Here is a 134037-nt window from a genome sequence, read left to right as displayed (position 1 = left end):
CGAGAGTGCTCGTAACGATCCGCTACGTGTAGTTGCTACATGGGCATTCCAGCTGGCATCGTATGATCCCGATATGAGACAGGCATTAAAGGATTTATACAGAGCTGAACCTAACTTTTTAATTAATACGCCATCGATTGGGCTGCAAGTCGAGCAGCTTATCGTGAGACCACTATCCAAATACCGTGGTGATAAGGCCGTTATATTGCTAGACGCACTGGACGAATGTGCAGTAGAAGGTAGCAAACTACGAAGTGAGTTTCTAGAAACTCTTGGCAGAACATTTGCTAGACTCCCCAAGAATATCTCGATATTTGTGACCAGTCGACCGTTGCAGGATCTTCGAAAGCAGTTATCCGACTATACTCCACGCATGATGACACTAGAAGCCACCGAAAACTTGAACGATATAAAGCTCTACGCACGGTACCGAGTGAACCGTCTACGCCCCTTCTTGGCGCCAGACACAAGCATCGACACTTTAGCCGATAAACTATCTACTATGGCACACGGCCTATTCGTATGGTTGTATCTGGCGTGCGACACAATGGATAAATCGGACGACCCGATCCAAACCATTGCTGAGCTGGAAGAGCGAACTCTCGGAAATGATGAAGATCGTATGGACGCTATATATACTAGAGCCTTGGTGACCAGCTACAAAGGAGGTTCAGAGTCATCAATCCCATTGTACACCAAACAACTTGGAGCACTGGTAGCACTTCGTACACCAATGTCGATTGAGGGACTATCAGGTTTATTAGGTGTCACTTCTACGTCAGTCAAAGTAAATTTGTCTCGTCTAGAATCTCTCCTTGTAATATCAAAGTCATCAGTACAGCTAATGCACAAGTCGGTCGCTGATTTCATCACTTCAAAGGACCGCTGTACCGGAGACGCCTCGCCATTCTATATAAATAAACAGGAAGCAGAGTGCCACCTTGCCAGGATGTGCTTGCTTGCTGTACCATCCAAATTGAGGCTTGACAGTGTTCCCATGCAGATCGAACAACTCCGAGGCATTGTACCATCAGGTAGTCCAACACATATTATCTATGCTTGCTCTCATTGGGCAGATCATCTAGATTCCGTTCAAGAGCTAGACAATGAGCTAAAGCAGGCCCTCGTACAGGCACTTCAAATCTATGGTCGAGGAATGCTGATAGTGACCGTATTGAAGAATCGCCCAAGTGCTTTAAGTCATATATTGCAAGTCGGTGGGGGATCGACTTTATTGAAAGCAACCGAAGCAACAAACTTTTTCAATCACCCCATTCTCATAGAATCCTGCTTATCCAATAGTGCGGGTGTTTGTGAAGCGTTGTTGAAACACGCTGACGCTGACGTAAATTGCCTCAAATATGGCCGTGATTCTGCTGGGAGGATCAGCCCGCTCGAGATTTGTATTTCGGCTTCCTTCGTGGACACACTGAACGTCCTTCTCCGTTATGGAGCCGACATAGAAGAACCCACTTCCCTGGAAGCGCTGGCAACCCGATTTGACGAGGAGCTCACAATTGAGCGTCTTCGCCGTAGAGCTGAGGCAGAGATCTCTCACATGGTAAGCCTCTCTGCTTTTTCAAGGTACGTCTATTATTCCTCGTATTCTAAAAAGATCGTAAACAACTAGGATAATATGATGAACGCTGCAAGACTGGACAACCTTGTACAGTTGAAACAATTGCTAGACGCACATCCGTCGACCGATATCAACCGACAATACCCAACCTGTGGAGACAAGAGTCTCTTGCTCGTGGCATGTCAGTACGGATCTGTCAAAGTCACTACTTGTATCTTGGAACTTGGCGCTGATCCCAATCTAGTCGACAACCGAAATCTCAGTCCACTCCACCATGCCTGCGCTTTTGGCTCTCTTGATGCTGTAAAGACCTTAGTGAAGGCTGGAGCATATGTAGACGCGGAAGGGCTAGACGACAGGGATCAATTCTTCAGCAACAAATTCGTCAGGCCCATCGACTTGGCGTGCCAGAATGGTCATATAGAAGTAGTTAGGTGGTTGCTCGACAATGGGGTTAGTCCATCAGCTATCGAGGAGGGGAAGGTTCATCCTCTTTTATACGCATCGATCGGAGAATCTATCGACATCATGTCCCTGTTGTTATCAAAGGGAGTGGATGTAGATTACAATAGCAAGTACTTGGGTACGGCTCTGTTCGCTGCCGCTTGCGTAGGTGTCGCAAATAGTGTAGAATACCTTCTCAATGTCGGGGCAGATTCAACCATTGGCTGGGACTTAGACGACGCTGTTGTCGATGGGCCTCTTCGAATACCTAGTATGACGCCTTTGAAAGGAGGTGTCGCTGGAAGCTTCCAAGACGTAGTTGCTCTATTGGCCCCTGGATCTCGTCCGGAAGATAGACGCCCTGAAGTACAGATTAATGCTATGGCACTTTCGCTTCCCATCGAATACCAGGAGAAATACGGGGAAATGTGGCTTCCCGTCAAATTTCCTCCAATAGTTATGGCTGCTATGCATGATAATCCTAGATTGGTAGAGCTATTTCTACCATATGGAGAAGACATTGAAGCCACCACACCGTTTTCGTTTACCTTTGACCTCTTTGGAGCTACCGCCTTAATTTATTCAGCTCGTCAAGGTCGGATTGTCATTGCTAGGATGCTTTTGGACGCGGGTGCAAATGTCAACGCACTTGTGGAATCTAGACGTTCTAGCTTGCACATTACCGCTGTATCTCCTGTAATAGGTGACCGGGTCAAGGCGGATGTGGTCCGCTTGTTGGGATTTTTTAGAGCTAGTCTCGACCATGTAGATATAGATGGATACACCGCTCTGTATCTTGCTGTCACCACCAAAGCTATACAGACTGTAGAAACGTTGCTGGAGCTAGGAGCTAACGTGAATCTAGCGGATAATATGGGCAATACTCCTTTACATGAGGCAGCGAAGCGGGATGCTGTCAACATGGTCACCGTCTTGGTTCATGGAGGTGCGGATAAAAGTAAGCAGAATCTAGAAGGACTGACGCCTCTACAGATTGCTCAGAAGGAAGGGCATAATAATCTTTTGCACCTGTTGAAGTGATGCTGGATTAACGGGAGTAGTAGTGTTGCCGAAGCAATAATATTTGTGGACATAGTTGCATAAAGTTAATTCGTCTCCCCGTGAGCGCATCGTCGTTTATTGACTTATGCCGTTTACGTCCAAGTCTCGAATGGCACATTCACGATCTGCGCAGACCCAACAGAAACCACCACCGAACCCGGGACGTAACAAAGTATACGATTCATTCAGTCCTTCTCAGTAACAACATTCACAAAGTGCAGACGAGCTTTGCGCCTTCCAAGCAACTTTGAAATCAATGTTCCCCAACACGAACAATGAAGGACAAGCATGCCAATAACTAATTCGGAAGAGCAGATAAAAGTTGTCCCAATCCCTCGACGACACAAGCCTTGGCAAATGCTTGCGATCTGATCAAAAACTTACAATCAATAAGGTATCATGCCGCGACTAGTTCTAAACCTGGAACGTGTCTCTTCAAGCTTTTAATCAGAGCAGCTTGCCTACTACAAAAATCAAAGGGGTTGTTATGGACAGATATACTTTGGCCCAACACGAATACATCCCGCTCGACAAAAACAAACCCGCTTGCAATACTGTGGTACAGGTTCATACGACAAGTACAAACGCACATCATTTTGGTAGGCCAGTTTCTTTAAACGTGGCTTTGAGATCATATCTATCTCCATTGTCGTCTTGGACTTTGAGCAAGAAACCATCAGGAGGATCAATCAACAAACGTCTGTTGTCATTCCCAAGCAAGAAAATTGCAAATTGGATTGTTAAAGTACGGTGCAAGACCATGTTAGACTTTAAAATGAGTGGGTCTCGCCCATTCTGAATCCAGATGAAATCCACATGATATGTAAGTGGTTCTGTGCCGGATGTGCAGTTGAGACGAGAAGCAAAGAGTTCAAGTACGAAGGTCACGAGGAAATGAGTGAGGATTATCGTGAAACTATATGCGTAAGATGACTGAGGTGTTTGTTTAGAATGTTCAAAAATATGTTTGCAGAATGGTAATAGCAACACATTGCGAAGGTATACATACCTTGAGGCTGTAGTATATGCCTCTATCGTCTCTCCTTCTTTGCCTGTCATGGTCAGGTCTTGGTAGAATGCGACCAGAGTTAGTATGTTTGGATTGTCGCTGGATTATCGTCAAAGGCGGATGAGAAAGAGTTTTCGACCACATTTTGGTTTCATTACGAGCCATTTGAAGAGTTCCGAATGTCCAAATACGTAAAATCACGTAACTCTATTGTCTTGAACGTTGTTTCAGCGCAGCTACCAACAACAGAGACCACAAAAGCAGCAATGTAACGCTCTGATACCATCTATAATTGATTCTTATGTACAAAACACACGTATGTCACCTAAATACAAATGAAACACATGGCGAAGCATGGGGCTGGCTGGAAACCCAGCCTGTCCAGTTATAGAAGCAGCTCAGCATTCCTTGTTTCTTGGGATGCGGCAATATTTAATATGGATTTGATGTTTAGAAGCGCAGGAAAGAATTACAAGTGGAGAGAGAGACTCGAGTGAGTATAAATACACGAGCAGGTGGGAAGGAACGGCGAGAGGGGCTTGATTACGCGTCGTCGCGGTCATCTAGAGCGCCATTTCTTCACTGTTGGGCCATTCATTACAATACGACATCCAGAAAAACTTACGACGTCTGCTCGTTGATCTTGGACACACTGACGCACTCACTACCACCAATCTAGTTTTTAAACGATTTATTTGGTTGGGAATCTCACAGCTCGGACTACAGGTGCAACAGCCGCCCCATTACCACCACCACCAGCCGCACCACCCGCACTACTATTCTGAATGCCCACCGCAACAACCAGCGGCACATGATCACTTGGATGATGCCAATTCGGAAACCCAACATTCCGTGCAACATAGTCACGATCCACATTACTCAATAGTCCAGTTACTACTAGCGAGTTTGTCGAATACCATATATAATCAATAACACCCTTAAACGTCGGCGTGTAGTTTGTAAAATCTAGTTCTCCAACATGCGAGTATGCTGATTTGAGCGACATGCGATGCGTCAGGCCTTCCGATGTATACGGGCCATACACGTACGTTCCAAAATCTACATGGCCCTGCGACACATGTGCTGATGACAGGAATTCATAGACGCCCGAGTTGGGTAGCGAGTTGAAGTCTCCGGCAACGATTATCGGCATTCGGGCAGGACTGTTTGCTATATACTGGTGTGTTGGATGCCGTGATGGGAGCGAGGCATAGATGTTTACTACTCGTTGGAGTTCGTCCATTAGCATGGCGGTTTGTACTAGTTTCACATCCTTGTATGTTGGATCCCAATGTAAATGGGCATTGGTTACGAGGACTCGGGAGCCCGTTTCTTTAAGTTCTAGTAGTGTAATTACGGCTATGTTGTCCTTGATCATGACTCGATTCAGAATGTCGTCTGTCTTTCTGAATTCAGGCCGTTGCATGGCAATCTGTTGGAATTCAATGAGGTGCTTTTCTACCAGACTGAATCTAGAAGCGTTGAAAGAGTCATTAATTTTGATATCTGATATTCGCAAAACAATACAGAAAATTGTGCATACTTGGAAGCCTTATAAAAGGTCGCACAACCATCAACCCCTCTTCTTTCATACTCTGACATGGTTCGTGCTCTAGACTTTGGCCAAAACACACTTTCGTAGTCACCATGTTGTTGTAGTTGATCTCTAAAGTACTCTTCATACTGAGACATCTCAACTTCCTGTGCATTTAAGAGAGACTCGTGGTCAGCACCAAAAACCAACGTGAAGAAAATCCTACGAAACACAAGCATACCTGAAGACAGACGACATCAGCGTTATATGTCAAGATCTCTTGCAACAGAATCTCTTTTCTGTATTCCCAGTTCAATGCCCATGAAGGTGTATATCCGTAAGAAGCAGAAGTTGCGTATTTATCGCAGAGTGTGTTATAACACAACAGCGTAAACGTATCTAGGGAGACATGTAAGGTAAAAAATTATGCTTCCAAGGAAAACGAAGGCATGTCTTACCAGCTTGAGCAACTCCAGCAGGGGTATCCTCTTCCAAGTAAATCCACTCACGTTCTGGTGGTGCTGGTGGAACTATCAAGGCAAATTTTTAGGAACTCTAGATTTACGTAGCTTCGACACACAGACAAGGCTCATACCTGGACAGCTATCCCTCAAATACTGAATAACACCAACAGTCCCATCCTTATGCATAATACTAACAATCGGATCCCCCATCGGATTCCCTTCCAGCCCCAGCGTCTCCAATTGATACAAGAATCCCAGCTCAGGAGGCAGCGTATGTATCTCGTTATCAAACAATAGCAGTTCCTTGAGGTAGGTACACAGTCCCAGCTCACTCGGTACACCGCTCAGCTTGTTTCCAGACACGTCTAGCGTGACGAGATGCACCAGACGACATATCTCGGGCGGGATTTCGAGGAGGGCGTTATGGTTTAGATACAAGACGGTCAAGAATGTATACGAAAAGAGGTGTTTCGAGAGGGATTTGATTGCCATTCCACCCATATCTAGGATTGTCCATTGCGATGCTTTTTCAACAGCGAGGGAGTTGCTGCTTCCGTCTTTATTAGTACCGTTGGTTAGACTGGCGTTGGAATTCGATGCGTTATTACTTGGCTCGGGCGTTCCACCTTCGCGTAGATGGGACGGGACTGGACCAGTGCCCGATATTCTAGCAGCTGCGGCAGCTGTCCGTGCTCTCTGATGTGGGCCCGAGCTATTTCTAGATACTTGAGCACCTTCCATCTGTTTCTGCTGATACGGCCCTCCATTTATACCGTTACTATTAGAATTACTATTCTGCTGTTGCTGTTGCATGTGCGACGAGTTAGCAACCAACATTCCACCAGACATGCCCGTTGGCGGCAGCGACGATACACCTAAATATGCTTTACTAGGTGTTGTATGTGGTTGTTGTGAAGATGCTACAAACGAGGCCGTAAACCGTGATTGAGCTGCGGCAGCAGCGGCCTGCTGCTGTGGCTGCTGATTACTGTACATGCCATGCTGACTATATGCGGACGGTGGGTTTGGAGAATTTGGCAAATTGATGTTGTTGCTAAATCCATAATAATTCTGGTCGTCCTTCATTCCCAGATTTGTCATTTAGCAACACCCAAAACTGCAAATTTACTGAGATCGAATGACTGGCTCTATGATTACTGTGATTGTCCTGTTTGTTGTGTGTTTGGTTGTTTAAATGAATAATTTTGGGTAATGATGATGCTGGTGTTCTCTCAACCATCCACTAGAGAGGAGACCTTCTGAGCACCAAGAACCTTTTTATCTACTACGAGTCACTGATAATTCGTCAGAGGTGACTATATAACAAGTGGCAGACCAACTCTTAACAGAACCCCACCTATTCTCGTTTTACGGTGTGTTAGCACTATATACAGAGAAACGGTGATGTCAAAGTACTTGCCAGCTCTTGTCGTTCGTACCTTGACCTGAACTCGTTCTGTTTACCTTACTATACAAGTCCTCTCGAAAATGCTGATGGTGTCTGGGAAAGTGAACGTTCCAAATTGCTCAAGTCAACGAAGGGAACGGACAAGGATGAATTCGCAAGCTCCTGGACATGTTTCAGCATTAACGTCGGGTTTCGCGTGGTTTCTGCTTTGAATTCGATCATTGCATCGAAAACAACCGAGCAAACAAACTCGTAGGTCACCTCGAATAGTTCTCACATAAGTACATGAAGGAATTTTATATTTGTACAGCAAGCGATTTCTAACCACCAATCTTTACAAACGCCACCTCAACACATCGTACACCACTATTTCCTAGGCTTGCCAGCACCACCTTTTCCTTTAGCCTTTGCATCTTTTCCTTTAGCATCTGTCTTGGCTTTACTGTTCTTGCCAGACGATGAAGCATCATTCTTTCGTTTGGCAGGAGTAGCTGCATTTGGATCTTTGGGAAGTGGTTTAAAGAATCCATCCAGACGTCCTTGAGTAGCTGTGCCACGGTTTTTGACGAGTTTGGCAACTGCGTTTCGAATACGATCCTCGCTATGACGATTTTCCAGAGTTAGTATAGATCAAAGATTCCGATTGGGTTTTGATAATGTACGTTGGCGTTTTGTTGCTTTGCGTTTTGGACTACTCTGCTTACTTGAAGTTCTTTTCCTCAACCATGAATGCAATGATACCATCAACGTCAGGATCTTCCCATTTCAACTATTTAAAAAGCCAAAAAGTCACTAGGAGACCAAAATTACGTATGGCAACCGCAACACATACATCAATTTCATTAGGATCCTGTACTTCAGGCTCCACAAACAATGATCGAGCTTGCTCATACGGCCAATCTTCAGGCACCGTAAACTTTTTATCCAAATGTTTGATTGCGTCGTCTAGATTCTTGTACTTTTGCATCAATTCCATAGCACGATGTGGTCCAACACCTTTGATGCTATCACAGTAATCACATCCCAGAAGAATACACAAGTCAGTGAATTGCTCCATGGACATCTTCATTCCTTCAAGGGCCTTGTCCAAGTGGATTTCAGAAATGTTCATTTTGCGAGCTTCGCTGAATGTCAAGTGTCGTAAGAGGACTGGTGCACCGAACGTTAGGGTGTCCATGTCTTCTGATGCAGCTGCGTACACCTATTGAGATGGGTTGGCGTAGAACAAGGTTGGTCAATGAATGCGAACAAAACAAGTGCGAGAATGTAGTACTATACCTTGCCAGCCTTTGCTAATGCAGCACATTGGGCTTCAGCTTCACAAGGAGCCTATAGGTTCAAAAGAATGACGTGTCAGTCCACAAGATCAACCAAGAATGCTGATGATGATCTGTTACAACCATACATCCACATATGGAACACCCATCAACTTCAATAGACGTTTGCACTCCTCATTGTGCTCCTTGGTGACTTTGACAGTCCTCCTGGAGAACTTGTCGAATGTCTCAGTATCACCTATTGGTCAAAAGCGAAAAAGTTTGACTTTGAGCTCATTAGGAAACGCTACTAGCTGGTTTTTTCGCTGGTAGATTCAACCGCTCCAAACGTACCAGTCTCTTCAGCCTTCTTCATTTCCTCGAGAGCTTCCGCGCGTTTCTCTCCTCTCTTCTTCAATTCAGCGGATTTAGCGACAGGAGGTTTGCCATCGAATACATAGCATGGCTTGATTCCATGTTCAATCATTCGAAGTGTGCGGTAGAATATTCCCATCAAATGACTACATGAGAATAAATCAGATCTTGAAATATATATCAATGTATAACACCTCTGACCTTGTGGTCTCTCCAGCTTCATTAGTGAGTTGCTGACCATCAGATCGTACAGCAATCAAGAATTGGTAGATGGACATGGAAGCATCGATGGCTACTTTACGGCCAAAGTAGTTTTTGATATCATGCTCGGTCATAGCTTCGGGTGCATGGTCGGCAATCACCTTGGTTAATCCTACATCAAATGATAATAAATGTGGTCAGCTTGGAAGCTCTAGTTGAATTAGGACTCATAGAAGATGACATACCTTGAATTCCCATATTGACAACACTCGCATGGAGTATACGAATTGATCAAAATACAGCTACCACTTCAAAAGTAATGTTTTATACAAGTTTGCGAAGTCCAGGCCGACTTTGAAGCAAAGAACAACTATCTCGTAGGCTTTATGGCTCTATGACGCGCGAGATACATTGAATTATAGATTGCAACGCGTAAATAATAAGAAGGATACCGGGTGATTCGAAAAATCAGCATCTTTGACAAACCTTTTTTGCTGCAGCTAGCTGACTCCACAATGTCTCCTCCAAGACCGCGCCACATTCCCGTCCAAGCAGTCCTATCACTCCTTCGATCCAAACGTGATCTCCACTCCTCTCGCTCTCTCCTTCATCCCCGAAAGGCAAACATCACATCTGCTCCTTCCAAATTTGGTGTATACGACCTCATCCTCCCATCGTCTGCTTCCTCATACCCTTCACAATTCACAAAAAAACGCGTACATATCCCTTCTACCACGGGTCTACCAGAGTATGCTCTTACCGGAAGTCCAACATTGGTTTCGTCGCCTAGTATCAAGAGAGGGAAGGAGCTGGATGCTATGAGGAGATCGTGCGCGCTGGCCGCTAGGATATTGGAGTTTGGTGGGAGTTTGGTTAAGGCTGGAGTTACTACCGAGTACATCGATGCTCAAGGTACAATTATGTGTTTGGATCAGCGAATTGCGAGATGAGCTACCACATATTTGTACCTAGTTCACGACAAGATTGTAGAAGCTGGTGCATATCCGTCACCGCTAAACTACATGAACTTTCCTAAATCGATATGTTGCTCGATTAACAATGTGGTTGCTCATGGGTAAGGTCGCAGGTTTCAACTCTATTGAGATTCTTCTGACTGGTCTTTTTTGCACTTCAGGATTCCAGACGCGTAAGAAAAGTATTCTCAGACGACCTCTTGCTTTATGTCCTGACTCTTTCCTTCCAAGGCGTCCGCTTCTCGATGGCGATATCATAAACCTAGACGTCACTGTTAGTCTTCTGGCCACAAACCTTCCGATTGATTTGCCGTGCTCACACGTCACTCTTTCAGGTGTATTTAGGTAGCTTTCATGGCGACACATCCGCCACATTCTTGGTTGGAAACGTGGACGAACCTGGTCGTAAGCTCGTAGAAGCTACTCGCAGAGCTCTGGAACTGGCAATAGCTGAATGTAGACCTGGAGTTGCTTTCACGAAGATAGGAGCCACGATTAGGTACAGTGGTCTGAGAAACATTTTATGTGCAGGTTGCAGTTTCCTGACCATTTCCTCAACCTTAGTGAATTTGCGAAAGCGCATTCATATAGTATAAATCAGGAGTTTTGTGGTCATGGGATCGGTATGAACATCTTCCATCTGCTGATTTCGTCAAAGAGTTTTTTTTTGCTCACGCAAGTTCGGAACTTAGGACGTCACTTTCACGAACCTCCATTAATCTATCATTTTGATAATGACGAACCTGGGATTATGGAAGAAGGGATGACATTCACAATAGGTAACCGTTGTGTTTGACTATGCTCGTAAATCCTAGCGATCGATCTTCTGATGAGGGTTTTCACGTTGTTTTCCTAGAACCTATGCTGAATCAAGGCGGATTCAGAATGGAGAAGTGGAGAGATGGGTGGACGGCTGTAACAATTGATGGTATAGTTCTTTGAGTTGGCTTTCGAACATATCACGGTATTAACCTGCTTGTTTTGCAGGTGGACGCTCAGCACAGTTTGAGCATACATTGCTCATTACTAGAGACGGTGCCGAAATACTAACAAAAGTTTGACCTAATGTGCTATATATTTGAATAAGATGATTGCTGATCAGGGCCTTAATTCGGAAAGGTTAAAGCTCGGGGCCGAGTTAAGCTGCAGGTTGAGAAATGGGGAGTGGGCAAGCTAGTCTGAACATTAAGCGGTCACGAATGCGAGTGAGATTACTTGCGCCCCCAGTTGTCTGTTGCAAGTGAGGAAGAAGGAGCTTGGGAACGAAGACGTGCATGCTTCAGATCTGGTGGTAGTTTGAGGTAATTGAGGTAGATGCGCGTAGATCTGACTTTAGAACGCGTTCAAAGAGCTTCAATTTGAATTTTGCTGTACGGTCTTTAAAACGCTGTCCAATGCCATGTCGAACACTTGAAAACACAACAACGCAATCTGCGAAGCTTTGACAAAGCTTTGAACATTGAATTGACTGGGAAGGAAGCGTCCCAGCCGGTGAAACTTCAACGCTTACTTGCTATTGAAACTTGGCTACCAATACCGAGGTCACTGCGTTTAGCAATCAGCAGCTGTCGTTCACCATGAAAATATCTGGCCATAGTTCTTACTTGGTAAGCTCACCTCCTTTAAAGAACAAGTTCTGTTATCCAATTTTTACTACTCATTGGCTTGATGCTTACTTTCTGCCTCTATAGAGTTGGAAATATTCGCGTTTCGAGATTTCAAGTTTAGAATTCAAGTACAGCTTCACCCAGTCTACGCTCCAGAGTAAGTACCTTTAAATTTGCTTATTCTATATTCATTCTAAGGCATCGGGACCTACTGGATTCTCGAGTCATTGAAGAAAGTGTGGAGCGAGAAACACGACCTCCACCAGTAGTGCGATGGACGCAACACAATTTTCCGTTAGATCGGACTGAGATAGAGCTATAATTGCTTCCTGTACACATAACAAGTGCAAAATTTATGCATTTAACCTTCTCAAACACGTTCTTTTTCACTTGCGTCGCATGATGACAGCATATTTCATTGTTGGAAGCTTGTTCTTAATATCGAAACGCGTACGTCACTTTACTTTGGTCAAACAGACAAAGGAAAGGATTATGACTGAGAAGAATTAGAAGCGTGAGCTGCGCCAGAGTCTGTTTCAATCTCACAACACGACGCTGTATTGAAAACTGCAAACTTGAGGAGGCAGATGTAGCTCGAAAGAGTGGTTACTTCAAACTTTGAGTCATCCGCTATTTAAGTAATTTGATTGAATTGATTTACAAAGGGAGAACTGGTTCTCTCTTACTGGAGAATTGCACGCTTTCTCTCAACTCACTCAGAATTACAACCGTTTGAATTTTCATCCAACATTCCAACAACACGTCTCAACCTTCAACATGATGAAACTTTTCTGCTTCTTCCCGATAATTTCAGCAGCATATGGTCTGAGAGCACCAATGAGTGCTCTCAGTACCAACGAGTATGATAGTCTGACGACTCTGATGAGGAATGGCTCGCCTGGTGGTAATCAACTCTCAATGGTTACAAGTATGACATTTTTGAGATACTCATTTCCGTGCACAAACACCTATGACTGAGCCCATCTGTGAACTAGATTACATATTGAGTCGTCCTCAATCACAACCTGCTTTAACGATGGGAACCTGGACTTTGTTTTTGCCAAGGGACTCAGCATTTCAAGAGTACCTTTCATGTAATCCATCAATCAAGGTGGCTTCTGAGAACTTTACACGTGTAAGTTGAAATGTTTAGTCGCTTCATCATAAATGTGTAAACTTGTCGATCCCGTCCAAGTAAAACTCGAGCTGTTTGTTCTGACCTTCTTCATTTGAAATATTTAGCAACTCGGAGTTCACTCGCTTCCAAACTACGTATACAATCCTATAGGCGGGGAGACTCCAGCGCTAGTAGTCGCACCAAGTGGATATAAACCATACATGCAACCCATAGCATATGATGGTTACCACGTCATGCTTCAGGTTAATGGCCGTTTCACTGCTACGGTAATTGAAAGCATCTCGACGTCAAATGATATGTGTGATAAGTGGGCTGATACGATAGTGTTTCGATGTGAATTGTTGAAAGACTTGTCTCTTGCTTAGGCATTATTCATGTGATTGATCGAGTGTTGTCTATACCATCTCCGACATCAACTACTATTGAAACATTCAGGCGCCTTCAAACGTTTTCTACTGTCGTAAGTGAACTCAATTTGGATGCAATGTTTGAAGGGCTGCAATCTGCCACTATTGTAAGTTCAACATCCACTCTGTCTTCTTGTGATTTGCGTGCTGAGAATAGACCTTTTCACATTAGTTTGCTCCAGTCAATGGTGCGTTTGCGTCCATGAAACAAATTGGATTGTGGTTTACAGCATCGCAGATGACCTCTGTGTTGAGCTACCACGTAGTGCCCAACGCAACGTTTTCACCTCAGTTTAAAGAGGGCCAGGTGCTGAATACTGTACTCGGTCCATCTTTGAAGGTGTCTATTGTCAACGGTTGGATTGTTCTAATTGGAGATCGATCGTAAGTTTCCCAAGCTTCGATATCTTTGAGTAGCTGACATGTTACAACTTGATTTGATTACATAGGATTGCAACTGTGGTTGCCGCCAACATACAGACCAAGAATGGAGTAATTCATCTTGTCGATAATCTGTTGATTCCGTGATCAAGTGTAAAATATTATTTAAAGACAGCTAGAGACTTTGTTATAGCATCGAAAAAGATTCAGATTTTGGCTGAATACCAAGTTTAGTTTTGGTTCCAGCGTCATGCTGGGTATTGTCTTCAAACAATACCACAAATCAAAGTTGCAAAGAAGACGGAAACACGATTTCAGCACGAGTTTGATAAGCGATCGCTCCGTGACTGCTTCGCAATGCGACACTCACATGCAAATTGCATCCGATTCGAGGTAGAGGTTACTGAAACAAACCTTTCGGTTGCTGTAGGTTTATGTTAACTTTCAACACATCCAAATTTTAAGACGGAAGGAAGACCTCTAAATGATCCCAACTACCAAAATCAGAACATTATGTTTCCATCTGCCGCTCGAATCGGGACGAAACGGGACGTGGGAGACATTGATGACATTTCATCTTATCTCATACTATGGTCACCCCCGCGATAAACCGAGATAACTTTCCTCTAATCCAAAACCCAAGTTGGATTCCAAATTGAAAAATCAACTACAAAATCAACTCAAGGCTCTTTAAATTGAAGCAACTCGTACCCTTGTCTCCGCCCACCACCATCAAGTAATGTACGCAAAACCATTCTTGAGTCTCTTATCTCTGCTCGGCTCAGCACTCTGTGCTCCTACTGGACAATTGCTACCTACAAATGCCTATGACAGTCTCTCCATCATCAGGATGGGTACACCGGTTGGTAACGACCTTTCACAAGCGTCGTCGAAGAATTATTCATCTCATTTCACAGTTTCTTTCTTGTCTTTTGTTAACGCTTTATCTGGTAACTGATTTGTTTATCATTCTTTAACAATTAGGCTATATAATGTCACAGCCACAATCCAAACCCGCTCTCTCAACTGGATCGTGGACATTATTCCTACCAACCAACTCAGCCTTCGACGAGTACATGTCAAGTCATCCTGGAACGAATGTCTCTTCTAATGACTTCACTGAGATATGCAAGTTTGCCTTTGTCTTCATTTCTTTGGCAAACGTTTGCTGGACAGCACGGCACAAAAAAATGCCGTTGATCGCCAGATGAAATCGATTCAGATCCGGAGCCCATTTTCTCCCACCACTCTTTCTTTTCCAAGCTCTGACAATTCCACACCCTGCCAAACTATGTCTACTACCCAGTCGCAGGAAAAACAGCGTCTCTGGTAGTCGTATCCAGTGGATACGCTCCGTACGCACAACCTGTCGCTTTCGATGGAAACCGAAACGTTATGCTACAAGCTGGTGGACTTTTCAGAGCATCAGTAATTGAGACTATTGCATGCTCGAATGGTGAGGACTAGCTGGATGGCCTTTTTCACTTTTTTTTGATTTGCATGTTTTAGTGAGCATACAGTTTCATTTGAAGTGGCGTCTTCTCACTCCACTCTTCTTTCAATCTCCGGCAGGCATGATTCATGTCGTCGACAAGGTCTTAGAGCCACCACTCCATGTATCGGCCACAATTTCCAAAATCGAAGAGTTGGGTATGATGTCCTCTTTACTCGAAGACAACAACATGGAATATGTGGTTGATGCTCTTGAATCCGTCACTATTATATGTGTAAATCCAGTCACTTTCCGTATTTTTTGCTATCATCAAACGGTGATAACTCACACGCACTCTCATCGATGTTAGTTCGCACCAACAAACAGCGCTTTCGACTCCTCAATCTCTCACCTCTCATCATCCCAGCTGTCCAATGTGTTTGGATATCATGTGGTGCCCAATGTGGTATTCTCAACACAATTGCATGATGGACAGATGTTGAATACTATGCTGGGACAGTCTTTGAAGGTCCAAATGAGAAAAAATGGCCAGTTTATGATTGTTGGTGATGATAGGTATATTGAGAGCAAAATATTTGGGAGTCATCTCGAGTGGCATTATGGTGCAAAGATTTATAGGCGTTTTATTGACTCACCTACAATTGCGTTAGATTGACTTGTCATTTACCCTGTAATAGTATTGCTACAATCACAGCGGCAAACATCCAAACCAAGAATGGTGTTTTGCACCTTATTGACACGGTGTTGTTGCCATCAACCGTCTGAGTGAACGACTCAATTCCTGACTATTACTGCAGGGGGTTTGCATCTTTCAGAGACTTTTTAAAAATAGACTTCACATTGTTTACGTATCTTAACAATCCAAAACATTTAATGCGCCAACAGGAAGTTGAATGTACACAAAGTTCTTTACCACAAGCCTTCGTTTATTTCACATCCATCACCCATCTATTTATATATTATCGTTTACGAGTCAAAACAGCTTGAGTCAGTTGTACCAGGCAAAGTTGAGCAGTAGATTGTGGGAGAGTCGATATAGCATCTACGGCAGCTTGACAATATGAAGCAGCCAGTTCTCTAGTTTTCGTTATTCCTGTTGATTGATGTACAAGTTTGTATGCCTAGAGCAGATGATGTGCGAGTATGAGTTTGATATGTCCACCGACGAGCACGATAACTATCATTGCAACAAACCACAAAAAACAAAGAACTTGTGATCTCGCATTGTTTATAACAAATCTTACCAATTCAGCATCACCAGCTTGATCGAACTTGCGTTCAATCAATGGCCATAGTTCTTGGAATTCATCAGCGGCGTATAGGACTGGCGCAGTAGCTAGACCTAGTTTCAAGTCAGCGTTTGCAGGTTTGCCCAGACCTTGAGCTGATACTGTGAAATCTAATAAATCATCCACCAACTATGTAGAGAGTGTGAGACGAGATAAGTCAGTTTTCGTGAATTTGACGTGTTGTTGTTGTTTTAGAGTGTGCGAGACACAAGTACAACATCCCTTCAGACTGATAGCAACGAAATGTGACATCATATCACATGCGTTCCGAATCCACAACGCCATTTTTTCTGTTCACGACCACAAAAGAGAGGAACAACAAAGCCAGCCAAGAGTGTTCGAAAGCACAATCGTACCTGAAACGCCAACCCCAGATTCTTCCCATACGAATAACTAGCATCCTGTATCTCTGGAGCACATCGTCCCAACACGGCAGCAGCTCTACAGCTCTTTGCAATCAGACTAGCAGTCTTCATATACGTCTTTTCCATATAATAATCAAACTTGGTCAATGTCTCTCCATTCGTCTTATCCAGCTGTGAATTCCTCAACTGCATAAACTCTCCCTCCACTAAATTCGATATGACTGTAGCTAATAGTTCTACGACTTCAGTATCTCGTAGTCGAGCGAGTGCGACTGATGCTCTGGCGAGTAGGAAGTCACCGGCTAGGATGGCCATCTTGTTACCGTATGCTGCGTTTGCTGTTGGTCTGTTTCGGCGAATGTCTGCGTCGTCGATGACATCGTCGTGTAAGAGGGAAGCAGTATGTATCATTTCGGTTATTTCAGCTAGTCGGCGTTGTGACGGAGTGATTCCGGGTGTTGATGTTGTCGTGTGTGGTGAGAATGTCACGCCGTCTCCTCGTGATATCTGGGTGTTGATTAGTTCGTCTTCTGTCATACTGCTAGATGTACTATATAAGCTGGTGTTATTACTTGTACTATTACCAGCGGTCAATACCTTAGGAGCTATACTGGTCGCCATTGACATGAGTAGTACAATTAATGGTCGAAACTGCTTGCCCTGCTGGCTGAAGTAGTAGTTCGATATTGTTTTCAGTACGGGATGACCGGATCCGAGCAGTTTCCTTATATTGTCGGTTATGATTGCTAGGTCCTTTCCTAAGAGTTCACGAGGGTTGATGACAGATCCGCCTGCAGGGTGGACTAGACCTTCGGCGTGCGCTATAGCCTGCGACCATGTCGGGGATGTGCTTGATGAGCGTATTTGTACAGTATGTGGTGCTTGGCTATATGAAGACGTGTGTTTGGATCTGTATGATGTGTTTGATGGTTGATTATGCGATCTCGATGACGAAGAGGGGAGTTGGGCCGTAAATGCTGATACGTGATAAGGTGATTTCGAGGCTGAGTAGTCCCTTTGAGTGCTTGATGCATGTGGTTGGTGATGCTACAGAAATTCGCGGAGATTGTAAGTTGGAGATTGTAAGAGATTTATCAAAACACGAGCAATACAACAATAGTGGAGCTAGAAGAGCCACTTCATATTCAGTGAATGAACTTACCAGTATTAGTCTACTCGAGGATGGGGATGATGTTCTTAGACGTGCAAGTCGACAATTTGCAACAACCAGACAAGTAGCTCCTTTCATGTTGAAAAGAGCGAATCGCAGCAGGCGGAATATGAGCTGGAATGGAGTGATGTATAGATGCGGGCTAAGATGCCTGCTCTATTCGAACAAAGCTTAAAAGGGCGAGCAAAACTACTGTGTTGAGTGCAAACGATTTCATCCGCAAACGACCAAACCCAAGCACATGAAACGGCTAGGCCGTAGTGAAAAGGTAGATCCTGACGTGTTGTTACGTGTCAAATACATGGCGATTCACTGTGCGATTGAGGCCGTTCGCATTTGTCAAGGATTGAGCAAGAGAAACATGCACCGAGGATCCTGTACAAGGTAGTCGATCGATTGCGTGCCAAAAATCTCTGAATTCGATATTTTATATTAATTCCTATATGTTCAGCGCTGTGGTGTCTCGCTCTCTCTCCTTCACTTCACCATAATCCTCCCCTTCCAATCTTTTTTTGTTTTGCAAAATCCAAACACACTTTTTTTTTTTCTTCAAACTTGATCAAAGACTTATAGCGTACGCTCAAAGCAACAAAATGCGACGCGACAAACCGATTAATACAAGCAGCACCAAGAAGCCTGTTGCTTTTAAACATCGACAGACCAATGGAAAACCAAAGCTATCACTTCCTCCTTCACTTTTGACATTGACAAATGGCAGCCAGATGCTTGGACGAAAACCAACAAAGCAAAAGAAGGCACACTACACCCCATCTACTACCAGAAAGGACGACATATACGAGGCCGACGACAATGCAAAGGACGAGACCAAGATAATTGGATCGGCATCAAACGGTAGACTCGATGATGTAGAGACATACGAGTTAGACGATGACGCCGTCATTGCTGACGAGGACGATGAAGAGATTGATGAATCGGATGCGTTTGATGAGGACGATGAGGTTAAATATGGTGAATTCTTTACGGCAAAGACCAGTAGTGACAAGACGAAGAAGACTGCTACCACTACCCGCACTACTTATGCTAATGGTAAAACATCATCCGCAGGCTATAAGCCATTAGATCTGAATGAAGATTCAGATGCTGATGAGCCGGAAGACGACCAAGACGACGAAGAAGAGTATAGTGATGGTAGTGACATGATGGACTTGTCTGAGCTACTCAATGACAAGCCTACTATAAATAAAAGGAATTCTACCACCAGTAATCCCATACAAGAACTGTTACTACCTGAAGATGATGATGCTAGTGATATAGAAGACGACGATGAAGATATAAGTGCTATGAGTGACGACGACGAAGAGGAAGAAGCCAGTGCTGACGAAGACGCCAATATCAACATGATGGACTTGGTATCTTCTTTAACTCCCGCCAAATGTCAACTCGTCGACCAAGATGCCACGTCAACACGTAAACGTCGTCATCGGACAGCCGTAATCACTGAAACATTCCCTGAATCCGAATTCAATCTTCGTAACAAGAAGTCATCCGATAGAAATAATTCTAATAGCAATAGTAATGGAATCGAATTAGCAGACCTCCTAGCCCCCTTAAAAGACACCACAGAATTCTCTGCCCTAAAAAAAAGTATATCATCATTCGAATCAGACTCTAAATACTCTCAGCCATTTGCTGCCCCGCTCCCGAAACGATTGCAGGATAAACAGACTAGACAGGCTGCTTATGGTGCAGCCAAGAAGGAAGTATCGAAATGGTCTTCGACTGTGCTTGCAAACCAGCTAGCTGATACATTATCGTTCCCGCTGAATGAAAGCTCGTCGGCGGTGCTGACTAGTAATGCGTTGTCTGCTAAATTCGAGCCCGGAAATGAGTTTGAGAAGGAAGTGTTTGGGATATTAGAGGCCTCGGATATGACTGAGAGGAAGATGGGAGAGTTTGAAGAGTTGGCTATGCAGAAGGTTTCTATGGATGAGGTATGAGTAGTTGAGTAAACTGAATTCGTAATACCAATTACTTGCGGGCTTGTTTTTCGTTATCACAAATCCCACTTTTTCGGTCTCGACCGAAAAAGCTCAACTGATTTGCTCACACTGCATTTCCATCTTCACCACATAGGTCATAAAACGCAGAGAAGAACTCTCAAAAATGCGCTCCCTCCTCTTCTTTCACGAACAAAAACAAAAAAAAATTGCTAAAATCAAATCAAAGACATATCGTAAAATACGTAAAAAGGAGTCTCTCGCGCGTAGTGCTGCTGCCCAAGAATCATTATCAGTACAAGATTTAATGAAACTAGATCCTGAACTGGCTCGTCAAAAGGTCGCAGAGCAGGAATTAGCTAGGATACAGGAGAGGATGTCGCTGAGACACAAGAACTCGGGTAAATGGGCCAAGAGTATGATTGGAAGGAGAGATGCTGATCCAGAGGTAACATAGACATTCCATATACGAGTCAATAACGTGGCGTTTTTTTGTTCTCTCTTAACAATCCAACACAACATCAAATATAGACTCGTCAAGCACTAATGGACCAGCTGCAACAACACGACGCTCTAAAGCGTAAAATGTCTGGTCTCGATTCCGACGAATCCTCTTCCGACGACGAAGACGATATCGAAGCCAACAAGATACTCGACGATGAATCCCACGATACATCCCTCCGCAAATCAGCAATCACATCCCTCAACCACCTCTCCCAAGAAATCAATAACGAAGCACCAAAAAAAGGTGTCTATGGAATGAAATTTATGCAAAAGGCGTTTGCGAAACAGCAGGAAGAGGCTGTAAGGGATGTACAAGATGCTGTTGAAGAGATGGAGCTCGAGGAGGAAGTTAGGAGGGCTGAAGTTGAGGGGCGGGATGTTGATGAGTTGCTATTAAAGAGGAAGAGTAGTAGAGAGAAGAAGGATGAGGAGAGTAAGAAGAGTAGTAGTGGGAGAGTCATATATGGGGCTGATTTGCCAGGTCGTGGGAAGAAAAGACTTGATGAGAGGATTGAGGAGGATAGCAGTGATAGTGATGATGAGGATGGACATGGCAAACCTGGGATGAAGCTAGGACGAGGTGGCTTGGCACTCAAGGTACATTAGGATATTTGGTGTCGAGGTTTTTTTTTTCGCGTCCCAACTCACTTTTTTGTTGCACAAAGGCATCAATGTCATCTGGATTTTCATCACGAGTATCAGGATCCATATCCATTCCCATGCCACAAAGGCTAAACTCAAATGTCGAACAAGTTCCTGCTTTGAAACCTATCTTTCAAGTTGAAGCTTTCACAGGTGAACCCTCATTGTGATTGCGTAGACTGGATTTCTTTTTATCACTATCAAAGACTTTCTAACTGACCAAAAACTGACGTTCCCCTACATTCATGCCAGATGATGCTCCTGTACAGTCCATACCACCACCACCAACTAAATCCCGCTCTGCATCTCCTCCTCAAGCCAAACAACCAGACCTTGACGATCTCATAACAATAGACAAACTCCCATCTGTCGTATCGCACAAAATCCAACACCAGCCTACATTCACAGAAAAACAACCACAACAAAATCCATGGCTCGCATCATCGTCAACAGTACCACTCCAGAAATCACTTAAAATATCACATACGCCACAATCTAAAACCGATAAGGCATTGACTAAATTATCTGTTGCTCGTAAAGACATTAAGAGTAAAGGTGGAGCCAAGGAAGACGACAATGAAGTGAGGATTGATATGACTGGTGTGAATGCTATGCAACTTAGTATGGCTGGCGGTGATAGGAAGAGGAAGGATGAGCCTGTTGTTGATGGATTGGAGAACAAACAAAAGAAGCTGAAAAAAGATGAAGCTGCCGATTTGCAAGAAGATGATGCAGTTGAATTGGAAGACTCAATGATTCACGTTTCAGATGTGAATGAATTGACTAGAAAGGATATTATGCAGATGGCTTTTGCTGATGATCATGTTGTTGAGGTACGGTGTTTGCAAGGCATTCAACACGCCCGTGTCATCCAACTGACTCTTTGCTTCTTCATATAGGAATTCGAAGAAGAAAAGAGACTAGCGCAAGATGAAGATGCTCCTAAAGAAGTTGATTTGACTCTTCCTGGATGGGTGAGTATAGCACTTCCTGACATATACCCTTTTTATACTTGAAGTCTAAGACACATTCCGTGTTCTCGTAATAGGGCTCATGGGGGGGCACAGGCCTCGCACCTCCGACAAAGAAAGTCATCGCCAAACCCAAACCACACGAAGGAGTTGAAATCAACAAGCGCAAGGACGCTAAATTGCAACATGTTATTATTAATGAGAGACGAGTCAAGAAGGTATGTCCGCCGTGGTTGAAATCAGTTTCATGCAGTTGGTAACTTCCGTTTTTTGACCCCAAATCCAACACTCTCCTGTTGCAAACATAGGCAGCGAAATTCATGCTCCCGCAACTCCCCTACAACTTTGACAATGCACAGCAGTACGAGCATACCCTACGGATGCCTATTGGTGGTGAATGGAATGCACCATCTGTGCATTTGAGTAATATACAGCCTCGTATTACGACCAAGCTTGGTGCTGTTATCAAGCCGCCCAAGCTGCCCAAGAGGAAGGGTGGGGGTGTGAGGAAGGCTGTTGCTTGAGAACGCAAATCACTTGCTAGCCTGAAGGGTTTTTTGGTTTGTATATATAGAAGGGTTAATGGTTCCAGAATATATGGTTTTGGAAATGGATGGGTTGAAGTGGTGGTTAGAGTTTGCTTGGAGTTGGCTATTTTGAACTGCTTTCATTTTCATTCTTTGTCAGAGAGCAGAGAGAAAGAAATAATTATTATACTTTGCATGCCAACAAGCGAGTAGCTCGAACACAACTAACGCTTCGAGATAGCTTACGTCGCCGTTGGACCATATATTGTCAGTCCAACCCTTAATCTTCGTCGAATTGGTTCACGTTTAGACGAAGTTTGGTCGCGAGAATAGCGAATATCACCTGTGAGGGAACAGAGAAACAAAATAATGTCACCACGACCTGTCATTAACCCTCTCCGTTTCAAATTGCCTTGTGATGGACCAGTGTATTATCTTTTCAATAAGCTAAAGGCTAAAAGCAAGGCCAAAAGCATTGGCGTTTGACCAGTTCCCTTGTGTTTGATCAGTCAGGGCAAAAAGTTGTCAGAATTCTTCCACGGATTGAAGACAGAAAAGTTTAATCATTCAAATCAACCAAGTTACACCATATCACGTCCCTGCAGTAGTAGTCGGTAATGATACAATTAACACAGAGACATTATGAGGATTCGTTAATAACTGATGCACAGATCGACCCAAAAGCAGTTCACATTCACCGCTTAAATTATCTTGTATTATATCCCAAGGTCCACATTACAAACACAGATTCAAAACCTCATGAAGTCGGCTTCCCAATCCTCAACGAATTGAACGATGTCATTAGTGGCGACAGTTTGTCCAAAAGACTCTGTATCTCAAGACCTTGATCATCACGTTGCCTCCTCAGTGATGCACATTCAGCAACCAATTCTTTTTCTCGTTGAGTGTGTTTGCCCTCTGTTGTTTTTAGATCATCTCGTAATGCCATAATCCTCAAGAAACAGGAGAGGTGTGAGAAGAACAGAATACCATTCGTTCGTACAGCGACACTAATGGAGTCCATTTGCTTAATTCTTTGTCAACAACGATACTTACTTGGCTTCGTACTCCCTCCTCAGACCTTCCTCACTATGAACTCTCCCTCTCAGACTATCCTCCAACCCAATAATTGTACCCTCATTCAATCTCAATTGTCTCGTCTTTAATTTCACAGTCTGTTCCAATCCACTCATCTGACTCTCTAATATCTTCAATTTAGCTTCGTAAGCCGATATCTTTTGTGAGGCTAGGGCTTGGGCTACATCTATTTCGTTTTGGGAGGATGCACGGATTTGGGAGAGTTGGACTTCAAAGTTTGTGAGAGCCTTGATGTGTTTCTCGATATCGTGTGATGACGATGTGGCTGTTGGTATCAGTAGATTTAGAGTTTCCGTAGATTGTGGTGTATCCGATGCCTATGCGGGACATGGTATTATTTTTTGTGGTGATGCAATACAACAACCGATACGAGACATACCACATGATACATAGCTGACACCAATCCATTGGCATATACAAGATCAACAGTCTCTCCATCTTGTAACGCTGTATGTATGATTTCAGCACATGTGAAGACCAGTCCATGTTCTAATGCACTCTCTCGCACAATTCCACTCAAAATATTCGATTTGAGTAGTATCACTGCAAATCGAATCATCTGACATACGAAGAGAGCGGTTTGTTAGATCTCTCCTGCAGAACATTCCTACGCCGCGAAGACAACATACCTGTCCTAGCGCATCACCATCTTGCGCAACAATATCCATCCAACTCTTAATCCTCTCGTCGATCCCCGTTACAAAAGACAAGTCATGATTAACCACTCGAATCAATTGCTCGAGTAAATCAATGCATGCAGTCACCAACACGAGTGATATGTCTCGTGTAGTCATTAGCACATTAAAGACTAGTTGTATTGTCTCGTTGAAATTCGATTTCGTTAGGAATTGGGTTAGAAGGGATTCGTCTGCGAGGAAGACGAGTAGTCGAAGCGAGTTTATCGCTATGGATCCATTCTACAGAAAGAGAGGGATGTCAGCAAGACAAAAAAGGATATTCCAGGTTGTCTGCAACGCCCATCTTACAGACTCAGAGAGCTGCTTAATTAAAGACCTGAAGAAGGATGTGTTTGTCTTGCTCTTGATACTTTGAGCAATCTTCTTTGACTTGAAGAGACTGGCGAGTATAGCTAATTGCGTTGGGTTTTCACCAGTTGATCTGTTTTGATGAAGGAAAGAGTATCAGTCTCTGGACTCCCAAGCAAATGACAAAAAGATGCCTGCAAAGATATTACATTGCAGACAAGTGTTTCAGAAGGACTGGTATTAGATCACCCAAATCGAATACTGGATCCATCCTTGCCATCCAAGTAGACATGATATCAATGAATTCAATGGCAAGTTGTGCTGATCGCGGTGGTAGATTCGTGCGATTCAGCGACCAGAGTACAGGATGAGACCGTTCCAGCATCCTTTTAGCAGTTTCACGATATCTAGCTGGTAGTATAGCAGGATATGAGTCCATTTCTCCACAGTTCCCGTCATTCGACCGTATCAACTCTACTCGCTCATACCAAAAAACAACCAGAGCTCCAAGACGTTGTTGATGACATCGATTGAAGTGGCATCAACCATTAAAGACTCGAATGTATCCAGGATCGCATTTAATGGGACTATATAATTCACATGTTTTGATTTGCAATTCGTCAAGAATGCCTAATGAAAAGCACGAAAGGCAAACATTAAAGTCTGGTGAACAATTATTTCAGTGACTTACAGATAGTAGCTGAGGCAGATCAGGTGGTAATGGATCCTTTCTACAGTTCTGAATGAGATCTTGGACTGGATCTATGCTGGTAATCATTGGAACGAAGCTTATCCAACTCAGCGAGAAAGATGTTTGGAGTCTTCACTGCGCAGATTTTAACACGCGCTTGCAATTCACATGATTCAAGAACTCATAACGCTGAACGTAATATTCGAAATATAGTTAATATACGTGAAGGTGGCTTGTATCTTTTCATTATGGAGGCCTTTATTTATACGCACGATCTATACTATTCACATTTCTTACAATTCAACATTCAATGCCTTTGAAGCTTTGAATCATCTTCATCGTCGACGAGCTTTAAGCTATTAGCCAGCACATCAACCTCATCTGGATGTTTCCCAATAGGCACCTTCAAAGGTAATCCAACGAAATCCTCTGTACCTGGCACCACATCCTCTTCCTCATCATCTCCAGCAGGCGTCTTATTATTCACACTACCAGAATCAGCAGCAGCCGATGCATGTTTCTTGGCAGTATCACTAGCTTGTTTGGGTGTAAAGAATTGTACACCAACTACAGGCTCATCCCATCTCGACAATTTAGCGGCACCACCACTGCTATTACTACCAGATTTGCGCAATGAGGGTACAGCTCTCGACCATCCATCTTGAGCAAACGGGTTTACGTGTTGACCGTATATTAGTTTGTGAATGGCTTCATCCCATTCAGCTATAGCTATTGGAGTTGGTGTTGGTTCTTTATGTGATGGATCACCCCATCCAGCTGGTATTACCACAGGATTGAATGGTTCTGATGGTGTTTGTGATGCCGTAGATGATGGTGATGATTGTGGTGTTTGTGATGGTGTACCAGTTAATGTAATAGGTTGATTGGCATCTATAGAAGCAGATTCGAGAGTGGACGACTTCTTCTTCCTACTCCTTGGTTTACGTTTCTTGGCTGGAGCTTTTGTCGTTACTATCGTGTCTGGTACTTCGACTGGTCCTTCTTCTTCCTCCTCTGAGCTGGCACCATCATTGAGTTTACTAGTTGAAGCAGTAGTCGGCAGCTCGTCTGCTTCCTTTATTCCTGGTTCTGTCGTCATTCCTTGTTCGCAAGTTTTCAAGAAATACAAAGCAAATAGACGTGTCGACGCAACTGGATCTTACAGAAAAGGAAGAAACAAAAGTGTATATCGATTCATTACGCGTAAACTGCGTATTACAGAAACTGAAGTCTCGATAGTCCACTTTTCTCGAACTGCACCGTTCGACTACACAATACAACGATATAACTTTGAACCATCAAACCATACAGAGAAGCGCAAAGTTGACCATTTCCGACAAGAAATTCGTACTGTTTGATATCTTATTACCTATTGCGACACCGGCTGGTAGGCATTCTTTGAAGCTTCTGCCACGACACGCCGTTCGCAATTAACATACGTTTTGCTGCCTATCAACCGTACTAGGGAAGCATTATCTTGGTTAAGTTCTGCGTATTGATGCTATGGACCCCTGTAATTGTTTCTACGATGAGCAAACTGTTGGAAATCGTCAACATTTGAAGAATGTGAACAATCAGTACTCTTTTTGCGAAAACTATTTTGTTACACTACTTTTCTTTGCATCTATAGAAATTGAAAACTACCTTTTTTCAACATTTCTATCACTCAACTCTTTGCTACCTATCACCCTCATCAGCTTTACCACCAACATTCACCAAAAACTGCTTTCCTTTTATGCTGCAGCACCACCACGATAACCTTGCTCTTCTGCAGCATTGTGAGCTACAGAATGCGCAGGTGAAGGTGCTGGTGATGATGGTGGCACAGACATTTGTTTCAAACCTCCTACTACACTACTCCAACTGCTGTTTGATTTGCCAGGACTGCCACGAGTATTTTTTGGACTGGTACTATTGGGGTTGTCGATGGTGATGCTACCACCAGCAGCAGCAAGCGAAGCATCAGTTCGTCGGTTGACCAAGTTGCCGTCCATGACAGATGAAGTCGAATCTGGTGATGGAGAGTTGCGAGTCGTTTCATAGCGACCTCCTTGGTCCATTAGTAAATTTGAATATAAAGGGTTATTGGGAGTACGATTCTCGTTACTACGTCGTCTGTTTGGTTCACCAGGACAGGGTTCCTCCAAATTCAAGATTTGATGAGGAGGTGACGAGAAGAAGCTAAAGTCCTTTGGTGGTGGTTGTATACGTTTTGGAGTAAATTGTGATGGTAGTGAAGACTGGCGAGGTCTGGTTGTTGTTGTCGTTGCTGCTGCTTGTTGTTGTGTTTGGGCAGCAAGCATGGCAGCATCTCGTAACAAGGTGGCTTCTTTGCTAGCACTTGTTGCATCACAAGTCAACCTATTTACAGTATTGTCCTTGTCGATACCAAAGTCATATACAGCGGGTACACTTGCAGATCGTGCACGGTTATTGCTGATTCCGGCGTCCGACGACGCTAGAAATGGATTATCGGCAGACGTTGCGGATTGTTGAAGTGCTGTAGTAGACGCACTGGTGCGTATATTTGGTGATCCACGTGGTTCGTGATCAAAGAGATGGGAGACTTTACGAGCCTGAGCTTCATGACCAAACCAAGAGTGTTGTTGACCAAGTATGCTGGGTGGATTCTGTACTTGTGGTACATTTGCCATCATGGCTGCAGCGTACTGTTTGGCTGATACTCTGTTGAAGGCTTCGATATGTCCATCAATTCGTTGGACGTATACCTAATGGGGGGAAAGCAGTCAAGACAAATGTCTACATCTTTTTGATCCAGATTGATAAGGGACATTCATCATTACCGAATAGAGTTCCTGTGATTCGACCTTGATGATTTTGGCTCCTTTGAAGGTACATTCTTCCAAAGAATAGCTTTCTCGTAGCTTGTCAAGACCCATCTTCCTCAAGGGAACAAAAGCAGGGTCAATAGCCATAGCATCTTGAAGAACATCCAATCGATCCTATTTGAATGGGTTCATCGTGTCAGTGACGATGGTGGTAGTGGTGGTTGCCAAAAAAAGATGGTTTGGGCGTCTCTGCCCATGATCACCTGAGAGATATTCCAAAAGTGTTGAATAGCTCCATCAGCCGCAAACATGACCCAGACATTGGAGGTAGTATATCTCTAAATGATCCCAAAGATGTTTGTTAAAAGTGATTGCCAAAGACCAACATCGCCAAGTCATCGACCATACCCTCGATTCAACAATCTTGCCACCTTTTCTCATCAGAGTCTCAAAAGAATCATCACCAGGACGATGAAGGACTTGTTTTGGCTCTTCAGCAGCAATAGCAATGTCTGTGCTTGTGCTCAAGGCTAGACTATCAGTAGTAGCTGAAGAATCCGACACGACTGGAGAAGTAGGAGGAGTGGGAGATACAGCCCTCGAGGCTTCGAGTATGGCTTCTACTTGTAGCGGTGAGGGATTCGCAGGAGCCAAGTAGGGCTTGAGTCGTTGTGGGGAGACATTCGTGTAGATAAAGACATCCCCATTTCCCATTTTAATGTGAATGGAGTAGTTGTCATTTCGGGACTAGGTTTGAATAAAAGAGTAAGTTTGTTTTGATTATTGTTTACCAATAAAAATAAATAGAAAGAAAGACTTGTCTTTTCTCACATGTCTGCGATGAGAGACGATTTGACCACCGCTCATCATCGAATCTTCAAAGCTGACTGTTGGGATCATTGCGTCAGGCAATGAGCTGCTATATCGTCTATATTCCGTCAAGCTTCCAGACTGCGTCACCGCCTTGTTCTCGGATCTCCTTGCTCTCTACTTTTGTTTATTTGAATGGCCGTTGAGTTTTGGAAATTTACCAAGGTCTGAACCTCTTACAGCCTACCGCGTCCGATGCTGCTAAACGTTACAGTGGACGCGCTTCATGTCGGTTAACAGACTCTATTGCTCTGTTTATACGTGGGAAACTCTCCATGTTAAACAGAGCTGAAGGCGTGTGGGAAGAAACAAACATTTGGAGGTAGATGCTGTCAATAATAAATTAATTAGATGAAACTGCCAGTAAAAGATTGAAAGGTCTCCTTGTTGGAGTAGTCAAACACGGAGTACAACCACAAACACCATCCATCAAGAAGACAACAGTGCTTCTCAAGTTCTGACCAGCAAATGAGCACCGAAAGAAAATAAAGCAACCTTGTAAAGATGCGGCGTCATGGAGTAATGAATTTAAAATATTCTAGATATACATGCTTCACCTTCTACTTTTCACAATTCGTCCTTGTCAGGAAGGGTTGCTTCAACAGTCCCTCCTTTAACAGCAGGTTTTCTTTCGCTGGACGTATTTGACCTTTTCACCTTTTCAGCAAATTCTCGAACTTCATTATCTATTCCTTCCCACTCAGGAAGGATTCGGCGAGCTCGGTCGAGTTTCGGCTCCTTGGTCAATGGATTATTGCACTAAACAGAGTGAAGACAAGAGCATTAGCGATCCTTATTGAATTCATTTGTTCTTGTACGACTTATGACGCACCAAATCTATTGTCTTGGCAGTCTTGAGTTCTTCATCGGAGCACCACGTCTCACACCATAACCTGATTAAAACAATAAATTTAGTTGACGCCAAGGCCAGAACAACTGAGACCGGCCGCAGGTCATTACCACTCTTGAGGCAGCGAAAATATAGGTATCTGATGCTGCATGTTATTAGGCAAGTCCTGGTCCAGATTAGCAAGCGAATTAGGATCAGCACTGAGCATCTGATACGACTGTCTTAATCGATCACCAGTGGCCTGCTGTCTAAACCTCACAAGATCAATGACGTATAGGGCACTAACATGAAATGTGTTGGTGAACTCATGTTGCAGCCTTCTATACAATTCAACAAAGCACAACAAACCTAATGTGATACGGCTTGCCATTTAAATGACTAGCCCAATACCCTTGCTTCCAGAATCGGAATCCGTCCATCTCAGTACGAGAAGCACAGAATGGGGTATAAGCATATACACGGCCTTTCAAATCCAACTCCATAAGCTCCTTCAAATCAGTACGGACTACTTGATCAGCATCCACGAAAATGACCTTCTCTAAACTGAGAGGGAACAAGACATCCAAAAAGAGAATCTTGTATCCCCATATCGTCCGTTGCTTTTCAGTCTGTGCTCGCAACCAATGAGGCCATTTGTCTGAAAGGAATCTTGTAAGCGAAAAGGACGGCTAAATACTAAGGACTGTGGTCCTTACATGTAACGAACTCATAATCAAAGTGATATTGTTCAGCCAATAGAGGCACGAAATCCTATTCGGAGGTTTGTCGGAAAAGCAAATATTGCGAATGTGTTTAAAGAATGTTGGTTGCTACCTTGAATGATGGAGACAAAAAGTCTGCAATCAACCAAAACTTGACCGGAGAATGCGTATTCCTAATGACGCTAACCATCATGATTCCCATAAAGCGCTCGTATAGATGTCCAGATGCAACAGAGAAAATGTTGATGGCAGTTCCATTTCGTTTCTTCTCCCTACCAGCCCACCTATATTGGTCAACCAAAAGAACAAGTTACTTGAGATTCACATGGCTTTGAAGCAGCAAATACAACACTTACGATCCTTTAATACTCTTCCACATCGAATTGTCCTCCTTCTCAGGTTCATCAGGTTGCAATACATCTTCATATTCCATGCCTGCTTTTCTCGTCACCTGCGCAAAAAAGGATATCAAACGAAATGAAAGTGCTATCATCACAGAACAAGAGCTCAACTCTTACCACAGGGAAGAGAGTAACACCTTCGAAACTACTGACTGCAATTTTGGATCCTTCTGTACCCAATAAAGAATCAGTAGCGAGATTCCGTCTTGAAGAGTATGAGTCAGCAGCCGACACCATTTCAAACAAGTCTCTTGATCGACCTGGACGTATTCGTAAATCTAGGACTCCTGGGAATGCCTTTAATTGCAAATATCCCAAATTCGACATGGTTATGGTGTCCTCCATGTCTGGTTGACTTGGAGTTCCAAGAATGAATTGGAGTCCACGTGGCGGTTGATTGTTGCTCAAGTCTCGAGCATGGCCTAATGGTTTGAAGAGGTATGAGAGATAAAAAAGGCCATGACGGAATGACATAGTGAGACCTCACCTTCAACAAGTATATGCTTCAGCTCGAAAATAGCTTCAACACCCTTCACGCTTGAAGCTGCATCTAACTTAGAGAGTTTGATGTTGTCCAAATCATGCTTGCAGGATATAGCAGAGACCACCCACGCATTAGGAACTATAAAAAAAGAAACATGAGTCGTGGTGAAAAACTGTCGGGGTTCCCGACGTTTGCCTACCATCATAACCCAAAGTCAATAGAGGGTCCATTGGCATATTGTCAAACCGAATATGTGAATGTTCAAGGTACCTACTCACAACAAACATGTCTTCCAAAGTCCATGTATCTCGTGCAAAAGAAAATACATTTGTCATACCCTTTGTCATCAAATGCTGGCTCAGCGTCAATCAAGTATCTATAGAATCGCTTGACAGGTGCTTGAGACAGCTTTGCAACTGGAGCGAGACGGACTTCAACATGTGTCTTGTCTAGCTGTTTCAACACCTAAAAGAAGGAGTAGACATGGCGATCAGAGTGATCGAATTTCGATTGTCAAGTCTTTGGAAGACAAGGAACGTACATTCAAAATCGCCGAAATCTTTTGAGCAGCATGACTTGCAGGATCAATGACTACCAGGACTCTCAGATAGGCTGCATCAGAAGCAGGTGAGTTCAAAAAGGTCCTATCACGATTGAAATTAACGGTCTGTAAATGCATCTGACCGGTTGACATCAATCTCCTCAAACTTACAAATGCGGAGTAGTGTCCTGCTTGATAGAAAGAAGCCATTCAGGAACACGACTCTTTTGATTTGTGTACATGCTACCAGCTGAAATGTCTGTAACAGATCCAGCTACTACAGACTGCACTTTTAGCATAACGGTTGCTATACTAATATGAAAATGGGTAAGCGAAGAAAGCCATGGGAATCGACAACCAACTCACGTTGAATCCGACCAGGTACTAGATGAAGGCACCGCTTGAATCTTTTCCCATAGGCCAGCAGCACGTTCCTTGCGTTCTAGATTCACAAGTAAATGGAAATCATCTTCATTCAACAACGATGCTTCTGTCAGTGGTCCAACAACCTGATACAGAGCAAAAAATTGAGTCGGTTTATAAGTATACACGTCGAGTGAACTGTTATACTTACTCGACCATTGATAACAATCATAACTGATTCAGGAGCTATAGAGAGTCCATCCAAAATGAAAGATTTCATCCTGTTCTGCGCTTGGGTATCTAAAACCTTGGCTGATTCCGGCAGTGATGGTTTCTTCTCTTCCAAATAAGCCATAATGTAAGACTCGATATTATCGATGGTCAAAGCATCCCCTGCCAGAGCCAATACATTATGCAGAGCAGGTATTACATCGCTGGATGCTCCATTATGGAGGAATGCAATACGTATTCTATCAGCGGATTTCTGCACAACAAAAATCAGCTGCATCTCGGAAGATTTTTTCACAAACATCATACCAAGGACTTGATGGCATTCAGAGCAAGCTGTGCTCCACTATTAGTCGTGAAATCAGCAACAAGCCAAATAGACATGGGAGCCAGACCTGATTCCTTAGAATCTACAATCAAAAAAGAGTTTGCAAGAAGCAGTGAGAGCATGCGTGCAACAGAATAGCAACTTGTCACTTACAAGACGACGACAGATATTTCAGATTGTCGATTACCCCATAATCATCAGCCTGAGCTACATCCACCATTTTAAGAGGGAATGTATCTGAAATGAATATGTACTCATTTCTACGCGAGTTGACACTAGGTAAATCCATAAAGAGCTCGAATGGATCTGTTTCGTCTGTGATCTCCTCCTCCATAACCTGAGTTTGCAATTACGTCCAAAAGTAACGAATCAACGATCAACGTCTACCCAGACGACTGTAGCACATCAAGATCTTACTTTTCGAATCAGGAAATCGATATGAGAAAAGTATGTTTGAACCATTTTTTGTTGATATGCCTGAAAGTGGTTGGGGTGAAAAAAAGATGGGCGAAAAAGCGTGCTGCATCATGGCTTTCATATCATAGGGTAATTAGTGTACCTCATCTGCATCCAAGTAAACACCATTAACAAATATGGCACCCAATTTGGCATTGATTCCAAGACGGCTCATAAACTTTTTGACGGATTCAACCTCGCCGTCAACCGTTTGCTTGACTGTTGCCAAAGCAATACTTGGTGACAGCCGAGACCATACTGCTGTGATGGCAGTCGCTAGTTCTGAAGGAGGCAGCTTCTTCTGCAGTTCAGGCAGGAGCTACCGAGATTGGAGAGTGTGAGACTATGCATCAAAGGTCACATCTTCGGTGCAAATTGAAGACATACCGCTTGTAACAAAGCTTTGGCTTCTTTTCGAGTTTCATGATGTAGTGCATACAAGACAAGCTCGGTAACGAGGATGTCTGTAAACGAAAACAAGTCAACTTATCGAGTGGAATCTTCATCGCGTCAAAAACACCCAGGACCTACTCGTTTCATCTGTAGTATCTATCACCGGCACGATACCCATTCGAATAGGTATATCTCGATCAATATAAGCCAAACTCTCCAAGACCATTCTCAGCTGCTCTGGTATTGCGAGATTCACGGCATATATAGTCGACACAAAGTTCTTCCTAATGTATTTCATCTGACCGGGAAAACTAGGCCTCAACAACTATGTGCAGCAAGTGTCAGAACCCTGAGCGAAGCGAAAAAATTACTGTCAGGTTACTCCCATCAGTACCTCTTGCACAGAATCTTGAAAACGTCCCAAGTATCTCTTATCTTTAGCCAAATCATTCCACCAAAAGACTGCATCACTACGAACATCAAACATTTGCCCAAGAGATGTTGCATCAGCTCCAGGGTCAGACTGTCCAATGGTGGAGAGCAAATCTATGGCGGTTTCAGGCGTGAAGCCCAAGGATACCAATGACGAGACCAATCGATGCTCTGACTTGAGGGTTCTCAGTAATCTGTTAACAATGCAAGGTTAAACTGGTGACATTTACTTCCGGTGAAATCCTTTATTTAGCTTCGCGGTCTTACTGAAAGGCATTAATCGTCTCCAGATCTAGTTCCAAGCCATTCACGGATATGCCATGCTTCACACGTGCATCTGGATTGAGCGTCGTGCTTTCCTCTTCTTGAAACCGAGAGGTTACGCTAGAGCGGTATAGTGGCTGCAGTGTCGTTGCAGCAATCAGATGAGCATATCTTGGGAAATCCTGGGATACTCGTTGTAGAGCGTCGAATGGATTAGATGATGTCATGACATATTGGCTAGCCTTCAAAGACAAATCTATTTCGAAAAAGGGGTTGGCGACAAAAAACAGGAAAGATTGTATCCTGAATTGTGTGGTCACCAGCAATCTCATCAGCTTTCAGAACTTGTATAGTAGGTTGAGCACTTGACAGTATGTCCTCTGTGTCAACTGGCCCATCACCACTCCGAGCACCAGGAGAAAGCACGGTTTGATCTTGGGCTAGGTTCCGAAATGATGTCAAATAAAATGGCAGCGACTGAAATCACGATTGTGCTTACATGTATCAATGTTGCGATCATCTGTAACGAGATACTCTGTACTTTTAATGGCCAGCTCCACGCCATATCCAGACACGTATAAAGTGTCGTTCTGTGGTACAGGTGGAGGCCTGTACCTCAATACATAAAATATCAAACCGTTGTCTGCCTTAGTAGTCAGAGCGATGTGCAACGGTAGATATTCGCCGGTAGTCAAGTCTGCATATAGAATGGCAGTAGGAAGACGTTTCCCGTGGTTGCCAGCAGCGGTATAAACATGATCAATTGGCAATAATTTACGAGGGTCGCTAAAACGAGAGTTGGGACAGTTATGTGATGCTGCCGAGATCTAACGCTTTGATTCACGTTTCTTACCTATTCACCTTCTTCATAGCGACGGCTGAGAAGCTCTCCACATCACAATATTGAGTTCCATACCAATCCACCCAATTTCGACAATCAGACTTCCACTTTGTTGAAGCCTGTTGCACCACGGTGCTTTCATAATATTGAAAATGGGCTTCTATAGCAGGTGCAAATTCGTGTAGTGATAATGATAACTTTAATAGATCTAAGGCAGCAGGACCAGACAACAAGTTTGAGCTTTTGTCGTCTGCCAATAGTTTTAGAGCCCCGTGATACACTTCCTTGGGAGTGGTCAGTTCGTATATGCTAGATTCACTCAATAAGGTTAAGAACGGGAACAAGGCACTTGTATTGTCGCGTGAAATGAATTCACTAGCAAGTTTGACAAAAGTTGATGTTAGCGATTTGATTTTGACAGATCATGGATTTACCTGCATATAAAATAAGCGCTGATTTTGCAATTTAAAATGAAAAATCATACGCTATTTGAGGTAGAAGTGGAGGTGCCTTCCATGGAGTTGTCAACCAAGTTTGAATTGCCGGATGTGAAAGGGTTGGCAGAGCATAGAGAAACACGACTCGAAGGGCAAGATACGACGTATGGCTCAAACAACGCATCGTCGAATAGATCTATCTCTCTCCGACAGTTTGATTCAAGGTGATGCTTGAGCCCAAGACCTGAACAAGTTGTCCGATGCTTCCTTGCTTCGAGGATCGCATCTTGGATGTATTGGATGACATTGAATCATGGAACATGTTTATATTTTGATTCTTACAACAAAAACTACGTCTTTGTCCACATAATTGCCTCTAAATCCAACTATAGTCGACATATAACAACGGATTCCTGGCCTTTATGAAGTACCTAAATAGAAAGAAAGTAGGCCCTCTGTGTTTTCGCAACCGGGCTTGGGACCGTCTATGGCCAAATTGCCTACGATGATGTTAGTAGTCCAAAACTCGTTCAAAAACAATAGTTGCCATCTTGTGAGGAAGTAGACAGAGAGAAGAGGGTCTTGGGCTCCTGTTTCCGACGGGCGAGTTCACATCGTATATACAATGATGCGCGTCGCTCCATGCCAAGCCTTTGATGGTGTCACCAGTGAGCATATCCTTTGCTATTCTGCCACCGTTGTCGAGAGCGCACGTAATCACTCAACAGTGGCCCCACCGCAAAGCCACGAATCAATGTCGTGAAGAGTGGGTCTTGATCACGTAGATCCTCCAAAAGGTGAACTGCCAAATTTAAAACCACAAACTACCAAAGAGTTCATCGATACAAATAGTTGGCGGGGTCTCAAAGCAAGTCCTTCTACCGCTACATTCCAATCCTAATGAGCAGGTACTTGGAGCCACCGCGGTACCTACGCTACAAGGTATTACTAAGTGGAGAGACACAAAGTTCTCTTTTTCAGGCAATTCCTTGATTTTTCGGCTAGGTGACATGGGGGGAGAGAGTAAAGAGAGCCAGTGGTCCGAGACGTACTGAATCCAGTGAAATAAATAAGCAGGGAAAAAGTAGTGGCAGTCAGAAGTCGGTGTGTCGAAAAGCCATTGATGGTGGCAAGAAATGTGGTGCTCACCATCACGGCAGTCAGTGATGTACCTGAAGAGAATCCAGTCTTATCACTGCTGGATGCGATCAACTCAATTGGCACGCACCACCATCAGACACTATTCGAATGTAGAAAGGTGTTGGTCAGCTTTGCAACAATGAAAAGAAGGAAAACTGAGAAGAGGCAGACTTTAAGAGTCGAAAAGCACTAGCTCTTGCAAGATAACATGCCTGTATTAGTGCATGACGCCTCTTGAGTAGCAGCTCCGTGTCTAGTCCAACGAATTCTGGACCGCCTCCCATAATTGTTGCTGCGAGTAGGATTGCGATTCTGGCGCTATGAACACACCATCCGGATAATAGAGAGACATGGATCAAATACGTGCCAAATGTACTAAAAACTAAAAACAGATCTTAAAACGGCACTATATACGCTGCAGTGGTTCTTGACACGTCGCCAAAGCAGCCACTCTGATTGACTTGATTGACTCGACTCTTGAAGTTGCTTGAATGCTAGTCCACACTGAGAATTGTCATAAATCCTCGGATTACATATGATTGGCGTAATAGTCAATATTTTGGAGTTATTTCCGGTACATCCCGGATTTCCTGGCTGTGAGGGGGTAGTTTCTGATTTCTTGCTTCCAAGTTCCAACATGTCGCATAAACATCAAAGGTTTTACATAGAAGACTTGCTCCTGTCATCGGAAGCTCCAAGTGAAAAAGATTGTATCTCTAAATATGTGACTGCACCTCAAATGACAAAAGCAGAAGCGAGGCATTAGTAGCAGCGTGACTTTGGACGCCTTTACAATCTGGAGCTGGGTTTTAGCATGTTCCTGTGTTGATCAAAATCGAATCTATTTTGGGGATCGGTATCGCCATCCTCTGAGTCGTCTTCTTCCCACAACGGGACAGCAAGATAATAGTTTGTTGCTTTGATTCGATCATCAACTGTTGATCATAATATAAGTATACATATTCCTTTCTTGCTGATTTATAACACGAAGAGATGCCCTTATTTACACTATGGCCTCTCAATCAACGTTAATGAGAGTTCCGTTCATCACTCTAGCAGCTATATTACAAGTCGATCTTTACCAACACAGGTTCAGCACGTACTTCACTCGCCAACGGTACCGGCGTCTTGGGTCTCCTAGGAATAGCCACAAAATCCGGAATCGGCGGCCTGCTCACTGGCAATGTAGGCAAAGCTTCTTCAATACTAACCAAGGGATCCTTCCTCTGTTTCCTTCCCAAACTCCTTACGAGATATGATGCCTTTCGAATCAATGGTCCCTGTTCAGCAACTGGTACTACTTGTAATTGCTTCCTTTTACGTAGATTATATATCACCAGTACGATTATAATGGCAAGTATAAGTCCTCCCACGCCAGCAAGTATGTCGAATAAGAGAGTGTGGTCTGGAGAGCTAGAGTCTAATGTTGCTGGAGTAGAGAGATCTGTCGTCGATCCTGATGGTATAGGTGTGATGGCAGTCATGTGAGAACGAGTTGATGATGAGTCCACAGAGGATAGGAGTGTTGCTGTTGCGACGTCGGTATTATTATATAGTCGGTGATTGGGCATCTAGAATGTGTGCAGTTTTGGAGAGATCAAGTTGAGTGATGGTTTACTTGCTTAAAAGCTGATTTTGGCTGCAACTCACCAATAGTTGTATAAGCCCAGCCTAGTTAAGAGTGCAAGCTTAGAATGCTAGTCCTCAAATTGTCTTTGTGGGCTTTGCTTGTCGAATTATGTGCTAGTTTCAGGTTTGTCGGGATTTGCGTACTTTGTCAACACCAGATTGATGGTTTGACCTCCCACTCAAAAGCCCCCAAAACACAACACCGGTCGAATCTCGATTTATAATAACAAAAAAGAAAGGAAATTGCGCAATCTAAACGTAATTCGCTTCCTTCACGACATCCGCAACAAAGTTTTCCATCGCGTGGAACATCGCCGCCCACAAACGCAATTGTCCATACCTGGTGTGCTGCTCATGTCTGAGTCCTTTTGCCACATATCCAAACTGCAAAAACCAACTCCTTTCCGCTACTTGCGTCAATACGTTGTGGTTGGTGGTTGGCGAAGTTCTTCAAGGTTCATGCACGAACATAAAGAGAGTGCTCAGGAAGAGTCATCACAGTTTCAATATACAGACTAGAAATTCGCATTAAACCACACGGCAAGAGTTACCATTCGTTACTATCACACAACAGTTACTTTATTATTTTAACTATTGGAATTAACACACATGTGACTGACCCGCCTTGATCTACTATTATATCTTTATAAACTGTTCGTTCCTACTTTACTGATTACATGTACCATGATTCCATAAATAACCATCCTTTTGAGCAACACAATCACCAACATGCGCCTTCACTGAGTACTTGTACTAGGATCCAACAGATACCCACCCTCATGAGCAACACGATCTCCAATATTATCCAAATTCAAAAACCCTTTTCGAACTTGACGACGTTTGATGAAGTGCAAAATCCCCAAACTAGCCAAGACGATAGTAAGCGTGATTCCAAAGATACTTGCGATAATTTTCATGATGAATGAGCCATTGGTTTTGAACACTGGGCCGGCAGGGAATGCTTGGACCTCCATTACGTTTACGAAGCATTCGTTGTTGACCTGGCAAGAGTGAGGTAGGATCGTCAAAAGCCAGTTGAATGACGGAGTGGAGAGCCAAACCGTGTTTACCATTTGAAGTTCGGTAAATATCAGATGCATGCCAATAACCTTATCCTTCAGCGTTTGAGAATCTTCCACAAGGAAGTAATCATATCCATCGGCTTCAGTCTACATGTTGAGATTGATTGTCAGCACTGCTTGTAAGGTGACAAAAACATCTGTTAGGATGATTTTTTGAGTTTACCACAACAGCGAGATTAGATGGCCTGAAAGTATTCGGAGCCAGTTTGTAGAATAATGAAACGGACTTCGATGTTCGGTTTCCCCATATAAGTCGTACCGCACCGAATGATTGTGGTCCATACTACATATAAAAATAACAATGAGCGTGGTGTAAGTTGTCAGACTAATCTCGATCCATCATATACAAAACAGCGAGGAGAAGTACAACACTTCGGTGCTTACACTATCAGTCCAGTCAAGCGTGACAGTCACAAAGGGCTCACATTTACCCGTCATCACTTGTGACAGCCATCTAACGTATCATCCACAATGTTAGTTAAACCACCACCACATACCAACTAAGACATCCAGTTCTTTGAGCACATACACACCCAGACTCATCATCATCATAAACACCATTCCCATCTTCATCAAAGTCATCCACAATATTCGCAACAGAGCATTCTTTCGGGTTTGCACAAGCCCCGGTATTTGATGTTGACGATGCAGTTGCTTTTGCATCTAGTGCAATATCGATTCCATAATTTGGTTTCGCGTGTGTGGTTATGATGAGAAACGTAAATAAGAAGATGAGTTTGATGGTGGTTGACTTCATAATTGATATTTGGCGGTTGTGTCGGTTTTATATGAGCGAGTTTTAGGTGGCAAGACACGCTAAATGCAATTGATACAAGATGGCCACTGTTTTCAAGATGTCTACAGCTGAAATATAGAGATGTTGGTAAGAATTTCGATGAGAGTTGAGAAAAACTGATAACAGTGCAGCGGGCGTCGAAATTGTTTTCAGAATGTCACGACTGATCTCGTGACTCTGGAAGCTGTTTGACAATAGATCTCCGTTCAGTGTTCACATATACATTAGAATTTGCCTCTCCTTTACCTGGTTCTATATGGCAGGCCTTGAAATTTCAATTGTCAAAAGAAACACGATGTTTTGTTTTGATCATGAAGTAGAAAGCCATGACGCCATGTTGTTTTGATTTGGCGCGCAGCCCGTACCAGTGGCTCCTTGTTGGGAGTCGCAGAATTAGGAAGGCCAGTATTCAAACCCAAAGCGAGATCGTTGTCGGGAATCTAGCCTCAGCCAGTGTTGGATTTCGATTTTTGACTATGCATATGCAGTTGACAAAACAGTAAAGGAAAAAGGAAACCTCAGACTTGCAAAATTACTTTATTGTACAATATCGGTGACAATTCGTCACAAACAACAAAAATACCTACTCTTCCTCATTGTCCACTTATTTGGGGTTTACAACAAAACCACAGCAAGCTTCCCTCCATTCCAAGACACGCCAATTCGTTTATACAACTGGATACGTCAAAGTAACAGCAGGTTTAGTTTCCTTCTTTCCTACATCCGACATTGCGAAAAACCTTGTTCGACGAACAGCTCTCCGTTCAACCATCTTATGAAACACCCGTGATAGCACGACACCCATGACCGCCAATACAACCATGACTGCGATGACGATTCCGGCAATGGCTCCAGACGAGAGAGGTGGCGACGAAGGAGTGGGGTTTCCATTGATGGCAATCTGTGAGGTGGCAGTGCATTAAAGAGGTGATGCTAAAAAGGCAGAGTCGACTAACGTAATGATGATCATTCATACCTCAGCAACATTAATCTGACAATAACCATTCGGTGGAATCTTAACCAAATTCCAAGTGAAGTTGACCGACATAACATTTGCTACACTACCCAAATCGGTAAACAGGCATGACGAGTTTCGGACAGACACACCAGAGTCAGCAATCATTGCGTCAGTGCATGTGAATGCGATTGGATTGTTATTGTTGCCGTTGATGGTCATGACTGGTCCAGAGACACCTACATAGCATTACCGGTGTTACCAAAACGATGTTTGGATGGGTTTGTGGATAAAGTCCAGCGATAGTTCCATACCAGGATAAGTCAAATTCCCAATAGATCCATATTCAATAAACCATGGATTCCGGAATACGAATGGTCCGGTTGCGCTCAAATCAACGGAAATCCTAGTAACGTATAACTTCAACGAGAATTTTTGAAAAACAGCAACCGGATGCGTAGATAAGAGCCCAATAAGATAAAATACCATTGAGGAAAACAGTTCGGATCCTGGACCGATTGCCAGAACGATAGATCTTTGTCAGTTTCATCATTCCCATTATCATTGATCTCGCCGGCTTTACACAGACCTCCGATACAGTCACTGGATGTCGTGTCTGTAGTTGATGCGGTAGCAGTAGCTCCGACCAGAATATCTGTCATAGTCAATGATTTATCTCTCGTCGTTGTCAAGTGCTTTGCTGCGTTGTTGGGGATGCCACAAATGCTGCCATATGTTTGGTCGACGCTTCCAATGGCTTTGTTGATGCTCACGCCAATGACACGTGTTTAGGAATGCGCTTAAATACCATACAGTTGAGTCTATTTGGTCTCTTTCTGATAGGATATACTTTTTCTACATTGCTTTACAGCTAAAGAGTTAGAAAAAACTAAATATTGCTCGACATCTATATTGGTCGAGTACCAGGAAGCAGCGTAGAGACAGTTGATACTACAGCGACAACAGAACCCACAACGATCAAAGTATAGCATAAAAGGGTCTGAAACCATCCAATTCCATCCTTCAGACCACCATACAGTTTCAGATAAAAGAGAGCAGGAAGCGTAACAGATACTATAAAAGAAAACAACCCTCCAATCCTATCATATGAGTTACCGGCCAGTCAATGCCAACACGAACGAAAAAAGAATCATGCAGACCAATCAAGAATTGTCAAACTTACAACGAAAGCACCTGATCAAAATGCGATATAAGAAATGGCATGCAAGAGCACAATGCCGTCAGACTCGTCCTAATAACTATTTGAAGCCACCTTGGAGGAGCATACGGTTCAAGAGTGACATCTTTCGAGGACCTCGCAGCTACATATCTGGCCACGAGTCCTTCAACAGTCATCGAGACGGGATTCATAGTCAATGCAAACTTGGGAATTGGTATAAGACATATAAGAGATGTCGTGAATGTATTTAACCACGGTATTCCTCCTGATGTGGCATCTTGAATGTTTTTGGTGATTTCTTCGGCTGTTTTACTGCCAAACATTCTGTAGCCGGCTATTCCGATTATCACTAACGTGTGGATAATGTTAGAGGTAAAAGCTGTGGGGGTTCATAGCTCAATTGAGCATCGAAAAAAAACCAGGACAACACAGTACTAATGCGTCACAAGCGAGATGTGATGCGCTCACACGTACAGTAACAACATAGAGCTATCGAGAATGCGGTAATCAAGACCATTGGATATCGTTTCCTATCCTTCATATCTATTTTGAAGCACGTATTTGTTAGTGACAAGAGAAAACCCACTTGATACAGTCCGTAGAATCGGCTTTACCTAGATATATCTGAGGCAACACAGCATGACCTGCACACCCACTACAAAGAAAAGAAGGAGCATTCAGTCAGTAAGACAGCAACAGCAAACACGCAGCTCCCTCTCAGCAAGAAAACGTCGCAGCTTTCACCCAAATTCTCAACAACAACCAATGGATTTCGTTTTTCAACAATTTGCAACATACCACATAGCAATCCCAAAAGTCAAACTGACTGAAAAGACATTAGTCGGAAACAGGGTGGTGTCACTTGGATCCCAGATGCTCCCGTTTCCAGCAGGTAGCGAGAATCCATTAAACAAGACAACGGACAATAAATTAAGACTGGCAATTATTCCAATTAATGAGGCATATGAAATTAAACGTAGTTCTCGTATTGAGGCTCTACGAGAAAAAGAGACGGATTAAGGCATGGACAAAAAAATTGCGATGCGATTTTCCTCGCCACCCACCCGAAAGCACAGACGATGAAGGCAGCTAGCCTAAACCACAGTATGTTCACGGTCGGAAAAATGGCATGTAGAGAGTCACTAGCCAATATCACGAATGCGATACATGTGAAGAATAATTCAGCGAGGAATAGTATCATGGTCACTTTGCGTGCCGATGTTCCGAATGCTGCCTCTGCAATATCTGCATAGCTGGGTGTCAAGAAATGAGGGGTAAGAGCGTGAAATGCCTCAACAGACAAATGCAAGAGTTAACTCACTTCATCAAATGAGGTGAGACATCAAGACATTTAGACAGAATCCAGCCGGTATAGCATGCGACCTATAACAATGATTGTTTTAAATTACATTCGTCGTAGATTGATTGGAAAGCCCTAGTGCCTTACAGCAGCAGTTGTACAGAGTATGGTCAAACCGGGGATCCACCCGGAGCAACGAATAGCATATGGCAACGATAAGAATCCAATTCCCAATAACAAATTCAACGTATTCTGGTGGTTTGTTGTCAATGAGCATAACGTTTGAGAGAGACAGCCTTTTGACCAAAAAACATCAACATTATACCACATACAAATATCGATTCGGAAACCGTCGACCCTGGCGTATCCAATAACGCATTCGTCGAGTGTCTAGAAAATCACATCAGCAGATGAGCGAGCGAACTTCATATATACGGTATCTGCTCAAGCACATACCCAACCAATTGATCAGTATGAGCCGTTGAAGCTCTCGACTCTGAGCGTTCACCATCCACACTACTCTCTTCCACATGATACAATAGCGGCGCTTCCTCATCAGCCTCAACGGGAACCTGTACCATTCGTTTACGAGCTATCGGTGGCGGTTCAATATACGACTGCCGTAAAAGCGATGCTCCATACAACGTTGATCTGGCGTATGACTTGGCATACGATTGTACAAACGATGGGAGAGTAGGTGCCGGCTCTAATGTCCGTCGTTGTCTCATACTATTACTGCTATCGAGTGTCCTGTCGAGGTGTGATCCGTATGAGAGAGTCGGTGTTGGAATACGGATGGGGATGATGCGACTCCCTGCTGACGAAGAAGGTGGATCCGGATCTTCGAAATCGTCGTTGACACTACCGTCCGAGTCATGATCTTCGTCGTCCTGAACCTGTTGTACATTTTCCGTTTCAGATTCTTCGTCTAGATTAGAGTATCGGAATATGTGGGTCTGAGCAAAGCTTTCGAGATGATCAATAGCTTGTATAGAAGATGGCAGATCTAAAACAGAACGTCTGTCGCCTGCTGGTCGTGCAGGTGCTCGACTTGAAAATCCTTTTTGTGGTGAGCCATAGCTTGAAGAGGAGGAGCTTGCAGTAGATGAGCTTGAAGCGCCAGTCCGTTTCATGCCTAGCAAGTCACTCTAGTTCACCAGAGTATCTCCTGGTCCTGTTTGCTCTGAAGGTGAACAACAATTAGCCACTGCTGTTTTTATTGGCGATAGGCGATCAAGGCCTCGGGACTGATAAAACCTCAGAGAAGAGTAGATGGGCGTGTTCTAGTACACCATATCAACATATTCGCGAAAAAGAACGCTAAAAGCTGTTGGCGATCAGCGAAAAGTTCCCTACACCAAACAACCAGACACACGATTCCTTTACACAGTGATCCCACTGAATCTGTATATATTATAAATCCTATAAAGCGTGAGGATCCTTCCTATCAAACAAACTAGACACTGGTATCCTGTTGTGACTCCTCGTGGTACTTGCGGCCCTTTTAAAGGCTCTCGGCTTCGGTACAGCTAAAAACGCGGGTGCCTTTTCTGGACTACTTGATCCTTTATAAGACACGTCAAACTGTTCTTCTCCACCAGATAACGGTCTCATCTCAAAGACTCCAGATGCAGGCTTTCTTGCCTTCTTGTATGGCGTGAATCGATTCCTCCTACTATTAAAGGAGAACGCATCTGTCTCGGTTATCGACTCTGGTATATTCCTGAGCTCCTCGGTTGATCCATTGAGTAACGAGGCCTGAGACCCTTGGGCATGTAATGGTGCGACCAACCAATCTGATGATCCCATTGAATGCAAGTTGGAAGGAGCACCGTCTAGTCCATCTTCGGTATATCCTCGTGGCTGTTTTGTGTTTCGGCGTTTTCGGACAACTATGACTGCTGTTATGATTGCTGCGCATCCAGCAACTCCTACACCTGCAACGACGGCTGGTACGGTTGGTGTTGCGTTGTTGCTTGGAGGAGTCGGGCTGGATGTTGGTGCCATTAATGGGAGTGCATCGTTTGGTGATCCAGCTGTCGTTGTGGTTGTTGCACTTGACTTGGCGTTGAATGGTAAAGCACTCTGCGTAGCGGCACTTGTTGGTGAGGTGGTCACTTGATGCAACACACTTGACAGCATAACACTTTGTGCACTAGTCATAGTCGATTGTGACGGTATCGATGTTGAAGACAAGGTCGACGAAGTGACTGCCTGTGATGGCAAGATTGTTGAGTACACGGGCGATAAAGTAACTACATGTGACGAAATAACTGTTGAATATGCTGGTGATGACGTAGCTGATGGTGATGGGATTATTGTTGAATAAGCTGGTGATACAGTGACTTCTTGCGAGGGTATTATTGTAGAGTAAACGGGTGATGAAGCAATTGCCTGTGATGGTGTTATTGTCGAAGCAATAACAGTTTGAGTGCTTGTTAAAGGCGTTGGTATGGCCGAGAATGGGGCAGCTGAGGTTACGATTGTTGGGGATGGAGCTTCTGATGTTGACGCTATTGATGGCTCTATTGTTGGTGATGAGGGCACAGAAGACGTATACAGTATTGTTGGGGATGGTGGTGCTTCAGACGTAACGACAGATTCGATAGGTATCGACATGGCTAAAAGTAAAAATGATGTTTAACAACCACGAGTACACTGACATCAAACTATTGTGATCGCGTTACCTGCAGGTGTAGGCGATGGCGTGTTTCCTGGCTGAATAGTTGGCGAAGCAGCAAAGGATGAATCTGGTGAAGTTGCTGCTGGAGTGCCTATTTCTGTTGGTGATGCCAAAATTGCTGGTGATGTCCCAATTGCTGTTGGAGTAGGTTCCAGTATTGGAGTGATAGGTCCTCCAATCTGTCCAAATGACGGTCTGGGCATTGGACGTATTGGTGCGATTCCATAAACCCATTGTGGAAATAATGTAATTGCGAATGTTGTCGTTGCCAACACGTATGTCAGCTTCATGGTGAGAGCACGGTCGTAGCGTGACAACTGGAAAAAATGAAAGGCAGGTTATGCTAGTGTATGTTTCTGGATCGTCGGAAAGTGGATAAGTTTCAGGAACGAAGAATAACCCACACCCTTATTACGGAAGAATGCTTAAAACCTTCCATGAATTCTTACAAGGTTTGAAGGCAAGCTCAACTATTGTCTCCAACGAAGGCCAACGCTTCTACTCCAGGACGTCTTTTTCTGGTGATTTTGAATTTCTGGTGGTGCTGCTTTTTTCTTGTCACAAATGCCGCAAACAAGAATTACACCCCAACTACTCCGTTTTCATTCCACGGAACGGCTCTAGTACATCCAAGCTGTACATATTGTCCCCTTGGAATTCTTCATACGAAGTACTAGCTACAGAGAATCTTTGCTTCTGTGTTGAGCGATAACTTATTCGACAACAACAATTCGAGGGGTAGTAGTAACAATCCCCAACTGTCGCCGAGAAGATAGTCCCCAATCAACACTTTTATATTCTCGTTACTACAAAGGGCCATTCAGAGCAAGGTGTCCAACCATTTTACAACTTTCCGCACACCTCCTTGGGCTACTACACCAGTATTGTTTACTGATTTGATTTCTCATCGAGTTGATCCTCCTCTTCATCAACATCCACTTCATATGCTTCCGTCGGAGCGACTTTGAATGAAAGTTGAGCAGCTACACGCTCTGATGACTTTTTCTTTTTAATTACAGGGGTGCCATCGTCATTAAACTTAGGCTTATTCTTTGATCCTTTGGACGACCTTTGGGTCTTTTTCCTGTAATGTTTATAGCAGGATCCTGTAGTCTACACTTGGGAGGCATTATCGAAGTGTCCTGAGAATACGAGTCTCGTTATTGTTGAGATAGAGTTTGAAATGGTTGTATTATATAAGGCTTTGATTGATTATGTTGTTGATGAGAGGAAAATGATGGTGTTGATGGTGTCGTTGACGACGTTGGAAGAAGCTTGAGTGTAGGTTTTAAGGTTCTAATTACAAGCTGCATCTCAGATGATCCACCTCCAACTACTCGAGGATTTTCAGTTTCTGGCATACTCTCATCCTCGTCTATAAGTATCGGGGAATCGCCACGTACAATCGGCTCCGATTGTTGGTGTAAATTTGGATGCTGTTGTTGAAATTCATGAGGATTGACACTTCCTGATTGCCATGTAGTGCTGTAATGCAGTCGAGTTGGTAATTTATCCTCATGAGTATGTGATGCAGATGTGGGTACTATAATCCTCTTTCCAGATGGTCCGTCTCCAGCTACTCGACGTGTCTCGGTTTCTGGCAAACTATCCTCCTCATCTATAAATATCGGAGAGCTTCCACGTTTAGGTGGTGCTGACTGGCCATTAAAATGTGAGCGTGATGGTGGAGGCTGCATTGGAGACTGCTGTTGCTGTACTGTGGCGTGTCGACGAGCGACCTCACGACTTTCAGCGTCATCAACACATTATCGGGATTCATAATCATGACTACAGTAGTAATCTACTGAGTGATTATTTGTTCTATATCGGTCATGCCGCCAGCTTTTACAGATGCTGCATGCAATGCAATCTCGAGCCTCGTGTTCATCTACAGGAAAAAAAGAATGCATGAGTAAAGGGGCTTGAATATTCCTTCAATAACAAAAAGCTTCTTCAACAAAACCAATTCAAGAGAACCAAGAAATGTGAGGGTATGAACGATTGGCGTGCAGCTTCCTACCTGCACTAATGCGGCAGATACTCCATCGGGTACCTCGAAGGAAGATCATGTAGTTACTGCTGAATATTCAGGTGTCTAATACAATATGTTCCATTTCAAATGAATAAGTGTTAGTTTCATTGCCTACAATATTTTTGAATGGAAGTATGAAACAGCACACCCTTGGACTGCAGGGAATACTGAGACAACAGCATAAAAACATTAAAAATATTATATACGCAAGCATTCAAATAGCTAGCACCTCTCCCTTACGTTTAACTTTGAGCAGCTTTTGGAAGATGACACAAAAAACGAAAAACGACGATGAAAGATGAAGCAATAGGAATATTATCGACACTTCAGAGACAAGGATTCTCCACGATAATACGTGGACAAACTTGACAAAAGACGGTGCAAAACAGGACGTGCTCTGTGAGCTCTGCGCCTTCAACTCGCAGGTGACTGCTGCTTTGCTGCTTTCGCCTAACTTTCTCCAACTTTCAAAACACACTTCACTATACCAAAAACGCTCAACACCAACTAGTAAACAACTATAAAAGCAGCTATCATGTGCCATAAGGATATCTATATGCTTAGCAGTACTCGTTGTGGTGGATGCAACGAACGAGCAGGTACCAAAACAGCAAGAAAGTGGTTTCGCCTTCACCGGCTTAAAAATTTCAAATTCTTTCAAAGTTCATTCTAATTTTGTATTGAAAATCTCATTTCTAGATCAACACCAAGCTCCTGCGGATTGGATTCGCTGTGACGGTTGCGACAATTGGTTTCATGACCGTTGTGGTATGGACACTGAAAATCGCTCCATTTATCAAATTAAAGGTTTTCGGTGCAAGAACTGTCGACAAACTCGAGGTAAGAGAGGGATATTTCAAAAGCTGAATTAAAGTCTATGTGAGATGCTTACTTTGTTTTCCTTGAACAATTCTTAATCAGGTATTCAACAGCCTCCTACTGTTGCTTCCGCCTCCAGCTCTTCTGCTGCACCAGCTGAACGACCTCCTCCAGAGGCTTCAGTTTCAGTGCAAATGCCTCCTGCACCTGCTATGGCTGCTCAAGCACCTGTTGCGTCAGAACAGCCTCCTAGTGGTACTAAACCAGCACCCCCCGCAGTTTACGCCACTCAGCCCGTAGCTCCAGCGCCACCAATGGGTCTACCACCAGTACCAACATCACCACAACGTGATATAAAGCAGGAAGTCAAAGAATCAGAACCTCGTATCGTCAAACACCAGCCCAACTTGGCTGCTCCTTCTTCCATACTACAGCCTGTAGCAACCGAAAAGACCAATAAGCGACCACGGGATCCTTCTCCTGTAAAACAGCCTAGTCCAGCACGTCCACCGGCACCTCAACATCCCAGCGTGAAATCGAACGCTACTCCTGGTAGTAAAGGTCGAGCCGCTCCGGCCCTAGAACCAGTAAACAAATCAGTAGACAAGCCACTTTCAGCAAAGAGACAACGTATCTCAACCTCAGCACAACAGCCAACAGAACGACCAATCTCACCAACATTGGACTATGATGATGTATCTATGGTTGATGCACCTGAAGTAGCTCATGCAAGGGTCATTCATTCCATAGCCGGGCAAGCTTCACCTGTATTACCAACACGAGAAACAGCAACAGCGAGACTAGAAAAGCTGCAAGCCATGGTGAGGGAGAGACAGGCAGTAGCAAACCAGGAAATTCCGTCATTGGCAACATCATCCACCGCTCCCTCTATTGATCAATGTTATCGTCCCCAAGATCAGGATGTAAATGCATTGAAATATGTTGAGCAGGAGCTGAACGGTTTTAGATTGTCTGATAACCGTAATCGTGGTCGTAACAGTACACGAACATCGAATGCTCAAGGTGCTGGCGGTGGTGAAGCTGCTTCCGGTGAACGTAGATTGCCTGCAAGAACCACTCGCAGAAAATTGGATTACTCAGAGCCACAGTTGGGATCAGAAGATGAGGATTCGGATTATGATGGTGAAAATTGAGAAGAAAGAGTAGGAGGAAGCTGGATCTCAAAACAAAAGACTTGTGGTGTGTGAAATGAAATACCCCGTAAATCGATAAAAGATATCATTTGTGAGACAGTAAATCTTGTATTGTCGTTGTAGTAACCCCCCAATATCAAAACAAGGCCGTATTAAATGTTGCGATTTGGCTGCCTGAGGTGACCGAGTGCTTCTGTAGAGTTTCTGTAGGTGATTGAAGTCAATCGAAAACCGTTCAGGAGGGACCGAGTAGGGCAATCATTTGAGTAGAGATAATGCAAAAGAAAAGTGATACTGAATTTTTAGGTGATGGTGTCGGTGAAGTTTCAACTATGGTGGAATTGAAACAGCGAATGCAGCTTGGACTGTCTGATGATTGGCTCTCTCCACCAAAATCAAGAGAGTGTTTGAAAAAGTCATCACATCTGATACAAACACCAACGAATGTGAGTTTGCTTGAGCTCTTACACTGAATGATGTCTTGCAACGTCATGTTATTATTCGATTGCGGAAAAATGTTACTGATATATTACATACTTTGTGTTTAGTTCCCAACCTATCATCTGCAGAACGTGCACAAAGCACGCCTATGCCAAAGTGCTTGGATTCCAAACTTCATCATCAGGAAGCGAACACAATCAAGTATTTAAGATTAGCAAGCCACACGATTTGGTGCTTCCCGACTTGCCAAACCCCGCAAAACGGAATCCAAACACCATCCCTGTATACGGCTCCACTACATCCGAAATGTATTATGAAGCAGGATGGAAGGACAAACCACCCGAAGCCAAAACCGTCTTCAAATCATACTTCAATAGTGGTTTCAAATGTGTCATTCTCGAAGCTGTACTAGTAACATTAGCACACGTGGTTAAACATGTTGCACCGTTATTGGATCTGGCGGTTGTCGTCAAACGTCGCAGTCTTCATCAATATGGCAAGAACTCGCCTATCGATATTTTGCGTTGCCAACCACCAAACTTTGTGTATACAGTACCTGGTAATGACGCAACTGCAATACCATCTATCACATCTGTACGCAACAAGGGGAAGAAAGCAGCTAAGGAACGTAAACGTGAATGAGAAGTTGTACCCTGTGTTTTGTGATCGATGTGGAAGGAATGGGCATCAGGCTTCATTGGTTGTTGGAGTTCGTTACAATGGTGAGAATGAATGAAGGAATTCTAGATCGACACATGCTCATATTCAATATGATATCAACGTAGGTGTCTTGTGCTTAACCTGCTGGGAAGAAGACAACTATTTATCTGGATACAAGATGGAGGGTATGGAGAGCAATATGGTTGTTGATTGTGGGTTGCGAGTGAAGGGGTAATCTTTGGGGGTGTCTTTTGGCTGTTTTGATGATTTATTACCTGCTTTTTGTCTGTAAAAATCTGTAGTTTCTGTAGAATAATATAAACCACACCTGCAACGAAATTTCAGTGCTGATTCGAGATTATCAGATTGACACGACCTTGGACACGACGTATCCTTCTCGTGACCCTTCTTTGTGTGGGCGTTCAGTTCTGCTTGTTCTTGCCAAACTCCGAACCAGTCAGATTACAGCGACGTTTCAAGCCAATGGCGAACAAGGAGAAGGAAGAGCATGAAGATGCTCGGGATCCGTCATATTTCAGGTATTTTCATAATTTTCTCTATCGATGCACCTGTGATTATTTCATTATCGGCCAATCGGTCTTCTTTCTAACACCTCCTTCTTCAACTCAATTACAACCAGCTGTAAGTCCTCCTTTCGTAATCGGACACGGTCATCATTCGCGTATTAATTCTCATCTTCCTCTAATCTGTCTTTCTTAATCACGAAAAAGACTATGCTCAATTTGGACATCAAGTGTGTGTTGAGATTTGAATGTGTTTTGACAGATTGAGTGTTGACAAGGCAATATGTCTGATCATTTTTATAGCAAAACATGCTGCAAGATGTCGTCCGTACATCTCTCTATCAGTCTGCCATCATGGCCAATTCTGCCTTGGCGTTCAGAGACAAGTTGGTTCTTGATGTTGGAGCTGGCTCAGGTATAAAATAAACTGCTGAAATACATTCTCAACGTGTATAAATTGCTCACTCGCTTCTTTGAATCAGGCATTCTATCCTACTTTGCCGTCCAAGCTGGCGCTGAAAAAGTCTATGCTGTCGAAGCTAGCACGATGGCTGCAAAGATTGAGAAACTAGTTAAATCAACTAGCGATACGAAGAATCCGTATCTGCGGAATAGAATTCAAGTCATTCCATGTAAGGCAGAGCTCATTCAGGAAAAAGCCTCCATTCCATCACACAAACCGACTTTTTTTTGTCTAAAGCCAAAATCGAAACACCCAACCTTCCAATTCCTAAAGTCGACACTTTAATATCAGAACCTATCGGTGTGTTCCTAGTACCTATTATTCAAATCCTACAACCCGGATTACTCAATGTTTTAAAAAATATTAGGTGTATTCCTAGTACATGAACGTATGATTGAATCATACTTGATTGCAAGAGATCGGTATCTTAAACCTGGCGGTACAATGATTCCTTCTTCAGGTAGGCCCTCGTTTTCTAACGTCTGATGGCAAAAAATGTCCCAATATATCATGCCAGCGTCCTTGACCTTCGTCAACTCCCTTCTTCAGGAAACATATTTGTGGCTCCTTTCTCGGATGCTACTTTGTGGACTCAGACTATGGCTAAAGGTATTGAGTTCGTATGGAGATAATGCTCGGTAGTTCTATTCCATAACGGGGGTTTTTCTCTAGTTCGCTTTTGGGAACAAAACAACTTTTATGGAGTTGATTTCAGTTGTTTGACTCGGGATGCCATGGACGAGATATTTGGACAACCTGTTGTTGGAAACTTTGATCATCGGATATTGTCTGCTCCTGCCACGAGTCACCATGGTATGTATTGCCACAATTTCACATTGGTTTTTTTTTGGTCTTTTGGAAATTTACTTTCTCCCTTCCTTTAGTTGATTTCAAGACGATATCAGTACAAGAATTGCAAGATTTTGTTATTCCAGTGTCGTGGGTTTCTCCATTTACAGGTGTGTGTCGTTCTTACAATCAAAGGAGGCAAAATTCCTCGTAATGATAAGATTATCAAAATCATACTCACTCCGACATCTCTACTAGGACTGATACATGGTATAGCTTCTTGGTTTGATATCAATCTAGGAGGATATATCTTGACTACTGCTCCAAATGCTGAAAGGACGCATTGGCAGCAAGTGAGATTTGTACTCAAAGGTATGATGACGATAAAATATTTAGAATTATTTTGCCAGATCCCCAGTCTCAGGATCGGAGTAGCGAAATAGGCATTTTCTGGACGATGATCATATATCAATAATTGCTTCTCTTTCTTTAGAACCATTAGCAGTAAACGCATTCGAAACAGTCCGTGGATGGATTCGCTGCTCAGTCAACGATCTAAGATCATACACTCTAACTTGCGAACTAGTCGTTGGAACCGAGACACCATTATCAGATCCATACGCTACACCTATAAAACTACCCCTCTCAACCACAGCACCAACATCGTCATCAACGCAACCTCATAATAATAGCATACCGATACAACTTGACGACCAAAACAACATCCACGCATCACTCCTTCTCCGTAAAAGGCGCTGCGAATGGCATCTTCACGAACAAACCTACCTGTACAATTACGATACATTCCAGCAGGACTTCTCTAAACCTGAATTCATGTGTCTGTATCCGGGTGGAACAGATGGGATTTTGAATGATGGTGGATTGGCGCCCCCGAACGTACCTAGGAATCCACCCAATGTCGCATTTAGTAATGGTGGGAATGGTGGCGGTGGGTCATCAGGCGGAATGATGAGTAATGGTAGTGTGATGATCGGAATGAATCAGCAGTTTGATGGCTTTGGGTTGGAAGGAGGGCCTGGTGGGGATGCTACCATGTTATAGATGTGATTATGTGGAGTTTTGCGGAAGGATGTGTGTGTGAGCGATGGTTGGGAGCAATTTGTGATTTTTTGCTTGTTTTCGATGAAGGGCAGATGCTCGGTGCTTGCATGCATGTGCATACGGTCTTCGCTCTTTGGTAGAGTGAACCGTACATTTCTTACTATTCGCATTCGCTGACATTTTTGGAGGGTTGATTACCGACTTTATCTCCCGTTGTAATGTATTCTTTGTCCGTTGATAAAACAATCACATTACACATGCATGACTACCAAACTCTGTTTCTGAATATTTGCTTGTCAAATCGCTGTAGGATGTGTGCGTGTGCCTAAACGTCAAGTTTTCTCCTGTACATGGAACTGACTTTGTCTTTCTTATTTGGGGTTGAACTGAGTGTGCACTGGTCCTTTCCAATGAGCTCGAGCTGGAAACCATTTGGAAGGTTGGATTTCCCAAATGTTGTCAGAATGTTGCCGCTAAAGAAAACCTAATCTAGTAGATCATGAATGGTGCCTCCTTCCAACACAATACTCAATCTTTCTTATTGAATCTCTTCATCCCGACCCTTTCAACGAGCATCTCACTTAGTGTTGAATAGAATGGATTATTCGTACCGCACATTTCAAAGTATTTTGTAAGGCACCAATGGAAGCAATCATCAGAAGCATTAACACCAAACACCCTTTACCTACCGATTGTAACATAATCCTTGTTTTTGATAAAAAATGACATTACACGTACATGACTCCTCCCCTCTCACTCTCTGTTTCTAAATATTGCTGTTGAAATTGGATACTTTTTCTTATCCCTTGTTTGATGTGTTTGAGTCTAAAAGTGAAGTTTTTACTGTACATGGAAACAACATGTGTCTCTTGGTTGGGGTTTAACTCGGTGTGTGTTGTTTAATTGGTCTTGCCAATAACTTCAACTTGGAAGCTATTTCGAAGTGGGTTGGGAGTTAGATTGTGGAGATATTGGGGTCGACTTCAGGAATGTAGCAAAAAAATGATGTCAACGGATTCATCTAATGAACACCGATCGCCCTGCTGCAGCACCACACACATCCTCGTAGCTAAACGTCTTTTCTCTGTCCAAAATGACAGTCCAAGCGAATGACCAACCACCTCTTCCAACAGGACGTAACAGTCGACCCACATCTCGTGTCCTCCAATCCATATTCAAATAACCATAAAAGGACACAGTCGCGTTTATACATACCCAATAGACCGAAGAGCCTTGGCATCCATAATCAACCGACCATCAAAGAGGAAAGCAGGTTTACGCATAGAGTCGTAAATCTTCTTGTAATCGAGACTCTTGAACTCGTCCCATTCAGTCAGGATTACAATGACGTCAGTGTTTGCCGCTGCCTCATATGCAGTGGGGCATATGTTTACGAATTTCTTGACTTTAAACGATGACGAAATTAGTTTTTTTTGTTTGTCTGCTGCATGTTGGAGGTGACGCGAGAAGAAACAGGAGGGATAAAGGCCGAATAACAGGCTTACATTCTGCGGTGGTACCAACTCCTGGTTCAGTCAAGTCCATTTCGATTTGCTCAGGTTCAACCTGTAATGTAAGGAGAGAAGAACATGAGTGTACGGAAACACGTAACGTATTCAAAGAACTCGCTATGCAACAGAGTCAACAAATGTGGAGAAAAGGTCAAGATATTGGTCCAGATCACCGTCGAACCACCAAGCTACACGTTTTTTGGTCTTCGGTTTGCCAATGCACCCAACCGATCTCTCATTCCCTCCGATCACTCTCCAAACACTCTTTTCTACAAACCTCGCTGTATCGTTCTCCTTCACTTCTGCTACATCTCCAGCAGCGTGTCTCCCTCTGGTCCTCTCTTTCAAGACGAAAAAAACATTTGAACTATCGACAAAACATACCTTGGGATCATGAATGTTGACGGTAGCAGATTCTTGCATAAAGAACTTGATCAACGTGATGGCAGCAGATTCACGAGTATCACCAGTGTTCTTTTTGAACGCGAATCCAAAGACAGCTACTCGTTTATGAGTAATGGTGTTGAATAGAGCTTTAACGATTCTGTTGGCGAATCGGTTCTTTTGGTATTCGTTCATGATGACGACCTATTGCAGTAATGGTTGCGTTTGAGATCACGAGGTCGACACAAGCCAAAAAGGAGGAAAGTTGTATTGAACATACCTGTTTCCAGTAAGCCGCAACTTCAGGCAAGTGCAAGCTTTCACTCAAGTAAACCAAATTCAAAATATCCTTTTGGAAACAAGAACCACCGAATCCTACAGACGCCTTCAAGAATTTGGGGCCAATACGAGAGTCCAATCCAACAGCGTAAGCGACTTCGTCTACGTCAGCACCAGTAGCTTCACAGATGGCTGATAGTGCGTTGATGGACGAGATACGTTGGGCAAGGAGAGCGTTAGCAGCCTATAGGCGAAGTAAAAGCGGACATAATGAGATTCAGTTATTTATATTGACATCCACGCCTTCGACAATAGTTTTGTTCTCGGTGAAAAAAGGCCAAAAAAGGGACTACGCTGACCGTCACATACCAACTTGGTCAATTCAGAACTCCACAAGTTCAAAGTAACGATGTTAGCTCTGGGTACCCAATGAGCATAAACATCAGCCAAAGCCTTTTGAGCCTTGATTCCTTCGGGAGTTTGTAAAGCACCAATCAAGACACGGTCAGGCTTGAACAAGTCGTCGATGGCAGTTCCTTCGGCCAAGAATTCAGGGTTTGACAGGATGTCAAAATGAATGCCGTCTTTGGAGTTTGCTTCGAGGATTTTACGCATTGATTCGGCGGTACGACATGGGACTGTTGATTTCTCGATTACGATTTTGGATGATGTTGCGACTTGAGCGATTCGACGGGTTGCTGCTTCGACGTATCTATAGTCGAGAGAGATATGAATGGGTGAGTAAGATATATATATATACTTGTGTACGTGAGTGATTTGGTCGTGTGTTTGTGTGGATGCGGTGACATGGCAGGCATCAGGTGTTGCAATTCAATCGTCTCTTCTCGTTACAAGATGATCTGTGATCAAATAGCTTAATTCACCACATTCGTCCACTCTCATCATTGAGCAATCAAGATGACATGGCAATTCAACTGTTGCACGTGCAACTCAACCTTTACACTCAAACTCATCACCCTCCAAACCAAGAAACCCCATAAATCAAGTGTACATGTACTCACTCTAGATCAGCAGCCATTCCAGCACCCATTCCTTGTTTCTTTGTAGGGGTGTTTACCGAAACAAAGATCATGTCTGCTTCTTGGATTGCCTTGTCTACGGCGGTAGAGAAGAAGAGATTTCTTCCTCTGGCAGCCTTTACAACATCATCGAGACCGGGTTCGTAGATGGGGAGAGTGTCTGAGTTCCATGCATCAATACGACGTTGGTTCAAATCGACAATGGTGACTTGAATGTCTGGACATTTGAATGCGAGGACAGCACAAGTTGGCCCCCCTATTTTAATAGAGTATTGAGGGTGGAGTTAGTACAGGATCAAAGTCATAGGGTATATACGGTTGTCATATCAGTCAATACGTCGGGAATTGAAAAATCAAATCAAATTTGTTTTGAACGACGCTGGAGTTGAGCGCGTTTCTTTGTGAGATACGAGGGATGCAGACGGTACGTACCAACATATCCAGCACCGATGCAGCATATTTTGACCATGATTAATGTCTTGACTAGTAGATGCTTAAAGTTATAAGGTTGTTTTTTGTTTGTGCGTTGGGTGGAGTCGAGAATTGACGATAATGGAAGTGCACGGTTGGTTTGAGCGGGAATTTTGCCAAGAAAGTGTCTACACTTGCGTCATCTAACGTGAAGTTATCGAAGTAACGTGTAATAGTGTAGATCTCTTACTGCTTATTTCCTTCACTCACAGTCCAAATTCGTGACGCGTTATTTCCTCACTTTACATCTATATCTCGACAACCAACATAGTATGCGATGCACTACCAAAGCACATTCACGCGTACTCTGAGAGTCTGAAGAGGTTTACCACCTCAACTCCTCAAAAGACCGCCGATCGCTATACTCGTCGTCGCAGTTCCAACCCAAGTCGACTATGATATTGAAAAGAGGTGGGGCCATCGCATCTATCTCATACAGCACATCCAAGATACCACGTAGCCCACAATTCCTACTGCATCGCACAATGGCATCATCTGTAACAGCTGGCATCAAAAGGACACTTCCATGGGATTTCAATGTCAATGTGAAGACTCCGCAGCTCAGGAATCGGGTCATGGAAAAGCTTATATTGAATAACAGATTGTCGGTGTTGCTTATATCAGATCCCTCTACGGTATGAAGCATTGACAGCTGGAAGCTTGGACATCAAATGTTGACACGTATCACAACACTATTGTAGCCTCATGTTGGAGCTGCTCTGTCTGTAGAATCGGGATCGTGGAGTGATGGATTGTAAGTTTACATTCGTATACGTGGTTATATAAGAGGATGTCTGTAGTGAAAGACTTCGGTTGTGCCCAAAACAGCATCAAGCACTCTGTTTTTTGGTGATCAGAACTCGAATCTGCATATCTCACCATGCATTCCCTACAAGGTCTGAAGGAACTGCTCACTTCCTGGAACACATGCTTTTTCTCGGGACGGCAAAGTATCCCAAGGAGAACGATTACGAAAGATTTATTTACGATAACAATGGCGTCTTGAACGCGTATACTAGCTCAGGTATGCGTCATATCAGTGTAGACACGTGTGAATCGACCTCTCATCTCTATTGTCTGCCATCGCAAGATCATACAATGTACTTCTTTACAAACGTCACACCAAACGCTCTGGAAGGCGCTCTAGACCGTTTCTCACGGTTCTTCTACGAGCCATTGTTCAACGAGTCCTGTGTAGAACGTGAACAGAATGGTATGTGACCAAACCGTATTTCGAGGCTCATTGTAGCTTTTTTTTTTGTCTTCAAAAGTCCAAACGTCATCGATGTCACTTTGTTATTTCACTGATTCACCATCGCTTTTTACTTGATTCTCACATTAATTCACCATATCCTTGATACCACTTACAGCCGTTGACCAAGAGTTTCGTAAAAACATTGAACAGGATGGTTGGAGAATGCTTCACGTCCGAAAGGAGCTCTCAAACCAGTCACATCCATTCTCACAATTCAACACTGGTAATCTCGATACAATGAAACTAATAGACCAAGCATATCTGAAGAACTGGTATGCTGAAAAGTATTCAGCCAATGCCATGAATCTCGTTGTTATGGGCAAAGAGCCTATAAACGAGTTAAGAGATCTAGTAGTCAAGTATTTCTCGGCTGTGCCGGATACCAAGTTGAAGCCATTGGTGACTGAAGGAATGAAGATCTTCCCAGAGTCCTTGAAAGGGTGTTTGGTAAGCAAAAAAATACTTGTTTGATTGTAATGGACTGTGACCTTACATGTCGTATGTTCTGTACCTGTCAACAGGTTGCCATTGAGCCGATAAAGGATTTAAAAGAATTGACTCTGAGCTGGGAGATACCGTTCGAATACTCTGCACTGGATACCAAACCAGGTCGACTTGCTGGTCATGTTCTTGGTTACGAGGGTCAGAATTCTCTGCTCTCTCTCCTCAAGAGAGAGGGATTGGCAGAAGGTGGGTACGGTGTGGCTGCGTTTAGAAGTTAAATCACTCAAGAAAAGTGCGCCAAAGCGACAGATGTGCATTCCGCTGTAACACATTTGCTTTTTTTGCACTGGCAACATGCGTCTGCAAACTGGCCAACTCAACATTAATGCATCTCGCTTAGGCTTATCTGCTGGACGTAGTGAAATGGGCAGCCAGAACCTGTTATTCGAGATATCAGTCACATTGACTGAAGCTGGCGTAGCCAATTACAAGAGCGTCATTGAACGAGTCTTTGCTGCTATTGGCAGTTTCCAAGCACAGCCATATCCTGAGGTAAGTGCAGCAGATAACCAGGCAATCTCATATATTCTGTATATTTTTCGCACCGAACTATTTCTCACTCTCTCACCCCCACTAGTACCTCGTAACGGAAATAAACTCCATGTCCAAAGTCGGATACGAGTTCCAACAGCGAAGTGCCAATATAGTAACCAGTGTCTGTCGATCCATACGTCGTGAAGGTATTGAATCCTTCCCAGCCCAGTCAACATTTATAAGTCGCTTTGATCGAGATGCCATACATCGTCTCTTTGGCATACTCAAACCAGATACATGTACATTGTACATGATTGCCAAGAAGCAACATCTGCCTATCCCGCTGGACAAGAAGGAGAAATGGATGGGAGGACTATATGGTGTTGCCAAAGTAAACGCTAGTGATTTAAAGATATGGACGAATGTGCAACCACATCCAGAGATATCATACCCAGCTCCCAATAGGTTTATACCCGATAACTTAGTCCTGGTGTCATCACAGGCATCCTCAAGTAGCGTAAAAGCAGATCCGCAATTAATTGTGAATGCACCGGAAGGACGATTATATCATCACACGGATGATACATTCTTTGTGCCTGAATCATTATATAACTTCACACTCAGAAGCCCAGCTATACAACCCGACAATCCGAAAAGTCTGGCCTTAGCAGACTTGTATATTCGATTCGTCCATGAACGTCTGAATGAAATCAGCTATGATGCTACATCAGCTGGTTTGCATTACGACGTATACACCAAAGAAGGAACTGGCATCGGGATATCCATCGACGGATATTCACAAAAAAGCCATATCCTCTTACGTGAAGTACTGGCCCGAGTCAAAGCACCACAACCAACCGTTAAGGAATTCAACATCTTCAAGGAATCATTGACGAGATCATACAGGAACATCAGTAAAGAGTCACCGTTAAGGCAAGCCATGGAAAAGTTATCGGCTATAATATATAGGAAATTCTCAACATCAGCTGCTATCGCCGACGCCATGGATATCGTCACGTTCAGTGACGTACAAACCTTCATATCGAACTTGTTTAGTAATCGTATTGTTGAAGGGTATGTAGGTGGTAATGTGCTTGCTCCAGAAGCAGTACGAGCATGGGAGCTATTGCTGAATTCGCTCCCTGGTGTACCATGTAATCCTGAACTGGTCAAGAAATCAGAGGTGGTGCTGCTACCCAATACTCGACCTATGCTGTATTCGACGCCTTTGGACGTTAAAGGAAATGCTGTGGTTTGGGTTTGTGATTCTGGTGAAAAGAGTGATTATTGGGCAAGGACTGGGCAGGATATGCTGGGAAAGCTGATGCGAGAACCATTCTATTCTGAGGTATGTGGTGGTAGAGCAAGAAGAAAGTCATGAACAAAAATCGTGCTCTACAAGCCGCTTGATGTTGACAAAGTCAACGCTTCTGACTTGTCTCCGATCTGTGTAGCTACGAACGAAACAACAGACGGGATACATAGTCTCAAGTGGCACTTTCATGGCCAACAAGAGATTGTTTATTCAAGCTGCCGTTCAGAGGTAAATTTGCACAATACTCCTCCGGTTTTTTTGCATCCCACCAACTTGAACTCACACCTCTCTCACCTCGTGCAGTAATACCCATGATGCTCGAGACCTGCTATCCCGAATCGAACTCTTCATGGAAGGATTCACAAGAACCGAAATCCAAGAATCTGAGACGATACAGTCCAGATTCGATTCCATAAAGTCTGCATCCCTGGTTCGCCTACTTGAACCACACGATACCCTAGCTGGTCGAGAGAGGTTTTTGGGGTATTGTGCCTTCGAAGAGGATGGGCGCTTTGATTTAATTGAGGTATGGTGTTGTTGATTGCGTTGCTGAATAATTGATGGCGCGGTTTTTTGGTACTTATTGTCGAACTTTTCATATTTGTCTATAGCGACGAATTGAAGCTCTGAAATCATTCACACTATCCGATCTCAAGACGTTTGCAATGGAGCGACTTGGACGTGGGAATAAGAGACGGTTGAGTGTCATTACTGAGGGTAACGATACCGAGAATACGTCCATGTCGTATGTGTTGCATCAGAATGTCAACGAGTTACGTGCAAAGTTGTAATAAGACAAGATGTTGACATAAATATGTTCTATTCTCTTTCGCAATCTTCACTTGTTATAGTCATCTGTTTCTTCTCATGGTACTCATGATAGCTTTTCTTCTTTTGTTCGCCACTGTTTTCACAGGGTAGTCGAACGGAGAGTTGCTCTATCACATCAAACCCTTGCTGGACTGCAACTAACTCTTACTTCGGAGACCCGATAGTTAAATTTCGTACATCTTGTAAGTCTTTTCGGACTTTGTTCACGTCTATGCATGGATAGATCAACGATACCTGTCTGGTTGTTGACTTTAACAACATTTGGCGATTTCGATGCATGCCGAATAGGAACACTCACGGAATTCATGAATGTAAGATCTAAGATTCATGTCTACCGTAAATCACGAGACCAGTTCAACACTTCCTATTTTGTACCACTCCTCGTCACTCGTTGTTTGCTCCAACTTCTACATCCTCCAGTCTTCTCCCTTTCTTTTTCTCGTAGTGGTCGCCCTTAACCGAGCTAATATTCCACTCAACATCCAGATTCTCAAGTAATGGCAGCTCCTGAACCATCAGCCATCGTAGGTCCATCTCAAATCAAACCAGAATTGCGACCATTTCCTATTCAACGAACCGATGGAAACTCATTCCAAGACAAACACATTATTTTTGGATTTCATCCAGTGTAAGTGATCTTGATGCTATTCAGCTGCTTGTATATAAACCATCTCATCAAACCCTCTACATTAGGTATGGTCGCACCATGGGTTTAACGAAAGGTGCTTGACGTGTTTTAGGCAATCAGCAAAGTCAAGTTTTGACTTTAATATATGCTTCTAGGCGACGAGATTAGATCTGGAGTCTTCATCTCCCTCAAGAATGGATCAAACTTTACGGTACAACATTTGCTCACTGTCGTCGTACCAACCTCAACTCATATTGATACCCAATAGTTGAATGCAATCCCAGGCCGCTACTACATCCTGGTCTTAAAGGGCTCTCTCGCCATCCAGCTCGCAGTGCCCACATCCGAAACATACACCTCAGGCCAATGTGTCGAGATAGAGGACTCACCAACCAAAGCACACTGTAAAGCTACAGTTACATCAAACGAAGGTCTAATGGCTCTGCTGCTAATCAAGGACGTGATTCCAGAACACGAATTTGAGACTATTGTGGATGATAAAGCCAAAGTCGCATTTTCGTTTGATCGATTGAGGGTTACGAAGGGAGGAGGATCTACTATTGATAGTATTGGTCAGGAATTGAACAAAGTATGGAAGAGGAATGGGATTTTGAGTAGTGGTGTTGTCAAGTTGCAAGGTAATCGCTTCAAGTTGTTTGTTGTGGCCATCTCTGCTAACACTTCGTTTTCATGCAGCGATATCATTCTCAGACGTAGCTCCAGAATGTGTCGCACCCCTGCACCCGGCGTACAGCAAATACCTCAACTGGACAACATTCCTAGGGTCTGGTAGAGCTGAATTCGGAACTAGTGATGGAATGACCCGTGAAGTAGGCGCTGGTCACATTGTCTATTTTGACGATGCAGAAGGAGAGGGTCATGCTTACCGAGTTGCGAATTACAAACCAGTTAAACAAATCTTTATTACGTTGGAACGTGAGGTGACGCGATGGGGAGAAGGCAAGACCGGGTTTGAAAGTGGACTGGCGGGTTTGAGTTGGGAGCAAGCTGAGGAGTTGAAGAAAAAGGGTGGTAAACTGTGATGCTCTTGCTTTTGCAGTTGATGAAATTGTTTGATATCTAGTTTTTTGAAACACTCATAAACATATATCTTTGGCCGGACGATAATGTTGATGTCCCTTGGTTGATAGTTGTTAGCTTGCGTCCAAAATTGAAGATTGAACGAAATTGAATTAAGTCGTCACTTTGGACCCACTACATTTCGCCAAATACATTTGTCTACATATTTATTAACAAGTCACGCCCAGAAGACGTTCTTGAACCAGTTAACTCTAGGGTGTTACTGGCAGCTAACGGAATCTGTAGAATATGCACAAAAAAGCTGCTCAGACACTACCAGTTGCACCGATACTAAGAATTTTCAATAGTGCCGCTCACTTGCGTCCAAAGTTGACGGGTGTATGAAAATTGGAATTGAAGTCGTCATGGTTACTTGTTGAACCGAAGAATCGTCAAATCGTTTAGCTTGGATTTCATTTATATCACGACTGGAGCTTGGATTGTCGTGATAACGGGTCTACTCACACGCTTGGCATCACGACAAGAACTACACAAAAGTGTGCCATGAGATTATACCAACAGCACGAGGTAATAAGAGAACTTCGATTTCTTGCATTTGTCTATCATATTCAAGCTATTCAAGTCACCATTTATGATATCGCACTAAGATATAAAATACCTGCTGGTTGACGAGATGGGGATCTCGACTGACAATTATGTCCACAACGAAAACGGTCCTCTTCATTGAGCCACCTTGAAAGCTCATCTGGGAGAGCGTAGCACTGAAGATGCTAAGGTAGCGTGTTCGATCCACGTTCGAGGCATATCACCACTACTTAGTTGCTCATAAGGAGGAACACTCCATTGGGCATTTTGCAGCTTGTTGTCGTTCAATCTACGATAATTAAGATTTTTGACACCGATCTCTACTTGAACAACCTCATCAGCACAAAATGATTGGTGGTTTTTGGTAGGTTTTGACTTTTATTTCAGAGGAAGTGACTTTACTGGTTGACTTCTTATTATACAATATGTGTTGCAATGCATTCTTATGTGTGTGTGTGAGTTAAGAGACCTTTACAGAATGATACCTAAACCAGAATCCAAAACGACTATGGATGCGGTTGCAACTGACTTATAATCTCCTCCTGCAACTCAGCAGCTATTTCCGGTGCCGGCCGTGGTGGCCTAGAATCACGACCCTCCACAAGACTAGCAATAGCCTCGTTATGACTCTCTGCAAAACTACTTCCACCACCTGCAGCAGCTACAACGCTAGTGCTTCTACTCCTGCCATCCGATGGACTGATAGGTCGTGCATCAGGAGTCACAGTACTAGCAATATTAGTGGCAAACACGGTAGCTTTGCGTTGCCTAGTATCCAGAAACGATTTATATGGTAGTAGGAAGTTTATGGATTCGGTGCCGACGATTCCATATGTGGATTTGACTAGCACGTTACACTGTGATGGAGGCTGTTGTCTGAATGCCCGTGACGTTACGACTATATCGACGTTAATATCTCGAGTCTCCTTCCATTGCGATATCCAAGACTCTTTCTTCTCCACCACACTCTCGCAGTATTTGAGTGGCTCCCATTCTTCAATATCCGGGTTAAATACATACAGGAATCCATGTGCTCGAGTTACGGGTATAATAGCAGACCGGATTCCGTATTCTGATTCTAGTATCTTTTCGTACTTTCTCGGTCTCCATGTAGAGACACCCATAAACGTTATGGGTTCGATGGGAACTAGATCGTAGTATGAATATGCGTGTGGTGATTTACACATTACTGGAAGTGGGTTTGGGAGTTCGTATAGCGAGGGTTTGGGAGCTACTGGTTTGGGATTTGGTATTATCGGAGGCGTGAGGCGTTGGCCTCGTTTCGGTAGCTTCGACAGGTGTGCTGGATGTATATATGAGAGGCCTGTTATGTCGATGAAGAGACCTGTCTTCATACATATTGCTCTGGCATCTAAAAGGAAGGAATGTCAGATCGTCTGTTTTGAGTGTGTGTGGTGGCGCCGAGTCATGATTCAAGCAGGAATGATGATGGAAGTGGAAGACGACTCAGTAAGGATCATTCGTGGTTTCCTTACATACCTATTGTGTTCATGGTATTTCCCACCCTCCTTGATTTGAAGTTTGGATTCACATCGAGCATGACGGGCGATTCCTTTGTTCCAAATATGCTTCCGTTCAACGTAGCGAGCTGGAATCTATAGCAGCGAAAGAGATTGGAATAAGCACTTTTTCAATCAAAGGGACTTTGTACCATGCAAATGGAACTCCAAACATGGATTTCAAGAAACACGGAATCAAACAAGAAACTTACAGGACATCGTTCGGAACTTGAATATCAAGATCCGTGTCCTATTTCATAAGAGGAATAACGAGAGTTAGATCCTTGTTCCATCACAATGTTACATCGCAAAAACACAACAACAACCGGAACACTTCCGGAACACCCTTCAAACCACACACCCATACAAAAACATACCCAAGGAAAGATATCCTCATTGAAATTCCAAGCAAGCAACGTTCCATGGGCTATCCAGTAATTTATGAAATTGGATTCGGCCCATATCGACCAAGACTGGAAGAGCTGTTGTAATGCTATTGAGATATCTTCAAGTTCCATATTTAAATGGCTTGAAAATCTATTTAAACATTGGATCTGAGTTAAAATGGATGTAAAAGTAGGTGGCGTTGTGCCAAGGCATGGGATCGATACCTGTAATCACGGTGATCTTCAAACCACACTTGATCCTCGACATAGTACTTTGGAGCAAACGCAATAGATTCATCGTTCTCGTATACGGAAGCCACAAAGTGGGATTCCAGTATAGGTCTAGTCGAACACGAAATTTAGAGTTAGGGATTCAGGATAAACAAAACACGAAGGTAGCAACAAGGAAGAGGCAGATAAAGGAAGCCCAGGATCACATTCCCGGCCCATGAAATATCACAAATGCGTTAATGCGGTTAGTGTTTCTTACCTATTCACACTTCCGTTCAAAAGTTGGTTTGTGATTCTTGGCGATCCATTGCATGATGGTATAAAACTCCAGAAAGTTAAAAGGACTCCTAATATACTGAGTATCAAGCATGCGGCAGTCAATAGCGTCGTTACAGCATGGAATCTTAGTCCTTTGGTGGCCATGTTCGTGGCAGTCATCCTAATAACACGACGACCACGTAGAGCAAGGATGAGATAACCGGAAGGGAATCCGGAAGCGTAGATCTACTGGAACTATAGTTCAAGTTGCGTTGGACGTCTTTAATGCAACTTGTTGGGTGTTTGTCGGGATGGTTGTATGTAGTGTGGTTTTTATTAGATGTATGTGGGGTTTTGGTTTCCAAATACCTTGGCAGTTGGACCCATGGAAAGATAAGCAGCAAAGATTAAAACGCAACTGGAATGCATATTCACACATAATAAGTACTGGATGCACGTGTTTAGGTCTAACAGCAGTGGTGGGTGTCTTCCACTTCAGTTCTTTTTAAAACGAATAGAACGGATTTTGACTCACTGTATCATGTACGCAAGCTGAACAGCACGTGCAAGTGATGATATTCCATTTTCTCTATACGTGTATGTTTGGTATTCCTTCCTTTGACCCACCGACATTAAGCTCCAAGCTCCACTTTGCGTAATTTTGGAATAACTGGATGCGTACTCATGCGATCGCCGAAAGTCTTCAGGGACAAATTGTAGATGATAGCATCATGTATCGATTCGGCACATATTTTTTTACTACAAAGCGACGGGAAATGTGTTTAAATCCATGCCACTGATTTACGAGCCATACCTTTGCACAAATGTAAACGGTTCTCCCGATCTCCGGGACTTCAAAGCTGAATTCTTTGCATTATTCATTCATCATACGTTCAATAAAAGTAATCCTCGTGAATGCAACAGAGTCTCCTTCCCTCCCAATCGACTTGACACATCGGCGATTTTTCTCAGACACTTTGCATCTTGCAACGCAATCATTCTGAAAACCCACAAGGTAGAGCCATTAAACTAGACTAGCATTTTGCAGCATATTTAAAAAGGATCCCATCTCTTTCTCCCCTTGGAGCTTCCGCATATATAACTTTTTGGTGAGTTTCCAACATTAAATTGCTGTTTGCCAAAATTCTACGAACCACGAGACAAGAGGGAAGCTGAATGATGATGGCAACCATTTGAATTATATTCTGTGGATGTCACAGGCTCTCTATCTGGGCTACCGAGAGCAGTGGCATGAGCAGCATAAGCGATCGACATTAAATGTGAAAACATGAAGATTCGTATTGGGATGAAAAGCATCATCATTGAGTATTAGAAAGGAGACTCCCAACTCGCAGGAGTTTTTATTTGACTGTTGAAGGTGATGAGAGTGAGCTTGATCAAGGATGGCGACATTAAAATGTCGAATCTAACTTCAGATGTGGAGCAGAAGAATCATCAGCATTGGAAGGAGGCTCTTAGAGCTAACAGATCGTATATGCATACGCAGTTTGGTCATAAGGGAAAAGTATCTATTGGGAACTCACAAAACCTAACCTCACTCTCGTCGTCTTTAGCAACCATGTCTGAAATCAAACTCAAGAAATTAGTAGAACTCAATCAACGTCTCAAAGAACAACTTGATTTGAACCGTATCCCTGTCTCTGAGGCCAGCTCAAGGTATAAGACGCAAATCCTCTCCCTTCACGAACAAAAAATTCGGCCTTATATCGACACTGACTAATCCAATACAAATCTAGTCTCATCAAATACATCACATCAACAAAAGACTCATTACTCCCATCCGTATGGGGTCCAGTCGACAAGAAGGATGATCCATATGCAGCTCCAAGTGGTCCTTGTGGGGATTGTGTGATTTTTTGAGGCTGTCTCAAAAACGATATTATATTGCTATTGCTTTCTCTTGCTCTGCCACTATCTTTTGGAGGAGGAAGGAGGGAGAACTTAAAACACAATCAACACTATATTTAAACACACGACTTCATCCCCATCTGTAAATCCACACACACATTAACACGCCTTTTTTATTGCTCTTATTTGGATTTTGCACACTACACACACACCGTTACTTTTGTGATAAAACGATATAATTTAACCAAGAATATGGTGGAAGTTTTCGAAATCTGAAGTTGGCTGATTCTCGTATTCGATGAGATGGCCAAAAAACGCTGAAATGGCAGCTTGGCGTGATAGGCGGCATTTTCATATTCGGAGCGCAGACTTAAAAACACCATCACACAACACCAATAATATACTTTGATCGGCTGTTTATTATTAAGCATGTACTCTTTGCGTTTACCACGATGGCCACCACATAATCGGAGCACTAAATGGAGAGTTGACTCCATCTGAATGCGATAAAGTGCAAGAGCATAAGCATCTTCCAGCTGCTTTCCAGCAAAGATCAAGCGTTGCTGATCCTGTGGAATGCCATCTTTAGTGTTCAATGGAAGCTTTAACAGTGTCGATGGTTTGTGATGGGTCAATTTCAAGTGTAATTAACTATCAAGAGGATCAAATTCAGTGTGTGTTTCAAATAAATCAGGTTTGATATATTGCTCACCTCTCCAGTGAGAGTTTTAACGAAAATTTGAAGGCTTCTTGAGTACACACTTCTGGCCTGATGGTAGACGATGGCGATGGGAATTGATTACCTGAGCCTATCATACTCGTATGCTGAGCTCAATCATCACGAAGATGACGAGGAAAAAAACCTTGGAATCACGAATCTTACGTCCGACATCAATGACAACAGCAACCCAATCAAACATCGCATAGAAGTGATGAGAACGATGACCACATGACTCCAGAGCACATACAATAGCGATAAAGCAAGTACGGACATGAGGCAGGTGAAGGAACCATGTTTGACTTTGCGGCGTTTGGGACTATCCCGTCGACAACCGCCCAAGTCATGGGTAGACCATTGAGCGCATCAGAACGAGTGATCATTAACCAAACGTGGTCCATTTCAACTAAAACTCAATTGGCACTTTGGCGTTGATGTTGCAATGTCGATGTGCTTCTTCATCAAAATAACAAATACCATGCTTCGAAAGCTAGAAACCAGCAGCGATTCTGTGCTTTCAATTGATGCAGCTGGTATTTGATTGATTTCGAATGATTGTCGTTGATTCCAAAAATATTCACCAAAAACTTTTCGACAGCCGCAAGAGCTACCAGCCGTCAGAGGGGAGAGAGAGCGGGCAGAGCGCTCTCTGCATAGATCTACCGTTCCGGGATCGGTTAGATAGACCTTTATAATATGACATATCAAATACCGTCAACATCATTATAGGTGCACATTGCAAAAAAATTGTGTCGTTGGGACTTTAGACATTTGCCAAACAGTACTTGTAGCACTTGCATCAAAGAAAACCAAGCAAAAACAAGCATAGATCGCCAGATATAGTATTGTAAGTCATATGCGAACGACGAACGCTATTCGTTGCCACTTACTTCCAACACGCACCGCAAGCTCATTTGCCAACAGGACTTCAATCAAAAACACAGCAATGATTGGAGCGCTAGCTGAGCAATCTAAACAGAATATAACCGAATGCCAAAATCGCCAAAAGCGTCATTTTTCTCGTTATACGATGATATTCCAAGTATACAAGCAATCTATGGAGGGTGTGTTCTGAAAGGCGATAATAGCTGTGCAAAGTTTTCTTTTTTGGATGGGGAAATGTGTGAGTAGCATACGACAACTACAATGATGTTCCTTAGTCGACCTCTTCGACCTATTGTCAGAGAAAAAAAGGTTTGAGCAAAGGGATCCCAATGTTGGCACTCAAACTTGAATAACTTACAGTTGGTCCAGCACCTCCAGCACCAGCATCACCACCAGCACCTGGGAAGCCACCTGGTCCACCTGGCATACCGCCTGGAGCACCACCAGCACCGTATAGTTTCATCATGATGGGGTTAGCGACAGCTTCCAATTCCTTTTGGTGAGCTTCGTATTCTAAGAAAGAGAGAGAATGCGATGAGCATTTTGACCGACGAGTTCAAGGACAAAAGACCGCATAAACAATAAAGATATCATACCTTCAGAGGCAGCTTCTTGAGATTTGTCCAACCATTTGATGGTGTCATCAATAGCCTTGTTGAGCTTTTCCTTGTCTGCAGGTTCCAACCTTGAGGCCAATTTCTCGTCCTGGATGGAATTCCTATTACGAAGCAATACAAGTCAGAACTTGTTTCATACACACCAAAAAAGCCACTGCCGTCGACAATACATACCTGAGGTTGTAGGCGTATGATTCAAGACCGTTCTTGGATGCGATACGAGCGGCAGCAGCCTCATCTTCAGCCTTGTATTTCTCCGCTTCAGACACCATGCGTTCAATATCTTCCTTGGTCAGACGGCCCTTGTCGTTGGTGATGGTGATCTTGTTGGATTTACCAGTGGTTTTGTCCACAGCAGTAACGTTCAAGATACTATTATAAATGAGGGTGAGAGGTGTGAGCATGTTGAAGAAGACATGAAGTACGGTGCTCAATGGCTTTTTGCTGACTTCCATTTTATTCATAAAACAATGGCTTACCCGTTGGCGTCAACATCGAAAGTAACCTCAATTTGAGGAACACCACGAGGAGCTGGTGGGATACCAGTCAATTCGAATTTACCCAATATGTTGTTATCCTTGGTACGGGCACGTTCTCCTTCAAATACTTGAATGAGGACACCAGGTTGGTTGTCAGCATATGTAGAGAAGACTTCTGATTTTTTGGTTGGTACTGTGGTGTTTCTCTTGATGAGAGGTGTCATGACACCACCAGCAGTTTCAATACCCAAAGACAATGGAGCGACATCCAATAATAGCAAGTCCTGGGTCTTTTCGGAGGTATCACCAGTCAAGATAGCAGCTTGGACGGCAGCACCATAAGCGACGGCTTCGTCAGGGTTGATTGACTTGTTTGGTTCCTTTCCGTTGAAGAAGTCTGATACGAGTTTTTGGACCTTTGGAATACGAGTGGATCCACCGACCAATACGATTTCGTCTACTGAGCCTTTGTCGATCTTGGAGTCACGTAAGACCTTTTCGACGGGGTCGATGGTCGAACGGAACAAGTCGGCACAGAGTTCTTCGAATCTGGCACGAGTGATTGAGGTGTCTATGTAAAAGGTAGAAGATTCAGTTAGCAAATGTTGATCTTTTCCAAGTCACCCAACCAATGTCGAAAACCCCCATATGCTAATGTATACTTACAGAAGTCGATACCCTCAAACAAGGAGTCAATTTCAATACTGGTTTGAGTAGCAGAAGAGAGGGTTCTCTTTGCACGTTCAGCTGCAGTTCGTAGACGACGAACAGCACGTGGGTTTCCAGACATGTCCTTTTTATATTTACGTTTAAATTCATCCAAGAAGTGAGCAACCATCCTGTTATCAAAGTCTTCACCACCCAAGTGAGTATCACCGGCAGTGGCCTTGACTTCAAAGATACCGTCTTCGATAGTAAGGAGGGACACATCGAACGTTCCACCACCCAAATCAAAGATTAATACATTCTTTTCACCGGCAGTCTTCTTGTCTAGACCGTAAGCGATGGCAGCTGCGGTTGGTTCGTTAATGATACGGAGGACGTTGAGACCCGAGATGAGACCAGCGTCTTTGGTGGCTTGACGTTGCGAGTCGTTAAAGTAGGCTGGGACTGTTACTACGGCATCCTTCACTTTGGTTCCCAAGTATGCTTCAGCGGTTTCCTTCATCTTCAATAAGACCATGGAGGAGATTTCTTCAGGAGTGAAGGTTTTGACTTCACCCTTGAATTCGACTTGGATGAAGGGTTTGGTGCCCTTGTCAATGACCTGTTATATGAGATGGAATCGGTAGAAAAGTAAGTATCAAGCCAACCAATAATCATGATAACAGATGCAATGAATATAACAAATGGATTACATAATTCCATGCAACAATGAGTCAAAACCTTAAGACTAACATACCTTGAATGGCCAGTGCTTGATGTCAGACTGTACTTCAGCATCAGCAAAACGACGACCAATCAAACGCTTAGCATCGAATACAGTGTTGATTGGGTTCATGGCGACTTGGTTCTTTGCGGCATCACCAATGAGACGTTCAGTGTCAGTGAAGGCCACGTATGAAGGAGTAGTACGGTTTCCTTGGTCATTGGCTATTTAGGTAACAAATAAAGAGTTTTAATATGGTGTCATATCATCGATTTTGGATCACTTTCATGCATTTGACGCTTTTTTTCTGAGAGCTTCGAATTTTTTCTTACCAATGATTTCAACACGATCATTCTGCCAGACTCCAACACACTATGAATGAGATATGAATGTAAGCTATAATTCACAATAATATTTGTAATGAAAATCACTCGTTTCGGTTCTTACAGAGTAGGTTGTTCCTGTTTGAAAAAAGGCAACGAGTTAGATTCCAAGCTCTTATGCAAACTCGAGCACAACTAGCACCTAGTCTTACCTAAATCGATACCAACTGCTTTACTCATGATTGTAGCCGATTATTTGCTTATGATACTATGATGTATGTTGTTCTTCTATCAATGTGGGAGAGAGACGAGCTTTTTTTTTCCGTCACTCAAGGTGTCAAAGGAAGCAAATGGAATTTGCTAGAAGAACGGCGAAGGAGGTAGATACAGGGAGAGAGAACGCGTCTATTCCTAAGTAAACCATGCATAATATCAACATTCCACGTGAATTTAAGGTCTTTCCCAGAGGAACACTTGTCTTTTCGTGTATTTTGGTAGTAGGATGATTGAGTTTGGTTGCATTGACGATGTTTAACATAGTTCTTGTACATAGAACACGTTCAAATTCAATATAATTTATGTATCGAATCGATTCAGATCTTTTCTTGTTTGATTCACAACGTTTTGTGCTGATCTTGACCACACAATTTCCAAAGTCCACTATAAACTTGTTCTAAAGTTACTTTCTACAATAATTAAAGGGCTCTATAACAATAAAATAAGCATGGGCATATCCTACAATGGCGACCGATGAGTGATCGCTCTATAATTAGACCCGTAATTCCAAGGTAAAAGATAATTTATGGGTATCTGAGATAATATCGCTGTTCCTCCAAACCCCACCAAACAGAGCAGCAACAGATCTAAAAACTCCATCTCTCCCATCACCATCCTTCCTCATACAACAGATTAGCAGCTGATCTATAAAATCCTTTAGCGTCAAAGCTTTTGGTCTTTGTGCTGCTACTGGTAATCTCCCAATGGTTGCAGTCTAAAACACCACGTAGAGTGCCCCATTGAGCAGACTTGAACGAAACTAGTCCATCATTTGCTCCTTCTCGTTTCGATACTATATCGTGGCATGCTCGTAATGGATGGAAGAGGGAAATGTCCTTGCAGACTGCTGCGTATGAGTAGTAGAGGGTATCCGCATGGTTTGGCACACATCGATTAAATATGTCGTTGCAGAATGTTGTCTAAAAAGTAGAAACAACATGTCAGTCATGAATGTCGTTGAATCTTAATGTGACTCCAAAACACATACTGTCAAATTAGCGTAAGCCGGCTGATCGAAAGGAGAGCAGATAGCTCGTATTATAGGATTTACACTCATTTGTCTAACCGCCCTTCCTTCAACACCACCTTCACCAATCATACTGTTTGGATGCGGTAGATTCAGAGCATCAGAGATGGCATTTGTTATCTGCATCTTCTGGAGTTCAGAGCTCGTGAGCTCTTGCTTTCCAACTCCAAGCTTGTCTCGACAAAAGTTCATGAATGAGGAGCCTCCTGAGATGGTGTGAGGAAAGTACTAGAGGTTAGCATGTTGGAGAGAGCCAGTCCCTCTTTTGCGTTTGGTGACTCACGATGAGGAGTAGCAATCGTTGTCAAAGTCGACACCTTGAAGTGATTCGAGGGGAGATGTGCAAGCATATACCGAGCATCGAGTCCACCCTACATTCAAATACAGTTAGTATTTTCGTTTTCAAAAATGTCAAAGAATACATGACTTGCTCACCATGGAATGAGCAAGAATATGAACCTCCTCTCCATTAGCCGTAACACGTTCTAAACTAGCCCTTAAAGCCTTTGCTCTAGACGCAACATCGGCAACCGCCGGGACCTTTGTCAGGTGAACTTTAACGCCCATGTCTCTTAAGGAAGTATCGATATCACCCCAATATTTCAGTTCTAGTTTCAGCCATGGTACTTGCTTTGGAGCTAAAAATATAAATATGTGGTATTTTAGTTAATTGGGAATGGTGCGTGTCAACAGGTGTTTTTGGTTTGAAGGTCCAAATGTAATCAGTTCGCTTCTTGCTTCTACGAGTAAATATATGTGGAAAATGCAGGATTTTAGTAGCTTACCAATGATATTTATGACGTCCCAACCGAACAATCCGTGTGCGAGGAATACTTTTCCTCTGGGTGGTTTCAATGTCTTTGTGGTAGCTCGAAGCCCAACATGAGCTCTTCTATATAAATTTACGTCCTCATCTATGACGGTGGAGGCTTCAGTAGTGAGCATTCGTCTAGCGACCTTGGTCCACAAGGAGAGATTCCGCATTGTGTCTGGCTTTTTGGGAATGCAGCAGTAAAAGGTTTCAGAATGACAGATGATAATTATTCGGTGGTTTCAAGATCACGATGGTGAGAATGTGGTTTCGGGAGAGTAGGTTGCTGCCACCGTCGTCACATGGGAAGACGAGGTGTGGTGGAGGGCTTTCGTTCCTTCAGCAGGTCCAGCACGTGTTTAGGCAGTTGGTGAGATTTCGTCGACCTGAATGCGAAGTAAAGTCATTGGCTGAGCAAAGAAGAAGTGTGCATCTCGTTAAGATGATGCTTGATCCTCGATTCCGAAGCTCTATGTAGCTTTTCTCATTGCTCGATTCCACGAATTACTTTGGTACACGGAGGCCAGGTGATCATTTGGCGCAGACAACCGCAACATCAGTTGCAGCACGTTCGTACCGGAACCGTACCGGTACGAATAGTGATGCCTTGGAATGCTAAAAGTGACTGGTGCAAGCCAGGACCTATTGTTTGAGGTCCCAGTCCTGCCCACCTTTCAAAGTGCAATTTCACGAGTTGTGAGCTTGGAACTTTTCATGAACAATTGCACAGCTTAGAATTGGAACCGTATATATGGAATGCGCTGAACAGATCAAGCCGGAAACAAGTAGCATAAACATTAGATTTGATCAGTTCTGACTGTTTGATGTCTGACGTTGTTGCTGGTGAGTTAATACAAGACGCTTTTTGACTTGTGTCGATTGTAATGATTGTTAAAAAATATAGTATTACAATACTTGTTACGTCGCAATTCACCTTAAGTACACGTTCTTGCTGGCAAAAGTGTCAATCGCAGATTCAAGCTTTTTTCAATTTACACTCTAGTTGGAAGAAGATGAACTTTGAAGATCGATTTCCATGGGAGCCACTCAATTATGTACGAGCGTCGCTAGATGGAGAGTACAGTGTAAGTTTTCAGAAATGTTTGCAATGTTGACAGCACAGTCTCTCAGAAATCATAACTTGCAATGTATCCTCCTTTGAAACATCACTATCTTGATCAAAACATCCAATTAACACATTTACATCAAAAATTTCAATAGGATGATGCTTTTTATGTTGATGAAGGGACACCGGGCTATCATCAACAACCGCGATTAAGATTGTCAATGTCGCTCAACCAACAGTCTTGGATTTCCCTGGCAAAGACGATCTGTCTGACGTTGACATAACAGCAAGCGATTCTGAGATAGTCATCCCAGCACATAGCCTTATGCTCAAATATCACTCAAAAGTATTTCCAAACGTTGTGCTTCGAGACTCCAATTCATCTAACGCAGTATCTGCCATCAAAGTCAATGCCCGTCGAGAAATCAAAGTCACCTACTCCACTGAATGTGTCAATAAGATGTTGGCTTATATGTATAGCAAACCAGTGTCTACATGGCTGCCCTCAAAGCCAGAACAGTCTCAACTTCGTATCGATCTATTCAAGGCTGCAGATTGTTATGATTTGCAGCCCATGTATACCATACTTGTCACGGAAATCTCGTAACGTGACATCCACACGGGTACCGTCTTGGAGATGTAGTCGTTGGCGAACAAATATAATCGGGACAACTCATCTCTGAAGGTTGCTGCTTTGAATTATTTTTTGAAACCTGCAAATGCAAGGAATATAGTAGCTTCGCCAATTCTTGCAAAGTGGTGCCGAGACGAGGACAATATAATCTCGGAGGTAGTTGAGCCTTCATTGAAGGTTGTTGGTGGTGTTGGTAATTGGTAACGCAAATGCCATTGTATTTTTTCAAACTGAAAAGAAGAAAGCACAACTAAAGTACTACTACAACCCTCAAAACGCGTCCCCCTTCCTCATGCGAGCTGTTAGCTGCAGCCCCACACCCTTCATAATAGCGAACCCAATCCGGCAAAAAACAAATGCAGATGATACGTCTCAATCGCAAACAACGTCTCATCGCAAACAACTGAGACTTGACCCATGTTGCAGCTATACGACCTAATATAGTGACAGCTTCGGGAGCTAAAAAGCCAAAAGTATCGAAAGCGAAAGGCTGAAATCCAAGGCCAGCAGCCTCACATGGCCTTCCATGTTTGTCCACCACCTTTAGCTTAGCAGCCTCTATAGCAGCAGCACCAATATCCTCCCTGGCGGGATTACGACCAGATGCAAACGGCAAGACAACGGTGACGTCCACACATACATCTAAATTAACCTCCCATCCAAACAAACAGACATCGGCAGGCCGAAGTGATAGATAGAACGTTACCCCGAGTGGACGTTCCTCAACAGTTTACACGTTGTTCCAACCTGCTAGTAATACCACTGCGGCGACAGAGATCATATAGGGCGTTCCGCACCAAATTGTGTCGATCCGTGAAGCTGGGATAGTGTTGACAATGCAAAGTTGGAATACATAAGCTGACTGGTACATTACTAGTTACACAATCATGAACAAAGAGGTTTGGCCAAGTATATGTAGAGCTATGCGATACTGTTTGCTAAATTGGAATCAAGCAATGACACAATTTTGATGTTACTCTTGTTGTCGTCCATTGTATCAAGCATTTGTCTGACGCAGATAATCCAATTTCTTGTTAATTGGGTTCCTACTGCATAAGCCAAGTGGGCTTGGCCTCTGAATGGCGACCTGAAATCGGAACTGATCAACTCTCCTTGTGACATTGGGGATGCACAGTCCGAAATGTCTTGGCTTGATAATTGTATGGCCAGTCCGATAACTTCTTAGCAGTATAAGAAAGGTTGGCTCTGGAAGTATATATATAGCATATCCTTAACAGATCTAAACGTAAACAATTAGCTGAAACGTTGCTTTTGTGTCGTCAGATCTTGAGCACTTTTGGTTGTTGGTTTGTATTGTCAAGCCCAGTAAAACAGACGAGATCAACGGCGCATACACGTTTAATAGTGACGAAATTGAGTGGAACTGCAGCCTCCAAGATCCTTTTAGTCCCTGCTTATATCTAAAATCTTTCGTTCTTCCCTCGCTTGGTCATAGAATAACAAGCTCCGAGAAAGTTAACCTTATATTCATAGAGGAGAGAAAGCAACGAGAGAGGACAGAATGTTGTCGACGGGGCAAGGCCCTCCCTCTCGTCCACCTGCTCCTACTCATCCGCAATCGTCTATAAATGATGCCTCGCTAGGAACCAGACAAGGAACGCTGCACAGACGAATACCATCAACAGACACTACGAATATCGTCCACAGGCATGCCATGTTTGACAATCTAGCTCGCTCCGCTACTTCTAAATCACAGACTTCCTACTTGGACTGGAATGTCGACCAAGTTGGCATCTGGTTGGACGACTCGGGTCTATCGAGATATAGAAAGCAGTTTGCTGATAATCATGTTACTGGGGATATTCTTCCTGAACTGACATCGGATACTTTGAAACAATTGGGAATTGCCATCATCGGAGACAGGCATCGCATCTTACAGGCTGTAAAGAAATTGGCTATGGGTGTAGGTATACCCTCATCTGCAGCCTCGATAACATCTTCAATATCGCCTGGATCTTCCGCTGCAACTACTCCTACGTCGCCTCTACCACCACCCTTGTCACCTTCACCTTCACCATCGACGAGTAAACCCCGTACGGTCGCACCATCATCTACGCAGCGAATTCCACAACGCCTTGATTCGGCTCATCAAGTACAGAACTTGACCGATTCGCCTCCTCCGTATAATAGTACAGCCCCTTCTATAAGATCACCACCGATACTGCTCAATCCCAGTCCAAGGAGTGACTCGAAACTTCCATGGTGGGATAATCCAGCTACTGCAAATAACAGTGCCAGTAATTCTAGTGGAAACGTGATGAGATCGCCTGAACGAATGACGGATAGTGCCGCTGCATTGGCTACATTCCCACGTACTGGATCACCATCATCTATAACGTCACGCGAACAGCACGGATCGATGTATTCAACATTACCTCGTGCATCTTCAGTTACAGAATCACCACAATTGGCTGGCCAATGGGCTGCATGGGTTGAAGGAACAGCTGCTCTTCCGAGACGGACATCCTCAGTAGGACAACCTACAGGTCCTGATTCAGTCATATCGCCTACAGGATCGAATAGCAGTGCGACCCATAATAGTAGCTTTAGAGATTCAGCAACAGTGCGTAAATCACAGTCTGTAGAACAGATATTGGCTGCTGCTTCTGGACAAAACGCAATTCTTACGGTGCCTCCTTCACCGCCAAAGGGCCCACGAGCATCAAAATCTGTAGAAGCTTTGTTAGGTGGATCCCCATTACTGCCAGCATCGACAAGTTTCAGCTTGGGTAGAGATGGCAAGTTAAGCAATGATAAAGCAGGATTTGAGTCGCCCAAAGAAGCAACTGGTTTGAAAAAGTTTCTGGGCTTTGGAACAGGCCGTAAATTATCAAAGTCGAATGTCATGGAAGGTGTACCTCCATCATCGCAACCAGGTGGTTTGGTATCAGCCATATATGAAGATGAAGTGCCGCCAGTACCACCAGTGCCTTCCATTTTAGCATCATTATCACGAAAGACGTCGAGTCCAATATCACCAACGAGTCCAAGAATCCCAACATCAGAATTGGACATGATACCCGCTAGATCGGACTCGCTATCTAGAGGCGAGACTCTACTATCTCATACCGATTACTCGGATGACGCTAGTAGTAGTATCGGTAGCATCAATGATTACAATGCCTCACCATCTTCACTGCAACGCACACTGTCACGAGACAAGTCGGGACGAAATCTGAATAAACTTCGTATCGATCCTCCTCATCCGATAATAATAAGTCAAAGATCTGCTTCTATACGATCTACAAACTCGGCGCAAGTCGCCACTGCTGCATCAGGAAAAGTAGAACAAAAGTCTCCACCTATACGGCCACCAAATAATGTAGCTGCTATATCTTCCATGAATGAATTCTTTGGAATGGGAGGCAGTGGCGGAGGTAGCACTGGCAGTGCTGGTAATGCTGGGCCAATATCACCACCTTCAACAAGACCAGACGTGTCTGTTGATGGCAACTTTTGGGCCACTTCGTCCCCGAAAAGTAGTAATGGTGGTGTTCAAAACGCTATTAGTAATAATAATTTGAGTAGTGCTCATGATCGAGTGATTCCTCAGTCACGAGCAAACTCGGCTGTTAAAGTCACCAGTCCATTGTCGAATCCTTCACAAAGCTTCCTGGAGAAGATGGTGAATAAGATTCAGTCTAGGAACGTGTCACTTAGTGTGAGTCCTTATTACATTGGACTGTTTTTTTCGCCGCTCGCCTTAGTCTTTAGCCCAATCATTTTCTAATCTTGATTATTTTCTGCCAAATAGGATGGTGGAATCGATGCTGAATATGAAACTAGAAAGTTTCTATGCATCAAAGTGGACTGTAAAACGAGTGCAGAACCTGCTAAAATTGTTCAAGTGGTGGATATCGCTGATAATGCTTCTAGAATACGAGAACGAGTATTGGATCAGTTTAACATTCATTCTGATGAGAGGCCATTCTATCACTTTTATGCTGGAAGTGTTGGTAAGAGCCGCAAAAAAATCCCCAGTTGCATTTTTCAATGGTATCCTTTTAACATCAAACAATCCAATTAGCACACGCTTTAACGGATGCTGAACTTGTGAGCATATGCAAATCACTCCAATCGTCACTCAGAGGCAATATACAGCTACGGAGAGAACAACTGTTCCCAGACCCTGAAGTGCATCGTGCTCAGCAGCGTGAATTAGCTTCTCGAGATTCTCAAATGTCACGAGCCGAAACTCAAAGATCATATAGATATGGACTACAAGACCCGTCGGTTATTCCAGCATTCCCACCCGCACCACGTCTTAGTCTACCACGCCAGGATTTAGAATCTTACGGACAACAACAATACGATGAATCATATCTACCACCCCTGGCACCACCGGAAGCAGATGTTGTGTTTGAACGTCCTCCATCCGAGCTGATTGTAGACAAGTTTGAAGATTATTTCCCTGATCTGCCAAAAGAGTTTGCTCCCGAACCGATGGCGCTCTCAGACGAATACATGTCAAATAGCAATAGTGATTCGACCAAACAAAGTATCGGCACCAGTAGTAGCGATGAAAGGTTCCTGCCTAGGTCGTACTCTGTACAATCGGATATGGCGTTTAGAGCATCGAGTATCGAGCCTCTTCATCTCGAGGGTTTGGGCGTTGATGGCCTGCCAAGAAGGAGAACTGTCAAAGATCGCTTAGCAGAGTCTATTTCCCAGCGTAGATTATCCCGTACAGCTAGTGTGGTTGCTCAAACAGCTCTGAAACGACGAAGCACGAGACGGCAAGATATAGTATCTGTAGATGAACGAGCATTATCTCAAATGCCAACGTCAAGTAATGCTGGTAATCATACGTCATCAACGAGTGACGATGTTGCCACATGGCGAGATCGTGTGAGATCTATGGGTCAAGATACATGGCTCTTCCAGCAATGGGAAAATATGCCTATAGCATCATCTATAACAGGGGCTGCTGTCCAACTAGCTGCAGGAGACTCGGCTGATTTCAGAAAGAGCACGCAGAGTACACGACTCATGTCTGTACAATCATCACCCAATATTGCAGATTTGCCTAAAAAGCATTCAATGCCCGCTGTTGCCCGAAGCACGAATTCGTTTGTGGGTAGTAGTAGACCACCGACGCTAGCTTTAGCTGCATTCCCACAACGATTTAGCTCTAAACTGGCCGAGATTGCTATATCTGGGAGTGCCCCGGTATCGCCTGTAGATGCCGAGCCCATGGTTGAGAACTGGACGGACTCATCTGCCATAGTACCCTCCATGGAGTATGATATAAGCCCTCCCAGTGCTATATCTACAGAGAGCGTATCGCCTGTAATTCCATCGCCGAGACGATGGCAATGGACGAAAGGTCGACTTATTGGCAAGGGCTCGTTTGGATCTGTATATATGGGCCTTGTACTAGAGAACGACAAGACTGAATTGATTGCAGTCAAGCAGGTTGCTCTAAATGCCCGACGAAGTACACGAGCCGCGCCGGTAACTTCTAGTGACAATATAAATTCCAGCGGTGATGGTAGCAGTATGAATCTTATTGGTGGCTTGGTGGGCGATGCCTCAAGCACGGCAACAACCAATAACACCAATAGCATGCTTGCGAATGCACCCAGTAGTCGAGATGACGCTCTCTCTAAATCCAAACGACGAATGGAGGATGCACTTAATCGAGAAGTAGAACTACTCAAAGATTTGGACCATGAGAATATCGTCCGATACCTTGGTTTCGAAATGAATGAGTCTACTCTAAACTTGTTTTTGGAGTATGTGTCTGGTGGATCGGTGACTTCACTAGTGTCACGGGTTGGCAAGTTTGAAGAGGACATGTCGAGATGGATTGTCAATCAAGTTTTGTGTGGTTTGGAATACCTTCATGAGCGGTATATTATTCATCGGGATATCAAAGGAGCTAATAGTAAGTGGTTTATGGTTTTGCGTGTTCGTTTGTGCCCTCTGTGTTGGGCAAAAAATCGCATGTACAACCGATTGCATGCTGATGTGAAGCTACTTTCTTTTTCTCCTCCTTTAGTCTTGGTTACAGATGAAGGTGTAGCCAAAATCTCAGACTTTGGAATATCCAAAAAGCACGATGATCGAATGGTTTATCGAGCACACTCTCGGATGTCTCTACAAGGCTCTATATTTTGGATGGCTCCGGAAGTTATCAAGAGTCGAGGAGGATACTCTGCCAAAGTAGACATATGGTCTGTAGGTTGTGTCATGCTGGAAATGATGACAGGTAGTCATCCGTGGGCTGCATATGATGAGATACAAGCCATGTGGAAGCTTGGTGAACGGAATGCACCACCTATACCTGAAGATTTGAGTACAGATGCTGCTGATTTCTTGGCCAAGTGTTTTATCATGTATGCCGGTGATGAATTTTGTCTGCTAAAGAATCCCTCTCATTATCCTCTTATTCGATTTTTTTTCGGTCAATCAATGAGACCAATCAAATATAACTCCTTTTTTGTTCATACAATAGGGATCCAGAAGACAGACCAACAGCCACAGACTTATTAGACCATAACTTCACTGAACAAGATGTTCGCTTTGACTTTAAGGCTTCCGTGGAACACGCAGCCATAGTACGTCGTTTACGTCGTCGTGCGTCAGATGATGATGTATCGACTTTGGGAGGACGAACACTATCCTATTCGCAACTAGCACCTATGCAACGACTACTAGACGATGATCATCGGCATGTTACCGAGGAAGCTGCTTCGTATATTGATGACACAACATATCGAAATGCTTCTAGACATCGTACTATGATGACGATTGGGGATGACGATGATGATGCAGTAGTGCCATCCACATATGTAGAGAATGAGACTATGCTTAAATTGAATGGGTTGAGTCAGAGTCAGTCTCGTTGGAATTGAATACAATAGGGCTTGATGATGGGGTTGAGTATGGGATGAGGTAGAAGTGTATATACGTAAAAATTCAATGGTTGCTTTCGTTTTTACATAATTTGGGAATTTTACAACACAAACAGAGTCTCATAAATTGCTGAGAATGGAACTACATACTGCCTTGTTTCACAGAATGCGAATTAGGCATAGGGAGTATGGCCACTGAATACGTTGCAATACTTCATCACTTGATCAAAGTCAGTTTTCTTTTCAGACACTCATTCATGTTGCTAGTCCTATTTGCGTCATCTTTCAAACCTTGCACTGCAGAAAGCTTGCGAACGAAGTCATAACGATAGAACCAGTAGTAGAGGAAGCAGAAGAGCCGCCCACTTTTGTAGCACCTAATAAACTCAATGATGGTGCCAGCTCAGAGGAAGAAGCGGGGCACGTCGAAGTTCCTGACACAATGAACACGACAAATTCTCCAGCTAAGAAACGTAAATCAAGGAGGAAAAAGAAGAAATATACTACTATAGATGCCGATCAACCTGGTATATTGACTGATACACCATCACAACCACCACAATCATCAACATCACAAATACCAGCAGAACCATTCTTACCAGTAGTAATACCAGCTTGGATGGGGTGATCCATCTCACAAAGAACCACAGCCAACTCCAATAGCTATAGCTGTATGGGATGAAGCTATACACAAACTGATTTATAAGTTGTATGACGTCGAAAATGACCTTACGATACCTAATATAGAATCTCGTAATATATATTTATGTAGGCCTCATTATGGTAAAAATTGAAGAGCAGTATTATTATAATATCAGTCGTTCTCACACGGTCGACTATCGCCAAAACCTCTAAGGCCGTATGAATCCAAAGTAATGGAAGACCTGTTGGAAAATGCAATTAGTCGGCAGAAAATCGTATCTTGATTCTGTGCAAATGCACGTACCACTTTGACAGGTATAGTCCCATCACTCTGCACATTCTCATCATCATTGTCCACAAATATCTCATCAACATCACCAACCCCAGGCTCAGGTTTTTTGGCTCGATTCTGCTCATACAGCAATTTACGACGATTCTTATGCTCCAACCCATCCAATTGGCCGATATCGTCATGAGTGAAGGTATAACTCGCGGAATCTTTTGGCTGGTCGGCACCTTTGTTTGATTTAAGCGCGCTGCCAATGAGACCAGCTTCGAGGTCTAAGCACAACATTGCGAACTGGAGTCGCCAGCCCTCGTCCCCTGCTGCTTGGACATTGTTGTATCTAGGTGGTTGTAACAGTGAGACTTGTTTCTATCCAATCAAAGACCCAAAAACTTACGCTGCATTCAGCATAGCTATGAGAATGTTGATTAGCAAAATTATAGAAAGAGCGCCCCAGTATAGGTATACGAAAACGGCTAAATCGGGAATAACAGCCTGTTGCGTGTCTGCAAAGTTCCCAACTTGCAAGACAATCTGGATCGCATAGACAAACGACGAAGCTGCATGAGTCCATCCTTCGCCACCATCCACAGTACTATCAAGTGTTACAATGTGCCAGGCCAGCGAGGCAGAGATGTAGAATACCAGGACTGTAACGAATATGAAAAAAAAATTCACGTCAATAAGATTGGCGACCATTCACTTTGTGATTCTTTGCAAAAAGAGGCTTACAAAGAAGGACCCAGAAAACCAAATATCTCTTAACGACTTCTGTGACGGTAACGACTAAAGATCCTAGCCTTCTGGTGGCTGACGCAAACGTGAGGATGTAAGACCATCCAACAATAGCGACAAAGATGAGGAGCACGTCCTAATGTCAGCAGTCAGTAGATATCCCATACAGTGACGACTTATTCACACGTACCTCAGCTTTGCCATCATAAGCATTCACGAATCGACACGGTATACAAGCTAAAACAAGCAAACACCAAAGTACTTGCATTGAGTTTCTAGTACCACCAAAGCCTAGAAAATGGGCCCAGGTTCTCTTGTATAGTTTTTGCCAAAGATTTGGAGTACCGACGACTCGTTTATTGCTCCAGTCCACCACTTCTCCACTGAATTGTACGATGGCGGCAGCTACCACAATAGCTTCAATGATGAAGCGTACGGCACCGTGAGAGCTATTAAACCATTCGGCACGTCTCGTTGCTCCATCTGCTGGCAGCATGGCAATGGCGATTGACATTAGAGATAATATGATGGTGGTTATAACGAATCGTATCGCATAGAGTTTCCTACGATAAGAAAGGCGAAAGTGCTCAGTAACGATTCGATAAAGTCAACACATTGTTACTGGCGTACCAGATGTACACATTCCACTTGACCTTGAGCAACATTTGAATCAAATGATGGGAAGCAATCTTTCGGTCTTCATTGGCACAGGCTAACTGGATGGCATTATGGGTCGGTACTTCATACAGAAACGGCTTTCGTTGCCGTTTATCTTTGCTCTCCCAATGATGATCCTTGTTGCGCTCAAAATGGATTTGAGACTCGTGCGGCTTCAGTCCTTTGCGTAGCATTTCGACTTGTTGGCCGTCGTCGGGAGCACCGTCTATATCGAAGTGACGGAGCTTGGTCCTGATAGCTCGTGTCTGTTCCACCTCAGTCTCTAAACCTTGTAAAGCAGCAGCGGTTGCCGCACTTGGGTTTCCTTGACACTCATTCATCCAGGTTTCTAGTTGTGGCTTATGAGGAGGTTCGGGCGTCTCTTCTACAGGCGCTCTTGTAGGCCACGAATCCAAATCCTGTATGTCATATACATACGAGAAACAAACTCCCATCGACCAAAAGTGTTCTCGATGAAAGTTGATGGCTTTTTGCACAAACTCGAAATGGCCTCGCTGGACGGCCACCAAAAAAGGGTTTAAGCGACAATCATCACCTTCCTTGGCGTTTAGTTTACTATCATTGGGGTATTCGTATTCTTCTCCATGGTCTCCAATTACAACTACCTTCCTATACATGTCCCACAGATTCCAATAAGCTAAGAGGTGTAGCACTGTGTTTCCATACTGGTCGGCATGGTCGATGTCTAAATTACAACCAGATACACTTGTATCGTCAACCAGATGCCCATCTCTTAAGGCTTTTCCTGTACTGCTCACTAGATACTGGACTAGTTTGAATTTACTGGTGCAAGCTGCAAAGGAGAGCACCGAGTCACCAATATACAGGGATCCTGTTTCTCGTTGGAAGAAGGTGCCTTGAGCACGTCTGTCCTGTCGTCTCTTAAGTTCATCCTTGTCGTAAGAGGCACCTCGTTCAAATCCTAACGTAGCACCACAAGTTCGTAGCAGGTTTATACATTCTATGGCATCGTGTTCTTCAGCTATAGCAGCGGCCAAATGAGCGGCGGTTTCACCTCGATATCTTGCCTTGTCGTAGATTCTAAAGGTTGTCTCGAAGGATTAGAGCCTCAATTGTGCACAAACACAGAAATTGAAGGCGTACCTATCAACGAACTCTTGACAGCTAAATCCAGGGACTGAACCGTTCTGCTGAACTTCTTGAGCCTTGTTTATTAGATATTTCGCACAGAGGATGTGCTTTTTCGTAGAAGCCAGAAAGCAAATGTGTAACAAAGATTCTCCTTGACCGCCTTTCTGATTCAATAGTTCTGGAAACTTTTCTACAAGGGCCACCAATGATAACAGGTCTCCCTTTCTCACAGCTTCCCATATAGCGGCGTTATGCAGAGTGTCCCACTGTACTATTGTGGCTGTAGAGTTTTCCAATACGGGAGCGAATGGATTTCGGAAGAGCCTAATAAATAGTCCATAGCGTTTGTGAGATGTTTCTTTTTCGTTATGGAGAGGCAACCGATGGTCCAACACGTACCATTCGAGAGAAGGAGGCTTGACCTCACGTTCAGTGTAGTTGGTTTTGGAAGCATTGAGTTCTTCAGAAGTTGGAGCAATCCAATGGTACTCATCAAGCCTGCTTTGCGATTCTTGAGAAACTCGACCCTGGTGGAAAGGTGATGATGGTGAGTAACACAATATATACAAGCAATCGCTCAAGGTTTAAAGCTGCATCGCTTCATTGAATGTGAATGAAATACCTGGACCAAAGTACCAGCGGTCGAACTGAATCCAGAGCTTGTAGTTGTTGCAGATGGTAGAGTATCATCATTCGCTTCCGCCATTGCGACGACATGGTCGTGAGCGCTCATTGAGGCTGATGCGTACTCTTATGAGGTTACAGAGCTCGAGTGCGAGACAACGTTCCAGAGAAAGCGTGTAATGTGCCTTCTAAAATCCAGAAAGGGAGGGTGGTTGTAACTTGTCACCAACCCCGCTTCTGAAAAACCAGCCTGTAAAAACAGCCACAATAAGCGAGAGTAGCTTGTCCCAAATATAGTGAAATACGTGACCAATTTGTATGAAACTTGTGAATGATATCTCCTCGTTGTAGAGGTTTGGAAGAAGCAGCAGTATCAGCCAGCAATAACTCGAAACATTGGATTTATGGAGAGGTTGACGTGGAAGGGTACGGGCAATGTCGTGATGACGCGTCAAAACTGATAGTATTGCTGTCCAATTCTTGAATAAACTTGATCTGTTTGCTTCTTGTCTTTGCTCATCTCACAGCAACTTGTTCATGCTTGAAGCAAACAGAGTATAGAACGAGTTGGATCCGATATTGAATCATCATGTCGGCATCGCTCCTATTGGAATCTTTACGTCAACATGCTCTAGGTAAGTTGCCATTTAGAAGCAGAGCAATTCCTTCATCGTCAGTTTCTAGTTTTGATGCCTTTCCCTAAGAGACGAACATGATGTTGAAACTTGATATGGGATAATGCATAATTCATTTGAGAAATACTTGTCTCATTCTGTCTCTGATTGTCTCTTATTTAGATTCTTATTATGCCAACTTTGCAAGTCATGGCATCAATTCCTTGGATGCCCTCAGCAGTTTGACAATGCAGGTAGGCCTTTATATGGGTGTTTGAGTATATTGCAAGCTGATAAATCATTTATTTAGGACTATTCGTCGGTTGGAGTCATCTCCATGGATGATCGAAAACGATTGTAAGCCTTGCATTTGAGTCTTTTTGATTCTTTTGCTCACACACCAGTTCCATTCTAGATTCCAGCTAATACAATCGCTCAAGAGTATGATTTACTATTTACATACATGATCACCGCACGTTCCTTCACTCACGTCTCGTCATCCTTTTGTGTATAGACGACTTTCCCATACCAGCAGCAACAACCGCTCCTGACAGCAGACTATCACAAGGTTTTGCCTCAGTAGCTGCCAAACCAATAGCACAAGTCCCACCACAACGTGTACCGTCAAATCCTCCCGCTTCATATCCCGCAGCCACTGTCTTCTCTACATCAGCACCATCGAGAAGATCAACCATGGGATTTGATGCTGCACAACCACAAGACCATGTACTTGAACCTTATAAATCACCTGAAACATCATCACGATCATTATCCGATAACGAAGATAACACATTGGATTCAAACGTGAGATACAGAGCACGTAAATCACTAGGTTCCTCTCCTCCTAAAAGAACTACTCAACCATTACTCAACGCTTATGGTATTCCTGTACAGCCTACATCCTCAAATAGCAGTAATCAGCAGAGCAACAAGCAAGGAGGGTCTAGTAGCAATAACAGGATACCCACTGATTTGGACGCTCGAATCCGAGTTTGTGTAAGGAAACGACCTCTAAGTCGTAAAGAAAAGACTAGTGGACAGGTGGATATTGCACTAGTTAATGGGAGACGATCTGTCTCCATCAATGAACCAAAGTGTGTAAATGCGCAAAAAAAAGGTCATGCTACGATGTTGATCATTTTCTTACCAACACACATTACTTATTCTTAGGATGAAGGTGGACTTGACGAAATACGTCGAACAGCATCACTTTACTTTTGATGAAGTGTTTGATGTGGATTCTACCAACGAGGAAGTGTACAAGAGGACTGCTCAACCTCTAGTAGAGTACATTTTCGGAGGTGGTAAAGCCACTTGCTTTGCCTAGTAGGTGGAATGCTTGCTTGGGTGCTCAAAGTCAGCGTTTGACGTATTATTAATGTCATCGTAGTGGTCAAACTGGCAGTGGCAAGACACATACCATGCTGGATGAGGAAAAGGGTACGTCTCCCTTGAGCCACCGTTTAGTCTATTTTTGCAGATTCCAATTTAACGCAATTTATCAAAAGGACTTTACGTGCTTGCAGCTCGTGACATTTTTGCTCTCCTCAAGCAAACCCAGTATCAACACCTGACGGCATATGCCAGCTTTTACGAAATCTATCAAGGTCATTTATATGACTTGTTGAATGAACGTAAAAAGCTGTTTGCTCGTGAAGATGGCAAACAGCAAGTCCAGATTACCGGTTTGCAAGAGTTTGAGGTCGACAATGTGGAAAAGGTGAGTCTTATATTGCCTCTATGCGCCAACTTTTGCACGCATTTTGACTAACTCCTTCTCCCATCATCGTTCACTAGTTGATGCAAATCTTTGAATTTGGGAATACCGCTCGTAGTACGGGTGCTACAGGAGCAAATGCAGATTCATCAAGATCTCATGCCATCTTTCAGATTACTCTAAAGCATCGAAACAAGAAGCGAACTTTGCAGGGTAAAGATTTTTTAAATATCGTGTGCTCTGTTGGTCTGAGAATCCAAATTTGATTTGTATCGTAGGCAAGTTCAGCTTTATTGATCTGGCTGGATCGGAACGTGGTGCTGATCGAGGTGATGCGGACAAGCAAACTCGGTATGTGCAAAAAAGATAGTTGACGGAGAATTCACAATGCATCTCTCACATTTATTTCACGCGTTGCTAGTATGGAAGGTTCTGAGATCAACAAGAGTCTGCTCGCTCTGAAGGAATGCATTCGTGCTCTTGATCAAGAATCAAGACACACTCCATTCAGACAATCCAAATTGACGCAGGTTTTGAAAGACTCCTTCATAGGGTAGTTTCCTAACTCACTTTTTTTGCTCCAGATCAATTCTAACAGACTTTATTCCGGTCTATTTTTGTAGAGATTCAAGGACTTGTATGGTCGCCACGATATCTCCGAACATGGCGAATAGCGAGCACTCACTCAATACTCTCAGATATGCTGACAGGTAAGCTTTGGTGTTTGAGTTTGAAAACAAAAAAACCTCATGAACTAATCGACCCATATCTGATCTATAGAGTCAAAGAACTCAAATCTGATGGTCGAGATGACTATGATGACGATCAAGATCTCCTTGATGGAGAAGTGTATGACGAAGAAGACGAAGGAGACATTGACGCTACAAATACGGTTCAAGCAGTCGATGAAGATGATGATTTTCTTCTCGACTCTGAATTCCCACCTGATAACCTCGTACTGAGTGATGTAGACGGCCATGATTCCCACTCTTCACCTGAAACACCAGCCAATAGTGCTGCTGTATCACGATTCAATGCATCCGTCGCTGCCAATGAAAAGACACCACGAGCTAATAATCGAAATAGTGTGGCACAGCCTACGGCCGCAGTAGCTTCCAGTGCCATCAAGGAACAAAAAAGTAGCATCTTGTCACAGTTGAATGGGATCTTGGTCGGTAAATTGAGTGGTGGTAATAGTAGTGGTAGTCCAAGTAATAATAGTGTTGGGACTCCTATACGGCCAGCCTCTTCACAACAGCAGCAAACAAGTCAGACGACGACTATACGAGGTGGTGGTAGTGGTGGCATGGTTGCTGCGAGCAAACCAACTGAAGTGGTGATGCCTATAACACCATCTAATCTAGCTCAGCCAAGTAGTATTAGTAGTGCAACAACAACAGCAGCAGCATCTGTAGTTGTGCCTTCAGTCGCATCGACCAGTACTCCTACCTCAGCAGCACCTGAAGTCCCGATGGACTTCGAAGGCCTCATTCGATTACATCGCCAGCATATACGAGAGTTTACTGGTGAGTTCACCAACCATTGGTGGTTATTAAAGAAGGACTTTTTTTGCTTACATTGTTGTTACCGCCAAATAACTAACATTGTGCATATATTCTCGTTAAGAACTGGGTAAACTTGAAAGTCGATTATTAGTCAATGCCACAATGAAGATGGGGAGACCTGAATCTGCAGTAGCAGTAGCAGCAGTAGGATCTGATGGTAATAATAGTGTTGGGGCAACGAATGGACGTGGTCCGACACTTCCATTTGAATCGTATGTACGAGAATTGGATGGATTGTTGGAACGTAAATTGGCTGCTATATTAGCATTGCAAGGGAGCATTAGAGGGCTGCGATAGCATGGTTACTCGGTTTAGTCTGGTTTCTCCTTGTACATAAACCCCAGATTTTATAAAAGAGCATACATAAATAACGAACACCATTATCATACTCATTCGACGATTAGCTGTACAAAAGATTTTATTTCGCTTTAATATCTATACAAAGGTTGCCTATGTGCGCGTGTGTGTAAACTGCTAGCTTCTATCCAGTGCTGAAAACCCCCTTCTTGATAAGAGTATGATATTTATGCATCCTTCATTTCAATATCTGCGGCAGCACCTGCATTACCAGCGGCTTGAGCCTCTTCGCCAGCTGTGAATATAGTTTGGTAATCCAAAAAGAGTTCCTTTTGGTTTCGAGCCATGAAACTATCAAGTGGCAGGAACATAATTGAGAGATCAACAAAGGCTCAAAAAATGGGGCAGGGGTCGTTATGAATCCAAGCTTACTTGAGAATGTTTACGAAATGATCCTTGAGAATTTCAGCAGCATCTTGATCCATATTAGTATGAGCAATTAGATTCGGCATTTGAACTATTTCAGCGATTCATGAGAAAGGGTAGGCAAAAACCAGTAGAAGCTATTGAGACATCCGCCCACATACCAAACAATCTCAACAAGTGCTCAGCACCATAAATATCAGCCATAGCCTTTCCCGAATCATTCTTCCTCAATTGTTCTTGATATTGCTGTCGTTCTTGTCGGTATAGCAAGACATTTCCCAACGATCGTTCAAAGTAGTGTTTGATGCCTTCGACAACTTCAGTGACGATGTCGTCTGCTCGACTAAACAAGATTGAAGAAATAGGTTACATGATGGGAAAAGCGTGTGAAGGAGGCTGGACCCAATTATTGTGTTCATTTCTACAACATTTTTTTCCACTGAAGTTCTCATCATCCACACAAACTTACAGATCACGACCAGCATTCTTTTTAGTCTTGATTGATTCCCGATATGATTCCAATAGTGAAGTTATAGTGGGGTTGCGAGGAAGTGGTACCAATTTCCCATTCTTGGTAACATTCTCCCAATCATCCACTAATTGGACTTTGAGAGCATCGGGAATGGGTATTTTGATTTCCGGTCTCTTTACGAATTCTTCTTCCTGTAATATAGGAGCATTGATACTACACAGTATATTTGCGTGTCTCTGCGCAATCTTACCTTTGCAGCCATTTCTTCCAATTTACGTTTCTGGGCAGCGACCTTCTTTTCAGCATCAGCACCAGGGGCCTTTGCGGCAGCACCTTTACCCTTCTTTCCGCCGTCGACATTAGCTTTGAGATCAGCTTGTCGTTTCATATTCTCTTCGGTGGTTTTGAGGACTCGTTCTTCAGGAACCCATTCGTCCCACCTGGTGTTGAAGGAGACAAGGGTCAATACTTTGAATGTGCTGCCGATTGTAATATAATTGGAATGTAATAACAGCATACTTTGGCTTCCATCCCTTGTAATGAACAAAGTAATGCTGCGCAGATGAATGGTCGAAAAAAGTGGTTTAGATGTTGGTAAATAGTACTGATTGGAGATCAGAAAGAGAGCGATGGTGGCTTACGGGACCATTTTGTTCTTCATCAGGGCGATTTTCCCATACTTCGGCCGTCAGGACCTCTGACAAACGAGGAAGGAAATCAGTAAAAGATGCTTCGACAGGGAAGGGCAATTGCGATTGATGCTTCATAACTTACTAGCTTCGTAGAGCATTGGCCCATGAAAGCATAATACGCTTTCGTCTTCCTTGAATAACATGTCGGCTGTCATGATTGCCTCGCGTCGGTGTTTTTGAAGTTTGAAGAATTGATGGACGATATTGTTGAACAGCGGACGTGACAAATGGTATAAAAGAGTCCATAAATATTCAATGATAGACACAAGGTCACATATTCAATTAATTGGACTCCGGTTTGACGCAGCAAAGAGCAGGCTGTTTGAACTCTGATTGAAACAGGTGCAATGGTTCAAGTGAGGAAAGCAAAGGATCTGCGTATTGAATACGTAGAAGGAGCATCTGGTAAGCAATTCGTTATTGATGTCCACACGTTAAATTGGGGAACTTGACCATGTTTGATCAATGTTTGGCGTTTGTTTTGTTTCAATGTCGTTGACCATAATCTGATTCATTTTGCTTTTGGCTGACTTCGATTTATATTTAACAAGCTAGCTCACTTGTGAATTGCACGTCTACACCTAACTGCCAAGAACCTCACCGAAAGCAAAATTTGACCAACATTTGCAGCCGTCAACATTCAAGCTCAGCTCATGGACGAAGGTACATGCGACCCAAATCTCGCAAAACAAAGCCGGTATTTGGATGAATCTTGCTGCGGGTCGAGACTACTTACTACTCTTCTCCTCTTGCACAGTTTGAAGATTACGACGATTGTTGCGTGAAATGCTATCTCGCTTTAAGTCGTCCTTGGCCTCAAGATTTGACTGCATCGATGATCTACAACATCCAACGAGAGCTGTACCGTTCACAATTTGTTGTAAGCTGCTTGTTTTGAGACTCGGGCAATCTTCGACGCGAAGTTGAATCCTCCTCTTGATCTAGCCACCGAGTGAATATTTCTTCACAATGAAGATCGAGAGTGCTAGAAAAATCTGCGTCACTCACATCAACATGTGCACTGCCATGACTTTCATGATGGGTATTTCTTCATGGGGCAAGTCCGATATAGTTTTGACTCCTATACGGTAAAGTTGCGTCTTTTCAACTCTCTTTTGCAACAAACAGCTTTTCGTTATCATGATTCTCGATATAGACTTCGAGTTTTTGTCGCCCAGCTTATCACGGAGTTCTGGCAGCATATACAAATTTTCAACTTTCTGAGTGGAATCAAATGCAAGAAGCCTTGCGTAACAATTATTACCAAATTCGAGTTATGGAAAATGAAATTAAGGGCTTGCGTGCTGATAATGCAGCTCTCAGGTCCCAAACTGAAACTCGCTCTGGTTGTGCTGGTGATGCCCTTGTTAAAGAGAGCTTCAGGACATAATGTGGCTTGGTATTCGGCCTCCAACACCGCCCAAAACACGAAATATCGTCCAATGTCGAGCTCTTGTCCAACTGTACAGATTCAGCACGATAAGCCTATTGTGGCAATATTTTATAGGGAAAGCACATAAATGGCACGTCCAGGCACATCTTTTGTTTGACTGTCTCCCTCTCATTTTCGACTACAAAACTGAACAAGCTGAATGAATGTTTAGTTCCTAACATTCAACAAACTCAAGCAAATACAAAGACCAGCAGGTGCTCTTAAAATGTTGAAGCGTTTGAAATAGAATGGCTATAGAAACGGTTTCTTGTCTCAACTACCTTGTTTCACTTCCTGCTCAAACGTGGTAGCAACTTTTTGGCACTTGGCACAAAAAATCGCCGCAACAAGCGTTTCTGACATGAAATTCCACAGATTGTGCTTATATGAGGATCCAGAGCCATTAAAACTGATAATTCTAGGTACTGTGAATGTATTGTATTCTAATTTTATGCGAACTTGGCAGCCATACGTTGCGAGTGAAGCCAAAAGAGTGTTGTGTAAAGAGGTTTAGTCCCAACAATGACCATTCGCGTACATCCTTCCTTTAATCGTCCCTTTACCATTCAAATCATCCCTTCATTTATCAAATCGACCAAACTTCAATTAAATCACATTATGACGCTCACTCCCAAACTTAGTGATTAATTTCTCCTGCACCAACAACAGCTGCACCTGATCATTCAAACAGGCCATCGAGTCGGAACGCGTATATACATCCACCAAGACTCACACCAGCTCCTTCTCACAAGAAAACTCACGGAGAGTGGGCTCGTCCCAATCAAACACAGGGTCAATCGTGCACACTCTCAAAAACCACAGGAAACGTCGAGTTCAGCACCAAGGCATTAACAAACTAGCAAAACTAAACGTGTTTATCTCATTATAACGCGTCTGTATACACCAGGGGCTCATTTAATCAAGGTATGTGGAGTAGAACTGGACTGCGATGCAGCAAAACTCACTGTGTGTTGCAAGTGCACAAACTGATGAAGATATCGTCTCTTTCTGAATAGTTCAAGTATCCAGTTACGGAAGAGTGTAATATGCCAGTCATCAACATCCATTCTCATATGCCCATCTTGGCTAGACAATTGAATAAAGGTGCGAGACTTTGATTTTCATCGGCTGAAAAGCTCCATCATAACATGATGATGGAAGAGCTTGAAGCACTCCGGTGCAAGCGAAGCATCATGAATAGCTCCTGGAGCTACATGTCCTCATACCGGAGCTCATTTCCAATCTCGTTTTACCTTATTTCGCAACAACACTTGACTTGGCGTTGTCCCTTTTATGCTAACATTTTCTCGTCATTCTATATAGAATCAGCCATGCCAGAACCTCTCTACCTACCGATGACACCATCAACCCCATCATCAACCAAGCGAAACTTCTCAGCTCCTTCCGCTTTACAACCTGTATCACTAGCACCACCAGCAATCCCAATCTCCTCCCTCCCAGTCTCATCCATTCCATTCCCAGTCTCAGCTTCAGCATCGGCTAGCTCACGCCGCTCAAACCGCAAAGCAAAACCCCTCTCCCGTATTGACTCGACCTCAACACTCCCCGCATCCATTGACGTCCTCACACCACCAGCAACTGCATCCACACCATCTAAGAAATCTTTATCGTCTCATGAACTCCCTGCAAGTCCTCTAGATATTGTATGCGACTGGTGTGGATCTGATAAATTCAACCAGTGGAGGTCTGGACCTCAAGAGTATCCCCGTCTGTGCAATCGGTGTGGAGTATCGTATATGAAGAAGGCCAAGTTGCCTGATCTGGCTACGGGCCTGCGATCGCCTGAGGTGTTGACGCCAATGACGTATGAGGAGAAGAGGGAGACGCAGAGGAGGTTTAGAGAGACGGCTGCTTGGACTCGCAAGACTTTGGTATGTGTTATTATGAACTTTGTGGTCTTATTGTTATGATTGTTACGTGAAGATGGACGAAATCTCAATTTGGAGCTGGACGTGCCGCCTTTGTTTTGGCTGCTTTTTGTTTTGGCTACTTCAATGAAATCCCACAAAATCTCACCCGGTCTATATTGACATAGATCGCAAACCCAGAAACCCCCAAACCAGACATCTCAGAGCAACCAAAACGCATGCCAAAACGTCGTGCCTCAACAATCGCAGCCTCCCAAACCACCTCAACCGAAGAACTCGACCTCCGCATTACCAAACGCAGAAAATCAACCGCCTCCCCATCAGCCATCCCTTCCTCTGTAATTCCACACCGACGTCCCAAATCACCTAAATCAGCAACTTCATCCACCACATCCAAGAAATCCAAGCCTGTAACTGCAGCGGTATCACCAGCATCACATCCATCAATCCCTAAAATCACATTGAAATTCACTCCAGCAAAGTACTTCAATTCATCTTTTGCTGATGCGTATGATTCGATGGATGAGGATAATCAAGAGTACGAGTCTTATGATGAGTCGACTACGATTGATGTTGGTTCTGTGGAAGATTTCGAGTATGATGATGAGTTTAGTAGCATGGGAGTCGAGCATTATGATGATGTTTTGAAGAGTGATGGGGTGGTCAAGTTTGTTGATCAGGAGTTGATGAGGCTTAATAAGGTGACCATACGAACGACGTCCATAAAAGTTTTTTGTCTCTTTGATATTATGAGGAAACCCGTCTAACATAACTGATCTCATGCTTATAGACAGACGTCAAAGTCAATCACTCGGATGCCCTATTATTGATGCTTGCATCAGTTGCCGAGTACTGTTAAAAGAGTCCAAGTGTTGAACATCAAGTGTGACAGTTTCATTCCAAGTTTATTCCAGAAATCCTAGCTGGGAACCTACAAAAACCTATACAAAACAGTAGAATTTTCAAAGTCGTTTAAAAGTGAGATAGTTATAAAGTGTATCAATAAATCAACCAAGAACAATACTTTTATCCCTCATGTACATACATAAAATCACCATCATACAGTAAGACTGGCCATCGTTAAGTTGTAAGTTTTGCATAATCAGAACTCAGACCAAAATAATGCTCCAAGGATTTGATCCATTCTTTGTGCAAAGTATATGTATGAAGCTCTTCACTTCCCATCTTTCTACAAAATGCGCGGCTACGGCTGTCCTAAAAATTACACAAAGCTGCCACCACAATTTCAACGACGACGATCATCATTATATCGTCGATCATCTCGTCCGCCACCATCTCCTCCTCTGCTACCATCTCTTTTATCAACACTATATGAAGACCTACGATCTAAGAGTTGACGGCCATCATACCCATTCCTGGAATCCATATTATTGTACTGCTGGTTGTTACCAGGACCTCGACCACGCTCATTATCATATGGTGGCCGATGGTCATAGTCACCACGCCCTCCGTCACTCCTACTCGAATCATACCGGTCTACTTTGTTTGAGCTAGTATTCCTATTCCTGTTATTATATCCATCGTCATACATGTGTCGATCATCTCGACCACGATCCAAGTCTCGTGCATCCTTCAGCGGCAGTGGCTGAGAAGGAATATTGTTCAATTGCCTATATGACGGATTCAGTGTATCGATACCAGTATTACTTCGATAGTCTTCCAGCCTCCTATCGTCAGATGGTCTCCTCTCATCAGACAGCCTCCTATCATCCATGATGCGTCGATCATCAATGCGGCGTTCTGCATGCCTTCGCTCGTCTGGCATCATTCTAGGTTCAGCCCTTCTATCATCATCTTTCATCCGTCGGTCCTCATGCCTTCGTTCGTCAGACAGTACTCTAGATTCAGCCCTTCGATCATCAGACAAGGTCCTAGATTCAGACCTACGGATATCATCATGTCTTCTATCCTCAACAGGAATTACATGCCTTCGGTCTGGATCAACTCGTCTCATTTCGATATCAGAGGAAGACCTCCTGTTACCGATATTGTCCTCAGCTCTTCGATCCCCAATACGGACATCGTCAGGTCTTCGCTCAAGAACACGGATATCATCAGATCTCCTATCAGCCCGTATACCACCATCACTAAAAATTACGGCAGTTCGACTATCAGGTAGTACTCGAGAAGACGGATTATTATGCTCTCGTCGTTCAAGTTCTGCTGATCCAGGTATAACAGCTGTACGACGTGCCAGCTCGTTGGTCAATATTGACGCCATATCGTCCTTTTGTCGTTTAGGCTGATGTTCCATCTGTTGCACACGTTCCAGAGATCTGGATCGACCTCGTTTTGAGCTGCTGGGTGTTGGAGGATGTGACGTAGAGGCACTATGTATTCTCATAGCGTTTTCTAGACCGGGCTGGTATCTTATCTGTTGCTGAAGGACGAAAAGGCACAAAAAGCGTTAATGACTGACTTGATATGTCCTCAAGCGTGGAAATTGAGCACATGATATAAATGAGATCTGCCCCGTGTGCTTAGGAAACAACTTACTGCAGAAGCATGTCCCTTTGGAGCATCACGACACAGCTTTGTGAAAAACTTGATATCGGCCGTCTGTATTTCATCCATAGCCATCGGTACAGCCTTTGCCAAGTCTCCAGAAGCAGAATCATAGTCTCCTTCATTATAAAAGAAGACTGCTCTCGCCAAATATAGTTCAAAGGTTGGCAGCAAGTTCTCGACTTCTGTAAACATTCGAAGTACTTTTGGATGACTCTCAGGATTGCCAAAAGCCATATCTGAAGCCTTCATGACACTATTTGGTCGAACGCATAGACAAAGTTAGTGTTACAAAGAGCCAAAATATTCCTCCAAATTATTCCACATTTAGAATACATACGTGGATTTCGCCCACAGCGCAAGCTGTTTGCTCCTCATATCTAGATAATTTGCCTTCACAGGCTGAGATACAGCGTGCTTCCATATAGCAGAGACGGGTACTATATCGACCTGATTCTCCTTCATCCACCAGTCTCCATTGCTAGCACTAGTCTGATCAAACGGTATGATAAAGAGATCAGGCGATATAAATGGTGGGATTGTGGGTGTTGGTGGTGGCATTACGTTCTGGAATCTATAGAATATGGTGTCTTCTGGTAAAGGTGGTGGTGGGAGAGGTCTAGAGCTGAACGGACCAGGCATTGGCTGCTGCTGTATATGAGATGGGGATTGTGGTTGTCTAAATGGACCTGGTTGTTGCTGCAGCATTGGGCTGTTTGGCATCATGTTTGGAGGTACCATATGAGGAGGTAGTAATGGAGGAGGGCCATGCTGCTGCTGTGGAGGTATTACATTATTATGATGGCTACTATGGTGATGGTGGTGGTGATGAGGTTGTGGAGGAATAAAGTCTGGTTTTGCAGCAACAGATGGTGATGGTTGTCGTTGTTTGGAAGGAAGAGGAGAAGCCTGAGATCGTAAAGAAGATGTGACGGCATCAGCGATGTCGTATATACTAGTAAATATGGCGGGAGCTGGACGACTCTTGGGAGCCATTTTGCGAGGTTATTGCACCGTGCAAGTTATTTTCCTAACAAAGCTTGAAGAAGCAATAAAGCTGTTCCAATGCTTGAAGCGAATTGTTGGTAATCAAATGCAAGCACATTCATACACTTCCTATGTCATCTCATACCTTCTTCCTTGTCTAAAGCCCAAATCGTGTGTTTTGCAAAATCAAAAAGTTGAAGTCGCTCTTGGCGAACAACGAACGAGGTGGTTGAACGCGTTTTTAGACAGTAACTCGCCATGTATTCGCGTATAATACCACGAGATATCCTTCAATCCAAGCTATGACGTTGCCAACCTCCTACATAATCTGCTTCGCAAAGGCGTGCTTTCAAACTGGCATGCCTAAGGCAATTATGGGTGTAAGGGGCCTACAGACGTATATCGCTGCTCATCCGGCTGTCAGCGTACCGTACACATTTACTTCATCAACTACTGATCGTCTCGTTGTTGATGGAAACTCACTGCTTCATGCTGTTTCAAAGGCAGTGAAAGCCCACAATTTCGGCAAGTTATCTGTTGGGTTTTAACGGGACAAGTTCAACTTTGTCCTATACCGTTTGCTAATATACCTTTCCTCCATCCGTATTTATAGGGAGGTACCAGCTTCTTTCTCAACATTTGAAGGACCATCCCACAAACAAGGTACTAGATCTAGGACATCTACTTGAACGTTTGTTTCCTGGTCGGATGCTCACAGCTACCCATTCTCGCTCAATTGGATCCAGCAAATCGTGATTTTCGACGGTGCACTGCCAGCCTACAAACAAGCTACTCGACGAACACGATTTCTGGAACGGATAGCTCAGATCCCGTCTCTGGTCTACGATTCATCAATCTTGCTGGGACCTCTTGCTGTACTTTGTTCGCTAGACTCAATGGAAGCCTCATTTGTCTCGCATGGTGAAGCCGATTTGGTCGTTGCCCAACTCGCACAGACACTCGGGTGTCCAGTACTGGCTTCAGATAGTGACTACTACATATATCCAGATATCGAATACGTGCCTCTAGATTTGACTACTGTAAAGGACAAGACGATGGAGGGACGACTATACAACAACACCATCACTCGTAGCTTATTGGGTCTGCCTAGCCCGTCACTGCTTCCTGCTCTAGCAGTTTTAGTAGGATGCGATTATAGTGCTACTGTGGATATATTTGGTCAAGTAAACAGGTACATTCCAGATCTCGCTCGACCTAAAACATCAAAGGAACGGATTAATATTATGGCAAGAACTCTAGCAAGCTGCGGCTACATGGAATCGGAAGCTGCTCTGAAGAAGATTCTGCCCAATAGTCTGTCTAGCCCATTAATGGAAGCCGTCAGATTCTATACACTTATGGACGACGGAACTGACATGAGTATTAGTAAGGCCAGAAGTAGCAACAGATCTGTATACTCACCGCAATTAACAGAACTCATCACCACGAAAACAATGTACTGCGTCCCATTCCTCGAAGATGTGAAAATGGACTCGTGCTGGAACATCTCACGTCCAATCCGTGAGAGACTCTATAGACTAATTCATCAACGAAAGCTAGCGGATCTATCGCAAGGTGTAACCGAACACATTCGAAGAGGAAGAACTGTGGCCGAAAAACTCGTAACTCCCGACTTGAGTTTCCCATGTAATCTAGCTCCACGAGCGACGTATCTAAGCTTGCTCTGCTCGGACTCAACCGCCATCCAATCCTTACCAACTAATCATCAACCTATAGTAGCAGCGGCTCGATACTTGTCTGCAGAATTGCTCGACATGCCATCGGAAACAGTAGAAACCATGATCATTGTCGGACTAGCTTCACTATCGAATCTCACGTTAGAAGACATTGACGGCTCCTATACGGATAATGTGAATTGGGAAGCTATTCATCTTGCTGCTCAACTACAAACCGTCTTGGCTTGTGCGTATCTGGGGGCTGAGACATTAGAAGGCGAAAACAAAGAGCTGAGAATGGCTCATTGGCAATGCTTTGACGGAGTCATGATAGTCTACACATTGACGCATCCTTGTATGGCAGTGGAGCTGAAAAATATACTGAGTAGTACATGTTTGACTACCTTAAATCTGGCAATGAACGAAATGAGAATGGAGGACTGGGCAAGGCGGGTTGTGATGTAAGTTACTGGAGAGTTTGCTTTGGAAGGAGGCATGGATCTTTAGCAATGCTACATTTTTTTGCTAGTATCTCGCCTTCGTTTCGGTTCAGTCCTTTAATTCTTCCTTCCTTTTCCAAACAATAGGAATCCAGTGTGAGGTAGTTACTAGATGAAGGACAACGTCATCTTACTGAAGCAATTGAGTCGTATTATGAGATCTCGACATGCAACTAGACATTATGATGATGGAGGTCTGAGGATATTACGATGATACGATTGTGCCACAGAACGATGTAAAAGAATGGAGACTATGATCAAACTGAAATAAGTTGAAGTAGTCTCGCTGGGATTGGGACATTCAATAATTGTTGATAGAGACGATATATTTGCATTACACGAAGACGGTTTACAAGATAAGGATTCTGCAACACTCAAATAGAGTATCATGATCCGCATGTCTGGGAGTTGCGTGAAAGTCCTTTGTCTTGTTTTACTTCCGAGCTCGTCTTCAAGGACGGGACTGATTCAAATACGATTTCAACAATTTGAGTTCATTATATTTTCTGATCTTGGAACACAAAGCCTTTTATACGATGGATTCAGTGAAGGGTGATTTGAGTGTAATCAATAGATGAGGTTTAAGCCAGATGCTTATAGACTGGTTGACACATTTGCATACATTTGTTACCGTTCTTGGGCGTAGCGAGTATATGAAGGACCCATGCCTATTCAGATTTTGAAACCCCAAACATATAGATGTGAGGCAAAGGGATATTTCGTCTGTACATAATGCGTACCTCACAACACAAATGTGAACTTACGTTATTCGTATTCAATACTGACTGAGAATGTAAAGAAGGCCATCACACATAATATACACCACCCGGCTGTTTCATTGTTGTAGCCCTTCACTTTTCTACTATATTACATCAAAGATGTGCTTACAGAAAAACCTTGCCACATTTATAATTTACTATGTGCGTTTGTTGGCCTCAAGTATACACCCTACGAGTACCATTGGTGCTCTGTTTCTGCTGCTACTTCAGAGTTGTACGGGACCGACTCTTGCCACATATCCTCACTCGCTGTTGCCAGGCCTCCTATTCCTAATCCCATTACTTGCTGATGTTCACGAGCCTTGAATTGATCGACATGAAGAGATGGAGGGCGGGATGTGTTGGATTTTCGGCTGGTATGCAGGGAGCGGAATTCATTCCTGACATAATGGCGATAACCCGGGCGAGTGTCACGTCCAAACTGCAGATCGATAGACAAGCGTCTGTCAGACGGAGATGTCGTAGGCTTGGTATACGTGGATTTTGGTGGGACCGAAAATATCGGTGCTTGTGTTTCCATCAATAAGGGAATGACCAAATCTAAATCCATTGTTTCTGACGGAGCGCGTCCTTGGGCAAACGCAAATCCAGGTAATATGGTATGCACCAGATCATTATATAGATCCTCTGAAGGTGGCTTACTTAACACAAGCTTCGTCAACTCTATAAAAGATATAAAAACACAAGAGGATGGAAGTCAGCATCAGACCAATGAAACAATCCAGTCAAAAAATATGATAATGTCAACAGCAAATACAGCGTGGAACACACACCAGCTAGAGTGTCCAACTCTGGAATAGTGTAGTTTTTGAGTGCTGCCGAGACCACCTCACTGCGAATTCCTAGATTCAGCATCGCAATACACCGCACGAGAATATCTTGTACGTCCTGTTCAAGATTCCATGATTTGAGGTTGATCAGGGTGTTTGAGAAAACGTCCTGATAACCTAATACCAAATCCGAATGTTTTGTTGATAATGGGCAGAGGGTAAGAGTCAATATCGATACCGTTTGCCACTGGCGAGAGGCTGCAGCCGCACGGGCCTGTTTACATAATAAAGATACAACGGTTTCAGCGACCGTGGGAGACAAGAGGCATAGTTGGCACACGACTTCACAATATTTCGATTGCGTTTCGGGTATGGTAGAATGACAATACGTGGTGATCCAGCTGGAGAATCGTGGAAGAATACCAGAAATGGCGTCTGCCCATTGTTGCTTATCCTTTTCTATGCCACCTAGTATCTGTTGTAAAAGTTTCAACTCGACTACAGCATCAACTGGTTTTGTCATCATTCCGTCTACTAGCGCTGATAGCAATACTCGAGGTTCTTCATTAGACAAGATGCTGCTAGCATTTTCAATACATTGCCGTAATGTCCACGAGTCACAGCAATCATGGCCAAGTGATTGACATGACGACGTGACAGACAGGGCAGAGAGTACAGACAAACACATCTTGGCTACTACTTCCATCTGTAGCTTGGGTCGTTTACTTCTCAACTTTACCAGGCGTTGAAGCAAAGCCGTCGCAACCATGACCAACCTAACTAATAAGGGCCTTATTGCCAGTGATTCTTTCGAAACTATTTTTACGATTGCATGTCGGGCCGGCGATCCTGCTACTGCGGATGATGCATTCGCTTTCGGCTGCGAAGGCATCAGGGTTGAGTCACCAGTACCAATAGCTTCTTCTTTGCTGGATTTTAGTGTATTCTGATGGTCGCCACTGTCTACGGATTCACTTTGTCGTTTCACTTCAACATAAACGGGCTTGGACATCTTTTCTAGTTGTTGGCATGCGGCCGATATTACACGCATTGTCCAAGACAAGACAGAATACTCTGCTAATACACCTTCTTGAGCAACAAATTCGGCATCTTCACAATAAACAGCCACCAGCTGCAATCCCCCAGACACGTTTGTGACGTGGGCCAATATGTTCATCGACATCAATAAACGACCGAGATAACTCGAGCTTGCAAAACTATCTAACGGTTTTATCAGCTGACGTAGCAATCCATCAACACCATGCTTACAAAAGGTTTCTAGCAGCCGTAGTGAAAGATTTGTATCCACGTTCATAAATGCCATCCCTGTATTTCGTAGAGTCTTTATAAAGGCGACTGTATTATTTGACATGGGTATTAAGAATGGCGAGGTCGTGGCCATGTTGAAGAGTTCGTTGGTATATCGACCAATGGCATATCTTTGGCCAGAAGGATCTATAGTAGGATTCGTTTTATAGTAGGCATACAGAACAGACAATATATCACACTGAATGGCGACCAGACCAAATGCTTGAGCTGCAACTGGGAAGCATGACGACGTATACATCACTTCCAACAGCGCACAGACCTCATTTTCCGTCGATTTCGACAAGACTTCATCATCTTCCACATGATTTGCCATTTCGAGACGATCAGTACAAATGGATTTCAGACGATCAAGGATGACGATTGCATGTATATGATATGTCAAGAGTATTACGAGTTGGAAGGGGGACAATATATTATCGGTTGCTATAACGCTTCTACGACTGACTTCGCCAAATGGTAGTAGCTCGACGATACCTGGAGTTGCACGAACCCAATCTTCATATCGGTTGGACGGGCAAGTGCAAACCAATGCATACCACGTCGTGAGGAAGCTGTCTCCTTCAATACCATCCTCCATCTCTCCTGGTACATATTCATCAATACTAAGGAAGGGTGTCTCAGCTTCCTTTGCTAGTAGCTTCAATCCCGACTCTGAGGCCAATAGAGTCAATATCAGCGGAGAGACAGCATGGAAGACCCTTACTGGGGATTCCGACAAGAGTCGTGTAATGCAAAACAAGAGCTTCATGTCGACCAATACTCGGATGGGTATAGCATTTAAGGATTTTAAAATAGATGTGATGGTACTCAAAGCCTCAATAGTTTCGTCCTCCCAATCTCCGTGCAAATTGTGAGCCATTTCATTCAGCTTACAGCAATTATCAAAGAGAGCTATGAGTTGAGCCATTGGTGCTAGTGCTGTAGCCAATCGTGATGATTTTGAGGACAAGACCAGACTGATGATTTTAGGATATAGACCTTGTCGTATCAATGCGTTCGTAACAGTTACATTATTCAGACTTTGCGAGAGGCTTGATATGATATCCATCTTTAGACTTGTTGAAGCTGTTTCCATCAGTTCAACTAGCTTATTCAAGATCTGTTGGTCCTACGAGGAACATGTGGGTGTTTAACGGTATCACACGACAATTTATGAGCCGATTATACTCACGACCAAAAGAGAAGCAGCCTTGTTGGACTCTTCTGTAATCACTCGAAATATCCTGAGCAATATTCGTATAGTCGATTGATCCTGTAGAAAGGAAATCAGCATCAGACACGTGAAAACGACAAGGCGAATATAAACAACGTACACTGGCCCAGTCTAGACAAAAGGACAGGATTGAAGTGATGGTGTCCAATATTTCTGGAATCAACAAGTCAGTTCTATGGTATTCGGTCGCGATAGTAATGGCTTGAAAGTACCTGACGCAGAAGAATCGTCCTGATCATTATCATCATGACGCAGCGAACGTAGATAGTTTGCCAAGAGCATCTCGATATCAGCTAGTTTTGAAGCAAGCCGACTAGCCATCTCCTGCAGGCGGTGTGGTTTGCTTGGATTGCAATTCAATGCGAGATCCCACATGTGTAGCAATCGAGTGCTATGTTTGGAAGAGAGACATTGAGTCTATGAATACAATTCGAATAAAATGATGGAGTTCATAGAGCTCATATACCGTATTTCTTCCGCAACAGATGACGATCCAACAATATTGTCAGAAGAATGATTTGGTTTGTTTCGAGATAGAAGCTGTCTGCGTGGCGCTGAATTGTCAGATGTTGCTATGGCTTGCGTCCACCATTCATCCAAATAAGGCTCAAGCAGTCTGGGAGGCATCTTGTTGACGGTTTTGATCTGTTTTCAGAAAAATCATGTGAGAAGAGAAGCAGCTTGAGCTCGAATATGAACCAGTGATAACTGTTGAGATATTGTACCAGATCATTCAGTGAGAATTTCCTACAATTTTGGCGCTAGCTGTAGCTGGGAAGCCATATAACTTTTGTCAACGTTTTGACGTCGTTGACGCAGCACTTAACAGTCAAGATATTCGTAGCGACGCGTAAACTAAGACGTGAATAGACAAAAAGACCCACTAATTGTTCACTACGTATTTAAAGACGAACAAATTGACTTCATTTTTTTTAGAGAATTGTGAGGAATTGCAAGGAATAGTCTTCTACATCTTGGCCAAGTACTTGGCACGGTATTCGGCTGTCTTTTGACGGTACATCTCGTACTTGATGCGGAGCTTGTCAGCCTTGGCCAATTCGTTACGGGCAACTTGTTGACTGTAGACGAATGGAAAAATAACACGTTAGTTCATCAATCGATGTTTATAAGCGGAGATGCAATTTAATTGAGACCTGTGTGCTTCGTCAGGGCCGTCAGCGAATCTATAAAGAGTGAGAGTCTTAGAAATGGAGTCCAAGGTCCAAAAACCCAAACTTGCAATGACTTACCGGAGGGTACGGCAGTGAGCGTACATAGAAGCCAATTCGGTGGATTGGGAGATACCAAGACTAATAATAAGGAAATGCGTGTGAATACCAACTCGTACTACATCAAACCAACGGAACTTACCCTCCGTGAATTTGGATGGCACTGTCAATTAGACCCAACACCAATCGTGGGACCTTGATCTTAGCCATAGCGATTTCACGGGCAGCAGCCTTGGGGCCTTTAGCATCCATGGCAGCAGCAGCATGGTAAACAAGACGTTTGCACATTTCTAAACTCAGAGACAGTTAAATATTGAAGTTTGCCCATATTGCATGGAAGCTGCTCTTACCAAGATCAATTCTGGCTTCAGACAAGTCCCATTGAATCTTTCCTTGTTCACCCTTGAGCTTTCCGAAGGGCTTCTTCTGGGGGTTGGTACATTCCAAGATTGCGAGTTCCATGGCACGTTCTCCAACACCCAAAGTTCTCATACTAGAATTGACAGTTGGTAAGGACGCTGGCAGATTGATTTCAAGCGTATGAGTAGCACTTGCCAGTGATGAATACGACCACCACCCAAACGACCTTGTAAAACTTCAAACCCACGACCTTCGCCCAAGACCAAGTTCTCGACTGGGACCATGACGTTGTCGAAGATGAGTTCATCGTGACCGTGAGGTGCATCATCGTAACCAAAGACGCTCAAGTGTCGGACGGTGGTTAAACCCTTGATGACTTTTCCGTCATTGTTGGGGTACTTTGGTACCAAAACAATGGAGTGAGAAGTGTGACGGCCGCCCATATCGTCAGTCTTTCCGACGACGATGTAGAGCTTGCAGTGAGGGTCTGAGCTTCCAGAAATCCAGTGCTTTCGACCGTTGAGGACGTAGTGCTTTCCGTCCAAGGTCTTGGTCATCTTGAAGGCCAAGTTCTAAAAGAGAAAAGAATGTGGGTGGACGCGTGGTAGAAACTGACGATTCGGAGAGGACTTTACTGTAGCATCGGAACTGGCAACATCGGGCTCAGTCATGGTGAAAGCAGATCTGTTCAGATTGTGCTAGTTCAGCAAAATAAAAGGTTTGGGATGATGAAACAAAATGTGAAGCATACCTGATCTGGGCTTCCATCAATGGCTTCAACCACTGTTATCAAGTGGGTAAGGGGTCTTGTAAATAAAGATACATCTTCTTTGTATTCAATCTTGACTTACCTTGGCTTTTTGTTCGGGGGTACCGTATTTGGCAATGAGTTCCATGTTACCAGTGTCTGGGGCCTATACAACGATGTTTACGATTAGATGAAGATATCGATGAGGTCACATGTGTTGCGACTCGAATACAATCCACTCACAGCGCAGTTGGTAGCAATGGAAGCCAAGGTAGAGTGTCCGAGCCATTCTGTATAGAGAATTGATTCATTAAATCGTGCATGGGAGCACTTTCAGTCACAAACAAAAGTGTGTACCACCTATATGGAAAATGTGTGAGACCGAGTAAAGTTGAATTTGTAAAGCAAAAACACAAACCACATACAGATCTATAGGAAATATGTGTTAGCTCGAGTAAAGTTGACTTGCAAAGCACAACAAATTTGTATTATGAACTTACGACAGAGTATTCCATGACACTTAGACCTTGTCCCAAGTCACCGTATTCTTCGGTCAAGAACATGTTCCATAAGCCGAGTTCACGGGCACGTGCTCGCAATACATCGACGATTGGGGGAGTTGCAGCCCAACGATCGGTCATGGCGTTCTGGGAAGGGGATATTGGATGAGTTTTGCCATTTCGATCAGACGGTAGAGTTGTATAGAAGCCGGGCTCACCAATTGGTCTGCATAGATGGGCTGAGCAGGGATACATTCGTTCTACAAGAAATGCAAAGTGTTGGTAGAACAAACAGAAATCGTGGTGTTTAACGCTACTGGTTCAAGCAGGATAGACAGACACTACGGAATGGCCGGGTGCGCCTACCTCGACGAAAGCCTGGACTTTGGCGAGGATGTTGACAGCCTTTGCGCTGAGCATGACACCACTGTCGTGCTTTAAAAGCAAAGAGTTGATGTTAGTGTTGATGTTGGACAGAACGAGGACCACCAGCCGTTTGCGAGAGTCACGGCGGTCAAGAGGACGTAGCAATACAAGTAGAAGCTATACATACCATAACAGCACCTGGGCGCTGGTGGGCAGCTACGGGAGAAATGTGTTGAGCAGTAGCCATTTTGTTTCTAGAGCGAAGGGAGAGGATTGTGAGTTATGAGGGACGTTGGGACGAACTGAAGATGGACAGATGCAAGTGCTTGAGGGGAGGTTAGTGCTATTCGTACCTTTTGTTGCTTTTCAAAGATGAAGTAAGTGTCAATCGTAGCACAAGGTCGTGGGGGAAGCAAAAGCGAGAATAATGACGTAGCTAGTTGCACTAACCAGGAATTGGCGTTTCGAACGGCGTACATGCATCAAGTAGAATTGATCTATTTGCTGCAACAGACCAGAGGTGCAATTGATTTATTAATTGCAGTCTGTTTGTGGTTGGATTGGAAACAATACTACTGAGCGAAAGCTCTTAAACAAAGTTATGGATCACCCCAAATGTAACTCCAGCCCCGATGATACAGTCACCAGCAGTAGATCAACTGGTTCCGATCAGAGTTTCTAATAGAAATTGTGTGAGAAATATCAGGGCCTGATATTCCAAAATGGAGAGTCTGAAAATACACGATAAGTGACACGTAATCCCGTAACGTTGATGTGTTCCACTATGCAGAATTACAGCAATACCAACTTTTTCTTGTTGGCATCCACGTGTTTTTAATCATCATCTGATTCCATCACGTTCGACACGATTGGTTCTCCGAAAAACGTCAGTTTCTCAGCACAAGTTCACAACAAAGGAAGCCTTGAAACGCTTGGTCCACATTGAATCCATTCTTAACTTAACGAATAGCCTCGGATCCATCCACCGACAGACAATTTTTATAGCTACTCTCATCCAATTTCCTAACAACACCACGTTGCGAGACAACAGCAATCGAAGCCCCAAAAGAAGGTAACCTGGTCGCAACAAGAAATGTCTTGGAAGCGCAACCATGACTACAGATATTACAGCCCACTCCACAGATCCCCCAGTATTCTTTGCCAGAAATAGTCCCCCTGAACTGTCAACCTACCTGCCAAAATCATCATCAACCCCTTCTAAAACATATTCAACACCACTACCTTCATCACCAGAATCCCTACCTCGAACATTTACTAGTCCTTCTCATAGAGCGCTCTCTTCTTCCTTTGATCAGGACTTGAGGCTTCTAAACGACGAACATGATCATGAACTTGAGACAGAGGACGAGGAAGATGCCTCCTTCGAATATCTGACTTCAGGCGTCGGGAACAGCCTTCCATTGACGGTAAGCCTGGTTGGATCTAATTCGCTCGTGATGCCCCACAACTTTTTATTTTAAAAAGGGCTAGATATCAGCCATTCACTACTATCACATCCTAACTGTTCATGTCCTAACTCTAGCCATTCTCAAATCAAGTCGGCGGCCACACTCCAGTACTGCGGTTTTCAGAAAGAGCCATTTGCAAACCTCTAGATCCAATGGAACAGACGTTTTACGAACTAGTAGAAGCAATGCACCCAGAGCTGCAACAATATACTTGTACTTATCTAGGTGTTGTCAATGTCAACTACTCTACAATACACGGAGAAGGTCCAGCTGGCCAGGAATGGTGGCTGGAAGGAACTCCGGTAGTCTTGCTCGAACAGAATCGTCACTTGCTACTAGATCAGCCGCAAATACCATATCACGAGCGTACAGCTAGTGACCCAACTGGAAACTCGATCGCATCTAGCACAAACTCGTCGGACGAATCCATAAATCTCTTTCGTATAAACAATCGTAGACTTCAGCAGGGAGAGTTGTTTCGAGAAGCACTCTCGCCAAAGAGTTTACGAGCTCGTTTTGCTCAATTGAAATCAACTGTAGGTGCTATGAAACGGAGGCACTCTATCAGTGGCTTGAAAGATGCTGATGGCTCGTCCAGTAAACTGGTATTACCAACCAACGAGAATACTACTATGCCATCTACACCGACTCAAAAACCGAAATCGATTATAGCGACTCCCCCTGTTATTGCTGATCGGGCATCATCTGATTCGTTGACTCCCATCTTCCAGATGGATAATGACGAGGCAGATGTAAAACCAGATTCCACATATAAAAGCCGTAGAAAGGGCCATACTCGAACAAATAGTTATGGTGCTACCAGTACACTAGGTCGACAATCATATACTCCATCGCCATCATCAACGTCAACACCATCAAAATCTGAACCTGAACTGCCGCCCGCAACAAACGCCAACATGAATCCATGGTCGCTGCAATGCTATATAAACGTATTGAAGAGTCCACGTCAGCTAGATACTCCGCAGAAATTTCTATTATTGGGAGACTTGACAGAGGGTATGAAGAGGTAAGTTTGTTACATTGTTGGCTTCAGTCGAGATCATACCCGTTCAAAAATGTCCATGTTATACTTACTGTGCAACCGTTTCGTAGGCCATGCATTTTGGATTTGAAGATGGGAAGAAGACAACATGGTGTCAGGGCGACTTTGGCCAAGGCTCGCAGTCAAGAAAAGAAGTGTGAACGTAGCACTAGTAAGGAGCTGGGAGTCCGCATCTGCGGCATGCAGGTAATCCCAAAACATTTGGTTGTTGTTCTTCATTGTTATTACGTCTTTTCTCCAAACTGATTTGTATTTGCAATTATAGGTCTGGAAGACAGACAGTCAAACATACATGTATTTAGACAAATATGCAGGTCGCCAAATCAACACCACTAATTTTAAGTCATCCTTACTCGGCTTTCTGGACTCTGGCGACTATTATCTCGTTGGCCATATACCCACACTCATTGCTAAACTTACCAAACTCCATAAAATAATTCAAACACTCCCACATTACCGCTTCTACGCCTCTTCGCTACTCATGATTTATGATGGCGCGTGGCTTGAAGAATCATCATCGTTACCAAACAAGCCCCGAGAAGTAGATGTGAGAATGATTGACTTTGCACATTTTGTGCCAAAAGCCCATCTTCTTGTGTCTGAACAAGAACCATCAACGCCACCAGGCTGCACTCGAGTGCCATTCCCACCAACATCAAAAGGCGCAGATAGCGGATACTCATTAGGTCTATCGTCTCTAATTGGATGTCTAACCGAAATATATGATGATTTTACGCATGGTGATGGTATCAATACTACAACTAATTCTAATACTCGAACGTCATTTGGCCATGTCAGAAAGGAAACACTTTCAAGTAGACGTAGGGCCAGTGTAGAACTTGGCGTAAAGCTGGTGGAATCTGACATCAACATGCAAATACCTTCGCTTGAAGTCGAAGGACTCTCATCAACATAGATAATTGTTACATTACCATATTCATCAGTTTAGTGCACATCCTTTGTATCTAGCTTATCATCTTTGGCTTATGTTATATAGATCATTCATACTGGGTACGCAGGTCAGATTCAGCTGATAAGTTTGGGTATGAATAAGTTTTGGGTGCTGGTATTATGTGCAGAAACCAGCGGGAGCAACGTTTACAGGGCGTAATCTGCTTGTAAAGTCCAGGCTCTCACATAAAAAACATCCGATCCAATCAATCACACTTTTTTGAACAAACACACAACCTTCACAAAACAGATATCAGCTCTGTGAAAGACGCATAAATGCCTCCCAAAAAGGCTGCATCCAAAAAGGCTGGCGGAAAGGACAAGAAGGATGGAAACAAGGATAAAGGTCAAGAAAATATCGAGTTGAACAATTCAGCTCTTGTTGATGGATTGCACGCTCCTCCTTCCTTTAGAGAGATGGAATTGGAGCTCCAGTAAGAGTTTGATTTGAGATTTGATTACTCGCTGTTGGGCGATCGCTTATTCGTTTTTCTGTAGAGTGCAAAGTCTTCAAAATCGCATTGTCGCATTTCAAGCCAGATTCGACGACATGTAAGCATGGATCCTTTGAATATGAATTTCGTTGAATTATTCACCCGTCTTAACTTGTAGGGTATCTGAAAACAATGAGCTCAGACGTGATGGTGAAGTTCAAGAACGGGATACTGTGAGTTAACGGCAACCAACGCTGTGGATGGCTTCTCTGACATTTTAGCTAATCAAAATTATATTTCGCATAGTTAGACGTACTTGGAGCTCTCAGGGCCGAATCTGAGCAAAAGGACGTGGAAATCGAATCGCTCAAACACCACATCGATGCAGTCAGGGAGACTTGTGAAGTTCAGATAGACTCGCTCAAGGGAGAATGTAAAAAGCAAGTGGAAGAAGTGCTAGCTACTATGGCAGAAAAGGATGCTCAACATAATGTCATACTGCAAGAGTTTGCAACCATCAAAGATTTTAGAGTAAGGTCATGATGCGCCTTCCCATTGCTGTTTTTCGTAATAATTAACGTAGCGAAATTCATCTAGAGGAAAAGACACGAGCTACTTGCAGAACTTGACAAGTCACGCGAAGATCTTGTGATAATAGAAGCCCGACATGCTGATGCCATGTCACGACTAGAACGACGATTTTTCGAAGACAAGGTCAGAATACAGCGAGAAGCTAATAGGAAGATTTCGGATCTTGCTGCCCAAGCGCATCAGGAGGCCGTTGCTAATTTGGACGAGACGACTCGAGATGTGTATAGAGAGAATGTTCGATTGGCAGATGCTCTGAAACGACACGTGGAAGACGGAGAAGGGCTACAGAAGCGGAATGCTGAATTGGAAGCTCGGTGCAAACTGTTGCTGGATGAGCGGGAAGTCAATCAGATGATTGTCAAGGAAAAGATATTGAAGAGCAAGTCACAGGGGTCTGAGGTGAATTTCAAAGACAAGTCATATCGTTTCTTCCGTTTATCAATTGAAAGAAACTCATTATTTATTGTCCTCTGTGTCTAGATCAAGGACTTGCATACAAAAGTCATGTCGTTGGAGAGTACCCTGTCAACGGTGATTCTCGGATTCGAACGAGAACGAGAAGCTTTAGCTTCCAGAGCTAGAATAGAGATCGATACAATTACCGCCACGACCGATGAATTACGACAAGATCTGAAACGACGTGTCAAGGAAGCCAAACATATCAAGGTTTCTTCAGTGTTTTATGTTGCAGTCTAGTATTAAAACCAAACGTTTTGGCGCGATATGCACTCTGACACCTATATTCTTGTAGCGACTGGCACAACATGTCTTGGATCAGCGCACAAGTCTAGAAAAGTTCTTCATGGACGCTCTGCACTATACTCGACAACAGATACGCCAGTCACGAGCAGAAGCACAACGAGAAGCCAAAGCCCAATACCAGTCTCAAATGCGCGCACTCGTCACATCCAAGGAAGCAACATCACCAGCACTACAGTCACTCAAGATTATACCACCAAACTCTAAGAAGGATTTGGTTCAACTGATTTTGGAAGAAGATCCCGTAACGGCTCCGAAACCAAATCAAGATGGTGGTGTTGACTTGACTGATCTCAGCTGGAGTGATAAGGAACGAGTGCTGCGTGTGCTCTTTGCTCAAATGAATGGAGTTAGTCTAACAGCTCCTGCATCCGATGATAACGAACAAGAGGATGAACGCGAAATCGAACAAGTTCCCGAGCAAAAGGAAGCTGTTGCTGCTACTGATGGTGCCTTTGCAAGACCGAAAAGTGAATCTCAAGCTCAAGCTAAACGGCCATCTGCAGCATCGTCTAGAACACCGAATTTGCCTCAGTTGAGGTCTCTGGCAGAAACAGCCACGTCGAGTTTCCAGTCATTAGGACTTGATATAACAGGAATACCATTAGGAAATTAAAGACGTGTATTAATAAAGTAAAGCAAATATTAAAGTTATAAAAGAGCAGACTGGCAGTGATATAGTGAGAGTGTTACGGGTATTATGATTATTAGAGGTCATTCTTCTTGATTGGCTTTTGAGTTCTCTTAGCAGGTCGTTCGGCGATCACAGACTCAGTGTATTCTAAAACAATGTTCAATCAGTCACGTGCACTTTGGTGCATATCAAATCTCCAAAACAAACCTTTGATCTTGTCACCCATAACTTGTGTCAACTTGGCAAACTGCTGCTCTTTACCAGCCAGAAGCTTGATGATATTTCGTTGAAGATGGACTTCTTCCAACAAATCTCGTACGAATAACTGCAAGTCAGAGCTTTGTCCGTTAAGTTCATCTTCCAGGGATCCGTATATCTCGGTTGGCTCTGGATGATCACCTAATGATGCCAGTGATTCTTTAGAAGCACTCAAGTCGGGTAGAGATAATGCCAGTTCTCCAGGAAGGATGTCTTGAGCTTTGACTTCGGTGAAGTGGTCACGTATGAGAGTGCGTACGGCAAAGAGCTGGAATTATTCGAGAAAGTCAGCAAAGGTATTGAAGACGACGAACAGAGCTTTTGTTTACCTGTCCCTGCACGTTCTTGCGATAAGCTTGCTGAGCTTCTTGATTCTGATTTAGCTTCAATTCTAACTCTGCTATTGTTCGTTGACTACTAGCCAGAGCGTCCGACTTGACAACATTTTCAGCTGCATGATCTTCTCGAATTTGATTGAGTTCTCGGCGGAGTTCATCGATGGTTGCCTGACTGCAAGCCAGTTCTTCCGACTTGGCATTAGTGTCAGAAACATGCTTGACGACAAGATCTTTTACAAAGTCGTTCTTGGCTGCTAATGTGGCTTCCAATTCACTGACTCGACGACCCAAGCCTTGTTTGGCGTCCTTAAGCTGAGCAATTTCGTCTCTCATGGCTCGTACTTCGTCTTCAGTGGGTAGTTCGATGCCAATGTAGTGGTTGAATATATTGGCTACAAAGGCAAGATTGAGCCGAGAATGGCCGGATTCTATATCCCCAACAGTAACGAATCTTCTGACACCAAGCTGCTCGGCAACTTGAAGCACTGTTCGAGCCTTGTCGCTACCGGCCAGTCCAGAATCAACGGAAGAGTTGCTCTCACACAGGGTCTTGGCTGGAACGATTTGGCGGAAGAGACGTAGATAGATTTCACCGTCAGTAACATCCTTCCAACTGGCTATTCGTCTAGTTGTTCCATCCCGGTTCAGGTGATAATTGACCCAGCGAAATAGGAGTTGCTCAGAAGTCGAGTTGATCAGAGTATGGAGATTCTCTCCTTCCTATTATAACGACCAGACTTTGTTAGCACCAGCTAGAACGTGAAACAAACTCCGAGATGAGCTTCTTACATGAAGTAACCGAACAAGTTCAGGATGGGCGATAAAGTTCACCGATTCCAACAGATGGCTTCTAATGATTTGCCAGATGACTCCGAGAACCAAGTCCGGTTTAGAGCTGCCAGCAATAAAGTCTTCAGCCGAGACATTGACAATCACGACTTTGGCCTTGTCCTTGGCTGCTTCCAGACACAAGTTCAAATTGGCAATAGCTTCGAAATGATCCTTTGTGCCGTCTTTTTTGCCAATTAGGGAAGCATCAATGTGGTGGTTTAGCTTCGATGCTTGAATGGAATTTGGTTTGACGGCTTCCAACAAGTATCCTAATACAACACCATCTCTCAAAGCATTGAATAAATTATTGCTTTCGGTGAATGGAAGGTATCTAAAGGTGTACACTAGTGTTAGTTTGAAGAGTATTCACCAACGGTTATGAATTTGCGGCAAAAAATACTTTGGATTCAACAACGTCTTGTTTCGCAATAGGTTTTCGATATGCTCGCTGTAAGCGGCAATTTCAGCCGGTAAAAGATTGGAATCACAGTGAGATAGTCCCTGTGCTTGCATTTTGTGTTTCAATATGTGGTAAGAAGTTGGGAGATGTGGAAACGGTGTTGTTTTTGGAAGGTTTCGAAACCAAAGATAAGTTTCCCAGCCAATCACTGATCTCTGTCTTAAAACACCAATTCACGTAGCAAGTCAAGATCGTTTTGTGAATGCTGCTAAACTGCTGTGCTAGTAAACTGTGCTTGCGGCCAAGTTGGCGAAGAAACGTTGTTTTGCGCAGTCAAGCAAAACAAACATAGAAACATCGGCCATTGGACGTCAAAGATACTGGATTGCTCTGAATTATATTTACTTCACTTGGACCACTATTATTAATCGACGGGACGCGATGTCGAAACGCACTGAACGCACTGGAATCATTCAATTGAGGAAAACGACGATGCATGCTACACATTGAGAATACTCAGAACTCCGAAGGGAACATAGGGCTTGCCTCCTCACTGCGTTCGATCCCAAGGAGCCAACCTCGTGTCGAGCCTTTTTGGCTCATGCATTTTATTCTTGCTTGAGATTATAGTCCCGTCGTGTCGAGCTTTTTCTTGGCTCATGCATTCTATTGGCATTATAGTCCCGCAAATTTACGATTATTACCACACTTAACCCACTAAAGTTGCTAATTACTCCCCATACGTTACTGGAATTTTTGCCGAGCCTCTTTCTCAACACCCGGGTGAGGACGGTGATGCTGTAAATGCAGAATATGAGTATTAAAGCTTCATCGTTCACATTGTCCCCGATAGTGAAACGGTATCACTCGTCCCTGTCACGGACGCAGCCTGGGTTCGACTCCCAGTCGAGGAGCTCTTTTTGCTCCTATTGCTCCTATGTTCCAAATTCTTGCGACGCAAAAAATGTATATTAAAGCGATTTATAGCACTAATCTACACCAAAAAGTAGCACCTCTATATTCATAGACCACAAATAGGATCACCCAAACGACGACGATTGACAAGGTGTCGCGCAATTCCCCTTCATGATACAGAATCCAACAAATTTTCCTTGCCTTTTTTTCGACTTTAGATTTGTGCTTCCGTGGTTTCACACTTGAATATAAATTGTGCATCTGGTAAATTGATATTTGCGCTTCCTGGTATGCTGCTGTGTCTCCTTCTATTAATCGACACAAATTGTGAATCACAGCTGATGTTTGACGTGCAGTAATGCAACAATGTCACCTACACGATTCTGTACGCATAGGAACCAACGTGGATTCTGATTCTAGTACGATTGTGAGGTATATATGGGATTCGGGCTCCGCAAGATTTATGCAACTTTCTTGCTCGTTTGGTTGATACAAAAAACGTTTCTGTAAAGCAGTACTACCACCACAAACACAGCATGCCCTACAGAGAAATCAACTTGGAGCGAAGCTTGCCGTAGAGCGTATTGTTCCCTACAAAGTAACAACAGCAGGGCCAGTACTTGCCACAAGCAAAAGGGTCTATTGATGGTTAGGACCCGTCACTTACGAGACTTGACAGATGCGTCCACATGCGGCAAAACTCTTATACCCATTGTGTGTCGGTTGGGCATCTGAGCAGGGGTGCTTCACGATATAGTTCTGAAACACAGACATATCAGTCCAAATAGTGAAGGACGTTGCACCAAAAGCAGCCAGTGAGCAGCAGGTCGATACGTTGTAGGTGAAAGTAACGTGCTTGAGGACACGGATGATGAGAGTATCCTGATGACCTGGTGTATTCGTCATGGTCACTGATCCACCAGTGTTCAACCACGTAAATCGAGAAGTAGAATTCGAATGAAATCGTTGGAAAGAGCCCACCCAGATCGCTGGTTAAACATCTATACAAACTGCAGCAAATATATTTCCCAAATGTCTTCGAGTACGGCCAGCAGCAGCAAGCCAGCAACAATGAAGAACTCGACATCCAGCTTGCCGAGTCTAAATCAGTTAAATGACCTCTCTTCATATGTCCCCTTCGTCCAGCCTCACATCAAGAATGTCTTGTCTGATGAACGACACCATTTTGATGTTGGCAATCCAAGACCATCGTCCTATACCCATGAGACAGTCGGTGCCTGCACGCGATTCGATGTAAAGATCTGGTTTTGTGGAGAAGCTCGTCTGTCTTGTAAGTCTGTCTTAATGTTCATAGCCAACATTTGAGTCAACATTTGAGCTTGATTTAGTTCAAGAGCATTTGACATTAAAGACACGTCCTTAACCAGCAAGCTCACTCTTTTCAACATATAGGTGAAGTATTCTATGATCCCTACGATCCACAATATCCTCCGGATGTGATCATCACCTCGTTGGCAAATGACACTAGCTTTGTGGTGACTTTGGACCAGATACAATCATATATGCATTGGGATGCTCTCAAACCAGACTGTTTATTGACAATGTTACAAAACATACGAGGTCTATATTCGGTATATGGGCAGTGTGTTTGTGAATCCTCGTCAATCGTCCAACCATTCATCTGCTATAATATTCCTAGGAATATCAGAAGGCTCAGGTCGCCAATGTGCAGGTTCCAAAGCTACAGTTTGACTGCAGTACGATCCAACACAATCCAGTATGCTTTATGGTTTGGATCCTTAGTTCGTCACATAAGTCTCATTCCGCTTCAAACAGGCTATAGACTTTATGATTCTTGCTGGCGGTTCAATGGTAAAGAATACCCCTCGCCTTCATTTCATTCACTCGCGAAATCTAAGAGCATCCGTTTCGATAGGCACGCTTTGAGATACCGATAAGAATACCTCTGGAAGCTGATGACATGGCAGAGTTCTTCAAGTCACCGTTCGAGAATCCTGAAATCGAAGGTGATAAAACTACATAATGTTCGCATAGTTCGGAACGCATTCCCCAACCATTCTGCCCGTCATAGCTCATGTTACCCTCACATATCATATGGCAGACTGTGAGGTACGAACAGTGGACAAAAAGATTGAATTGCCTGAAGCTATTGAAAAGGAAAGAGATATGCTTTTCAAGGTGAGCCAAATCACAGCCATCGTTAGATAAACCACAAATGAATCATCTCTGAAAGGAACCCTCAAACCTGTAGATGCCACCATTTGATCGTGAAACGCCCTTGGTTGACTTTATAGAAAGCGTGGAGAAAATCTTGATATATGGTCGAGATATTATCACACAACGGAAAGGCAGGAAGAAGAGTTTCATGCAAGCTCTGACTCTGGCCTTCCAGGACCACTTGTTGGAGTACGATGAAATCAACTTTTCGGTCTGTGCGTTATATCTGGAACTTGCTGCACCCAATGCTCCAACAAATGCAGGAACACGGGAAGGTGCTCATGCGTTTGTTCTCAGTGAGTACTGGAGACTTTGTGTTGATTCAGTCAGTCCCCAAGTTTTAAACCTTTCTTCATCGTAGTACACTTGCCGGAAAGCTTTCCTCGAACACCTCCCTTGATATTTATGCTGCATCCGTATTTATATCGAGGAGAAGGGGGGCATGCACCGTATCAAGTGGAACTCAAGATGCCATATGATTTTAGGCATACCAATGAGCAGCTTCTCGCTCGAATCAAAGGATGCCTCATGGAACAAATACCACTTTTCAATCTTGAGGCTACCAAGTCTGGTAAACCATAAATGGCTCCTTGTATGTAAACTAAATAGAAGCGCCTTTTGTATCTATTCAGTCGTTTAAACTTATCGCGACAGTCGTTTCCTGTTGTTAATAGCTCTCGAAAAGCCGTGTATACCAACTATCTGCTAAGATGGCAACAAAACTGATGACTCGTAGACCTTAACCTTTCTCAAATGCGACCTTGAACAGAAAGTGTAATGTAATATTAAAGTATTAAAGGTAAGGTACACAGCGTTCGAAATATAAAAGGCAATTCTAAGCTTCCTCAGCACCTCTACACATGGAAATATCAGTATCAGTCACGATATTGAATGAAAACGCACCAACCAAACTTACGGAGCAAACCAACTGGTCTCTTGAGTGTCAACACGGAAGTAGTAAACAATTCCTTCACCCCTGTCAACTTTCTTCCATTCTGGATGTCCATCAACATTCTCGAGCATGGGATAGTCACCAGAAGCAATCTCTTCATCAGTGGACGCTGCGTCGACTTGGTCGGGCTCTCCAAAGACAGGATCTGTGGTCAAGTCAACAGGTTTGCCAGTCTCAGGATCCAGAATGATATATCCGTCAGGTAATCGCCACAGAGATTCTCGAGTATGAGTATTGCTAGAGATGGTTTGAGATTCGTTAGTCTAACGAATCCTTCTAGGTAGGTAGAACAGGTCAATCATGTCTTCCGAATTGTCCACGTACTAGTAGTATGTCATGCCGAAGGCGGATAGAGCTCTCTTCCAAACAACACCATTGATGTCGACCATTTCAGGTTCCTATTTGGATTATAGTTAGAATCTGCTTCTTTGTGCACAAAGCGACCAGCAAAGACTTACGATTTCTGGAGGCTGCACTTCAGTCATTTCTTCACCAGTAGGCTGGATTAAACGAGTTTTGTTAGGCTCATATCCCAATACGAACAGAATGATTTCACATATACCGAAGGTTGAGTCACCGACTTCATGCGCACAGTACCCTACAATGCAGAAACAATGTCAAAATCGAGATTTCCGTGCAAAATGATCAACGAGAAGCTGACAGCGCAACTGACCCATTTCGTCTTGGTAGTGCTAACTGAAACATTTCTGTGCACACCACCAGCAGTAGGTCCACGAACAGTGCGAGATCCGAGTTGTGGACGTCCAGGAACACGGTCAGACATTTGACGAGACAGCGCACTTAGTGGTAGAGCTGAAATGCGCTTTCCAGACCGGTGATCTTTGGCAGCCTCTTCAATGGCCTTCTTGCAAGCATCAGCAAACAAGTCGCACCATTTCACCTTCTCTTCTTCTGTTGCGGCAGATAATAAAATGGTTTCCTTCTTTTCTCCAACCAATAAGAGCTGGAAGACCCAACGATGACCTTTTGGTATGGATTCGGCTACTACGGTGCCAGGCTTGACTTCTGTCTTGAGAATGAGTTCTGCCAACATATACTGATTTTCTAGTGGGTAGCGACCCTTCACAGCAGTCTTGCAAATCAACATGGTGTCGTTAAACAGGAAAATATGCCTATCTTTGGCTTTTCCACCGGCGATTATTTGTATCAGCGCTCCATCTCGAATGAGTTTCTTGTCTTCAAGTGCCAGAGGCTAGAGATTTCAAAGCACAGTCAGTACACGAAGGCCTTCAATTCTAAAGTTATTGTTCAGAAACTTACGATGGGAGAATCAATACGACCCTGTAGCGTTATCATCCTCTCTCGCTCACCCAGAGCTCTCGTGCCTTCGTTTACTATAGTAACAACAGCAGCAATCTTTTCTTCTGCCGTAGTCAAGTTCAGATGGTCTTTGCTGGACTTGTCGGTGTGGCGGAGTAGTTCTTTCAGCAATAGGGGATACCTTTAAGGCAGAAACCTCAGAGACTATCTTGGATATCAATTCAAACATCAAAACCTTACTTGCAAATACGCTGCACGGGCTTAATCAAGAAGGATTCCAAGCTTAGACCACGACACTCTGGGCTGTTCATCCACTTTTCCAATAGTGGCTTGAAGTCTGGTCTTGCTTGTAGGCTATGAACCAGCTTCATGGCGATAGGATAGTTCCCACAATATTGAGTGTAAACCTTGAATGACTATAAATAGGGTATGATATATGACTATAATCTTAGACGTTGAATCATCGCAGACTGAGGACAAACTTACATCAGCACAGTCTGCAATGACATCTCCTATTTCCTGTATGACGACATTTGCTTCTTTTCGAGCTACCAGTTTTACCAAAAATTCCTAGTTCAATTTGGGAAATGTAAGTAATGACTTGTAACATTTGCGGTGTATTGTTTGGGCGTACTTGATTAGCGACTAAGAGCTGATCGACATTTGCGAAAAGTTGTTGAATCTCGGCTTCTGGCAATAGCGATCCCTTCATCATTTGGGCCTTGTGGTACTGTAGAGAAAAATGGTCAATACTGACGAAAAACAAAACAATGGGTACAAACTTCACTCACGTTGATCATGGTGCCGAGGTCTTTGACATAATCTGACTCGGTCTCAATCAACTCATAAACAACAGACAGTCGCATCATTTCTGCTTTGGTTAGACCAGCATTGAGGACTTCTGGTGGCAACTTTGCAAATAACTTTGGTGCCGTTGGACTTGACAACGTTAAAGTAGATGGTGCACTGTCCAATTTTGCCGGTGATATAGCGAAAGAGTCGTTTGAAGTAGCAACATCGGGAGAAAGATGAGACAGTTTTCCGTAAGGTCTTCGAGCATGTCCTCGGCCGTCATCATCTTCAGCTGGACTTTCAGCATACGATGATGCTGGTCGTGTTTTCGACATTTCACTGACTTTTTCTAAGAGCTCTTTCTGTGAAGCTTCCAAATCATGTAATCTCTTGAACATGGCGTCGAACGCGCCCAAAAGGCCGTTCGAAAGCAGGTCGACTTTCTGATGTAGAGTGGAATCTCGTTGATCGGCTCTTTCCTGATAACATTTAGATGTAGTTTTAGCAATTTTGAAGGGATTTGTAGGTTTTTGTACGGTCGGCTACTCACCAGTTTCAGCTTCATGTCGATTTGGCCTTTGAGGAGCTTGCCCTGAGTGACATCCACGGAATCGATCTTTGCATATATGCGTTGTAAAGATGGGTCTGTATCCTCTGCCAGTGGAATAAAGTCGTGGGAGGCTCTTCTGCTTAATTGTCCAGAAGGAGGTATGTCTGCGTTAGGGGTGTCTTGGGTTGAGGAGAAGATGGTGTGTTTGGGCTCTGGCGACCATTCTGTAGCGGGGACATTTACAAGTAGAGATCTCGTCTCATCGGCATTGAAGCCATTCACGGTCAGGTTGTGTGAGGAAGCAGCCAGAGCTAAGGCCAGCAGATGGGAGATCATTGTTTCATCACCTCTAGGATCTCCACTCAAGAAATCTAACGGTGAGACTAGATATTTCTTTTCGACCCCATATTTTGACGAAGCTATATGAGATTGTGATGAGCGAGTTGGTTGACGCCAGAAAGACGTAAAATACGTACTGGCTTTGAAAGCATTCAGATTCTCGACGACAGAGAACGGAGAGTCCGAGTGGTTGAATGATTCGATAGATCCAGGGAGAAGATGGTTGATAATCCTACATGGCAACTGTCCCGCACGTAGTTCGTCCATTAAATTTCGGGCGGGATCCACAGAGATGTTGGCCTGTTCCAATACTGAGGAGACCCTAAATGAGTGAGGGGAGACATTAAATTATAATATTTGGAAGCTGATCGCCTTGTTTCTTATTGCTTCAGCGCGTCAGTTCTGCAAATAAACCTACCATGCCAGAGCAACAGCTTTCCGCGATCTTTTGGTTGAGTCCGCATCGGTGGCCATTGGTAGAATGGTAAATAGATGTGTCTCGCTCCTCTGAGACGCCGAGTCTCGAGCAGTGCGGTTTTGGTTTGCGTCTGCTCCAACTTCAAAAAGTCAAAAACACTGGACTCAAGGACGTTCGCTCTAGGCAGACAACAGAGCAAAATAGCCTCAATTATATACGATCTTTGCAAGATGGAAGAGGACACTCACATCACTACTATCACGGATTTGGAGGTGAGCCGCACATCTGCACATACATTGGTTTCTCTTGCAATCTTTAACGAATGAAGTACAACTGACTGTCTGATTTTATTATATATGCTAGTATACCATACAGCAGACATCCCAACCACTCTCGCAGTCATCAATGAGGATCACTCCGAGTCTGCAAAATCTTGTTGATAGCAACTTTGACTTGTCTCAATCCAATCGTCACCCTGACGACGCTGAAGACGAGGATGACTATAATCCTCGAGCTTCTCGTGGCCGCAGTCACAGTTATACTAGTGGTGATAATCATACTCGTACTGGTCATTCTCATACTGGTCGTCACTCTCCAGAGGAAGCGGGTGGGACGGCAGAAGAAGAAGAGGAGGACGATGATGCAGATGTCATCCGTCCTCGCATCAGTGTCGCCCAAATGCATGTACATCAAAATGCACGTGTCCTATCTGGCTATGAACGTCATCTCTCGACTTCCAGCATCGCTCATAGTAAGCCCACATCAGGCAATGATAAGAGCATTCGCAGTCGACTCGAAATGAAAAGTCGTCTCCAAGCCGAACGACGTGAATCTGAAGCCGAAAGCCGAAGAACACCTTTTGTCGATGGTCAACAACCTCGTCGCATATATCAAGTGGGAAGTCATTCAGCTCCAACACCTGGGTTTGATGGGCGAAGACCTCGTGGTCTTGCATCTGGAGAGGAGGGTCATCCATCCTCTGCTGCTGTTTCGAATCGTAAACGAAATTATATAGGCAGTGATGATGACCAAGAAGGAGAAGACGTCATGGGCCGGAGGAGGGCAACCCCAACTCCTGTCCATGAAGAAGAAGCAGAGGAAGCTTATGTACGTCAATATCATTTAGAGAAGCCTCGTCAAAGCTCATACCAAGCACGTGATTCCACACCACCACCTTCACCTGAGACCATAAATCCCATAGTCAAAGTCGCTCGTAATCAATCTCGAGTCTCTCCCGATGGGCGTGAAAAAAGTATGGAAGAAGCCGCACAAGATGACGAGTTGGAACGTATTCTGATAGAAGAACTCGGAGGCAGGCTACAGGCGGTGCGTGAAGCACTCGAAGAAGAAGATCATCAACGACAACAACAACGTGAAGCATTCGAAGAAGATGAAGATGAGGAGCCACCTCAGTACGAGCGTGACCAGCAGAACTATATTCCACCTCAGTATGAGGGTGATACTCCTGACCCTGAAGATGAACGTATTGTACAAAAACAATCTGGAACGATGCCGAGACGTGAAGTTACTCCTACGACAACTGGAGCTGGAATAGTCCTCCCAACTCCACCACGAAGTGTGAAGAGGCCTCCTGCTGGGAAAGCACCAGTTGCTCAAAAGGCACCTGTATCTGCCAAGAAGTCCATCAAAACTATACACGCACTTGCAACGAAACCAAAACAGACCAAAGCAGCAAGGCAAATGCGACATCTCGGAAAGAAGTCTGCTCGAGAAAAAGACCGCTTCTCACTGTATATATATCGAGGTATGTTCCTGTATTTGGCTAGGTCGAATAGTGCTCGAAATTGCAATCTACTCTGATCGTGTGCTCACGCAACTCATATCTCTTAGTTTTGAAACAAGTAGCCCCCGATCTTGGCATTTCGCGACAAGGAATGAGTGTGGCAGATGATTTGATTCACGATGTTTTCGAAAGGTATGCAATCAGCCTTGATTTACCTGTGAGAAATCAATCTAACTCCGAACCTCAATTACAAGGTTGGCACATGAGGCTGCGGTCTTGTTGAAGAAAGATAAAGTCAAGACTCTGGCACCTAAAGATATCAAAGCTGCAACGGAACTCTTGCTCTCAGGAGAACTGAGACGCCACGCTGCTGCTGAAGGTAATCACACGAACCACGAGTATTAAGCGTTTTTCTTGAATTTTGCCACAATCGCTTCGGTCTGACCGCAATTCTTTCTTTTTGGTCTCTCATAGCCAATAAGGCCATGTCGAAGTTTGTTAATGCACGCTGATTGAAGTTGGTTTTGTTTTCTTTGCTCTGACGTTTAGTTGTTTTCTAAAAATCCCACTGCATCTAGCAAAAAATATATCATGTAGTGACGAAAAAAGTCAAAATGTATATCTTGTAGCAAAAACAAATCGAACATGTCCTCGCAATTACACGAGACGAATTACAGTTTTGCTTTGCGACACCCACAATTCGGATTTTTACACGTTTTAATAGTCCCACGCTGCTCTTTTTTGGCAGCTTCCGCACAAGTTTGCCTTACCACCAGTATTGTAAATGTTTGAATCCTTACCACAGTGCACACATTTATAAGTCCCAGTGATGTTTGGGACAAGTCTTGCATACCGAATCTCATTACCTAATGACAAAAACGTTAGTTCTAATATCAATCAACCATATAATTTTTTTACCTCGTTTGCCATTTTGAGCAGCTCTTTTTACCAAGTTTCGCTTCTCATTCAGGACGACTGCATTCATTGCTAAGTGGTGGGAGGTTGGATTAACCTTCCAGCCCATCTGAAATGGCAAATGAATACTAACCTGCGATTCCACCTTTGGAGCTGGCAGCTTGTCCTAATGATCTCGATCCTAATCAAGCCAGACATAAAACCCATATTCGATCATTGGGAGAACCCCCTCTTGTCACATGTATGGTTAACATACCTTGCTCAGCATACTGCAGAAAGCGGAAGTATCAGATTTCCTACCTGTTCTCGTGAGAATATAATAGCAGCAGTAATGAGAGTTGATCGAAGGGATTCGTCAGTCCAACTGGTCGTTGATGTGTTTGCTAGGTCTTTGGGTACTACTAGACACACTAGCTTTACTCTTTCGAGACAGTTCGGAATGAGGGAGTATCTTGGCAAATTGACCCTTCTTTGATATTCTTCACGAGTTAGGGGGCAGGCCCAATACCTATCGTATTGAAGTTGCAGCAACCATTGCATCGGTTGGAACAACATGAATGTTCTAGTTGCCGCTGATAGATGTAAATTATGAGTTTCTTTGACCTTCCAGCTTGGTGGTTCGTTTTGTACTGTACGACGTTCTATCTGCTTTCTGGGAGATAATGTGCAAATCTCCTTTATCACTTTTGGAAGCGGGGGGAAAAAATGCGGGGTATAGTTGCTCAGAACTTTGTCTTCCGCCGTGTTGGATTCTGTATCATGAAGGGTATTGCGCGACAACTTGTCGGTCGTCGTCGTTTGGGGGATCCTATTTGGGGTCTATGAATTTCGAGGTGCTGCTTTTTGGTGTAGATTATTGCTATAGATCGGTTTAAAATACATTTTTTGAATCACTTAAAAGAAAAAATGAACTCCTCGACTGGGAGTCGAACCCAGGCTGCGTCCGTGACAGGGACGAGTGATACCGTTTCACTATCGGGGAGATTTTGAGCTAATGATTGTTCTACTGGAGAAGCTCATTCTGAATCGTCGTTTACCTCACTTGAATATTTTGCAAAATTTCGACGTGGATACGGGGAGGTGGTTGGTCACAACTAAGTTGAGGGGCTGACGCAAACGTAATTCCAGTAACATATGGGGAGTAATTAGCAACTTTAGTGGGTTTTAAGTGTTGTAATAATCGTAAATTTGCGGGACTATAATCCCAATAGAATACATGAGCCAAAAAAAAATTTCGACGTGGATACGGTTCCTCTCTATCGAATGCTAGGAAAGGAGTCTTGCTTACGTCCAACGACGTGCTCTCAACGGTAGCATCATCGGCTGCTTCACTTGAGTTTCAGGGTTTCGACCTCACTTCCCGTTGACTAATCGTCAGTACCAGTCCAGGTGCATTAAATGCTATCCGGAATTCGGAGTCCTGATTGCGTCCAATTGCTGACTTTCCAGCGTGTATTTTGCAGTCAAGTGCGATGAAATGTGTTTGCCACAAAGCACGCAAGTTTACCATCATTGAACAAAGAGCCTTGCCTTTGTTACGTGCAATCATCTTTAGAGATCAGGGGAGTGGCCTGGAAAGCTGTTCAAGGCTTTTCGACAACCTTCCAATATTCAACATACAGCATTTCCAAATTTCCCAATTTATCTCCATATACTGTGGCGCAAAATGGATACACAAGGACTGCCTCGATGTGAATCTAATCTCCTTCTGATGATTGCCGCTTATAGCGAGCAGATCGAGAAACAGAAGCCTGGTTAGATCCAAAGTAATTCTTGCCGCAACTTCAAAACTGTCATCTAGTATGGCTCAAAAGTATAATAACGACCATGAAATACCTTCCAAACTCTCAACGATTTCTTCAAGGCCCTCCGAGATGGGGCGTATCGATTGTTCGAATGCACAATCCCATCCCACCACGAAAAACAAGAGGCTCACGAGGTGTTGAGAGGATGTTGAATATGGAATGAAGTTGAAGGACTTCAATACATGCTTTACAAAATTGCACTGTTGGCGATATCCTCGCGTAACGCTTTAGGATCGTTAAATTTGGAGCATTGATGGGGTGACGGAATAATGTTGCTTCTTTGAAACAGGTGTATATCATATAAGATCATATACAAGATATACACGTGTTTCAAAGAAGCAACATTACTTGATCTCATGATCAATTCCAACATCGCAAAGCAAAAAATGGTAGCTATTATGATTGTATTTGGGGAAAAAAGGATTCGGTTCCATTAAATTCTTCACGTACTAAAAGGAGATATATACCCATAAGTGGTGTTGTGGAGGCTGATGACAGTAATAAACAGATAGTCTAGAGCAAGAGAGATTATGTTGAATATTTTGGTTTTGAATTATGCGATATCAGGTTTATTCATCTTCCTATAAAGTGGACGGGATGGCGTCAGTTGGATTCAGTTTTCAATTGGCGATCCGAGAAGGTACATACAGCAGCAGCGGCGGTTTCCACTGGTTCTTCGGCTTCAACCTTTGTCTGCTCGAGGGCTTCCATCGCTTCGAATTTTTGATATGGTGTCTCCTAGATGGTACGAACAACATGTTTAGGCAATCTGGATACAACACCGTGTTTGGATAAACATCGACTTACCTCGGCTTCAACTGCAGGTTCTGCTTCAGTTATTGGCTCTTCTTCGACTGTGGGCTCTTCAACTGGAGTTTCTTCTACGACTGGTTCAACTGGTGCAACTTCTTCGACTGGGGCAGCTTCTTCGACTACAGGCTCTACAGCTTCTTCAGCAGGAACGGATTCCTCTACTGCTGGCTCCTCGACTGCAGATTCCACTGGAGCAGCCTCTTCGACTACTGGGGCAGCTTCTTCAACTTCAGGCGCAGCGACTTCTTCAGCGGCGGCTTCTTCGGCAGGAGTAGCTTCTTCAACCGGTGTTTCTTCGACAGCAGGTGCAGCTTCTTCCGCTACTGGAGCGGCGACTTCCTCAACTGGAGCAGCCTCAACTTCTTCCACGGGAGCAGCGACTTCTTCAACAGCTGGTTCCTCAACCGCACTTTCCACTGGAGCAGCTTCCTCGACTGGAGCCGCGACTTCTTCGACTGGAGTAGCTTCTTCAACAGCCTATTGAAATCAAATTTAGCAAACTTCGAACAACGCCTTACGGAATGATCAGCTTACTGGAACGGCAGCTTCTTCAACAGCTGGGGCAGCTTCTTCTTCAACAGGGGCAGCGACTTCTTCGGCTGGAGCAGCAACCTCCTCTACGGCAGCGGGAGTTTCTTCAGCGACTGGTTCTTCAACTGCAGCTTCGACTGGAGTTTCTTCAGCGACTGGTTCTTCAACTGCAGCTTCGACTGGAGTTTCTTCAACGACTGGCTCTGCAGCTTCTTCAACTGGAGCAGCAACTTCCTCAACTGGAGCAGCTTCTTCTGCTATTGGAGCAGCAACTTCCTCAACTGGAGTGGCCTCGACTTCAGGAGCAGCTTCTTCTATAGCTGGAGCAGATTCTTCAACTGCAGGTTCTACTGGAGCGGCTTCTTCTATTGGGGCAGCCGCTTCTTCGACTGGAGCGACTTCTTCTACAGCCTTTTCTTCAACTTCGGGAGCGGCTGCTTCTACTGGAGCAGCAGCTTCCTCGACGGGGGCAGCTTCTTCAACAGCCTTTTAAAATCGAATTTAGCAAATATCAACCGAGACACCTCACAAAATCATCAACTTACTGAAGCAGCAGTTTCTTCGACTGGAGCAGCAGCCTCAGCTTCAGGAGCAGCATCGTGGTGACCAAAGACACCAGCAATTCCGGCACCAGCGGCAGTGAGACCTCCAAGACCAGCAACACCAGCAATACCAGCAATGGCACCAGTGCTCAAACCATGTTCAGCCTATAGAATGATGTTTGAGAACGGATCCGAACCATGCCACAGCGTTCCACGTTTGACTTACAGCTGGAGCTGCTTCCTCTTCAACAGCCTTCTCTTCTACTACTGGGGCGGCTGCGTCTTCAACTGGAGCAGCTACTGGCTCCTCGGCTGTGGCTTCTACTGGAGCAGCAACTTCTTCGGCGGGAGCGGCGACTTCTTCGGCGGGAGCGACTGGCTCCTCAACAGTAGCTTCGACTGGAGCAGCTTCGACGACTGGCTCTTCTACTGTAGCTTCGACTGGAGCTGCAACTTCCTCGACGGGGGCAGCAGCTTCTTCCACGGCTGGTTCTTCAACTGGAGCAGCTTCGACTTCTGGAGCAGCTTCTTCTGCAGGGGCAGCGACTTCTTCTTCGACTGGAGCAGCTACTTCTTCAACTGGAGCGGCCTCCTCAACAGCCTTCTCTTCAACTGCAGGAGCAGCTTCCTCCACTGGAGCGGCTACTTCTTCTTCAGCTGCAGCTTCTACTGGAGCAGCTTCGACGACTGGCTCTTCTACTGTAGCTTCGACTGGAGCTGCAACTTCCTCGACGGGGGCAGCAGCTTCTTCCACGGCTGGTTCTTCAACTGGAGCAGCCTCGGCTTCTGGAGCAGCTTCTTCTGCAGGGGCTGCAACTTCTTCTTCGACTGGAGCAGCTACTTCTTCAACAGGAGCGGCCTCCTCAACAGCCTTCTCTTCAACTGCAGGAGCAGCTTCCTCCACTGGAGCGGCTACTTCTTCTTCAGCTGCAGCTTCTACTGGTGCGGCTTCTTCTACGGGGGCTGCGACTTCTTCTTCAACTGGAGCGGCCTCCTCAACAGCCTTCTCTTCAACTGCAGGAGCAGCTTCCTCCACTGGAGCAGCTACTTCTTCTTCAGCTGCAGCTTCTACTGGAGCGGCTTCTTCTACAGGGGCTGCGACTTCTTCTTCGACTGGAGCAGCTACTTCTTCAACTGGAGCGGCTTCTTCGACAGCCTTTTCTTCGACTTCAGGTGCAGCTTCTTCTACGGGAGCAGCTACTTCCTCTACTGGAGCAGCAACCTCCTCAACGGGAGCAGCTTCCTCCACAGCCTTCTCTTCAGCTTCAGGTGTAGCTTCATCTACGGGAGCAGCTACTTCCTCTACTGGAGCAGCAGCTTCTTCGACGGGCGCAGCTTCAACAGCCTTCTCTTCAACAGCCTATTGGAATCGTCTCAGACAAATATCAACAGACACCTAACGCTATCAACAACTTACTGGAGCAGCAGCCTCTTCGACAGGAGCAGCTTCTGGGGCAGCATCGTGATGACCAAAGACACCAGCAATTCCGGCACCAGCGGCAGCTAGACCTCCAAGACCAGCAACACCAGCAATACCAGCAATGGCACCAGTGCTCAAACCATGTTCAGCCTATAGAATGATGTTTGAGAACGGATCCGAACCATGCCAAAGTGTACCACGTTTGACTTACAGCTGGAGCTTCCTCTTCAACAGCCTTCTCTTCCACTACTGGGGCGGCTGCTTCTTCAACTGGAGCAGCGACCTCCTCGACTGGAGCAGATACTGGCTCTTCGACGGCGGCTTCTACTGGAGCGGCTTCAGCAACGGGCTCTTCGACCTCTTCGACTGGAGCGGCTACTGGCTCTTCGACTGCGGCTTCTACTGGAGCAACTTCCTCTACGGGAGCGACAGCTTCTTCAGCAACAGGCTCTTCCACTGCAGCTTCTACTGGAGCTTCTTCGACGGGAGCAGCGGCTTCTTCGACGGGAGCGGCAGCTTCCTCGACGGCTGGCTCTTCAACGGCAGCTTCGACTGGTGCAGCTTCCTCAACAGCCTTCTCCTCGACTTCAGGAGCGGCTTCCTCTACTACAGGAGCAACAGCTGCTTCTTCTTCTACAGGAGCAGCTTCCTCAACAGCTGGCTCCTCAACCTTGGCAGCTTCTTCTTCTACTGGAGCAGCGGC

The 134037-nt window shown here is 43.9% G+C and overlaps 25 protein-coding genes across 25 annotated transcripts; 13 read left to right on the top strand and 12 right to left on the bottom strand.

Moving 5' to 3' along the window:
* Nucleotides 1-32: 32 nt before the first annotated feature.
* On the top strand, nt 33-3064 carry SmJEL517_g05705 (uncharacterized protein; the record flags this gene model as incomplete). The annotated part of the gene is made up of 2 exons (XM_031171631.1): nt 33-1561; nt 1631-3064. The coding sequence occupies exons 1-2, from the start codon at nt 74-76 to the stop codon at nt 3062-3064; spliced, it is 2922 nt and encodes a 973-aa protein (XP_031022404.1). The 5' UTR covers nt 33-73.
* Nucleotides 3065-4785: 1721 nt separating this feature from the next.
* Nucleotides 4786-7193, bottom strand: SmJEL517_g05704 (uncharacterized protein; the record flags this gene model as incomplete). Its single annotated transcript, XM_031171630.1, has 5 exons — nt 4786-5566; nt 5638-5795; nt 5870-6027; nt 6087-6158; nt 6224-7193. 5 exons carry the CDS (start codon nt 7191-7193, stop codon nt 4786-4788), a joined length of 2139 nt encoding a protein of 712 aa, XP_031022405.1.
* Nucleotides 7194-7866: 673 nt separating this feature from the next.
* SmJEL517_g05703 (uncharacterized protein) lies at nt 7867-9590 on the bottom strand (the record flags this gene model as incomplete). The annotated part of the gene is made up of 8 exons (XM_031171629.1): nt 7867-8101; nt 8205-8269; nt 8333-8701; nt 8779-8829; nt 8906-9015; nt 9111-9277; nt 9333-9504; nt 9578-9590. 8 exons carry the CDS (start codon nt 9588-9590, stop codon nt 7867-7869), a joined length of 1182 nt encoding a protein of 393 aa, XP_031022406.1.
* A 257-nt stretch (nt 9591-9847) lies between these two features.
* On the top strand, nt 9848-11248 carry SmJEL517_g05702 (uncharacterized protein; the record flags this gene model as incomplete). The annotated part of the gene is made up of 8 exons (XM_031171628.1): nt 9848-10244; nt 10305-10407; nt 10468-10479; nt 10538-10580; nt 10642-10805; nt 10871-10929; nt 10999-11085; nt 11163-11248. The coding sequence occupies 8 exons, from the start codon at nt 9848-9850 to the stop codon at nt 11246-11248; spliced, it is 951 nt and encodes a 316-aa protein (XP_031022418.1).
* A 5003-nt stretch (nt 11249-16251) lies between these two features.
* On the bottom strand, nt 16252-18195 carry SmJEL517_g05701 (uncharacterized protein; the record flags this gene model as incomplete). The annotated part of the gene is made up of 4 exons (XM_031171627.1): nt 16252-16413; nt 16537-16710; nt 16938-17993; nt 18109-18195. 4 exons carry the CDS (start codon nt 18193-18195, stop codon nt 16252-16254), a joined length of 1479 nt encoding a protein of 492 aa, XP_031022407.1.
* A 644-nt stretch (nt 18196-18839) lies between these two features.
* Nucleotides 18840-22716, top strand: SmJEL517_g05700 (uncharacterized protein; the record flags this gene model as incomplete). The annotated part of the gene is made up of 8 exons (XM_031171626.1): nt 18840-20069; nt 20212-20523; nt 20607-21176; nt 21245-21374; nt 21474-22054; nt 22121-22195; nt 22270-22410; nt 22501-22716. The coding sequence occupies 8 exons, from the start codon at nt 18840-18842 to the stop codon at nt 22714-22716; spliced, it is 3255 nt and encodes a 1084-aa protein (XP_031022408.1).
* A 760-nt stretch (nt 22717-23476) lies between these two features.
* On the bottom strand, nt 23477-25581 carry SmJEL517_g05699 (uncharacterized protein; the record flags this gene model as incomplete). Its single annotated transcript, XM_031171625.1, has 8 exons — nt 23477-23672; nt 23776-24134; nt 24197-24376; nt 24447-24734; nt 24804-24936; nt 25013-25214; nt 25292-25433; nt 25495-25581. 8 exons carry the CDS (start codon nt 25579-25581, stop codon nt 23477-23479), a joined length of 1587 nt encoding a protein of 528 aa, XP_031022394.1.
* A 4139-nt stretch (nt 25582-29720) lies between these two features.
* On the bottom strand, nt 29721-36056 carry SmJEL517_g05698 (uncharacterized protein; the record flags this gene model as incomplete). Its single annotated transcript, XM_031171624.1, has 27 exons — nt 29721-29912; nt 29986-30046; nt 30114-30284; nt 30352-30640; nt 30699-30753; nt 30817-30988; nt 31061-31155; nt 31223-31527; nt 31593-31727; nt 31789-31859; nt 31927-32054; nt 32131-32233; nt 32302-32442; nt 32497-32639; nt 32705-32977; nt 33031-33131; nt 33203-33386; nt 33467-33526; nt 33609-33824; nt 33893-33969; nt 34037-34223; nt 34293-34524; nt 34598-34850; nt 34915-35034; nt 35094-35380; nt 35448-35810; nt 35920-36056. The coding sequence occupies 27 exons, from the start codon at nt 36054-36056 to the stop codon at nt 29721-29723; spliced, it is 4551 nt and encodes a 1516-aa protein (XP_031022395.1).
* Nucleotides 36057-52576: 16520 nt separating this feature from the next.
* SmJEL517_g05697 (uncharacterized protein) lies at nt 52577-54581 on the top strand (the record flags this gene model as incomplete). The annotated part of the gene is made up of 9 exons (XM_031171623.1): nt 52577-52682; nt 52750-52899; nt 52968-53030; nt 53098-53190; nt 53280-53339; nt 53403-53543; nt 53615-53689; nt 53778-53891; nt 54013-54581. 9 exons carry the CDS (start codon nt 52577-52579, stop codon nt 54579-54581), a joined length of 1371 nt encoding a protein of 456 aa, XP_031022402.1.
* A 1205-nt stretch (nt 54582-55786) lies between these two features.
* On the bottom strand, nt 55787-58264 carry SmJEL517_g05696 (UDP-glucose 6-dehydrogenase; the record flags this gene model as incomplete). Its single annotated transcript, XM_031171622.1, has 7 exons — nt 55787-55986; nt 56087-56147; nt 56477-56680; nt 56757-56999; nt 57125-57467; nt 57778-58051; nt 58228-58264. The coding sequence occupies 7 exons, from the start codon at nt 58262-58264 to the stop codon at nt 55787-55789; spliced, it is 1362 nt and encodes a 453-aa protein (XP_031022403.1).
* Nucleotides 58265-58751: 487 nt separating this feature from the next.
* Nucleotides 58752-62605, top strand: SmJEL517_g05695 (uncharacterized protein; the record flags this gene model as incomplete). The annotated part of the gene is made up of 11 exons (XM_031171621.1): nt 58752-58901; nt 58968-59020; nt 59163-59290; nt 59357-59479; nt 59637-59968; nt 60043-60211; nt 60366-60517; nt 60603-61847; nt 61954-62042; nt 62118-62340; nt 62426-62605. 11 exons carry the CDS (start codon nt 58752-58754, stop codon nt 62603-62605), a joined length of 2844 nt encoding a protein of 947 aa, XP_031022400.1.
* Nucleotides 62606-63142: 537 nt separating this feature from the next.
* SmJEL517_g05694 (uncharacterized protein) lies at nt 63143-64316 on the top strand (the record flags this gene model as incomplete). Its single annotated transcript, XM_031171620.1, has 5 exons — nt 63143-63273; nt 63339-63367; nt 63429-63484; nt 63542-63911; nt 63970-64316. 5 exons carry the CDS (start codon nt 63143-63145, stop codon nt 64314-64316), a joined length of 933 nt encoding a protein of 310 aa, XP_031022401.1.
* Nucleotides 64317-68711: 4395 nt separating this feature from the next.
* On the top strand, nt 68712-69175 carry SmJEL517_g05693 (uncharacterized protein; the record flags this gene model as incomplete). The annotated part of the gene is made up of 2 exons (XM_031171619.1): nt 68712-68971; nt 69052-69175. The coding sequence occupies 2 exons, from the start codon at nt 68712-68714 to the stop codon at nt 69173-69175; spliced, it is 384 nt and encodes a 127-aa protein (XP_031022398.1).
* Nucleotides 69176-69363: 188 nt separating this feature from the next.
* On the bottom strand, nt 69364-69660 carry SmJEL517_g05692 (uncharacterized protein; the record flags this gene model as incomplete). Its single annotated transcript, XM_031171618.1, has 1 exon — nt 69364-69660. One exon carries the CDS (start codon nt 69658-69660, stop codon nt 69364-69366), a length of 297 nt encoding a protein of 98 aa, XP_031022399.1.
* A 1377-nt stretch (nt 69661-71037) lies between these two features.
* Nucleotides 71038-73794, bottom strand: SmJEL517_g05691 (uncharacterized protein; the record flags this gene model as incomplete). Its single annotated transcript, XM_031171617.1, has 10 exons — nt 71038-71055; nt 71125-71279; nt 71363-71484; nt 71558-71755; nt 71863-72433; nt 72529-73129; nt 73265-73455; nt 73564-73603; nt 73679-73692; nt 73767-73794. The coding sequence occupies 10 exons, from the start codon at nt 73792-73794 to the stop codon at nt 71038-71040; spliced, it is 1938 nt and encodes a 645-aa protein (XP_031022396.1).
* Nucleotides 73795-74438: 644 nt separating this feature from the next.
* Nucleotides 74439-75841, bottom strand: SmJEL517_g05690 (uncharacterized protein; the record flags this gene model as incomplete). Its single annotated transcript, XM_031171616.1, has 5 exons — nt 74439-74750; nt 74819-75063; nt 75141-75228; nt 75293-75495; nt 75643-75841. The coding sequence occupies 5 exons, from the start codon at nt 75839-75841 to the stop codon at nt 74439-74441; spliced, it is 1047 nt and encodes a 348-aa protein (XP_031022397.1).
* Nucleotides 75842-78890: 3049 nt separating this feature from the next.
* SmJEL517_g05689 (uncharacterized protein) lies at nt 78891-84874 on the top strand (the record flags this gene model as incomplete). Its single annotated transcript, XM_031171615.1, has 6 exons — nt 78891-81050; nt 81144-81345; nt 81417-83276; nt 83391-83727; nt 83847-84215; nt 84550-84874. The coding sequence occupies 6 exons, from the start codon at nt 78891-78893 to the stop codon at nt 84872-84874; spliced, it is 5253 nt and encodes a 1750-aa protein (XP_031022417.1).
* A 4018-nt stretch (nt 84875-88892) lies between these two features.
* Nucleotides 88893-92496, top strand: SmJEL517_g05688 (uncharacterized protein; the record flags this gene model as incomplete). Its single annotated transcript, XM_031171614.1, has 14 exons — nt 88893-88938; nt 89101-89171; nt 89228-89274; nt 89333-89358; nt 89432-90011; nt 90088-90243; nt 90308-90357; nt 90426-90637; nt 90715-90847; nt 90913-90985; nt 91056-91187; nt 91258-91344; nt 91415-92160; nt 92261-92496. The coding sequence occupies 14 exons, from the start codon at nt 88893-88895 to the stop codon at nt 92494-92496; spliced, it is 2595 nt and encodes an 864-aa protein (XP_031022416.1).
* A 227-nt stretch (nt 92497-92723) lies between these two features.
* SmJEL517_g05687 (uncharacterized protein) lies at nt 92724-94241 on the bottom strand (the record flags this gene model as incomplete). The annotated part of the gene is made up of 8 exons (XM_031171613.1): nt 92724-92847; nt 92929-93013; nt 93084-93265; nt 93392-93585; nt 93645-93834; nt 93914-93948; nt 94036-94091; nt 94169-94241. The coding sequence occupies 8 exons, from the start codon at nt 94239-94241 to the stop codon at nt 92724-92726; spliced, it is 939 nt and encodes a 312-aa protein (XP_031022410.1).
* A 13913-nt stretch (nt 94242-108154) lies between these two features.
* On the bottom strand, nt 108155-110637 carry SmJEL517_g05686 (uncharacterized protein; the record flags this gene model as incomplete). Its single annotated transcript, XM_031171612.1, has 13 exons — nt 108155-108266; nt 108342-108371; nt 108438-108497; nt 108559-108706; nt 108767-108934; nt 108985-109348; nt 109412-109460; nt 109528-109559; nt 109628-109690; nt 110025-110171; nt 110243-110284; nt 110391-110459; nt 110578-110637. The coding sequence occupies 13 exons, from the start codon at nt 110635-110637 to the stop codon at nt 108155-108157; spliced, it is 1344 nt and encodes a 447-aa protein (XP_031022409.1).
* An 865-nt stretch (nt 110638-111502) lies between these two features.
* On the top strand, nt 111503-113838 carry SmJEL517_g05685 (uncharacterized protein; the record flags this gene model as incomplete). The annotated part of the gene is made up of 4 exons (XM_031171611.1): nt 111503-111817; nt 111934-112886; nt 112973-113108; nt 113188-113838. 4 exons carry the CDS (start codon nt 111503-111505, stop codon nt 113836-113838), a joined length of 2055 nt encoding a protein of 684 aa, XP_031022412.1.
* A 311-nt stretch (nt 113839-114149) lies between these two features.
* On the top strand, nt 114150-116273 carry SmJEL517_g05684 (uncharacterized protein; the record flags this gene model as incomplete). Its single annotated transcript, XM_031171610.1, has 7 exons — nt 114150-114307; nt 114372-114425; nt 114486-114540; nt 114614-114838; nt 114905-115297; nt 115379-115564; nt 115650-116273. The coding sequence occupies 7 exons, from the start codon at nt 114150-114152 to the stop codon at nt 116271-116273; spliced, it is 1695 nt and encodes a 564-aa protein (XP_031022411.1).
* Nucleotides 116274-120104: 3831 nt separating this feature from the next.
* Nucleotides 120105-121814, top strand: SmJEL517_g05683 (uncharacterized protein; the record flags this gene model as incomplete). Its single annotated transcript, XM_031171609.1, has 8 exons — nt 120105-120324; nt 120447-120625; nt 120694-120771; nt 120831-120866; nt 120931-121021; nt 121087-121193; nt 121267-121528; nt 121594-121814. 8 exons carry the CDS (start codon nt 120105-120107, stop codon nt 121812-121814), a joined length of 1194 nt encoding a protein of 397 aa, XP_031022414.1.
* Nucleotides 121815-122067: 253 nt separating this feature from the next.
* SmJEL517_g05682 (uncharacterized protein) lies at nt 122068-125620 on the bottom strand (the record flags this gene model as incomplete). The annotated part of the gene is made up of 14 exons (XM_031171608.1): nt 122068-122086; nt 122149-122421; nt 122509-122582; nt 122643-122684; nt 122747-122782; nt 122858-123397; nt 123466-123646; nt 123706-123881; nt 123952-124035; nt 124100-124195; nt 124257-124736; nt 124808-125226; nt 125284-125468; nt 125565-125620. 14 exons carry the CDS (start codon nt 125618-125620, stop codon nt 122068-122070), a joined length of 2661 nt encoding a protein of 886 aa, XP_031022413.1.
* A 174-nt stretch (nt 125621-125794) lies between these two features.
* On the top strand, nt 125795-127820 carry SmJEL517_g05681 (uncharacterized protein; the record flags this gene model as incomplete). Its single annotated transcript, XM_031171607.1, has 5 exons — nt 125795-125836; nt 125928-127329; nt 127416-127500; nt 127563-127687; nt 127783-127820. 5 exons carry the CDS (start codon nt 125795-125797, stop codon nt 127818-127820), a joined length of 1692 nt encoding a protein of 563 aa, XP_031022415.1.
* Between the last annotated feature and the right edge of the window lie 6217 nt (nt 127821-134037).

The sequence above is a fragment of the Synchytrium microbalum genome (assembly GCF_006535985.1).
Source record: "Synchytrium microbalum strain JEL517 chromosome Unknown SmJEL517_scf0055, whole genome shotgun sequence".
Lineage (NCBI taxonomy): Eukaryota > Fungi > Chytridiomycota > Chytridiomycetes > Synchytriales > Synchytriaceae > Synchytrium > Synchytrium microbalum.
This window is presented reverse-complemented; position numbering and strand designations above follow the sequence as displayed.